The sequence below is a fragment of the Lissotriton vulgaris genome, chromosome 9, assembly GCF_964263255.1.
Source record: "Lissotriton vulgaris chromosome 9, aLisVul1.2, whole genome shotgun sequence".
Classification (NCBI taxonomy): domain Eukaryota; kingdom Metazoa; phylum Chordata; class Amphibia; order Caudata; family Salamandridae; genus Lissotriton; species Lissotriton vulgaris.
In genome coordinates this window covers 1,195,866,774-1,196,010,952 of record NC_141697.1, presented here as the reverse complement: position 1 = coordinate 1,196,010,952, position 144,179 = coordinate 1,195,866,774, and the positions used below count along the sequence as shown (strand labels likewise).

The 144,179-nt window shown below is 45.2% G+C and overlaps 1 protein-coding gene across 1 annotated transcript; it reads left to right on the top strand.

Annotated features, from left to right (window-relative positions):
* The first annotated feature begins 35,263 nt into the window (after positions 1 to 35,263).
* On the top strand, positions 35,264 to 132,187 carry LOC147693027 (thioredoxin reductase 1, cytoplasmic-like). Its single transcript, XM_086939270.1, has 16 exons — positions 35,264 to 35,612; positions 48,982 to 49,042; positions 52,326 to 52,435; positions 71,057 to 71,164; positions 75,202 to 75,274; positions 84,492 to 84,611; positions 85,019 to 85,161; positions 85,919 to 86,034; positions 89,262 to 89,487; positions 89,718 to 89,810; positions 98,811 to 98,887; positions 106,738 to 106,894; positions 109,543 to 109,650; positions 111,757 to 111,852; positions 127,899 to 128,033; positions 130,919 to 132,187. The coding sequence occupies exons 1-16, from the start codon at positions 35,517 to 35,519 to the stop codon at positions 130,985 to 130,987; spliced, it is 1,788 nt and encodes a 595-aa protein (XP_086795396.1). The 5' UTR covers positions 35,264 to 35,516; the 3' UTR covers positions 130,988 to 132,187.
* Positions 132,188 to 144,179: the final 11,992 nt, after the last annotated feature.

Below are 144,179 nucleotides of genomic sequence, written 5' to 3'. Positions count from 1 at the left end.
TGGATGGATTTTTAGCCTCTTTAATTTGTAAGGGGCCAGAAATGGTAGGGGTGATTTGCTTGATACTCGGGCTATTAGTTTTGTTAGAGTTGGCTAAAATAGTAGCTGTGGCTTTCTCTATAATAGACAATCTCAGTTCTATCCTCTCCAATTTGGCCTCTAAGGGGAATACGATCGATTTAAGAAGGGCACCCAAGCTTTCAATAGAAGCCTCGCTACTAGGCGGGGATTGGGATCGGTTTATAGGAGGGGGTACAGCATCGTGTTGCAACTTAGCAGTTTTCGATTTTCTACCGGCTTTCTTGTTATACGACCTTTTGCGTTTAGAAGTGGCCTCTTCCCTAACCCCCTGTGACATTATATTATTAGCAGTATCCTCGAATTCAGAGACAGTGGATGCATTATTTATATCAAGAACTGAGTTAATTTCAGGGAGTATTTCGTTGACCAAAATGCCCAGGTCCACTGAAGCCTGATTATCGGTTTCAGTAAAGGGTACTTGGTTAGCCATAACCGAGGTAGCAATATCAACACTTCTTTTGGGTGTTTTGGCGTTAGCTATAATCCCCAGTGTTTTGAGTCCTCTTAATACCTGTCCAACATGCTCCGTGCTCAATTTGGATCCAAAATGCCTTAGCATTATGCAGGCACTTGAGCTTAGATTTGTCAGGATAAACTTTGACAACTTTCAGTGTGTTTCTGTGGACACTCATTGTTGCCGCTGATGCCTCAATTTTCATTGCAAAAGTGTTCTTCCATGCTACGGTTATGTCACAGTGCATTCACATTGTGGACTGCAGGGCATCTGGAGAGGTAGTCGGTGGGCTGTGAACATCTGGACGGTAGGCAAATTATATATGATCTTTTTGGAGTTTCACCACCCATTTATCGGTAGGCAGGCGGAAATGTTGCGATGACCCCACAACAGTGCTTAATTTGGACCAGTGGTTTCTGTTGCTCGGCACCGACATTTAATTATCAACACCGGCACTAGTTACAGTCCACCACATAGTGGCGCTGTTTGCCTAATTTTGAATTGAGCAGTAATACTTGCCAACCGAGCCATTCTTATAGCTTTGGTTGGCCTGGAATAGTCTGAATTGTCACACTGGAGGGAGTGTGATGGTCAATAGTTGTGTAGCTCACGTCATTGGCAATGCTGGCAAGGGTGCAGCTGCAGTGGCCTTCTGACAAGGGCCCAACTCTTTTTTGTTTACAAATTAAGCACTGCCCCACAAATAATGTGGACAAGGGGTTTGTGATCTGTGATGAGTGGCTATAGAGATATAAACAAAGAGGGTGCAACCCAGCAGAATTGTGAGGGCTTCTCTCTGTGATTGGAAGCAGTGGGGTTTGGTGTTTGAGATGGTCAGACTAGCCAATAGAGCAGTGTTATGGAGCCAGAAGTGCTGGTCTGACAGGTCAGTGTCTTGGCTGGTTTTAGGCATTGAGTGGTGGGACTGTTTTATGTTCTGCTGGGCTGGATTTTACTCTTGATGTCTTTGGTATCATTACAAAAATCGTCTGCAGTAAGCACAAATATGGGACGGGTATGCCCAGAAGTGGGTCCTGTGCTCTCCATGCCACTGGAGTGAAGCAATCCTGGCTGATGAGGGGTGAAACACCGAAACCTGTCCTAGGATGCTTGTTTCCAGTCGAGGGAGGACCTGGCCTGGCAGTTTGGGCTGGATTGTTCCCATTGGGCATAGGGTCAAGACTGATTTGCATATGGCTGGGTCCAAACTGGAATGGGATGGGGAGCAAACAAACGATTGATTTAGTCCCAGATCTCTGTACTTAGGTGAATGTATGACATTGTTCTGCATTCTGCCCATCAATTCTTATTTTTGCAGTAAGCACAAATGTATACAGTGTCGCACACATTGCAAAACATCTATACCATGTGACTTTAGAAGTTAAACACTGCCCCAATGTGTAAATGTGGGCCACATTTTTAGCTCTTTAATTCAGTAAGGGGGGGGGGCAGATTTTGTAAGGCTTGGGGAATAAGCTTGTTTTGGTTCATGGACAATATTTACTTACCGCAGTTCAGCAAGCAAAGTGTGGCTAGACGGTGGTAGGATGTTGATCCATTCAGCACTGCTGGCTGTTGTGATCGCCCTGCGAGAAGACGTAGTAGCTCTTTTCTGCCTGTTCTGATCATCCCGAACCTGCCCAATTCCCTGCTTATAGTCTTTCTCTGCAGGACGGGCGGAAGGTGTGAAGTGAAGAATGTCAAAAAGTATAGCCAAGAGTCCCCTCAAGCCCCAGCCCACGGTATTATCGTCCATATTAAAGGCCGCACTCACCATCAACTGATTGGGGGAAACGCTTGATATTCGGTGTTTAAGTGCAGTCCGATAAATAACCACGTGGTGGCAGCAACGCTTCATCTCCTGACACACCATCTGTATTCGTCTGGCGTTAGCCAACACCTTCAAATGTTACTAGAGATAACCAAGATATGATGTTAGCCTAGAGACCCTTTGGTGTTACTAAAATTATATACATAATATACATTCTTTAAGGGACTTTCAGCCACCTCTCTTCATTCATTGGTCTGTTATTGTGTCATTCACAGCATGCAGCAATGGGTCAACCTACTTAAGCCAATGGCTAACCACTTTGAGTGTCTGCATTTTGCTCTTTCGCAAGGAAGACATCCTCAAACAAGATAGTCCCCTTCAGTTCCAATGTTTTAGTTTTTACTTTATTATTCCTTGAGGGTTGCCTTTGTGTTCAGGGCCTGATGTGATAGCAGGATGCTGTTTACCAGCTCTTCATGTTGTTTGTGAAGTGAGCAGAGGGAACATTCCAGCTGTATCAGTTTCTGCCTCCTGCTTATGCTGTTGTAAAACAGGGATTATTGAGTGGGACTCTCCCAATCATTTCTTGGCCTGATAATATCAGTGGGGATGGCAGTCTTCAACAACAGGGACATTAGGTCATTGTTACAGGAGAATGGGTAAAGGTGGGCTACGAACATATGAACAGGGAGAGTCGAGTCAGAACTGAGCCAAAGGCTGAGCCGGACTCTAAAAGACGGTGCACAAGCTCAGACATGAAAATATTTGGCATGTACATCAAGCAGCAAACATCGTATAAAAATATGATAAAGTCGCTTTCAAAAGCATTTCTTTAGCATACATATGGATGCGTTTCACCCTAGTACCTTAAATTATATCACTTCATTGGGAGGAATTTATTAATAGTGGTGTTTTGAAATATAAAATTAAAAACAACAATGCTACTAGTGAAATCAGAGGCAATTCCGTTGTCTTGTACCCCATATATGTCCCAGATTCTTATTATAGATGGAGCAACATTATAGTCTGCTAAATCAAACACACGCGTTTTTTGTACAGCGCACTTCCTGAACTCAGGCATTTGAAGATATTTTTATTTGTGATAATGAAGTAAAAGGAGGCGCAGTGAAATACAGTATTTGCCTTGATTAGAGATGTGTTTCAGTGAGGAAGCTGGTTTCACATTGTGCAATTCAGCAACTAGATGGGTACCTTTTTTTCTTGAGCGGTTAACATCAGAGGTGACTGCTTTGTCATTAATTCTTGGTGCATGGGAATAGAATTGAAGGGCTCGCAGAAACCACATGAAAGCTCAGCTTGTTGTGGGCTGCATAGTCCAAGAGGACCTGAGAAGAGCCTGGGATGAGCCTGGGATGAGTCTGAGCCGGGCATCTGGCTGGGGATTCAGTTGTTGCCCACGTCTAAGGCTGGGCCTGATATTGCATAGTGACCTACAAAGATATGTATGCACAGACGGCATCGGGGGGCCTAGATTTCATTGAGCCTCCGCCCGCCATTTCCTCCTCATCAGTGTGCTGCCTGCAGGGCTTTGTGAGGGTCGAGTCCTGCCAGGTCTCAGATGCAGCAATAATTAAAACATTTGAAATGGGTTCGTATCAGGCCATAAATTCATGCCCTATACTGAAAAAACAATGCTCAAATTCCCAGCATTGAATGTAGAAAGCCTTGAGGTAATCCACAACAGCGATGTAGTCCCTTTTTAAATTACATTTTACCTTCCTCTTGTATTTCATAAGAGTAGGGTTTTTTCATATGTAGGGTTTCTGAAATTCTCTAAAGAAACATATGATCTTTTATGCAAACTCGTTTGCCTCTAGGCGTCTCTGTGTGTTTCGGTTGTGAGTAAGTGTTCATGTCGTGACACAATGAGCGCTCTATAGATAAGTCTAAGGGAAGTGTGAATTTCTCACATAGCCTGTCAGTGTGCCATAAATGTGTTCAGACTTCTCATGCAATCCTTGGCCTCTCTGCTGAGTGCCCTTAGCGTATGGCAAAGTGTGTGAAGGAGGTATAAAGCAGTCACAATATTGACCTACTACATCAACGAACCCTTATAATGGCATCAAAGAGGCATAACTATGAAAGATAGGGCAGAAGCAAACGATTTGAAGCTGAGCAAGGGACTATTGTACACCCCAGTAGAATGAAAAAATTGCAATGCCCTTCAGCACAAACCTCCACTCACACAATCTTCATATCTTTAAACTTGTGATCCCATTACAATATTATTATCTATTTGTGGGGAAGTGCGGCTCACTGGTTAAAAGCGGCGACCCTGAAGCAGAAGTCGGCCCGGGACCAGGGTTCAATTCCCGACGCGGCAGGGTCTTGGGTCAATGTCCGCGGACTCGATAATTCTTGCCTAGGTGCATACGCTAACCATGGGTCCCACTCTGCAACTCTGGGCAATAGCTTGCTTAATCTCCACAACGGCCCCAGCAGCGCCGGGGATGCCTGGCTTCACCTTGGGGGTGCCCTCTCACAGGGAAAGCCAGGACGGGTTCCCCAGCGGTATACAGCGCCAGGACACCACGTAACGAGGTAACAGTGCGCTTTACAAGTATACATACATACATACAACAAGGAGAAAGAATGAGGAAATCACTGGTTCATTGCTGTGTATCTTGCCACAGTGCAAAAGTGGTTTATGTTTCAAGTAGTTTCAAACTTTCTTTTCCTGGAGTTTTAGTTTGGGGTAAATGGTGTCATTTCACTGCTATGTACTCATTACACACGACTATGTACTTCACAACATTTTCTACTGTTTTTCAGCTTTCACATAGCCTGCTGTCCCAGATATCTCTTTTCTTCCTTACTGGGCCTGGGTGCCTAACTGGACTGCTCACGCTACTCATCTAAGCATGGTCCACTGTTGTTAGATATGAGCTAATGCTAGTAGGCTCTCCTGGACCTCTCTGTTCAGTTGTATGATGGAGCCCAACATGTATTTACGTGCATGCCATTACAATGCAGTCACTAGCCCCACTCCTGCATTACCACGTGTTACTTTACCACACAAATCATTACAATGATTTGCTTTAGGGGGTGCTGGACTTTGGGATAGTAGAAATTACTATTCCAACTCCAGTCCACGCAATTGCAGGGAAGGTGTTGAACTTCAAAATCCAACACCAGTCCAACAACGCACCCCTACAGCAAGTCGTTGTAATGACTTGCAGATAAAAGTAACGTGTGGTAACGTCGCAGTCGGGGTAGTGACTGCGTTGTAAAGGCTGGCCACTGTTGAGACTGCGGGGTAAAGGATGTTTCCCCTCCGTTCAGATTGCTCTGAGAAAGCACTAAACCAGAGGGGACAACATAGTGCAGACAATCCCAAGGTGGCCTTCAAATGGCTAGCCTTAATTTTCCAAATAATGGAAAACACTGACTCTGTCTGTTACCACTTCCAGTGTGGCCAGCCAGCCCTATTCTTTTTAGCTGAGTACACCTTGCTGTTTGTAGGCAAATCTCAGACTCACACCCCGTCAAATTATTGACTAAACTTCGCCCCTGGTTGTAAATTCCCTGTGGAGTGGGCTTTGTTTATCTGCTTGCTGCCATTTCACAGCATACCAGAATGTATCCATTTGAAACTGTTCTTTGTAAAGTTATCCTCCTTTCAGTATGTATGATATACATTTATGAATGCACTCCAACATGTAAGGCTGGTATGTATTTTAATTGGGGACTACAGTTATACAAGTAAACCAATTTAGTCAGTTTTTCCTGCTTGTGTGGCTTTCTTGTTGCTTTCAGTGCTCCTGCATGTTGCTCTAACATAGACATGTAACTGTTATGTTACTAGTTGAAGGTCTTATTTTTTCAAATGCCATCTATCTATCTATCTATCTATCTATCTATCTATCTATCTATCTATCTATCTATCTATCTATCTATCTATCTATCTATCTATCTATCTATCTATCTATCTATCTATCATTGCAAGCCTCTCTACATATCTATTTTTTTCAACCCTGTCTATCTATTAGTAGTAAAGATTTACAAAAACATTACAAAAAAAAGCATTAGCAAAGGTAAGAGGCTGTCCGCTACCGCCAGACTATTTGATTTTTTAGATCTGGTGCTAGCCTACACCTTTTGATTTTACTAACATTTTGTGAATAATATAACTTTCAAACAGACTTCACCCATTAGTTTGTTACTGTTTATTCCATATTTCCCCACCCACAACTGCATGTATCATGGGGCAATGGGACAGGCCCCTTCAGCCACTGGATGACTTCACTGTGAATTATGGCACACTGTCTTTTCACAAGGAGAAGATCCACTCAAAAAGTAGTTTCATTCAGTGTTAGCAAATACTCTGATAATATGTGCACTTTGAGACCAAATTTTGCATTTAGCCAATTGATTTATTTTAGATTGATTAGGGAACAGCAGCTTCCCCAATAATAAGGTTTTGTAAAAACCATGACGATCAAAGCAAGAGTTTAGTTTATTTAATAAATGTTCAATTCATTAAAATTATTACAGTAAAATGCATATATATATATATATACATAAATGCACCCCCCCACCCTCGCAGAGAAAAAAAAGTGTAAAATACTAGCAAGATCCAATAATTAACCGTTTTCCACATTTTTTTAACAATCACGCTTCAGTAATATCATATTTAATCAGACAGTAATAATTGAACCAATCCCAATATTGCACTCATTGTTACCAAAATGTGGGCTTTCAGTAAATATTACACGGAGCCCATTGTTGCACAATGCTTTCTATGGCGCCCTAGGGCACTTTCCATTTCTTGCTCAAACCCATTATCATAATTTCTGTTAAGGTAAAAGCATTTCCTCACAATTTCAATGCCCGAAGGGTGAATCTTCAACCATTATTGCACGAAGCGTTTTTGCCTCACCCTAGGGCACCTAAACTGCCTCAGATGAGCCTTTATGGTGATGTGCATTGCACTTACGGATGCAACAAGGAAACGAATGGGGATGCTAACCTTTTTTAGTATTGGCGTGTTCTCAAATACAGTCAGTTGTGTGTCATGGAAAGGAGCATGTCACATTCTAAAACCAATAAACAATAAAAAATGTGGTATCAGGGCCAATTTGAACAAATTGTCAAATAAGGCCCTTGCTGTAAGCTCCTTCTACAGGTTAGCGAGTATGCTATGATATAAAAAGAAGGGATAGACTGCGGAGTACTGACTTATTTTCTTCCATTTATTGATTTTACTGCATACAGATGCTGGATTAGAATCCTTCCAGCTTGTCGATGACTTTCAATTTTGATGGAGGGAAAGGATAAAGTGCAATGTGATGGCCAGTCAGGGACTAGTATTGATGGAATTTGTGTATTTCCCCCAGTCTTGCCAGGGTGCATGCTTTATTTTCAGAGAAGCACAAATCTAAAGCCTCCCTACAGTTCCTGACTTCCCTTGCCCTGAAGATTTGGAGCAACAGCATAGCCTGCATGAAAATGCCTCTACCTTGTGTGCTCAGGCAGGATTAAAGTCAGAGATTGGTTGAGCGATGAGCATCATGTAGAGGACTTTCCAACGGATGTATGTCATGACAACGCGGGCGTTACCCCGCGCTGCCATTACGACGCATCCATTACGACGCTAGTCGTTACAACGACTTGCGCTGTAGGCGCTGGATTGTGAAATAGTTTAATTTTCTATTCCAACTCCAGCCCACGTAACAGTAGGGAAGGTGTTGGAATAGAAAATAAAACTATTCCTTTACCAGGAGCGTCCTCCAGCGCAAGTCGTTGTAACGACTTGCATTGTGATGGCAGCGTCGTAATGGCAGCGCGGTGTAAAGCCCACGTTGTCATGGTTGTCTCCTCTTTCCAACAGGCCTGGACTGTCTGGGCATGACAGAAGTAAGGTTGTGCTTTCGCTAAAATGTATGATGCATCCAATGGTGATGTGATGGGACTAGCGCAAAGTTTTGCATAAACCTTTTCAGATAAGGTTACTAACATCTACCTGTTCACTGTTTTTTTCCAGGCAGACAAGGAAATGTCAAGAAAGTGCAAACTTTCTGCCTTGATCTTCAGGCTACTGATTGCCCGTCCAAGCCCAATTTGCCAGGGGGAGCCCTCCTCCTCAAAGATGGTCCTCAGGTGGTGTTTGAGTGAATCTTCTGGGACTTGCGGGACCCTGGTGAAAATGTTTATTAAGTCCCCCTGGCATGCCAGGTCTGGACTCCTAAGGCTTAACTCAAGCCTCAGTCTCGTTCTTCAGGGTTTCCACGTGGATAATAACACTGTCTTATATGCCTTAATCTGAGCGACTGTTAAAAGCCTGTCCAAGGCGCCTGGTAAAGCCAGATGGCCATAGTTGAAGGCCGGGATGAATTCTGCTTTCAGGAATGTCAGCATGGGTTCTGCAGTTGAACTTTGTAAGCAATTGCTTAGGTGCTTCAATGTCTGGATGATACAGTTGGACTTCATACTGATTTGTCTTAACCCCTTCCACGCTGATGACGAGCTGGGCTCGTCATGGCGTAGCCTCCTCGCACGCTGAGGACGAGCCCAGCTCGTCACGTAAAGTGCGTTTTTAAAAATCTCAGCGTGCGAGTGGAATTCCGCTAGCGCGCATTGTGGAAAATTAATACGGTTTGGTAAACATTATCTGCGCCATCTTGCCTTTCCCCTCGATGCCACACTTTTTCATGCACACCCGCCATCTTAGGTACCTTGGCCAGAACCACGCTCTGCGCGCCACTGACCCCTAGCACGGCTCTTCTCCCTCACAAGCACATCCCCCGCACGCCGACAGCCCCTGCTCTCACATGCCTTGGGTCATAAACCCCTCTCCCACGCAGCTCTGCCTCGGAACCCCATCCTGTTCCCAGCGCGACACTTCCCTCCGTCCCTTTCATGGTCCCGGATCCCTTGATAACACCCCTCTTTCCTTTGTGCCCGTTTGTCTCACTCGTTCCCAAGCCGCCACCTGACCCTGCGGATACTGTCATTACCCCCTTCCTCCTGTACAGTAGAAAACCCCCTCCCCATCAAAGGATCCTTGAGCTGATCAAAGCCCCCACCCCATGAGATCCGATCAACCTCACACATTCCGTGAATCGGCGGAATGTCCAGCTGCGCGATAATCATTATCTGATGTGACCGGGATGGGGACTTCAACTGTAAATATGTGTGGGAACGGGCCTAAAGCGGGGATTCCGAGGATGTCTTTCCTTACATCAAAGTAATGACAGGGATGTGTTTAACGTAATAAAACAATAAACTCATGTATAAGAGGCCAGGCCTCACAGATGCGGTTAGAGCACCTCGAGACGATACTTGCTGTCTGAACTGATGTGTTCTCCTCCGGAGTGAATAAACCCTTGTTTCCAGTCTTCCAGTCTCCAGCGCCTGCCTCTTCATTGATTAATGTTTTGTGGGTAAAAGAGGCGACACCGCCGGGCAACACTTAAGGATCTTTGTTACTGGTTGCTTTCGACCTTTTTACAATTGGCGTCCCAAACGTGGGGCCCATCAGCGACACGTGGATCCAGTGGGAGAGGTCCTGACGACAGAGTGAACGACTGCAACGATCGGGAGAGCTCATGCCCAATAGACCACCGTCTGGCAGCCGATCATCCGAACTTCACTGGTTCCGAATTGACCTCTCTCGAGTGATCTACCGTCCTGACTGGGAACCCTCAGGAGTGCCGCGGCAATATCAGAGATTGGAGGACGATCGGGCGCTGGACGCGGAAGACGAGAAACAGCCCATGTGGTCCGGGTAAGGTCGTGTAAACACGACGAATTACGAAATAGTTGTTTGATTGATTGGAAAATACTAGTATTACTTTTTTGATTCATTTGGAGATTCGCTGTCTGCAAACGGAGAAACAATAGGCTCTCCCTTTGCATGCAGTGAAGGATAGGTAACGCAGACTTTCGTCCCCATTGTAATCCATCGTGCCTATCTTTCTCCCCCACTGATTGATTGTTTGAAGATTGTTCTCTGGAGATTTCCTTCTCCCCCACTGATTAAATGATTGAACCCGAACTAACGTTCGCGGATTATTTTCTGGAGATTCTCTATCTACAAACAGGAAAGAACAGATTTCCTCTTTGCAGATGGTGAAAGGGTAAGTAACGCAAACCTTTGCGGGCCTACTTATTCTCCCCACTGGCTGATTGACTCATTGATTGATTGATTGATTGTAAGGGTCGCTCCCTGTTTTATTGTCAGAATAGATTTTGCTTTTGAGATATTCACTATTTGCAAACAACGTAGAATAGCAATATTCTGTCTAATCTTTGCAGGTAGTGAAGGATAGGTATCACGGACCTTTTGTCCCCATAGTGATCTGTCATGTCTATCTTCTCCTCACTAACTGGTAGCTGGTTCAACCCGGACCGTTTATTAGAGGTGGACCATCTAGCTCCACTGGAAGGCACCCCTAATAAAGACATGTTCACCAAATATGGATTAGTTACCATAGCCTATAGTAAGCTGTGGCATAAGTACACCAAAGGAAACCAAGAGAAACAGTGGCCACTGATAGGATCCTTCGACCTTGATAAAATAGAGACGTTAGAAATAGCCCTTTGTAACAGTAAGACGACGCCTATTATGCTCGACAGCCTCGGTATGTGGCGCAAAGAAGCAATGCAACGAAAGAAGAGAGACGAAGTCAGAGTAGATAAAGAAACGCGACAGACAAATACCCCCGCATCTGGGAGGCCAAAGGAAGGGATAGCGGCGACGCGGTTCCAAGGAGTAAACACAGGAAGGGAACGGTGTAAAGGGGTATACCGACAGGACAATCCCAAGACACAACGACCCGAAAGTAATCCCCCGACACTACGCATAGGACGAACAGACTTAGGACAAAACCAATGTGCTTTTTGTAAATATTCCGGACACTGGAAAGCCCAATGCCCGACTCTACTGAACACGGGTAAGAGCAGGGGGCCAACAGAAATAACAGGCCGCCCGAAAGGGAAAAGGCGTAAGACAAAGACGAATCACACTGACACGGACAGGCCGGATAGAACCACCCCGTTTGATTACGCCCGATGGCACAGATTCCGCCAGACAGATTTCAGCGACATGTCAGAGTTTTCATAGGACAAACAACGCTAAGACGGGAAACCCAGTCAAGCCCTAGGTTACCCGGTGACGAACCCCGTACTACCGCTACTGTTCACGAACACAAAAGCCACCCTTTCGGATAACGTACAGAAAATAACACACAGAGTAGTTTCGACAGATTAGTACACATTCCATTAATGAACTCAATCTTTGAGCGCAATGGGACTGATTACTCTCTGCTGCCCCCACTCTGTGGACAAAAGCAATTACAGGCTTGCATAGACAACCCCCCCGTTCAGAAAAACTGTTCTTGTGGACACCCCACCCCTTACCCAGGCATAAATACCTACCCCCACTGCAGTAAGGTTCTCGTAGAAAAAAAAAAGATTCAAGGAAATCAAGTCTCTGTCATATAAATTAAAGGATTTAATTTCAGTTAAATAACACCATACTAATAGGAGCAATACAACGCATATTTCCGGAAGTTCCCAAAATGCAACAGGTCGCCGGCCACGCCCATCCGGAAGGTGAAACACTCAGCACGTGTGGGGCGGAGTCCTGCCGGCAACCAGCGATCACAGAGGTCGCCGGTGGGATGTCCAGGAGGCACCATGGGCCCGGCTTGTCGCATCCTCTTCTCCCTGGTGGTCTCGTGGTTAGGATTCGGCTTTCGCCGCCGCGGCCCAGGCCACGAGTGGGGAGGGGGCGGATGCAGATGGCCCCCTCCCTCGTATCTTCTGGTCCGGCCATCACGAATACCTCCGCTGAAATTGGTACAGGGTGGGCTGGGAGAGGGAGGCGGCGCGAACGAGCCCCCCTCGCCTCCCCAGGTGGAGGTTTCCCAGCCCTGGCCCGGCGCAGAAGTCCTCCAGCCGGCCGACAACCCTACTTGTGCAGCACAGAACATACAACGGCTGGCCACCCTATTTGCGCAGCACAGAGCATGGAATGGCCGGCCACCCTATTTGCGCAGCACAAGACATACGATGGCCCTCAAATGTACTGGTGGAGGCACCGCAGCTGCACCCTGGTGCCCCGAGCAGAATGTCCTGCTCCCACGGCACAGTTCCGTCTTCTTTTTTGCCCCAAAAAGTCTATGCAACTAGGACGCTTGCCCACATGGGCACGAGTCCCCACCTCCGACAGCATCTCCTCGACCTTGAAGATTCTACAAGAGTCCCAGGAGCCCTCGGCCCCTACAGGCTTCCGGTGGGGAACGACTGCCTCGATCACTCACTACGTAGCCACAAGATGGTGGTGCTCTCGTGTCGGCGCCAGCTTCAGTCTGAACCATCCTGAAAGACTGTGGGCTAACGAATTCGAGCAAGCTCCGGCTGAACCTCAACGTGACCCGGTAGGGGAAATTTTTGCTTCCCTCCCCCTTTTTGACTGATGGTCCACATTGCCTGCCCCTTCTGTTAGCACAAGTCTTTTTGAACTGCCGCAAGGGACTCTGGTCCAACCGCCGGTTGTTGGAGACATTTTGTTCCTGATGCTGTTTCCGGACTAACCCGGCCTCGCTCAAAATGGCGCCGGTGTCAACAGGAACTCAGAACGCCTCGTGGTGTTTTTCGCTAATAAGACTTGATGTTCTGAGATATGTATATGGTCCTTTGTACACTTGATGAAAAAGAGGGAGGGTCCACTTGACGAACATATGAAAAGATCCCATTAAAATGTTGTTTTCAATGTACGATTTATTGTGATATTATTGTAACTGATACATAACGTCGCTTATGACATACGCCCACAGTATGCATATAGGAAATTTGATTACAACCAGTCTGACTATGCTTCCAGTAATGAAATGAATGCTCCCTGATCCCTCAACTATTGGTAGACGTTTTTAGTTTCCTGCAAATAAGTAATAAAAGCTTTTTAAATGTTTTTAATACTGCAAAATAGCCCCCCCCCCCGCCCCTACTGTACACGCTTCAGCCAAACGCCGTGTCCGGCCGAATACGATTACACTCTCATATATACATGCTGAATAATTGTACAAATAAAGGTTTTTCAAACTATGAACAGGTATCGTATACCTTTGTAAATGTGGGACCAGCGGGAGGATTTTCTGGGCGATCTGTTTTGTTCTCTTTTTAAGGTTACTAGAAAATGGTTGCTTAGCCCCGGACTGGTGATCGAATCTAAAGCACGACACGCTGCCACCAAGTGTACGACTGACTCAGGAACAGACGCATGGGGAAGGACCTCGACTTCTGGGAACGGGTAAAGTAGAACGGTACGAACGATAAAATGTTATGAGGTTGTGACACTCGAAGGTACTAGGGAACAGGGTTGGCCGAAGAGCCGGTATGCCTTAGGACATCACAGCATTGGGAATGATTTAAGGATCCCGATAGCTAGATACATCTACAAGCCAGGTACCTCGCACTAAGCGCCTCTGATCTCTAACAATTCCTTACACACGACCTATAATGCCACACTCGGACCGTCTTCCCCATGATCAACTTATCGCTCGCCATCCTTGCCACACTGCCCGCCCCCGCCCTGGCTTCAGAAACCAAGGCCCCAAGGATTACATCCCGAGGAGATAAGACGAGTATGAGGTAAGTAAAGGACTTTCGTGCCCGTACACTTGATATGAGTGAATGCTGTCCCCATCTCCCTTCCCCTCTTTTCCTCCCCCTACAGGTTACATTGGAATAACGACTGAGGTATGATGAAGGTCCGAAGCCACGTCATGTCTGATACACGAAGCGGACTAATGCAGCAAGATGACACCCAAGGACGCCCACGAACTACCCTTGTAACGAAAGAGCCAATAGTTGTATGAGCTGATAGGGCGCGGTCGCCCCTAACCCGTGTTGCGTGAATGAGCACATGTCACGTATGTCTGAAACCTATGGGAAAATGCTTTCTATGCGATTGAAACATTGACCAAGAGTGCGAGAAGTGCGACACGATGGTGCCTTTTGCTTAATACTTGTCCCTTTGTACCTGACCTAATGCTTGTCTGTCCCAAACTGCATACTTTCTAAAATTCTAACGCAGACCCGTAAATGTCTCATGTTGTGTGATGCGCTGAATAGCCTATCCTAGTACACGACCACTCTCCATGTCTCACGTGTACTGTTTAGCCTATTGTTGCATCTCTCTCTCTCTCTCTCTCTCTCTCTCTCTCTCCCTCTCCTCCACGCTCTCACTCTTCATAACGACTGGCACCTAATTGGCGACCCGCCATCCATGGTGCACCACCCAATTGGCTTCAAATACCGCAAGTATTTGCACAAAATTTGTCTTAATAAAATCACATCGATGCCATGTTACTACCTCTCCTTTCTGCTAAATATTGATAAAGACTAGATTGGCCAGAAGAGAAAGGACAGGTAAGACGACTGAAGTTCCCTAATCTGACCCGTAATCAGGGAACCACATGTCAGTGGCTCTTATGATAAACATGCTTCAGGTAACGCGACCCTCCCCGTCCCGAATTATCTCAATGCCTAAACAGTAAAAGTGATCGAAACCTCCCCATCTTCTCAGAAACCCCCCCCAGTTTTGTATCAGCTGCCCCGAACGAGAGTTTGAAAAATGTGGCTCACCCCAAGGATGAGTTGAATAGATATCGCAAGCCCACCCCCCCCCGTTTTTAATGAAGTAGCTAGGTTGTAAAAGACTATGTAGAAATTAGAATGATGTTTGCAAAGTTAAGATTAGATCGAAATGAAGAAATTGTTGCAGTAAACCCTTGTTTAAATGTTTAGTAGAAAAATAGGATGCATAGACATAATGGGAAATTGTTTAGCCTATGTTCATCCCTCAGACGGATATCTATCCGGCCATGGTAATAGCACGTTGCACTTTTTCGTAAAATTGCAGAGCCCTAAAAGAGCGGTATGGCTTTGCAAGACTCGTACTAGAGAAGTAAGGTCTCAACCAGAGGAACTGATGTGACGGTAATAAACAAATGCAATCCAAAGAAATAGTTACGATGGAAAGTTGTAGGGAATCCAGCAAACCTATCATCACTTATTTATACGTTGGGTGTAAACCCCAATGTAATGGATGTTTTCCCCAGTTGCTTGGAGTTGGGAGAGAAATAGACTTATGTGATTACCTTCCTCTACCAGTTCTCTAAAGACTGTCTTTTCAAAACTCATTTAAGGGTACCCCTGTCGGAGGAGAAAGAGACCGGATGTGGGAGCACGCGGCCTGACTGCAGATCGTGGAACACCAGCGACATTGACCAAGGCGGGACCGCAACAGTAAGGAGTTGCAGGACGAGGCACTGTTTCCAACAAAGTGAAAGGAAAGGGCCGACCTGACGCCCCTGCTCGATGAATAACATGTGCCGAAAGACCCCGCCCTCTGAGCCCGGTCATGGGCCCACCTACCTGAAATTTTCCGTCCCCTTGGTCTGTTCCCGATCTGGCCCCGCTCCATCCCCTCTTCCCCCGACTTACCACAAGGACTACCCACGCACCCCCCCTTCTTCCACCTGAACTCTTTGACAATCGACTCGAAAAAGAGCAACAGCTGCAGTCCGATTGAATAGGGTTTTTTTGTCGCAAACTACAACAAAACTTGGGTGCCCTGTCTAAGGTATCCATGAAAAGAACACTTCGGACACAGGGCGAGAAAAAGGACCTTATCGACCAGAAAAAACGAGGAAACGGTCATGCCCTGCAACGTAGGACCCAGAATAGAGCTGAACGCATAGCTCCACCGCCGGTGCTCAACAGTGCCAACAGAAGACGACAAAGAACACTGAGAACTCACTAATAATGGTCTAGAACAATAAGACACTGGAAAAAACAACACCCCTCCTCTTAGAACAGTGACACCCCTGATTGTCATTTCTATTACGTCTCATTTCTCTCCCAGCCACCATTGTATTGATTATGCTCCAACCAAATATGAAATGAACTTCCATACGTAAATAACATGTCAGCTCATATCCCGAATGACTATAAGCATCTATGAAATGTACTCAATGCTACCACTACCGAATCATTTTTTACCCGATATTGCATTACAATGACTTTCCTGCAACGAGCTTAACGAGGGGCTCGCCTCCTAAGATGAAAGATTTAAAGTGTAACGTTTATGCATAGTTCCTTCGCCTAGGTTCCTACTTCTTTGCTTATGACTGCCACAGTAGACGTGAGTAGGAAATAGGCCAGCAAGATGTCTTGTGAATGTTAAAGGGAGGACTGTGGAAAATTAATACGGTTTAGTAAACATTATCTGCGCCATCTTGCCTTTCCCCTCGATGCCACACTTTTTCATGCACACCCGCCATCTTAGGTACCTTGGCCAGAACCACGCTCTGCGCGCCACTGACCCCTAGCACGGCTCTTCTCCCTCACAAGCACATCCCCCGCACGCCGACAGCCCCTGCTCTCACATGCCTTGGGTCATAAACCCCTCTCCCACGCAGCTCTGCCTCGGAACCCCATCCTGTTCCCAGCGCGACACTTCCCTCCGTCCCTTTCATGGTCCCGGATCCCTTGATAACACCCCTCTTTCCTTTGTGCCCGTTTGTCTCACTCGTTCCCAAGCCGCCACCTGACCCTGCGGATACTGTCATTACCCCCTTCCTCCTGTACAGTAGAAAACCCCCTCCCCATCAAAGGATCCTTGAGCTGATCAAAGCCCCCACCCCATGAGATCCGATCAACCTCACACATTCCGTGAATCGGCGGAATGTCCAGCTGCGCGATAATCATTATCTGATGTGACCGGGATGGGGACTTCAACTGTAAATATGTGTGGGAACGGGCCTAAAGCGGGGATTCCGAGGATGTCTTTCCTTACATCAAAGTAATGACAGGGATGTGTTTAACGTAATAAAACAATAAACTCATGTATAAGAGGCCAGGCCTCACAGATGCGGTTAGAGCACCTCGAGACGATACTTGCTGTCTGAACTGATGTGTTCTCCTCCGGAGTGAATAAACCCTTGTTTCCAGTCTTCCAGTCTCCAGCGCCTGCCTCTTCATTGATTAATGTTTTGTGGGTAAAAGAGGCGACACCGCCGGGCAACACTTAAGGATCTTTGTTACTGGTTGCTTTCGACCTTTTTACAGCATGAGGTTAAGTGAGCGGGTGGTTTGGCCCCATCAGAAAGCCAAACCCCAAGGTAGTTGTAAGCTGGCGCTGTCACTATTGACAGGTCTCCCAGCTGCCACTGAGATAGCTTTTTATGGGGATATTTGATGAACACTATTACCTTGGTTTTGCTCTGATTATCCTGCTAATTGTTCTCCTGATTGTAACGATGGAGTGCATTGAGGACTCTCTATAGGCAAGCTCTGGTATGGTCTATAAGTGCTGTATCATCTGCATATTGCAGGATGGGAGCTCACACCCTGCCTAGCCTGGGAGGGAATATACTTGCGCCTTGCAGGGCTGCCCACAGATCTGCAGTATAGAGGTTAAAGAGGAGGGGGGCCAAGGCTCCCTGTTTAAGCTCGTTGTTTGTGGCAACTCTGGCAGTTACTGTGGTAGGGCTTGTTTTAACCCAAACCCTTGTCCCCTGGTATAATGATGTATTCGCCCTTAACCCGTTGGCTGCTGCCGTCGGCCATTGGCCGACGGCAGCACTACCTCGCTGGTGCTGCAGTCGGCCAATAGCCGACGCGACCGCGCCCGTTTTTTAAAACGGCCGCACTGCCGCAAAAAAGCGGAAGCAGCCAACGGGTTAAGGAGCATGGGCGGAATCCCCCTGCAGACAGTTTATCCCATAATGTGGCATGAATCACCCTATCAAAGGCAGTGCTGTAGTCAATGGAGCAACAAAACAAAGGAGGTTGCTTCCTCCTGATGGCTTCTATAGATAATTAGGCCAGTGCTATGATACTGTCCATAGCTGAGCAGTAAGACCTGAATCCTGACTGAAAAAAAGGATTAATGTTACCATTGCAAATGTCTCCGGCTTCTTCAAGAGAATATGTGCATAAGCCTTAGCTTCAAAATCAAGCAGGGCAGCAAGCCTATTGTTTGCCGGGTTGGAGCGGTCACCATTTGTATGGATGGGAAAGAGTATTGAACCACTCCAAGAACACAGCGCCATTGCAGTACAATAGGCATGATTAAAAAGGGGCATTACAGTTGTCACTCTAAAGTATTGTGCCAATTTAAAAACAGGGGCAGGAATCCCGTCTGGCCCTGGGGCCCCATCATTCCTAATTTTTTTTAATGGTGCTATTACTGCTCCTTCGCTAATTGAAATACCTTGAAGGGTGCAGGTGGCTAGTTCTGAGCAGTGCATTGAAGTGGCTACCACAGCCAATAGATAAGTTGAGTATAGCTGTTTGACATACTGTATCCAGACTTGTTCGGCAACGCCATACTCCTTTGTCATTCCTGGGTTGCCGAGCTGATTTATATGCCTCCACAGATGGGAGTGGCTCTTCTCCTTTAGTAGAGTGAAGACTTTGAGCCACTCCAATTCAATGTGCTCCCTTTTGAACTCCCATACTTTATTTTTGTAGGCTGTCCCAAGAGCGGTGAGAGAATGGCCGTTAGATAATTTTCTGCCTCTTCTCCTAGCATCCAAGGCCCTGTGAAGAGCCCATTTACAGTTGATTAATTCCTTAGGACAGCGGGGGATGTGTGGTGTCATTGCGTAGCTCTTGCTCAGAGGTTTGCATTGGCCATCCCCAAGTTCTTGTTGAAGGTGTGCAACAAGAGCTTCCCAAACTCCTATTACTGAAGTTTGAGTGGATGACTTGAAGCCAGAATTTCTCTTTCCACGCATTGCTCACTTGGATCGAAACGCCGTCGACACCTTAAAATGCCTCATGCATTAACTGTGATGTTACTATTGACTATGTAGAGGCATTCCTTGCGATTTTTTTTACCTAACTGATATTATTTTCCCCAAACAAACCGCGAGCGTTGGCTGAGCCTCGGTTAAATGTTCCCCCATTTGTTTGTTTCTATGTTTCTGTAGTAGGATGCAGGCTTGTGTCCCACTCTCAGTACCTTTGTTTGTACATATCTTAAAGATTTGCTGATAAATTAAATATTGAACCTCTGTCCAGCTGGATAAGTTTAGCCAATACAGCGCAGATTGGGTCTGTATTCATTTGTTAATGCCTATCCCTACCTCTCTAGGGACCATTGAAGTTTAAAATAAGAAAGTGCATGAACATATTTTTAAGGTGACAAAGGGTTGAGAACAGGGTGATCCCATTGAACTCGACAAACTATTTCATGAGGATTCAAACTAGTGACTACATTAATCCCATGAGCCATTGAACACAACTAGCCACTATAATCAATCATTATTTTTAGTGCTTTGTAAACATAATGAGGCATGAAGTGCAGCTAGAAAAACCACACATTATTGTCTTATGCCACCAAATTTCGGATCAAATAGTACCAGTCTCCGGGGCTCCGGATGACTGTTGCACTGATGAAATATTAGGCCCTGGCAGCACCTTGAGCGATCACAGTCAACTGCTAGATTAACAAGTGCATTGACCGATGGGTGACATCGCAGCAGCTTGAAGAAACCAATAAACGTAGGTGGTGTGGAGTACGGGAGAGACCTGACTGCTTAGAATCTCTTACTGTTCCATTGCCCCAAGCTGGGTGCAATACCACAATGATACCATTAGCCCGACTGCCGCTCTGCATTGAATTCCATCTCTGCATGATGTTACAGGGTCATAGCAGGGGCGGCTCCTCTGCTAAGGCGGAGGAGCGTCGCCCCACTGCTCCCAGAGCAGGAGAAAGGAAAAATTAAATGATAACCCCATTGTATCATTTTATTTTTCACTATGGGGCAAGCCTAGGGAGGGACGGGGCTGAGGTCACAAGTTTTGTTTTAACCTTGCGGCAAACCATCTCTTCTGCTTGGAGTTCGAAAGCACAGAAGTTTCTAGCCATGGTTAATATGTTGTCAAGCTTTCTTCGCTTCTGTAATAGTTTAAATCTAAAATCTGCTGACTCACAGCCGGCTATGATTTGAGTCCGTAGTGCTTGTTCACTGTTGTAACTTTCAAACTCACAGTGCCGCACACATTTTTCAGTCCTGCCACAAATGCATCAATCGTTTCTCAATACTTCTGTCCTGCCTAATGAAACAGATACCTTTCAAAATCAAATTACTCTTCGGAACAAAGTAAGCTACCAACTAGAGCCCGTTATGTAAATCATACAGCAAACCACATCAAAGATCAAATAAGTGTATTTCTTTAACAGACAGAAGCTTTGATATTAATAGGGCACATCATAACATAGCACTTAGAAGTACTTGTTAAAAGTGATAGTTTTGTACAACTGGTAAGCTGAACCTGCATATTCAAAAGTGGATTCATGCGCGATAATGAAGAAAAATGTGTTTTGGTGATATAAAATATTTGCCTAAGATCACCAATTTGAGCAGGAAAGCTGTGATTTATCCAGGATTTTTGGTTTCACTCTGTGCAAATCAGCCAGTAAATGGGTATCTGTAAGATACTAGGTTGTTGATTGACTGGGACATAAGCCCTGGTCAAATAGCAACCACAATCCATGTCAGAGTAAGGCACAAGAAAACCCCATATTAACCTGTGCTCACCCCCCTTTGTAACTTGGTACAGAGAAGTCAGGCAATGTGTAAGGTGTTTGTGCAACACTTAAAACAATAAAACAGTGAAAACACACCACAAAAGGAGCCCACATGCCTGTGAAGTGCACAGATGCCCTACCTTCCATGTCATGTCTCCAGACAAACTTCATGGGTATGGAGCCCTTTGTGTGGAGACAGGGCACAGCTTTTTCGGGTGTAAGTAAATCTGAGCCTAGCTCCTCCATCCCACCCTGCCAGTGATGATTCATGCAGTCACACCTAAGCTCCCACTGTGAGTGGCTGTCTGGGAGGAATACACAATGTCCAAGTGCCAACTACTCAAAGTCATGTGACCAGAGACAGGATGCAGGCACCAAATGGCTAAGGCAAACAAAGCCAACAAGTGTCATTTACAGAATGGTAATTTAAAATCCGACTTCACCTTAAATTAGGATTTTAAATTCGGATTCCAGAGACACTAAACTTGAACCAGTCATATCTCCCCATTTGGAAATTGCACTTATAAAATGTAATAAGGAATTCTTAATGTTCACCTAAGGGAGATATAGGCCTTGCAGAAGTGAAAAACGAATTTAAGAGTTTTTCACTATCACCACATATAGAACTTAAAAGTACATGTCCTGCTTTTTAAATACATTACACCCTGCCCTCTGGTCTGTCCAGGGCCTACCCTAGGGGTGATTTATATATATTCAAAAGAAAAGTTTGGGCCTGGCAAAAGGTCGAAATGGCAGGTTAAACTGTACACACAGGCTTTGCAACAGTAGCCTGAGACATGTTTAAAGGGTGACTTAGGTAGGGTGGCACAACCAGTGCTGCAGGTTCACTAGTATAATTTAATTTACAGGCCCTGGGAACATGTAGTGCCACTTTGCTAGGGACTTACAAGTAAACTAAATGTGCCAGTGGGGTATGAGCCAATGTTACCATGTTTTAAGAAGAGAACACAATCACTTTAGCTCTGTATAGCAATGGTAATGCCCAGAGTCCAAAGCCAACAGAAACAAATTCAGCAGAAATAGGAGGAAGACATAACGTTTTGAGATGACCCTGCAGAGCGACATTTTCAACAGTATCTATAGGTCTTTCCTTATGTTAGGGTTTTGTTTTTACCTCTTTCGCATTCTTCTGCTGTTTTTAAAATATAGTGCAAACTCAAACTGAAGGTATTGGAGCGCTTTACACCAGTTACATTACACATGGCCAATGCATTGAGTATAGGCAAGGGGAGATTAAGTGATTTGCCCAGAATCACATGATCTTGAGCCGACTCACACCTAGTTCCCGAGTTCCGTAGTCAGCAGTCTGGCCATAACACCACATACAAGTGAAGGGAGGCTGAAACCACATGAAAGCTCATCTTGTTTTGGGCTCAAGGTACCAACAGGGCTTTGAGTTGAGCCAGAGCCAGGCTTCAGACTCCAGCTTTCAGTGGCTTGCCCACCTCCAGCCCTGTCACGTACCACGCAACAGGGGTTAGACTAGCATCACCACGGTAAAATGTATTAGTCACATATAAAGCTCCTCAAGGATCATGTGGTGCTGTGCTCTATGAAAGCAGCCCATGCGAAGCGCTTGCTGTGCACTGCCGCAGTGCTTATCCTGCCCAGGCAATGTAATAGTTAACATTCTCCTGCTGCAGGCCTGAGGCTCTCGTGTGGTGCCCCAGTAGTCCTAAACTGGAATTGGATACATTAATCTCCGCTTGGGAAATATAAAAACAGAAGCGCCAGTTCCAGCATGACCTACAGAGATCCGGCGTCTTCTGTTGTGTTCCAGGACTCGCTTGCATTGCATAGGATTGTTCCTGCCGAGCAGCGGTGTGCACCAGTGGGATTCTTTTACCTCTTTTCTGCACGTTGCCCAAACAAGAGGTGCTATGTGACTTGAAGAACCCATAAGTGGTGGAAACAGGCCTGGCAGGGTGATGGCAGTGGTCAGACCAGGTAGCGACGGCGGGCCGTAGAATGGTGTTTACTGCAACCGGGGACAACCATGTGATTCAACTTTACTCTCCCAGCCCACTGATTTCACTGGATTGGTGCTTTTAATAAACATCATATTACATCTGGCACATGTGTGTCAGACTGCGCAGGGAGTAATTATTCCAGTCAAGCTGACTTGCACGAATATATGGTCCAGCGCCGTTGGACAGCCAGACATACTGTCCTAAGTGAGGAGGAGAGAACTGTGACTAATCGTCTGCACTATGTGATACTCTTGAAGTGCCTGCTGCTGAAGCCTGTGGCCATGCTGCTCAGCCCGGCCGCATCACAGAGCGTCTAAGGTAATACATGATGTCAGTGATTTTGTTTCTGAGTATATTTCACATTTTCCTTAATCTTGCTTTCCTTAAGATTGTTAGCTAATTCCAGGATGTGCTTCTGTATTTTTTTTCATGTAGTATTTTACACTTGTGTAGCGAGTGCATACTTCATACTATTCACCTCCAGATGTTTATAATGAGCCACAATTTAGAGCTCTAGAGTTGAAAATGAAGGCAGTGAGAGTCCCTTGCAGTGCTTGTCAGTGGGTTAAAAGTGTTCGCAATACATGGCATCCAACAGTGGTGGCTGCTAGGGTCCAGAAATGGTGGTAGTGGGTCGGGGGGAGGGGCTGAAAAGAAAAAAGAGAAGGTCTCTTACCTGTGTACAGGGCTCGACAAATCCGAAAAATGGTACTAGTCCTGCAGGTCTAGTACCATGGAAAATCCCCTCGACCTGACTGCAACCCACTTGACCTCCGTCTCTGAAAACGGAGCAAAAGTGACAAGATAACAAGATTTAAAGGCATCTTTATTGCTCATTCCCTTTAGGAGCAATAAAAGTGCCTTTAAATCATGTTATCTTGTCACTTTTGCTCTGTTTTCAAAGACGGAGGACAAAAGTTAGTTTGACTTCCTACTCGCCAGAAAGGGCGAGTAGGACCTAAAAATAGCTCGTCCTGATCCATTCTCCCTCGCAAATGCGAGCGGGCGAGTGGATTTGTCGAGCCCTGTGTGTACCGCAGCTACCTCTCCTCCGTCCTCTTCTGTTCCTGACTTTCGGCAGCACACAGGCTCCAAGAATCCCCTAAGCCAATCCTGAAGCTGCGGTTATTATTATCAGCATGACTGCAGCATTGTGATTGGTCTGAGTAGTCTGATTTACCACTCAGACAGTGCCTGGGAGCCTAAGACTGTTATCTACCCAGCTGTGCAATACAGCTAGGTGGAGAAATGCTAAGTACGCATGACAGTTTGCCCGTCCTAAGACGACCGGCCAAACCGCCATGCGCACTTATGGTGCCCACCACTCCTCCTCCCTGCTGGGTGCTGCTGTCCATCAGGATAGCACGGCCCTGTCCCTCCCTGGCTCAGTACTCAAAAATCAAATGATAAAAACATTGTTATTATTATTTTATTTTTCCTTTTTGGACTTCTCAGAGAGCAGTGGGCGACGTTCTTCCGTCGTAACCGAGGAGCCGACATTGTCATCCAGTCCTTGGCCTATTTGCAAAGTGAGCAGACACATAAATAGAAGAAGAGGGTGGGACCAGGAGTCAATCTTTAAGCAGGTCCTGCACACGTGGCTTCAAGAAGAATGTATTAAACAAGGGGAGTGCAGTTCCTAAAGGGTTGATGGAAGGGGAAGGGGAAAAGACAAAACTTTTGTCATGTTGTCCTCACACACCCCGAGAGGTGTCATGCTTCATCATTGGGCGTCAGCAGCCCCCTCAGTGGCAAATATCTACATGGCCTCATTTGAAAATTGATGTATCTACAACAAAATTGCCCCTTTTTCTGAGTCTGACGCCCATTGGATCAATACTGCGGACACCAACTTGAAATTCACAGCGCATGTCAGTGTAGATAGGGTGGAATATTTGGATATTATCATTCTAAATGATCATAATCGATTGAGAGTTGACCTGTTTGTAAAACCAACGGCAAGAAACACCCTTTTACACTATAAAAGTTTCCACCCTCGCAACCAAAAGGATAGCATCCCCTTTTCCCAATTTTCACGCGTTAGACGCAATGCTCTACTCTTGCAGATTTCGATAAACAAGCGATTGTGAGGCGATCGAAATTTATGGAAAGAGGATATCCTCACCGATTGAGGAGGGACTCCTTCAAAAGAGCTCGATATTACGATCGTGATTGCCTATTGAAAGTAAAACCAGCCAAAGAGAACAAACAAATAGTTTGTGTCGCTAAACATTCTACAGTTAATGCCAAAATAAAACAGATAATTAATTGAAGTTGGCATATCCTTAACAGCAATTGCTCTAATGACCAAAAACTAGCTAAACCTCTTTTTGCGCATCGCCGCAACAGGAACATCAAAGACTGTATTGTACACTCACGGTTCTGTAATCCGCCCAAACAACAGAGATTTGTTCAGAAATCTATCCTTACGAGTCATCCTATTAAAGGTACAATACCATGCTCTATGTGTAAATATTGAAAGTGTTAAACTGCTCACCAGCAATTATATTGTTGCAATATTTACACATAGAACAAAGTGTTATCCCAGTGCACTCAAGAGTTCAATGATTTATACCATCAAAGAACTACTCAATACTCCTCCTAAGGAGAAAAAAACATGGAAAGGGATGTCCAAATGTTTAAATTGTATCCCCTGCAACAATGTGATGATGGGAAAAACTTTCATGCATCCAACTAAAGGCTTTCCTATAGAATTGCATCACACATGTGACACTGCCAATTGCATATACTTGATCAAATGCCCATGTGACAAAATTTACATTGGGCAAACGGAACGCAAAATCAAAGTCCGCATCACGGAACATAAGAGTAACATTAGACTTGGAAATATGAAATCGTCTTTAGCTAGCCACTGGAAAGAAATGGGCCATCAAATTTCCCAACTTAAATTCATGGTTATCGAGACGATCCCACAACGCCCCGACCTGGATCCAGTCAAACAGAGACTAAGAGCTGAATTTTACTGGTAAAAAAATTGCACTCAAGCCACCCTATTGGTTTGAATGATCGGATTGAACACTCGTGTTTTTTATAACACTGTGATCTTTGACATTGACTTCTGCAATTATTCTGGTCCCCATCATTGTTTTACATATTTGTATATTTTTTGTATGCATTTAGCTCATATAATGTTTATTTAACATTGCATCATTTTTTATGTCACGTTTGTGCATTTTCAGTGCCTCCCGCTTTATTATTACGATTGATAATGTCCATCAAGCACAGTGTTACGCGCCCCGTTGTTTTGAAGCCATCGCACTCAGAACATGTGATTTGGTGCTCGCGCCGTGATTGGTCACGAACGCGATCACATGATATATGTTCCACCAATGATTACTATTGTTGTAACCCTGTGGTTAACCGACAGAACACGCTGAGACGCGAACGCGTCCTGTCATTCGTAGGTTATGATTTTGTGTATAACTCCGTTTTGTAACGGTTGACACGTATAGCGGCATGGTGAACTTTTAATTACAGCGTTCGTGTGGCATCATTCAGATATAGAGAGTGTTGTTTACCTGGTGGCGTTTACATTTCTGACTTAGGTGGCACTTTCATTCTTTTCTATCTTTCCGTTTTAGGAGTTAGATAACCAATTTTTTGCTGCAATATTTTCGTTTCATGTCAATTTTGAGTGATTAATTTGGTCCTGTTTGCTCCCTTTGTACAAACCCCTGACGAAGGGTCATGTTCTTGAAGACCCGAAATGCATTGGGTGTAAAGAAAGATTGAGAAAATGTTTAAGTAAGTATCTACATAAGAATTGAATTATGGCAACAAGGATACTTATACAGTCGAATTGAATTGAACTATCGGAACACATTCATGAAGTGAATAAAACACATGAACTTTTGATAAGAAACTTGTTTTCATCGTTAATTTGGCGCTCAGCCTCGAGGATAGGTGCTCCTACCCTCAACACTTTCATTTTGATCAAAAGGCACGCTTTGTCGACGTGCGACGACTAGAGCGCCACTCTATGAACTTAATTAATTCAGTGGTATAAATCATTGAACTCTTGAGTGCACTGGGATAACACTTTGTTCTATGTGTAAATATTGCAACAATATAATTGCTGGTGAACAGTTTAGCCACAATGGACACACTACCAAGGCTAAAGAATTGTGGAATTGCAAGACTTCTACTGTAGTGTATTTTATCCAATGCCCGTGTTGTCTTGGATAAGTAATCAAACAACACAATTGCCAGTGCTGAGAACCTATACTGTAAGCTACAAATCTGAAAAAATGGTTGTTATGAATGTAACATAAACACCTGCTAAATGAATTGCAACAAATGAATTTTTAATGCTTCTTTTTCAATTCTTCAATTTTTAAACACAAACTTGTTTCATGCATGGATATACAAAAATATTTATATACATATTATATACAAAAAAGTTTACAAAACAAAAACACACTTCGACAATTTGACAATTCAGACACTCTTGGCCGTTCAATCATCCAACACCATTCAGACAAACATACAAACAAATACTGATCTCGGTGTCAATAATACTTCAAATACATGACATGGAAAAAAATCCATCTCGTTATCATCCAATACAAAGTTCTTTTCAGAGTTCAAATCAATTGAGAATAGGAATCTCTTGCTATTCACAAACCAACGTTGTGGTAATAAATGTTTTTAAATGACCCGAGATCGGGTTGGTCGACGCGTTTCAAACCCCGCCAAATGCCGGGGTTCTCCTCAGGACCAATATTGTCACTAAAAAAACAGAAAAACATGACTTTAGGACTCTGATCTGGACTAAGACTCAAATCGACCCTGTCCTACATATTAGCAGCCTCATCCTACCTTGATTCATGGGTCACAGCTCCAATTTCAAAAAGGTTGTATCTCCAATTAAAGCGCGCAAAGGGGCTAAGAAAAGACAAAGCACAAACACACGCTGCATTTAGACACTGCATTCAACAGCTCTGCCACCTGCATCCAACTACATTCTCTGTGGTAAAGCTTACCCGCTGTGGCAATGGTGCCTCAGTCTCTGTTAGTCTCTTGTCCGGCCGACACTGTTGTCGATGGCGGATGTAAACATCGCGACTGAATCTGTTAACACCGCTGCGTGGAAAAAACGAGGCGTTATACAAACTCGTCTTGCGGTGGACCTAAAAATTACTGACTTCCCTATGTAAGCTGCTAGAACCCATGCATACCGTTATCAGCAGTTTAGGTGCTCCTCACGGGAAGGTTCGGTGCTTCTTCCTCAGTCACTCGAACGTAGTGAATGACGCGGAAGTCATTTCCTGGTTAGTTGAAGAGTCCCGTGTGGTAATTCTGGGATATGTAGTTCAGGAAGAATGCCTAAGAGAATTCTTACGTAGTGGTATATGGTGCACGTTTCAAAATGAACAACTTAGTGCGCTGTCAGGATGAAAGTGAGGGGTTGGTAGAAACTTGAGCAAAAGCAAAGGACTCAGTGTTGGGGAAAAGTTGATGAAAGGGGAGCACAAGTCGGACAAAAATTGTCTAACTACTAGGTTTATATATCTCTGAAATCTCGTTCAGTCCCCTTATGGCAGTGTTAAATTTCATGATTAACAGCGCTTCTCATTGACTTAACCTTGAGTCCAAATCCCCTCCACGTGGGTCCTTTTCGATTTTGGAAAGAACTGTCCATTTCAGGTCAGTCTGCTCATGCTTTTTACCCAACCAATGGTTGACTAATGGGGCATTCTTAATGCCTCGCCGGATCCTTGATTTGTGCTGTGTTATTCTATGTCTCACTTCTTGCGTTTTTTTCCCTATGTATAACATAGGGCAAGGGCAGACAATTACGTAGACTACGTTTCGGGTCTTACAATTGGTAAAAGTTTTGTGTTTCCAGTGGATGTTATCAAATGAAAAAACCGAATCTTCCATTGTTTCATCACAACAAGTGCAAGTGCCGCATTTATGATGTCCTGTTGTTGGAGGTAATCCAAAAAGGCTTCTCAATGTCGGAGCTTTTTCAATTGGAAGGGCAGCCCTCACAATGTGATTAGCCACGCTTTTTTCTTTTTTTGTAGGCAAATAGCGATGGAGCTGTGAAATCCTCGTGGAGATCTTTCAGCAGATGCCAGTTAGACGTTATCAGTTTTTTATGTTGGTTTGCTGCTGGGCAAAAGGTGGTAACACATACCAATCTTTTCAAATCTGGTTTGACTTTTTTCTCCAACAATGTCTCGCGTGGTGTCCACCACGCTCTTTTAAGAGAGTTTTTTAGCATTTTTTTGGGTATCCTCTCTGGATAAGGCGATCCTTTAATTGGCCAGCGTGTTCAAAATAATCCTGTTTCCCTGAGCAATTTCTACGAATCCTAAGAAATTGACCGAACAGAGGGTTTTGTCTCAGGCTACATGGGTGGTTACTTGTGTAGTGTAAGGCTTTATTTCTGTCTGTGGTTTTGCGAAATAAGGTGGAACTTAAGCCCCCTTCGTGGGGCTCCACTTTGACATCCAGAAATGTGATGGATTTATTAGATGCTGTGCAGGTGAACTTGATGTCATTAGTCCTTGAGTCAAGCCAACCAACAAATTTGTTGAGCTCCTCGTGTCCTCCCGTCCAGATGAGGAACACATCATCTATATATCGCATATAACTAGATATGCAATCACTGTAGGGATTATTATTATATAGGAATTTTTCTTCAAATAATCCCATAAACATCACTGCCAATTCCGGTGCGAAGGGACATCCCATCGCTACCCCCTTTATTTGGTAAAAAAAACTCAGAGTCGAAAGTAAAGAAGTTTTTTTGTAAAGCAAAAGTGGCCAATCCTAGGATGAAGTCCGTCTGTACTCTCATTGGTCTTTCTCTAGTGTCCAGAAAGACTGTCAGTGTCTCCAGAACCTGTTCTTGCGGGATCTGGGTATAAAGTGAAACAACATCTAGTGTGACTAAAAGTTGTTTATTGCAGTCAAACCGGGTTGTCGCTATTTTTTTAAGGAAGGCCGGGGTGTCTTTAATGCCAAAATAAAACAGATGGCATATCCTAAACAGCAATTGCTCTAATGACCAAAAACTAGCTAAACCTCTTTTTGCGCATCGCCGCAACAGGAACATCAAAGACTGTATTGTACACTCACGGTTCTGTAATCCGCCCAACCAACCGAGATTTGTTCAGAAATCTATCCTTACAAGTCATCCTATTAAAGGTACAATACCATGCTCTATGTGTAAATCTTGCAACAATATAATTGCTGGTGAACAGTTCAGCCACAATGGACACACTACCAAGGCTAAAGAATTGTGGAATTGCAAGACTTCTAATGTAGTGTATTTTATCCAATGCCCTTGTTTGCTTGGATACATAGGGGAAACTTCAAGATCAATCCAAGTTCGTCTAACAGAGCACCGTTCGGCAATTAACACTAAAAAAATGATTGCCCCTATGGTAAAACATTTTGTGGAATACAACCATAGCCCAGAGGAATTTAAATGGAGAATATTGGAAAAAATACACACACCAGATACTAAAGGCGGTCTGCAAATCAGAAAAAAACGTGAAGTTTTATGGATGTTTGTTTTTGATACTTTCAAAAATGGGCTAAATAGCGACATACCTTGGGAGAATGCTATTTTTAACCCATTTAGACTTAGACATGAGGGTCTTTATCGATGGACCAATTAAAATCACAATGGTTTGTCGAAAACCCTCGGAATATAATGATACATTGGAACCTCATAGTCTGTTGTTTATGTCCATCTTTTTAGGTTCCCAAATCGTAATTTGTCCTTTTGAAATAATCTCAAATTAGGGAGAGAAATTTATATTTATAAATTAGCCTTAAACATATACCGTGAGCACAAATAATTAAGATAATCTGCTTTTTGTAATATTATGGATTGCAATCAAAACATTGAGTTCGCGATCCACAGCCCACATTTCCGGGTTCGATATAGCCATTCACATCGTTTTAGAAACAATCGGGTGTATATCTCTTACACAGGTTTTCTTAAATAGCCCGCGCGAGCCGAGTTCTCGTTGGCTTCACAGAATCACTGCAACGAGAAGGTTCGAGTTTATGCTACTCCTGGCCTGCTTCAGTTTATCCAAATAATCGGTAAGCATGCGCAGGCTCCAATAACTAGATGTTTGATTTGCCATAAGCCACAAACGCCCAATATTAATACGCGGTCTATATTATTTTTTCCTAGCGTGAATACGGACCATTAACCTCAAATTCGGAGGAGTGTCCCTGTCACGACATTTTCTGGTAACTTTAAATACAGGTACAGAATAATAAAAGATTAAATACATGCTTGCATTATGAAGAAAAACCTCATAAGCTCTACAAATCTGATATTGTTTATCTCCTTTGTAGCACATCATTTAATCTACTTTTGCGGCCAGGAGGTTTAACACCACAAATTTTAAATTAAGGTAAACTCTCACCGCTATGTATCTTTCTATCTATCTCTTTTAAAGTTTAAATATCGAAGTGATGTATTGGACTCTATTAGACTGTGTCCCTCTAAAACGTATACCCCTTAGATTTATAGAAGTTTTGTTGTTTCATCGCGCCATAATCTACATCGTGAATATAGGCAGCGACTCTTTCACATTATCGGAAGGTAAATATGTAGCCTTAAAGATAAATTGATAAGAATCCATCTTTAACTATTGTATGTTCTATAGAACTGTAGGCACACCTGAACTCTTAAAATAATTAACTGTTCTTAAAAAGTGAATTTGCCTATAAGTCACATGTTTATCAATATTTCTTCTAGGAAAAGTTTGTTGATCATGAGAACTACTAAAGGTAACCAAACATTGTGATTTAGTGCTGATTAATAAAAATTCAAAAAAATGATATGCAAGACGTCTCTACATATTTTAATACTCGCAGAGCATATGTTTGCCGTATACATTTATAATATTTAGGTTTTGTTTTAACATAGTAAACAATGAGCAATACTCGATCGGTCTAAATATGCAACAATTATGACTTCAATTTATAGATTCAACTTTGAAGAAAGTACCCTTCATAGAAAAGACATCCCTTATACGAATTTACATCTTTTTTGAATTTCAACTAATTCGAAATACACCTAGATCATTCGGAATTGTAAGTTCCTTGAAAATTCTTTTTAGGAATTAATTTAACCATGTTGACCCATGTGATATACATCCATAAAGAACAAAACCCAGTATACTTAAAAATGTGTTATCCTCCTTCCTTTAGTTTAACCATCTTTGTCTCAAGGACCACATCTTCAACCTTCATCCTTGATAAACTGCTAGAGCAGTAAGTATATCAGAGAGTGATAAATGTATATTAGTCATCACCATATAGCATTTATCTTTAATGTATAACATAAACCTAAAAAGAAGTTCATCAATAGTAAATATAATAAGTGAGCTTATCAATACCCGTTTCATACTATGTCTGAATTAGTAGGCCCCACCCCACATTAACATATATCAAATATGTTTCGGATAAGAATGAGCAATGAAATAAGGTTTTTTGAGTGTCATGATAATTTGTTTCTGAGAATCATATGCGACATGTTAATTAAGTGACAATGGGAGAGGCCTGTTGTAACATCGTTGATCACAACTAGTGTTTTTTAGGATTCTCTCTAATCTAAGAGGTTGTTTTTAGCTAATAAATTGTCAAAAACATTTGCTTATGTCACTTTTAACATGTTTTTGTTATCAGATAATTCGTGGCTACTCCAGAAGAAGGCGCTGGTCGCCGAAACACGCGTCGAGAAACATTTCATGCCACTTTACCTTCTTTTCTCTTTATAATTTTTTTTATAAAAACAAATTTTTAACTGTATTGTGATATTATGTAATGTTGATTTGACTATTTCTGTATGTGATTAACTACATTTGAGAATCAACTTTTTATTAGCGTTTTTTATCTTTTCATGTTAATAAAACTAAAGTCACTGATTTTATGCCTTATAGTTATGTTCTCTCCTTTGTCACTTTACTCATGAGCATTAAGTACTGAATTGCCTAGGTTGTTACATTTCATGTGTTAAACAAGGGGAGTGCAGTTCCTAAAGGGTTGATGGAAGGGGAAGGGGAAAAGACAAAACTTTTGTCATGTTGCCCTCACACACCCCGAGAGGTGTCATGCTTCATCATTGGGTCTTGCTCCTCGTCGGGCCTGTGCTGCAATGCTCGACGGGCTCACCGTTTCCGGGGCTCTTTGTCGGAGATCTTTTCTTGGAGAAGCCGTTGGGTGCGTGTTTTGTTTTGGGGAAGTGAGTGGTTATGTGCACGTGTGAGGTGATCTAAAATAGGTCAGGGTCAATCCTAATCTCAATAAGTTTAATGGTAAAGGTAGATCCTGCCTAAATAACAACTGGACGCCCTGTGGGAATGTAATGTTCCTAGCAGGCGGTCCCTAAGGTGGGGTCGACATGTTTCGTGCCTGGTATGCACTATATTTCACATAGATCCTGAAGAAGTGCCATGCGATTCCTTTGGAACAACTAGGCACGAAACATGTCGACCCCACCTTAGAGACCGCCTGCTGGGAACATTACATTCCCACAGGGCGTCCAGTTATTTTTATTTAGGCAGAATCTACCTTTACCATTAAATTTATTGAGATTAGGATTGACCCTGGCCTATTTTAGATCACCTCACACGTGCACAGCATTGTTTAATTCAAAGCCTCGCTGTTTCATAATTGAAACATTTTCAATGTTATTATTATTTTTTAAATCATTGTTTTTACTCATTTATTTTAAACTGCTACCAACTATTGACAAAGCCAATAGTCCAGGCTGATTTTAGAGATGTCAGTTGTCAAGTTCAGAAAGGAACCAAAATACTGGTCAGGCGGCACACTATGGAAATCACCGAAATGTAGTTTGTGTGGTTAAGCCATATGCTTAATTACATAGGCCATGCATGCCCCTTTTAGAGACCACTCACTTTTTTCATCCCACTTAAAGCCCTGTTCTCAAGATTTTAGGTGGTGTAGTTGTGCTGTGAGACTAGCGAGCACAGTCATGCATGTCCCTTGACACCACAGGAAGGACAGCAGCATAGATCACTGTAATTGTGGCCCACACACACTTCCATCAATGACAATTATTTTCCTGGCAGCCTTTTCTTTAAGAAGTTTCCATTGGTATTTGATATAGACCCAGCAAAGACCCTCCTCCGGGGCAAGGATAAAGCATTAGCTTGTTCTATAGAGGGCCAGTGTTACATTGGTGCAAGAAGACGATAGAATGTCCTCAAATGTGTGTGGCTTTGAAAGGCTAACCTGGCTGAAGTAAGTTTGCCTGGTGTGACCCCATAAGCAGTCACACCACACTGTCAGATACAGCTCTCCTCCCTCCCCAATCATGGCCAGTGACCTTCTTTCATAGGGGTTTCTCAGTATTTTGAATAACTTTTTAGAAATTCTCATAGCTCAAAAATGAGTCATATCTGATACTCATCTTTTGTAGGGACTCCGTGGCTTTGTTCTACTCACAAGAAAGCGTCAGTCGAAGTGTCACACAATTGGCACTAAATTGTCACTCATAAGTTCACTGAAACCACACAAATGTCACACATAAGCAATTTCAAAACTTGGAAGCTGTGTATTACAAAGCTGATCACTAGATCAAATATGATTGTATTGTGGTAATATGTGAGATTCTGGGGAATAAAATACCTCTGCTTGCTTTATAGCAGTGTAATAGCAATCCACGTATATTATATCCTTAATCACTTTTAACACATGCTTTTCACAATAAATACATCCAACCTCATGTTTTTGCAGTGTTTCATAATAAACTGATCAGGCATATTGCCTACAGTAAAATTGAATTTGAACATTTTAGAGAACTAGGAGCTGAGATAAAGTCTTTTGAAAAAAATTACATAATGAGTGCCTCAGCCTAGCACTCTCCTAAGGCTTGCCCGGTGATGCGGTCGAATGGGAAGCACTCCCAGGCCACGAATCAGCTGACGGTTAGTGACTGAGCAATTTTGATAATTTAGTAGCAGGCACCTGAGATCATCTGCAACAGGGTCTCTAACATCCTGTTTGGTACAGTTGGGTCCCACAGTGCTCTACTATTTCTGGGGCTTTGCAGCAGTTAAGATCTTCGAATTTGTCGTTGCTCATATGGGTGTCTTTTCTTATATTTACATGTTCTCCTCGTTTTCATTACTTGATTTTTGCTTGCGAGAAAGCGTCACCAAAGTCCTTGAATGCCACTCATAATTATAATTAAATTATAAAAATTGCAGACATAAGCAATCTGAAACCTTGGCCGCTTATGCACCTCTACATACCAGTGAGTTGAATGTTCCCCGTCTAGCGCTCTGTTTGTAAATCGACTCGCAGCCCTTGGGAAGTTGGGAGAATTCCTATAAAAAAATAAAAAATAACCGTATTAAACCATCTGTACACTGTAAAGATGATAACAGTTTCTAAAGCGTGAGGAAAGCCGGGCGCAGCACGAGGCGAGCGGGCTGCCGGGCACGGGGCCGGGCCTGGGCGGAGGAGGAGGGCCGCGGCCTGGAGGAGGAGCCGCCGCGCAGGGCGGGAGCGGTGGAAAAGGAAGCGGCCTCCGCAGCGCAGGCTCACTCGGCCTGTTCCTTCAGTCGCCGCGTTCTCCACAGCCGGGTAGAGGCAGAGCCGGTGGTAGCCGTCGCCGCCATGCCGCCCGTGGACCTGAGGAGCCGCGTGCGGGGCATGATCGAGGCCCAGCGGGTCGTGGTGTTCAGCAAGACCAGCTGCCCCTACTGCCACAAGGTGCGCGGGGAACGGGGCGGCAGGGATCCGGGAAAGGGAGGAGGCCACGGGGGGGTGACAGGTGCCGGGGGAGTGAGCGCCTCTCCTCAGCGGAGTCTGAGGTAACTCGGGTCACAGGCCGTTGTAGGGGGCGCCGGACGCGGCATGATCTAACTGCCGGGGTACCGGACGGGGGGGGGGGGGGGCAAGCGGGCAGGGAGGGCCGGGGTGTGCTCCTCAGGCGGAGGGGGGCGGGCGCACACCTCAGACCGGAGGCCTGAGGCGCGGGTCTCCTCGGGCCGTGGGCATGCGGCGCTCCTGCTCGTGACTGAAAGGCTTGTTGGCGGGTGACATTCCTGTCAGAGCTCTGGCCGACTTCCCGCCATTTGCGGCTCCCCCCCCCCCCCCGCCTCTTAATGTGCCCGACTAGTAATTCTGAAATCCTCGCCCGCAGTCACCATGGGGCCCCAGCCGTCCCACTGTGAAGTGCTTGTGTAATCCTCTGCACTTTCCTGCTTCAGCATGCCCTTTCGCAGTTAAGTGTTACTCAATCCTTTCTTCCGTGGCTTGCACCATCCTAGTCGAATGACTCCCTCATCCTTCCAGAGACCACCCTCCCTCTGTTTACCCGACCCACATCTTTCTACCGCATCAGGAGGGCCAGCCCTCCGCTCCTCCACCGTATTTGAATTCCTGCACTACAAGCACGTTTACTTCATCCTCGCCGCCTAAGCAGAATTTATGCGTTGCCCTTCTGCGACATATCTCTTTATGCACCTTGCAAATTTATTTCGTCATCGTAGATGCAGCTACAGTGAAAGCAAATGCACGCAGAACAAACTAGAGTTCTGCCCTAGGACCTCTTAAGTCTGTTATGTAAGTGTTTTTACGCTGCTTCATTATTAATGTGGGCAAGTTTTCAAAGCTCTTAAGTCAGGCGGAACTGCACATTGCAGGAAATGTCAGTATGTTACGTTGGGGAAAGATGCAGACAAATAAAAATAAACACAAGAATTCCAAAACACACTAATTCAGACCAATGGTTTAAAGTAGTAGAGCAACACTTTCTCTCCAACGTGGTTTCTCTAATCCAACAGGGTTCTTTAGAAGGGTCTTGTAACTAGTTATATGTGATCACTACCTGGTGATCTACAGCTCACGGGAGGTGCTCTGCACACATCAGAACTCTGAAAGTGAACATATTTAGCTCTTAAATTCCCACTCCAACATTATGCAGGTATGCTGAAAACCAACATACAGGGTGAGTTTACCTCCAAGATAAGCAGGAGTGCTGGTTGTGATAGATTTGCAAATGATGCAGCTGGTCTTGAAGATGGTGTATGCTGGCAATGTGAACCAAAGCACTTCCATCAGATTGAGGTGATGTGATCATATTTCTTCAGGCCGTGGATAAGATGTGCTGAAGCATGTAGGATGCCCCTACAGGGTGCCAGTGAGGAGTCTGTGAGGCCATGGAGTATGTCACTTCTTAAATACAGATAATAGACTTCAACGGCATGAACATTAGTTCTAAAGTTGCTTTCTGGAGGATACAGTTTGGTATTCTTTAGAAGGGAGAGCTGGTACCATGCTTTCCTTGTGTTTTTTGGTAACCTGTTCCTTGAGTGAGAGGTTGGTTTTCAGAATGAATCAAAGTGATTTGGGAATCAGTGAGTTTGGGTTTGAAGCAATCGCGTGTCTTATCATTCAGACAGGTTTGCACTGTATCTGGACTATTGTTCTAGGCTAATAGCAGGCGTTCTGTCTTGGTTGGGTTGAGCTTCAGTTAGGCACGTCTGGGTGATGTGCAAGCAGCGTTTGACGCATTGGCTCTCCAAAGCAGAGGAGACTTAAGTATAGTTGTTTCATCAGCAGATTGGTTTTAACTGTGAGAAGAGCATCAAGAGGCTTCATGTGGAGGTTCAAGGTGGCAGGAGACAATAAGCAGCTCTGTAGAACTCTACATCTGATCTGATGGGGGTCTATTGGGACCCGGAGCTGCCTTTATGAAGAAACTGGTGTCAGTTGGAGGAGAACCAGTAAAAGACATTGATGATGAATCTCATTTGTGACTCGAGGGAGGGATGCTAGACTGTTGAAGGCAACTTACAGAAAGAGGAGATGGGGGGGATATGGGGGGGGGAGGGGGTCGTCTTCATCTGTGGTCAAAAGTGCATCATTTACAATGTGTAACAGAGCGGTCCATGTGCTGCCGCATGATCTGAAGCCAGACTGACAGTCCATGCCGGAGATTATTAGCGTTGCTGTGATCTTGGAGTTTACCATAGACTGCTTTTTCAGTGATCTTGCTGATGAACGGTAGTAGAGTGATAGGTGTTTAGTTCATGAAGTCATCAGTCTGGTGTAGGGTTCTTAGGAGTGGAACGATCTGGCAATTCTTGAAAGCTTCTGAAAAGATGCCTTGAGGGAGGCATTAACAATGGTAGGTAGAGGTAAGATCAGCCTCAGAGTCTTTCAATGAAAGACAATGGTAAGACAATCTTCCTAGGAAATGGCTTTGAGGTACTAATGTGTCAGCCCGATGTGTGAGAGGTAAGCTTTTTAAGGTTGCCTATCGCTGATCCTACTGGGAGAAGTGAAGGTGATAGATGAGGCAGGCTTGGTATTGTCAATGTGCAGTTGGGTCTTCTGTATTTTTTTTCAATGAAGAAGAGGTTAATGGCATCGGACTTTCTATAGAGTGAGGAATAGGCTAGCCTGGCAGGGGGACTAATGGAGTGGCAAATTGTCTTAAAGCATTTTGTTGCTGGCTTAATTGGTGGTGATGGTCTAGTACTTTGCTTTTGGCTGATATGATGTGCTGCCTGTGAGTTGCTTTGAGGGCCTTCAGTATAACAAAGCCCTCTGGAGTTCTGTTTTTCTTAATACATGCCACTTGTTATGGTCTAGTCTGTATATCCTTCTTCATCCTCTTGCTGAATCTTGTATTCTACACTCACCTATTCACATAGATCTACTGTGTTTATCTGCCCTAAGTTTCAAGGGTCTAGTTGTGCCCCATGTTAGCAGATTCTCTTCCCACCCTGTTTGGATAGTTCATTAGCCCTCTCCTCACTGAGCAAAGCCTGCATACATGTCCTGCACTGCCAACTGTCTGAGTCCATCACATTTCTTCACTTCTCTCAATTTGTTCATGGGTAGGATTTGACAGAGTGCCAAAGCATTTCACAAATGTAGCTACTTGAAAGAACTAGGCGGGCCAAAGAAAGCAAGTTGAAGATTAGGCCTTTGTGGTGGCATTGGGGTTTGAGTCAAGCTTGTGGTGAAGCAAGGTATGTAAAGTGCTATTCCTGGGGCAACATAAGGATCGTTGCCTTTAGGAGCTTGAGTAAAGCTTGGTGGCAATTGGTAGTCTGTAATTATTTGGTCTGAATTTACTAGTGCTTCTACGATTGACTGCTGCTAAGTTAGTGGTGATGACGTGCCCTTGCCAAGACTTGATGATCGTGTTTTGTGGTGAAAAATCAATTGTAGATTAAAGCAAAGCGTAGTTCTTGCTTGGAGTGTAGCAGCAGAAATGGAGTTTAATTTTTGTCTCATTATTAATACATAGTACAAGTGCCCCCGTTTTCATCTAACTTGAGATTAGCTTATGTTTGATTTCAGTTTAGCACTAATCTAATTCTGGAGTTGATGAATGAATAACCAATAATAAGTAACAAACAGTGGTGATACATGTGTAACTCCACTTTGTAGCCTGGTACCTGCTGATTCAGACGTACCACGCTGAATGTGGGGAGTTGATGAACGAATAACCAATAATAAGTAACAAACAGTGGTGATACATGTGTAACTCCACTTTGTAGCCTGGTACCTGCTGATTCAGACGTACCACGCTGAATGTGGGGAGTACTATCTGCGAGGCTGTAAATCATTCAAGAACACCACCTGCACTCTTGCTGTGAAAAGCAAGTTGAACAGAGTTCAATAGTCCACTGCCTTGAACTTGACCTAGGGTCCACAAAGCACCCTCCATCTGCTGCATCGAAGGTATCCATTAAGACTGTCCAGACAGCTTTGTGTTCCACCTGACCTGCAGATACATGTATTTTTCTTTGAGACTTTGAAAGTGCACTATTCTAGGTTTCTTTCGAAGTGAGAGGAATCCGAGGAATAGTGTGGTAGTTACTTGAGTTTGATGTACCGACCTATGGTGTTTTCTGTTAATGAACTGATTGATGACATCCCTTTCTATAGAGGGGAAATATATCTTCCAGAAGGGACTTATTTGCTGATCATTTTTGTTAGGAGTGTCCCTAACAGTTTATCACTGGCTTGGACACAGTAAATCCGAGTTGGCTTCCGTTTCTCTTTGCTAACCTGTGTGTTTAATTTACCCTTTCTCAGTAACCACCACACTCCATAAACTATTGACCGAATATTCTCCTTTAACTTTTGTTCACACACTGAGCAGGTCTATGCATATCCCCTTCGGTGATAAACCGATCTAACGCAAAGTATTTGTTTACACCATCTTTGGTCTGACCACAAACAAGATAAAGGAGCTATCTCTAGTATAATGTAGTGTTTGTTGCAGGGCAGAGTAATTTAATCGGCGAAATGTGCGAAAAATGTGGGCCTGTCTCGCATTTGAATTATGCCAACAAAAATTGTGAAATTCTAGTTTTTCATGTTAAGCCAGATTTCATATTAGTTTCTGATAATTTTTATCCATGGGAGGCTAGTTTGTGCAGAAATGTCTAAAAAAAATTTCTGCTGAACCAGTCTGCTCCAGGTATCTTGCCAGTGTAATGTATTCCCTCACTTAAAAGTCAGGCAAATACTGGCACACCACACTTTACGTTAGAAGTGGAGTTTTGTGTTTTCTTGAAATGTTGTTAAAAGAAATATGCAATAGTTGCTTAAGCCCAGAAAAAATTAAAGGTGAAAACTAGAAGCACCTTTCTGATGCTTCCTATATATCCCAGCACACTCTGTTTCTACTTCTTGTGTGAATTGGTAGAAAAGATTTTTAGTAGCATTCTCTGACTTGAGCTGGTTATCACTTAGCAATGTTGGGCTTTGAATTTTCTGCTGTTGAGTGCGTGCCGTGCCTGCTTACTGCTGAACCCTTAGCAGACTATTTTTATTTATTATATCCATTGGTTTAATTTTTTTATAGTAGAATCGAACATGTTACTGGACGTAGGCTATTACCTATTCACCTCTCATTGAAAAGCTTAGTTTGGGCAACTGTTGCCTAGGTTATTATGAGAGGTTTTTCATTTAGCCGTTGAAGACAAACTGTTATTTGTATGTCTTGCTTGAACTACATTGAAACTAGTGATTGTCTTTTATTGGAAGGTGGCACCAATTGGTTCAAGGCACGTACATTGTGACTCTGTCTGGGGCTCTCATTACGACTGGCCTGGTAATTGGTGTGATATCAGTGACTGGATAAATATGTAAATCTTTAACATAACTATCTACAATTGCTTCACTATTGAATTTTATAAACAAATATTATTTTAAAGTACAACACTTAAGAGCCAGAGTTTATTTAATGTAATGCATCTTTAATCTGCATACACATGCTTCCTTTATGCATCTATATACCTTCCATGTACTTATGGATCTATATATTTATTAATTTTCTTCGAATTCAACATATCCAATGCCCTACCCTATACTTCTCTCAATATATCCTCTACCTCCACTGACTCATCTGAAACCTCTTTCCTAATACTCTTTCCAATGCACTACCCTATTTCTCACCCTATACCTCTATCAGTATATCCTCGACCTTCTCATTCATGACAAACCCCATACCACTACTATGATCCCCAAAATAATAAACTCTTCCCTACTCTACCCTTCCTTGCATCATCTCATACCTCTTTTACTATTCTGATCCCCCAAAAGAAGCCTTTCTTAACCCTTCCCTATGACTCTTCCCCCCCCTCAACATCCCTATTACTTATCCCAAGCCTCCTTACTGCTATGACCTCAAACACTAAAGTCAGAATCCTTCCCTCTTCCATCCCTCCAATATCCTCTTGAATACAAATAACAGACTAACCTGTCCACCTCAAATTAATTTCATATTTCACTATACTAATTCACCACAAATCATTTATGGTTTCCGGAGTAGCATGCTTCTCGCCGAAAAAGCGCTTCAACACCCCATCAGGAGTAGCAAGTGTTATATCAATGCAGCAGTTTTCCCTCTATGCCTCCACTATTCTTCTGAATCCAAATAACTGATTAACATATCCACCACTCAAATTACTTTTATATTTCACTTTACTAATTCACCACTAATCCTTTATAGGTTCCGGAGTAGCGTGCTACTTGCCGAAAAAGCACTTTGATGCCTTGTCGGGGGTAGTAAACACTATATAAGTGAAATTACAATTCAATATTTATTGCACCTCCTCAAGTCTGACTTTTACAATTTATTGGTTCCATTACAAGTTTCTGATGAATAACATGCAGATTTGGGGGCAAACTACTCCAAAATTCTTGTTAGGGTAAATATTAGGCATTTTTACCACAATAAACATCAGCAAGTTATGATGATATGTATCACAAAACTCATTATTGCGATATGTGCGATAACTGCAGTTACTACGCTTCACAATCAACTGGGCTACTCGTAATGAGGCCCAAAGATCACGTTTTTCCGTGTACTAAGCATAAGTGACACGGATCCTATTAAAAACTTTATTTCGGCCACAAAAGCAACCATTAAAGTACAGCAAAAAAAGTACCAAAACATTACATACTTAATTAATGCATCCTAACACAAAAGTAGGTAAGCACACCATGATCATAAAAGTAACAACCACAATAAATAATTGATAAAAAGCCTCATAGGTCGTTCAAAACTGGCAGTACAATTTAAAAATTAACAAGGTACCCTGTGGTCTTCTTGCTTGACCTGGAAATGTCCTTGCATGAAGATTTTGGCTGGTGCCTGTATGCAGACAATTGGGTACCCGAAGCCTTCACACTGCTCTCTGTATTTTTAGAACTGATTGCTAGGCCTTTATATGCTTGTTCTGTTGCCAAGTTTTTGGGTGTTATCTGGCTGATTGCAGGAAGGCCTTTCCTGAAATGACAGTTTGCTTTTTAAACTTGTTTTATGTCTCGTGTACTATATTACAAGGCTAACATGTCTGCGTTTGCCTGATCTTGTAATGTTTTTTATGAACAGTTTAACGTATGTTAATGTCCCTCTTCCACTTTATTTATGTGTTCTGAATTTTAAAGTATTTGCATGTACTTGTATGGCTTTTGGTAGCTGAAGTAATGTGATTTGACTTTGAACAGGGTTAACACCCTATATGAATAACATTCTGGGTTTTTGACAAGCCCACCTGAAGATCTAACCTAGGATAGCCATTCGACGAGATAGCCCTAAGCTGCTTATAATTAAAATATCATCATCATTCTTTTGGCAAAAGAGCAAATGCTAAAACAGAGTGGGCGAGTTAAGCTGTTGTAGATAAGGGCATCGTTACATCTTCTAATTCCACTCCCTTATTCTAGGTATTAAAAGCCTCTTGGTGTAAACATATAAAACTTGGAAAAAATGTACATGGAACTAACGGGGGTGGGGGGGCTTATCACAAAGGCAGATTCACATTTTGCATGGGTCAAATTGACCAACAGGGAAACCCAGATGCCAAATCTAAATCTAGTTAAGGGCTATGTCATCTCCCCCCATGGGAATTCCAAGAAACCCAAACGAAATGTAGACTATGTAATATGGGAGAGGAAAACATCCAACATCTTCTGTGTACTTGCCCCGAACTTCTCCAAGAGAGAAAAACATTGCTTAAGGTTCCACTCAAATCACGCGGCATACGGACATGCAGGCAGGCCGTGATTAAGTGTATGGCCTCAAATGATATTGTTTTAAACGCTTCCTTTGTAAAATTCCTATTGTTAGTTAAAAGGAAACTCGGAGACGTAATCATCGCAAATTCTTAACTGTTTGTAAGGTCACGAAATGACATTTTATGTGATTTTTATCTTGGAATATATGCTTGAATTTTTATTTTTATTTTTTTATTAGTGTAATGTTGTAAGATTTTAACACCTTGGCTGCTAGGCGTTTTTCCCCCCAGTGCTGAAAGCTCCAGATTTTCATAGTTTCATGACGAGCTGAGCTCGTCATCAGCACAGCTCAACTGTGCATCATGACGAGCTGAGCTCGTCATCAGCATCGAAAGGGTTAAATAATCATCACAATAAATTACTTTGTACTTTGAAATCTAGTTAAAAGCACTCTATCCCAGGGACTGTCAACCCAGACGAAGTATGGCTCCAATACTGTGGAGGTTTGGAGCTTCACATAATCCCGGACTGTGATCCTTAGGATTTCGATTTCCTCTCCTTTGCTGTTTGCTCAGAGCTTTAAAAGACTTCTTGACCGAAACTAGGTCAGATTTTGACTTGAAAGAGGGGCTGGAGAAGAGTTCCAGCCTTCACTGATTAGTAAGTTCTGTCTTGATGTATTGTAACTAGGACATTTTCAAGCGTTTTTCATGAGAGGAAATCAATAATAACCTCACTATTGATACCAGCCTACAGATTCCCACATACCTCCACCATAAGGTAGGAGGGGCTAGTTAAATATTGTCCTCCACATACTCAACCCCAAGCTCTTGGAGTACAATGAAAGTTGAACATTCCAGGGGAATTCCCAAGAGACGGTTCTGTTAACTCTGGAGGGAGTTGATATTCAAATAGCCCCATGTGTAAGATTGGGGAGGAATTTACTCGTAAAAACCTCCAACAGGGGTACAACAAATGTTCTTCCGCTGTGGGAGGCTAAGCTGTAGATCTAGCTAGCGCACATGCCAATCCATGACCATCTTTGAGCTTACAGGTTCCGTAGCGTATAACATTTTTATAGGAAAAAAAGGAATAAAGTTGGGGCCAGGACAACCCTGGGGGACACTTTTCCCCAGTTTAAAGTTATTGGTGCTCTCGCCCGAAAGGGCCAAACCATACGGATGTCATAGTGCAAGGCCCACAAAAAATAAACAAGCCCTCCTTACACCCCCAAATCGGGTTTGTCCGCAATTTAGACCATACCACACTTTCAAAGGTACAGGACCGGTCCATGAAGGGCTGGCAGATGGAGCCCTGCTTACCGATTGGTATACTTGCTTATCCGCAAGGGCAAATCCAAGCATTGGTCCACCGTACCCAGTCCCTCCCGAAAACCATACTGCGACTTAAACAGCTTATCTAACTGCCTGATCCTTAACAAAAGGAGCTCCAGCACAACTCTCCCTACATTCTTCACACCGTAATCTAGCAGGGATATTGGCCAATAGCAACGGGGAGATTGAGGGTCCTCTTTTAGTAAAAAAAGAAATGGGAACGATGGTGGCGTTATGCCATGATTCTGGGAATTCTGTTTTGGTAAAGGTGTTTAAAAGCAATTACATAACAGGAGTGCCCATAAGTCTGGTAGGGTTTTGTACGGATCCATGGGGGACCCCATCCAGTTCAGGGGCATTGTTTGAGACACACATTCATGTAAACCGTGGATTACGCAAAGTGATACTGAAACTTTTTTTTACGATGTAGTTCAGATGTCCTCTTACACTAAACTAATTTGTTTCTTTATTAACATGTGTAACAAACACTCACATTAGAGGTTGAGCCCGTGCCACTAGTAGATGCCCTCTCATGACTTCAGAATTTCTTTAGGTTCGTATGGGAGGTTAGTGGAAACAGTTTGCTAATTTGGGTCAATTGAGGGGGCCATTTTGGTTTACCACATCTAATTAGTAAATGCTTTAGTGGGCAGTTGCATTGAATTAAGTGCTAGTTTTTTTTACCACAATTCGAGAGTGGAGAAAGCCACTTCTAAGGGGTGAGGAAATAACTCAACTGTACTTCTGAAGAATACTGCAACTCGCTTCTCCTTGTATGCCCATATAAAGGTGCTCCCCCTTTGGCCTTGTTCCTTCATACAGTATCAAAACTCATTTTTTACTTGAAATGTCCTTATGTGCAGTTGGAGAGGTATTTTATGTATTATACACGTTTGGGTGCTTTTAATTTATAACCTGCAGTGATCTAAAAAACGTATTTCACTGGACCTGTGAAATAGAGACAATATTTAGCAGATCTCTGTGAAATATCGGTTTCATCATCATGAGTCACCAAACCACTGCAGAGTTCTACTGGTGTCCCAGCCAAACGAATTATGTTGGTGGGAGACAATGTAATTCAGAAATGTATTTAAAATATGAAGTAAGAAGTCCAATTCAGTGGCATATTCTGACTTTTTTTTTTATCCATTTGACCTACAAACATTTTCTGTTGACATTGTTGACACATTCATAAATAAAGCGCGAAATGTAACTGAATTGCATAATTCCATTCTCATGTACTATTCGTTGTATAACCAGACCCAATCTAAAAAATCGAATTCCAATTAGTGCCTTTTTACCTGAATCTTGAAGAGCACAGCTTCAACAATAAAAGATAAGGAGCAAGCCTTAACAAGCCCTAGGGTTTCCCAAATGCCCTGTTCGCCTTTTTGCGGGTTGTGTGTTTTAAGGGAGCCTGGCTCTTCTGCCTACATGTTTCCTGGTTGTTTGACACCTGTAGATAGCATGTCATGCTGCACACAACAGGGCATCATCTGGAGCTGGAGGATGCACGTTAAAGACTAGGTAATAAGAAACCTGTGCTGGTTATGGCTTCCTTTGACTGCCTTGTTTAAACTGAGTTTACAAGTCCTAAAAAGACACATCGGCACCGCTGCTGTTGCGCTGCAACAGAGCTCTGAACCGATGCTAAAGAGATAGGAAACCCTCAAACCAAGAACGCATACGAATTCTGATTGTCAAGGGGAAATCGGAAAACCGAGGGGTTTTGCACTGATAGTACTTCCTTTAGAGAAGAGGGCCATGAGTTAAAAGTACAACAGGGTGCCTTTTTTAGAACCAGGGAGAGCTGATATTCTTGTATTAGTCAGTATAAAAAGTTGATCTGCTCTGTCATTCCATGAGTGCATTTTTAACACCCTTTAAATATTGGACTCTGGCTTAGTCACAACTCAGCTGTGCGTCGTAAAATGGTATTTTGCAATAGATAAATACTAGGTACATAAGACTGAAGTAATTTGAGAGCTGTGTGCAACAGCATGACTGTGCATATGCTACAGGATATGCGGGCCACTTGTAGGATTTTGGTGGGTTGGCGATGTTGCTAGTCTTGACATTGGAGTTTAATATGCGCCTGATAAGCAATCAGTGAAGCTGCTCTGATTTTGAATAGTATATTGATTATTTGAGATTAAATACTAAGTTTGTATTTTTATCACTAGAATAAATCTGGGCAAGCTCTCGCAAGAGGATACAAGTTAAAATGTAACAATGATCAAAAGTGGTTTAAAGGCTGGCAATCAGAGAAACCAGTCACGTACACGCTAATTTCATGTATAACACAGTACAGAAAACCTATTTTATTTCTATCCGGGACAAAGCAATTGGTATTACAGGCGTTGGGCACTGTGAGGCACGCAAATAGTGTGCCAAACTTTGTGCATCCAAATATAAGTAGCTGTACCACAGAGCTCGTTGGTGCAAACGCAGCACTTATTCCACTTGATATACATGTCTCGTCCTCCGCTGCGTCACTAAAAACATGGGAGGAACCATTGAATCTGTTTAGGTGGGTGACTTGTAAGTTTGTGTCCATCTTGAAGTAGTGCTCGGCATACCCTGAGACTTTATTGAGGAATGCGAAAAAGAACTGTTTGCCACATTAATCCCTTTTCGGTTGAGGATTAAATGTAGCTGGCGAGTTGAATTTCTCAGTTTCGAGCATGTCCTCCCAAAACTGAATACCTCTTTTTTTATGTCATCTCACGGGCGACACTGATGCGTTTACCCACTTTGATTCTGGCTGAGTGCTGTGTCATGGGTACTGGTCTCCTGGTTGCTTGCTCTGGTTCTCCAGGTCACACTCTGAAGGCCCTACTGCTCGAGTTGCTTCTGGTGTGCTAAACAGTGCTTGATCACACTTCTAGCCTCTTTGGGACCCTTCCAATGAAGTATATTAACCGGCTCTGCTGCTACAACGTGTACTGCCTGTTATGTAAGTGACTGCCTCCTATTCCCATGCTTTTGCATAGCCTTTAGCTCCGCATTAGCGTAAAGGAACGGAAGATTGGGGGAGGGTCGGTAATGGGTCTGTAGTGCTATATATAAAGTGGCACTTTGTGTGCACTAAGATGGAAAGCTCCTGGTATTAGTGTGTGGAAGATGTTTGCCTTTAACCCCCACATACTGGTTTCCACACACTTGTTAGTCTGTCAATGTAGCACTCGTGTTTAATAATCTGTGTGGAGGGGTCTGTAGTAAAGCCTACAAATCTCACTCTCAACTGGCCAGTTTACCCCGCCCCAACCCCCTGTCATTTTCACGTTCCACTTCTTATCCTTTATCTCTCTTCCCTCACCTGGGATTATAATTGTGAGACTCTGCAGCTGCTTACTTCTTCTACTGGGCTACTTTGTTTATGCTGCATCCTTGAGTGAACTTTTTCTTAATTTGAGTTTGTACATGGCTCTCATCTCTTTAACAGAAAATGTGACGTTTCAAAATATTACAGGGGTGACGTTAGAATAATTGATCACCAGCCTCCTGAACTATTTTGGGTACAGTTCCACTTTCCGCAAACATTCTAGGACATTCCGCGCATCCACCAGCAGCCATCTTTGTTTTCTTCTGAAAAACGTCATTAATAATTCTTAGGTTTTTTTTAAAAAAAGGGTTGAAAAGTTAATATACATTACTGTAAAGAGCTTAGCCGGAAGGTGCTGTTCAAGATAAATAAGGAATACTCCTGGATGCGCTTGCACCTAATGCCTGCTGCAAAGCTTTTTGTGTGAGAAATCCTCCCATGCATGCACAGCTATCTTGAAAAAAATTTCCCCATGAATTCCAAGAAATCCACTTGTCTATGGTCATGTTAACACGGTTGGCAATCTTAGCAAGTTTCTAAAAATAAAAAAGTTTTTAGATGTCGTCCTGCTCTCCGTGTCCTTTTTTTTCTTTTTTTTTTTTCTTCCATTAATTATTTTCGTAACACCATTGCAAATGAGAATTGGCAGAACTGGTTACTACAGGAAAGACCGAATGACTTTGTAAGTGCTTGTTGTAATAATTCAAATAGACACACCTGTCTTGGAATAGATGCTGCCCAGTTTTAGAGAAATTCCTTAACCTTGCAAAGCAAAATATTTTTTAGGGATCAAGTGTTGACTTTTAGATTACATTAGTGAGGGCATGACCTTGTTTGGCAAATGTAAAATTGAGGTTTTATTAAACAATGTTGATAATTGTCTAAGATTTCCCACTCATGTATAATGAACCTTTTGTATCTTCCACAGGTTAAGGAGCTCTTTAATTCACTCTGCGTGGAGTATAATGCCTTGGAACTTGATCAGTGCGGTAAGATATTTTAGTGTGAACCATGTGCGCTACTTGCGTTCTGCCTCAGAAGAGATTTATGCCTGTGTGTAATTCTAGGAAATGACTGTTTTTTGGATTGTGGTTCATGGACCTGGTATGGGTAGTAGAGTTTATATGCATACATGGACGTTGTGGTGTGTGACGATGGAACGTTTCATCGTGATAGATGAAAATAACAAAACCCTCAGTGTGGCGAATATTGTGCGCCCCTAACATATTGGTTATCACTACAATACTCAAATCTGAAACTTAGTATTGTATTACTCACCGTACATTTTTTAAATACCATGTGCGTTGATTTAGTGCCGCTTTTTGAAAGTGTTTCTTCCATTGTGAGTATAGCACGCATTTCTGGTTTGTTTATTTTGTTCACCCCTATGCTCTGCTTATGGCTGTCTCTGAGCACTATGTGAAGTAGAGGTCCTAATACAGGGACAATATGTTTCAAAATATTGATTTAAGAGATGGGTGCTTTGTGGAGATTGAGAGGGATCATGGCCAGTACAAGTTAGTAAAATGGCGAGGACTTGACAGTCTGTCAAGCAGCACTAGGTGTTGAATTTTATTACAATCTTTGTACAAATACATTATGGTTACGGGGTAAAAAATGATCGCTTGTATACAGAAAAAATCAAGAAGGACTTTGGCTGTTGGACTTTTGCTATTGTCAAAAAGGGCGAAGAGGTCAAGGCAGGTGGTGTCTTAACCATTCTCAGCTGGGGTTTTGGCAACTTTGAGTGCCAGGCATTTTCCCCCAGTGTTTGCCTGGACCTTTGGAAAACAGCAGAGGGGTGCGTCCAGCGCCATTCGTTACCCATGCCCACTATACACGTGTCTTGAGGACCTGTATAATGCAACAAAAGGGTAGCCATCTGATTAAAAGAAGTAGGTTGTAGTCACTGTATGCTTTTGTGGGAGCGTTTGAGGCATAGAAGTTTCAGGCTATGTCCTGAGGTTTGATGCTCTGTTTATTATTATAAAAAAATTAAAAACCTGTCTGCTTTAGTGGGTTACACCACGGATGGCTAGAATGGAAAGAGATGCTCACCAAATGTTGGAAATTGGCTTGATCTTTATCTCAAAACGTGATGAGAATTGGTGCGCTCTGTAGGGTTGTTGCCATTTTATGTTTGTAGATGCAGAACAAGTTTGTAGCTTCTACTAAGAACAATTAAAATGAATCCTCACGTGTCTTGTACGTGAGCACTTTGAGCTGCAGAAATAGATGAGGCAAGCTGACGTCTGTTGATGGGGATGTAGAAGAACATTGTTTATAAATCCTTCTGTTCCATTTGTCCTGCCCTTGTTCAGGGTGTCTTTGATCCATCTACTTACTGCCTTTTCTCCAAGTGAGCTAAGAGTACTTTAGGGGTGAGTAGGTCATCCGTGAATGAGAGCTCTTGAACATAACTAGGAGAGTTGCAAGGCCTTCTTACTGAGGATTGTTTGTTCAGGCTTGTCATTGTGTACGTTATGACTTCTCTCTCCTGGGATAAGAAAATATACCCTGGTTTGATCTTACCAGCAAATAGGCTTGCAGCAAGCTCAACATCTGGAGCCCTGGAAACCAATATAAGGAGGAGATGCGAGTGAGTTGACTTCGGCAGTCTGAAGATCTGCGCCCATGTATTGTTCAATACTTTAGATGTACTTTTGGAAGTAGTCATTTGGACAGAAGTTCATGTCTGCTTGGATAAGTGTAAGAATGTGTTGCCACGTTTAGACTGTCGCCTGGTGAAGTGGATGTTTGTGGGATGGTATATCGAGTTTAATGTAATTGAAGTGGCCATGTAGTAATGCAACTTTTAGTAGCACATAAGCAAAGAAACTGTGGAAACAGTCTAGTTTCTTTACAGAATGAAGTCACTTAGAAAATTCCTCCACCAGCCTTTTCTTTTGATTAGGATGAAATTGGTATGAAAGTGATTGACAATTTTTATTTTTGTAGTTTCTCCTATTTGTAAGTTATCCTACCTCCACCATCCAATACCAGTCTATTTTTACTGTTCTTTATTTTCCATCATTTTATCTGAATATTTGCCAATTTAAAATTTTCACCTGTTACAAAGTTAGCTGCAGCAGTTGCCTTGTACATGTTTATTTTTCTGATCAGATTGAAAATCTTTGACATACGACGTGCGTGTTGTGTTATTCCTGATGTGAAAAATCCGACCTCAAAGAAAAATGGATATATTTAAAACTTTTTTTCTGTAAACCCATTCGAAAATGTTAAGTCTGGCCATCTGCCAAATACGCTTTGCCGTACAAGACTTTAATTAGGTACCCCTCCTCCATTACGCATTGCTGTCTGAACCTTTGCCCCTTCAGTTCCTTAGAACCTACCGTGTTTTTCTGCCCTTCCTAATTACACGCAGATAAAGATATCTTCCTTCGTTCATGGAATAAGAGCTCCTTTTCTTGTTTTCACGGAAGTGAACTTCGTAAAAGCAAGAATGCTTAGTCATTTTAGATTTGGCCTCATTCCCAGGGTTTTGCTGTGGTTTTGATCAATGTACTTTGTTTTCTGAAAATACACTAGGGCACCCTCCATGGTAGATTTTTATTATTCATGTCGACCAGCAAGCACTGTGTACATGTTGTTTTTGTTTGAATGTTATCAACCCTTGCATACTTCAGAAATTTTACCTGGCCCAGCATTATTTTCAGAGCATGATGGTGTCGTTGTTGACTATTACTTTCTTTCCTCTATAGCTCTTCTTACCGGTCTCTTGTTTAATCTTTATAATAGTTATTACTTGCTGCACGTGAACCTTTTCATGGAATTTGGCCAATGGTGACTATAGTATAGTTCACCCTTTTGCTTGCCTTTTTGTTGTTCTTGTGGGTGCCTTTTATTTTTTAAAGATTTGATCACGGTTTGGTATGCCTAGCAGAAAGGCTGTGGGGTATGTGCGCACCTACTGTTGGAAGAAGTTTTACCGCTGCTTGTACAGCACGTTCTACTGTTTTGTAGGAGTGCGCTATGTTCTAGCCATTTGTGTGTGGTGGTTTTTTTTTTTTTTTTTTTTTTGTGATGTGGAGATGAATCTAGCTTTGTGCATATGATTTATGTCCGTGGTGAAGATGGTCATTGTGTCCGTGGTGAAGAAATAATATTGCTTCTCGATGTTGGTCTGCTTGGAGCGGAGGAGGGATGATGTGCAGTATTGGTAAATTGCGTATCTTCAGCATGTTTTGTTGTATGATACCTTGGTTTTTGATTTTATTGTAGTATAGCTTACAGTATTTCATTTTCTTTCAGAGGATGGAACGACCATTCAGGAAATATTGATGGAAATGACTGGACAAAATACCGTCCCAAACGTGTTTATAAATAAAGAACATGTGGGCGGATGTGATAAAACTTTGCAGGTAATATCTTTTTATCCAATCCTACGGTTGGTGTTCTTATGGGGTGACTTACCCTATTGTTTGTGAATGCATATTCGTAAATGCATCATTTTCTGGTGAGAAAGTTAAGCTTAGAAGAACTCCACAGATGGGCCAAACGCCAATTTATGCTAAAACAGTGTGATACTGATCTATTTTTTTTCAAGGCACCGATATCCTGTTTTTTTTTTTTTTACTCTTCGAGGCAAGGCTCCATGTTGTGCATCTAAACCACAGCTAGCCCTACAGGCCAAGTGAATTTCTATTTGCTATGACTAACCTTATCTGAAAACATTGCGTTTTCAGACATTGAAAAAAGTTTGTGACTGTGTACCAATAAGCAATTCCTACAGTTCTCAGAAGTTTTGAGCAAGGCCGTGGGTGCATAGTGCTAAACAGTACTGCAACTCAAAGCAACCTACACACCGGCATACACTATTTGTTTTTCTTGTGGCTTCTCTGTGGAGTTGCTTGACTGTCTTGCCATAGACCTGGTTATGCCTCCTCTGCCTGTCCTTAAGTCGTCTCAGCGAGAACTGTGATGCACATTTTCAATTCCTCACAACTACAGATCTTCTCTCTCTCTCCAATGAGTCACAAATGAGCCTGTGTGCAGTTGAACATGGGCAGACTATGATTGCATGCAAAGCATGGCTGGGTACTTGGGGACCATGTCTGAGGATTTTATGTTGACGCTTAAGTGCTATCACCCCAGTTCTTCCTTCCGTCAATAAATTGAAAATTATAAAGCGGAACAAGACTCTTAATTATAGATGTCAGATTCTTTCTACTTAAGTGGTTCTTAGACGTTTTACTTCTGTGGAACCCCACTTAATCACTACTAGAACCTGTGGTCCTCAGCTGAATCATTATTAGAATCCAGGGACCCCACCAAAACATTACTGGAAATCTGGAACCCAGGCCTAAGCATTTACGATCATTTGGGGTACAAAACTATAAAAAATACAGAAACAAACATTCATCAAACAAATACACACATTATGGAATATTTTATTGAATTCACAAATATAAAAAAGAATCCACATTTTAATGGGAAAATTGGAGCTTTTGTAAATTCAATTGAGACCACTCATCATCCATGCTATGTCTATTCTAATGCGCTCCCACAAATCAATATGTGGAAACTAGCTTCATTTTAGCCTCCAGTTTTACATTTTGCTTCTTCGTTTACATATACTTTAATAGTCTCTTAATATTTAATTTTCTAAGTAGTCGCAGACCATAAAGTGGTCCCTGGACCAAGGGTTAAAAACTATTCTACTTTATATTGCTGCAAATGTCCTATTCTCTTCTGTAGCTTTGCAACCCAATTCAGTCACTCTCAAAAAATGCCTTCGCAAAGCTAATAGGTTTTGTCTATGCAAGCTCTATTGGCTTTGTCATTTTTTTTTTTAGATATTGCACAGCAGCACAAGTAGCTGTGCAACAACTTAAAGTGAAGGAGAAAAAGTGGCATGATGGCGCGCGGCTAGCGTTGACCACTTCATAGTGCTGATATTTACTGTTACCAGTGACGTCTCAGCAAAAGAATAGGTTTACTGAAGGACTTTAAAAAGCAGTCCTTCAGCAACTGCGAGTCCACTCTTCCTATCGCAGAAAAACTGCAGCTTCCCTCATTCCAAGACACTACTTCTGAGCAGATGACTGATACTTTCAGTGACCATTGTCTCATAACCTCCCCATGCAGGATCACAGGCTGTCTGCAAACACCAGAGACCTTTTCATGAAAATGTCTGACTTCATGGCAGCTGGATCCTGTGATGAGGGAGATGTAACCTACCCAGCTAAACCATGCCGGGTCGCCCTGCTAACATGAACACATGAAAACCAGGCTTGATTCCAGCATGGCCGGCTGAAAGAAAAAAATACTTTTGGGCTCGCACAAAAAAGTCCGTAAAACTGGTAGAAATCATAAAGTATGAATTAGTACGGGTAGCCGTTTCGCCTAGATCATGCACAATAAGCTGTTTTTATAAATCACCGTCGAGGACGAAGGAAAGGGCTCCCTCACAAGTATCACCAGAGTGGTGAGGGTGTGGCACCGGGCCAGAGCTGCTTACTCGAGACCAGGGGATCCCAGTTTGAGTCTCCGCGGCCTAACATCCTGTGATTTCTGGCATATCACTTAATCTCCGGGTGATAAATTGCCCTATATAAATGTGCTGCAGGATGAAAAAGTAGGAGACAAAACTTTATGGGGAAAAAAAATAGTTCCACCAAAGCTGATGTTAACAGTATTTAGGCTACGGGAAACTGATAAGAGAAGCAGACTAGGAACAAGCAGTAAATGTTGGAAAATGTGCTACAGTCAATAAAAAAGGGAGGAAAAGGAAGTGGCGTGCCCAATATCCAATGAAAAGCCAGGAAAGAGAAGAGATGGTCTATAAGGCTATTTTAATTTTTTTTTATTAAAAACAATAGATTTACAAGCGATGTGTAGGCAAAACCTAAAGTATTATAGCATAATACTAGGCCTGGGCGGTAAATTCTGTTCAGCTTGTGGAATTTGGGTAATTTTGCGTTCCGCGGAGAATGCGGAATTGCCAAAAATTCCATAATGCACGGCTTCGTGGAATTTTTTGCTTGTTTGCGCTTTCAAAATGCAAAATGCATGTTCGAGATATTTCTCCCTGAGCACGCAAACAGCGTTCGCGAACAGGAATAAAGCACCGCGAACTTGCGGAGCAAGCAATTCCGTGTGGTCGCTGAACTTTTGCATGCTCGCGGAGATTTTTTACAATTTTGCAGAGCTTTGCGTAGCACGACTACGTAAATTCCACGCACCCCTAATAAATACAGTGCAGTGAAAACAGTGCTATGGGGAAAAACATGCAGTAATAAAGTTCTTGCTTGCGAAGAAAAAAGTGGCTACAGCAACAAAAGCAGTGGATGAAACCCCCAAAAGGAAGAGGTACTTGAACACGCTACAGAGAAAATACAAAGGGAGACCGGAAACCAACAGGAAGTCACACACATTAACCAATGGAAAGCAAAGAAATAAGAGGGACAAGAGAACCACCAAATAATAAGTAATGGGCCCTTTTAAAGGTTTTGTTTAGGCCGATCCTGCAAGAGCATGCACATATCAAACAAGCATTTGCAATGCAATAGGTCTCATTTACTAGAGTTTGAGCTATTGGCATTGTAAATGACTGCCTTTTATTTACTTGTTGTTTTTTTAAAACATAAATAAAATGCATTGTTTACAATGCCAATAGCTTAAACTCTCTTAAATGTGAGACCTTTTGCATTGCAAATGCTTGTTCCTCATATGTCATTGTGGACTGCAGACAAACGGGAGATGAGCACTTTCACCTCTCCCATTGACAACCCACGTATCAGGAATGTGCCAGCAGCTTAGTCTGTGGATAGACGGGCGGGTCCCAGTGCATTAAACCAACCAAGGCACTAGTTTGGTCTGCCCCGCACCCCTTCCGCCACCTGTGAAACCTCCCCACCCTGTCTTCCCCAGAGTTGCCAGCACCCGTGCCCCCTCTCTCGTGTTCTGTTAGCTTGTATAAATCGGAGTGGGGTTAATGAAACTACATTTAAGTTGCAGAAATGTGACCCGTTTCATCCAGGTCCCCTGCTCTGGTGTCCCAAGAGTCTCTCCACGAGGAGAGATTTCACGCCACATTAACCAGTTTCCTCTGCATTTTGCGTCCGCATTTGTGTATGCATGTGCATGCACTTGCGTGTCTGTGCATTTGTGTGTGCATGAGCGTATGTGCGCACACGTCTGTGTAGGTGAGTATGTGCATGCACGTGTGTTCATGCTTGGGTGTATGTGTGTGCACGCCTGTGTGCATTTGTATGTGTGCATGAGTATGTGTGTATTCTGAGCGATGCCGCAAGCTATCTCCTAACCACGCTTCATCCCTTTGTAGGCCGGGCCAAGAATGATCCATCACACAGTTTTATCTGTTGCTCAGTAATGTGTAATCATAAAAAAATCACAAAGGCTACGAACACTTAAATCATTAAAGTACTCTGCTTGAGTTTACAAGGCAATAAAGCACACTCAATATTAAAAATGCGCGTTAGCCCCCAGTTGTAAATGAGACACATTGTAATTGTAGAGGTTCTTCTATCGCGCATGGCTACTCTGGAGCATCCCAGCGCTTGATACTAACCAGAGGAAAATAGATATAAGGTGTCTGAAGTACAGGTCTGACTAATCTAGATCTTAGGGAACAGTACAGTTTTTAGCTTTTTGCGAAATGCGAGCAGGTTAGGCTCTTGGCGGAGTAGTGGAGGGAGAGCATTCCATAGCTTGGCCGCATTTCGCGAAAAGAGGCGGTCCCCAGTTCGGGCCCTGTTGGTCCTGGGAATTATTAAAAGGTTTTGCTGGTTTGAGCGAAGATTCCTGGATGGTTTATATGGCCTGATCATGTCATTTAGAATGGGAGGGCCCATCCCGTTAAGAGTTTTATGGACCAGACAGAGGGTTTTGAAGTGAACCCGCTCCCTTATTGGAAGCCAATGCAAGGTCCTCAAAGAGGGTGCAGCTGATGTGCAGCGGCTGGTACCAGTAAGTAACCTTGCTGCGGAGTTCTGGGCAATCTGGAGTTGTCGAGTAACCGAAGCAGGGGCTCCTAGATAGAGCGCATTTCCATAGTCCAGCCAAGATAGAATAAGGGACTGGACTATGGTTTTCTTGGCTGCTTCGGGTAGCTGGGGAAGGATTTTATGAATTGTCTTCAGCAGGCCAAAGCAGGTGGTCACTGTCTTTCTTGTCCGGATTTTAAAAGAGAACTCCATATCCAGCCAGAAGCCGAGGCTTTTTATCTCGGACTTTGGGGTAGGCCCAAGCCCCATGCAAGAGGGCCACAGTGTGGAATTGTTAAATGTGGCTTTTTTTCCTAGTAACATCAGCTCAGTTTTCCCCGCATGTGTATTGTGTGCGATGCCACGAGCTATCTCCTAACCACCCATCATCCCCTTGTAGACCAGGCCAAGAATGATCCATCACACGCTGTTTTATCTGTTGCTCAGGAATGTGTAATCATAAAAAAATCACAAAGGCTACGAACCCGTAAATCATTAAAGTACTCCGCTTGAGTTTACAAGGGAATAAAGCACACTCGATATTAAAAATATCTTGTTAGCCCCCACTTGTAAATGAGACACCACAAATAGCCATCCGTTTTCCTGCACTGTTGTATCTGCAGTTCTATCAACCTCAGTAATGCAGGTCCCCTGCTCTGGGGTCCCAAGAGTCGCTCCACAAGGAGAGATTTCACGCCACCTAAACAAGTCTCCACTGCAGTCCTAGTCTGCATTTGTGTTTGTGTGCATGCACTTGCGCATGTCTGTGTGCGTCTGTCTGTGTAGGTGTGTGTAGGAGTATGCTTGCGTTCATGCATGGGTGTATGTGTGTGTGTGTGTGTGTGTGTGTGTGTGCGTGTGTGTATATAGTATGCGATGCCGCAAGCTATCTCCTAACCACACTTCATCCCTTTGTAGGCCGGCCAAGAATGATCATCACGCACTGTTTTATCTGTTGCTTAGGACTGTGTAATCACAAAGCTACGAACCCTTAAATCATTAAAAGGTACTCCGCTTGAGTTTACAAGGCAATAAAGCACACCATATTAACACCTTCCATGCTCATGACAAGCTCAGCTCGTCATGCAGTACACTGCTTGTGTGCTCATGACGAGCTGATGAACAATGGGATTCAAGGGAGTCCAGCATCCGGGATGAATTGCCTTAGCATTGAAGGTGCTAAAAATGCTCGTGTTAGCCCCCAGTTGTAAATGAGACACCACAAATAGCCATCCGTTTTCTTGCACTGTTGTATCTGGAGTTCTAACAACCTCCGTAATGTAAGCATGCACAAACCTTACCCAATCACAAAGAAGTGCCTCGTAAAGTATGTGAAGTGCTGTGCTTATAACCCGTGCAGATGCAGAGTAACCTATTGCGATACAGATCTGTCGGTAATAAGACGAAGTGACGTCTGTCGACCGCTACATCGCTCATAGTAACTCCCGAGGGGGGGGCAGGTGGAGAGAAGAGCTCTCGTGTTACATAGCTCTGGAACTTTCTCTGCCGACCAGGGCTGCCCCTCAGTATACAAAACTTAACTAAAAACAGGCAGCTGGGCTTTCTCTGCTACAAAATAAAAACATGTTGAGTCCTGTGTCCATTTCGAAACTTTCACTCGGAGCGACTCTGTGCTTTCGCCTTTTATTACGTAATTGTAGTTTCCAATTGCAAATGCAGAGAGCTGCATGTACCATAATACGAAGCAGCACATGCTAAGAAAACCAGCAGCAGTGAAATGTAAAAAAAAAAAACGCCTGCGAGTGGTGCGCTCGCCACTGCGAGGCATATGTTTTCAATTATCGAGCCTGTGTCTGGGCACGATAATTGAAAACATATGGGCTTTGGTGCGCGAAATAGACACCAATAGGCTGTGGGCGGAGCAATGTGCCCTCCTTTGGCCTATTGCGTGCTCTGTTAACAAAATACACACTCCAAGCCCAATCACAGAAGAGAAGACAAACACACGCACAAGCGTGTGAGATTCCAGGTTCCATTTCCGAACCCTGGACAAAAGGACTCTCGCGTGTCCGAGCACTGCTACGCAGTGAAACGCATGTCGCAAGATCTAAAAATGAGCTATGAACCCACCCATAGCGTACCATTTGTTGATATCATTGTCCCTCTTCTTTGCTGCCTTCTAATTGGGCAGCGCTTGCTTTGTGTCCCTTTCTTTCCGTGATGTATGAGCCAAGTATAGATGTGTGAGACAGTCTCCTTTTTTATTTATATAATTTTTTTTTTGCTATGTTTACTTATCTGCGGTTGTGTTTTTAACCCCTTCGATGCTGATGACGAGCTCAGCTCGTCATCAGCCACGGGTGACGTGTGCGGATGACGAGCTGAGCTCGTCATGTATCGCGGTAAATCGAAAACAGACGCACAGCGCAAAAATCACCGCAGCAGCGATGCGGTTAAGCCTTTTACATACCCATATTTTGGTGTTATCACGGGTTAATCTGTAGTCACTGCTGTATAGTTTTTTGCTCACTTTACTGTTTGAACATTATTTTATTTATAATTAAATACACATTCCTTTTTTACCCAATATCTCCTTGCTTTTCTTCATGGCACTTTTGGAATCGGGCTTTTCCCGATTTTCAAATTAGTCCTGTTCATTTTAGTGTTTTTTTTTTTTCAGCAGAGCTCTTTTTGTGTCATCAGTCCCCACCACTAGCTCAACCATTAGGTTATCAATTTCCGCTCTATTATCCTGTTTAAGGCATCCTTGACCAATTCAGATGCAGCTTCCCTGACTCTCAGCTCTTTACACTACTTATTCTTCACCTCTGTTGCTTCCTCTCCCGGACCTCCCTCATTGGAGCTTTAAAAGAAATTAAATCAAAGAAGCAGATTCCTTCTAGTTGCTCTGAATGGCTGCCATGGTTATTGCAAGCTGATGAGACCACTTATGTTCAGGACTGCTTACGGACTTGCACTGCACAACTTGACAAAAGCTGTTCAGTCTGTGCACCATTCCTTGCGTTTGTGTTTCTTGCCACATACATTCTCAACATTCCTACAGTACTGTTCTCTGCTAAAGAACAGCTTGGATTCGGTAAAGGTGGTTGTGGTAGGGTGACCAATTGGCATTGGTGCAAATTCAGGACGGTGAGTGTAAAAATTCAGGACAAAGGGTCAAAATTCAGGACACAAATTCAGGACAGGAGGTCAAAATTCAGGACAAAACTTCAGGACAATAGGTACGTTTTACAGACACATCAGAGGTCGCGCAATAGTATATAAGTAAGCCCAGCCATTTCCAAACATATTCAACCATTTGCAAACCTATCCATCATGTATCCTTCCGTCTATCATTTCACTCATCTATCCCTTCATCCATCCCCTCATCCATCCTTTCACTCATCCTCCATTATCCATCCACCCTTTCACCCTATCCATCTGTACACTTATCCATCCACTCTTCATCCCATCCATCCATTCACTCATCCATTCAGCCATTTACCCTTTCACCAATCCAGCCATCCTTTCACTTACTAATCCTTCCACCCATCCACTTTTAGTCATCCATCCATCCTCCCTTTCTCTCTCCATCGACCCTTTCACTTAGCCTTCCTTCCTTCCATCCATCCATCCATCCACCCACCCATCCATCCATCTACTCATCCACTCATGAATCCATCCATTGCCCCTATCACTCATCCATCTATCATTTCACTCCTTCACACATCTATTCATCCTTTTGTCCATCTACCCTCCCTTTCACTCACTCATCCATCCTTACACCCACCCTTTCACTCATATCTCCATTCATTCACCCTTGCACTTATCAATCCATCAATCCATCCATCATTTCACTCATCCACCTACCCCCCATCATCCACCCACCCACCATCCACCCACCCACTGATCCATCCTTTCACCCACCCACCATCCAATCCACTGATCCATCCTTTCACCCACCATCCACCCACCCATCCATCCATCCTTTCACCCACCCACTCATCATCCATCCATCCATCCATCCATCCTTTCACCCACCCACTTACCCATCCATCCACCCTTTCACCCACTCTGCATCCATCCCCTCATCATCCATCCATCCTTTTCCCCTCATCATCCATCCATCCTTTTCCCTCATCATCCATCCATCCTTTTCCCTCATCATCCATCCATCCTTTTCCCTCATCATCCATCCACCCTTTTCCCTCCTCATCCATCCATCCTTTTCCCTCATCATCCATCCATCCTTCCCCTCATCATCCATCCATCCTTTTCCCTCATCATCCCTCCATCCATCCATCTGTCCTTTTCCCTCATCATCCACCCATCCTTTTCCCTCATCATCCACCCATCCTTTTCCCTCATCATCCATCCATCCTTCCCCTCATCATCCATCCATCCTTCCCCTCATCATCCATCCTTCCCCTCATCCTCCATCCATCCTTTCACCCCCTCATCATCCATCCATTCCCTCATCATCCATCCATCCATCCTTTCACCCACCCCATCATCCATCCACCCTTCCCCTCATTATCCATCCTTTCACCCACCCCCTCATCATCCATCCATCCATCCTTCCCCTCATCATCCATCCATCCATCCCCTCATCATCCATCCATCCTTCCCCTAATCATCCATCCTTCCCCTAATCATCCATCCTTTCCGTCATCCATCCATCCTTTCCGTCATCCATCCATCCTTTCCGTCATCCATCCATCCTTTCCGTCATCCATCCATCCTTTCCGTCATCCATCCATCCTTCCCCTCATCCATCCTTCCTTTCATCCATCCTTCCCCTCACCCATCCATCCATTTATCCTGCCCCTCATCCATCCATCCGTCACCTCCATCCATCCTTCTCCTCATCCATCATTCTTCCCCTCACCCATCCATCCCATCATCCTGCCCCTCATCCATCCATCCCATCATCCTGCCCCTCATCCATCCATCATCCTTCCCCTCCATCCATCATCCTTCCCCTCCATCCATCATCCTTCCCCTCCATCCATCATCCTTCCCCTCCATCCATCATCCTTCCCCTCCATCCATCATCCTTCCCCTCGTCCATCTTTCCCCTCATCAATCACCCAGCTACCCTTCCACCCATACATCCAGCTATTTACATTTTATCTCCATCCTTCCCCTCACTCATCAATCCATCTATCCTCTCTCATTATCCATTTATTCAATCTTTCATTCATCCATTCACCCTTTCACAAATTCATCCAGCCATTCACACATCCCTTCACTTACTTACTCGCCCACCTTTCCATATTAATTTTGAGCTGAGCCCTTTAGAGAAGAGGCCCTTCAAGAACTTCACCCTCGCTGCAGGGGCCGTTCCAGGACTGGGACAGAAGCCACCCAGGGCGGAGACAGGATCCACCACAGGGGGGCACAAGAGCCATCCCAGGCGGGGAGGGGGACAGGAGCCACCACAGGGGGGGACAAGAGCCATCACAGGCGGGGGTGGACTGGAGCCATCACTGGGGGGGGGGGGGTGGACTGGAGCCACCACATGGGGGGGGACAGGAGCAGGAGTCATCACAGGAGAGGGAACATGATCTACCAGGGTGGGCACAGGGGTGGGCATGCAGTATTCTAGTATCATCGTGGGCTTCTCGCCCCCTCCTGCACAAGACAACGAGAAGACAGGCTCTCTGTCCAAAATGCCACCCCCCACTGTGATATATGGTACTTACAGGAAATACTCTAAGAGAACTGATTGTCCTCCATACTTTGTTAATCCGTGTGGGTGCGATTGTGCCATTTCTTTATTTTCTTACATTATAGACTGCATGTTTGAAGAACCGAGGTTTGCTTACAAATTAGTGACAGTAATTAAGCTCGGTGAAGAGAAGCAGGTGCTGCCTCGGTGTAATCAGGGGTGTAATCTGGCCGAGTCTCGGATGTTTGGGGCCCTGGGTAGAAATGGAATGTGTGAGCCCCCCTCTAAATAGCAGATACAAGACGCATTCAGGGCTGTTTGCATGTGAATGGATGCCCCTGCTCCTGAACCTGCAGCCCCACCCTCTGTCACCTTCGAGCACCTCTTAACAGCTAATCCAGGGCTGGAGGTGTGAGGGTTGCCATCCCGCTGTGCCTCTACAGTGCTGCTGGGGGTCTGAGCTTTCATACAGCATCGGAGTCAAGAAGGGAGGTGGGGGCAAGCTGTGCCCGGTTAAAATTACGGACAAATGGCGTCCGTTAAAGAATCCTTCACGGACAACGGACAGACAGCCAAAATTACGGACTGTCCGTGAAATTTACGGACGGTTGGTCACCCTAGGTTGTGGTCAAATGGTATGTTGGACCGAGTGGACAATTTCTGTTTTCCACAGAATGTGGACTGGATACTAACCATCCTAACACTAGCTTAGGTCCGTAAAGGATAATGGGGAAGATCATTTTCTCTCCTCTACTGCCCTGTTATACCTGTAGCTCAAAATGATATAGATGAAAGTGGAGGAAAGATGGGGAAAAACAACTTGTATGTGAAGATACTCTTAGATGGGGCAACATGGTTTTGAACTTTGACGAGTTTCTCAAACGAAAATGTTCTCTAAGGGCAACAGAACATCTAGTTAATTTATTTATCTTTTGTGCAGTTACTTTTTTATGCAGTCATTGTTTGCTTGGTCATGCTTACTGCAGAAAAAGAAAACCAATCACTTACCTAGTGGTATTGTGTATGCAGAAGCGATTTGCTTAATGGCTTTTCTCCGTTTACTTATGCTATCCCTTGGTATGTGCAGGCGAATGTCTTACTCCACACAGTTCTTATCTTGAATAGAAAGTTAGAGGTTAGAGGTGTTGCCTTGGTAAGACTGAGCAATCGTAATTTCCCCTCTGCCGACCTGCTGTGAGCTTCTCTGCGAGTTGCAGAAATTCTGCCTCCTTTCTAGGTCTTGCCCAAGAAAATGCATGCTTGGATGCTTGTGAGACGCTTTGGTACCAATCTGTGGGCTTAGAGCCTGCTCATTTCTTACCTTTTTGTTGCCCTCGTCACACATTTGCTTGCTTCTCATTTGTCAGCTTGTGTGTCTGTTACTACATTTTGTTTGTCCCTCTCCTGGAATATGATCCTAGTACTTGTGCCCTTCCATCGCTCGTGTTTTGGCTGCTCCATTTTTTTTCCTTGTTTTTGTTGAACTTATAAAATGCATGTGTTTGTAGGCTCTCTCTCAAGTGCTGCTTTGCGTTTAAGCGCTGTACATATTGTATCTGGTTTTAAGTAGTCTCTCTGGTTTTAAGTTGTCTCCCTCCTGTACTTCTCTCCACTCAATGTTTGTCTGCCCTCCTCCACCCTCATTTCTGTTGTCTGTGTTGGCTTGCTCCCATTGTCCTGTCCCCCTGATTATCGTGGAGAAGTGTGGCTCAATGATTAGAGCTGCAGACCCTGATGCAGAGGTCTAGCCCGGGACCAGGGTTCAATTCCCCGCCTCGGCGCGTCTTGGGCTCAAAATTCCACGGACCTGATAATTCTTGCCTCCGTGCCTATTCCAATCATGGAGTCCCACTCTGCAACTCTGGGCAATAGCTTGCTTAATCTCCACAACGGCCCCCACAACGCTAAGGATGCCTGGCCTCCACCTTGAGGGTGCCCAGGAGTGGACGCCTCACAGGGAAAGCCAGGATGGGTTCCACGCGGTATTCGTACAAGCGCCTTGAGAACCTTGCGGGTCAGTAGTGCGCTATACAAGTATCAATTTACATTTACAATTTTCAATTTACATCCCTCCCATTGTGTTTGCCTCTCCACTCCCATTTTTTCTTGTTTCTCTATCCCATTGGCATGGTCTTCCCCCAAGTTTGTGTTAATAAGCTTGCTTTCCCCTACCTGCCCTGTTTTCTTCCTGATCCATGCCTGTCACACGCCCGCTTTAAAAATAAAGTCTGATCTGGCCAGCGCTTGCCTCTTTATTATATAGAAAAGTCAGACCTGTTTTGCCAAAGCTTGTATTTTAAGTGCCAGTGACTTGACTGACTTCTTGTAAGGGTGCATATATTCTTGTAGGAGTCACTCTCGCGAGAGTAAGCAGCTCCAGGAGAGGAGCGTCCTCCTCTTCGCCCGCCCCTACCCCAGCTTAGCTCCAATCGGAGCGGCTGGTTTGGGTGAGGCGGGCAAATGGAGCCGGAAAGGCTAATAGCCCAAAATACCACCAAATACTACTGAAGGGCTACACGAGCTACTCCCGGGGTCTCCGCGAGCTACCGGTAGCTCGCGATCGACCGGTTGGAGACCCTGGGCCTACAACGTGCGAATCACCCCTCCTCCCCCTGCCGTGTAGGCTGGTTCCCAGTAAACGCACTGTCTGTAGTTGGTCTTCATAGCGTAGTTTTTATTAATTTAAGATACCGCCACTTTATTTGTTGACTCGCTGCCTGTCAACACTGGACCAACTTTATGATTTATTGCACACCAAACACACGCATAGTAAAACAGAAGGCTTATACATTTTTAGCCATGGGTTGCATATTTGTATTTACATTCCTGGATCTCCAGAGGCACCTTGTCGCCAGTTGTGCTAGCAGGCCACAACCAAGATACTCTGCTCTCTTCTGTGCTGACCGCCAACCAGCCACCAGAGCAGCAGGTAGATTCACTAACTACTTATAGCAAGTGCCAGCTTCTCCGGTAGGGCCTGAGAGTCCAGGGCCACCAGCAGGTCAGCCCCCTCTCCCGCCAGCCCGTAGCCCCCTATTGACTGCACGCCCTGTTCTGGGACCAAGCAGCCGCTGCCAAATGGAGTCCCTGCCATTTCTCTTGCCCAGGACCCCGCCTAACCAAAACACTATTCTTAGGGATGGATGGGTGGGTGGGTGGTAACTTTGCAACGCTCCGATCTGGTTCACCCGAGGCGTGAGGACGAAAGAGGGCTTCCCCTTCCTGTCCTTGGATTTTAAATCCCCTGGCAGTTTGGGGTCTCCTGCACCCCCTAGGTGATGCACTTCCGGGAATCCCTGTGACGCCCCCTTCTGGGTTGCTTTGACCCAGAAGAGACCCTGAGCTGGTTCCTACCCGAGATGCCACTAAAGGCACCATGCCCCCTAGGTGGGGTGGTGTCAGTCAGTTCCATAAGTGAGTCACTTCTCTGTTAAGAAGGTGTTTTCAGTACACTGCCTGCATGTCGCCCATTGTGTGCCAGTCGATTGGCGTCTTTTGGTCTGATTTGATTGTTGTTTTTTTTTATTTTTTGTTTGTTTTTGGCTCTTTATTTAGTAGCTTTCTATTAAACACTCTTTATCCCAAGTGAACACATGTACTGGTTTTGGACATAAATAAAAAGTTCCAACTAGGTTAAAAGATTGAAGCTTTCTAACGTGACAACCTAGCAATGGCATATTTTGGTAGAAATTTCTCCTCCTGACTTTAATCAGCCCTGTGATTAACAGACGTGTTGCTTTTGCCTAGCACAATCTCTTTTATTGACCTTTAAAACCTCATAAGCTTAGTGGGCCCTGCCACATTCAAACCTGCGACCTGTTGCTCTTGCTCGTATTTCTGCAGTAAGTGCCGAACCCCCGCGAGCTCCGATCTTTCCTTTTTGTTTCATAACATAAGATCTCATGATGCTTATGTAACCAAGCAATAAAATAAGCATTCAGTTTCATTCTCCTGCTTGCTTTAGGCAGAAGGATTTAACTTTATAGCTATTGATAGAATAACCAGTTGTGCTTTTCTTCCCTGCCCCGCGGATTCATACTTGTCCTTACCTGTAATCTTCATTTTACAGGTCCACTCTATCAGCAAACATCTGCTGGGGACACTGGATAATTATGGGTTATTGTGTAGTTTTGGACAGTTGTTATCCTGGTGCACTCTAAGTTAATGAAATGTTTTGAGCAAATTAAGTTTGAGATTCTCAGTTAGCGCAACTTATGACACAAGGCGTCCTTCCCTTGCCTTAAAATAACTGGATATGTAGTGTGGAAGGGAAACTCCCTCCTACTAAAAATGGATGAAACTTACCTACTCTGCACCATTGATGTCACCGCCCTCTATACCTCTATCCCCCACAACGAGGGTATAGATGCATTAGAATGGAGTCTCATAAACAGTGACCTTCAAGAAGAACAGAAACTGCTAATCATACAACTTATGCAATTCGCACTGTTTTGCAGCTATTTTGAATGGGATGGCAAATTTTATAACCAAAGTAGCGGCACATCCATGGGTTTTGGGGGGGGCGCCCTCATACGCAAATATCTTTATGAACAAATTTGAAACCGATCACATCTTAAAAAATCTATTATGGACAGACCATTTGATTATGTACAAAAGGTACATTGATGATCTATTTATAATATGGAAAGGAGCAAGAGAAGACCTGGAAAACAACATCATTGCACTTAATGCATGTAACGAAAGGATAAAATTTACCCACACCATAGATGAACAATGCATACCATTTCTTGATGTGAAAGTGACAATTGCTAACAATATCATCAACACCAGTGCACATATCAAAAAAACAGATAAAAATTCTTCATTACTTTTTCAAAGTTTTCATCCGATGTCGTTGAAAAAACATTTACCTACTTCGCAATTCATAAGAATGAAAAGAATTACTTCCAACGAAGAAGAGTTGTCTAAAGTGTTACAAGAACAAGTAATGAAGTACCAAACAAGAGGATATCCCAATGATGTACTGCAAACATCATTAAGTAAAGTGGCAAATCAAACCCGAACCAGCATGTTAAAAGAAACCACTAAAATTCAAGAAGCAAAAACTGTATGTGTATTGAAATTCTCTATAGATGCAACTAAAATTAAAAAAAATTGTAAATAAACATTGGAGACTCATTCAACAAGAGCCTGATTTAAAAGACCTGTACAATGAAAAAATAACTTGCGTTCCAGAGGTTGAAAAACATAAAGGAAATGTTGAATACGCCTAAGAAACCCACTATGACCTTCCGAGGAATGCAAAAATGTCAAAACTGTACCCATTGCGGAAATGTGATTATGGGAAATCAATTTACCCACCCGACCAAAGGTCATCAAATTGAATTGAAACACAACAGCACATGCGATACTATGAACTGCGTGTATGCCATCAAATGCCCGTGTGGCAAAACTTATGTAGGTCAGACTGAAAGAAAAGTTAAAACACGCATAACTGAACATAAGAGTAACATCAGACTTATGAACTCCAAGTCTACCATAGCATGCCACTGGCTTGAAGCCCGACATCAAATTTCACAGTTAAGATATACGGTCTTGGAGAGAATATTCCCACGCAGCGACCTGGATCCTTCTAAGCAAAGACTTAGATGTGAATATCACTGGATTAAAAAACTGAATTCGGCCCACCCCATCGGGCTTAATGACAGAATAGAATATTCATGTTTTTTTATAACTGTAGCAACTATAGGCTTGGACTATATCCGTGATCCTTGAAGTGTTCCTTGAAATGTCGATCCAGTTAATTTCATGTTTTTCTTGTTTACTTCATTATTTTTCTTCACTTATTTACATTTCCACATTAAAATACGATGTTGATATTCACACTTAATGTCTTTACTAAGTATATATCAGGTTTTTAAACGTATCTCCTACTGACAGCGGTTAGTGCGTTTTTCACTTCCGTGAAGCTATCATGGACCTAGTCACATGATCAGAGTAATACACTGCCGTGATTGGAAGGCTTTCCGATCACGTGAGCAGAACTTTACTCAATAGTCTGCCCTTAACTTTTGGCGCGTAATATCGAACGCCAGGACGCCAATACTTTCAGTGCTAAAGACCGGACGGTCAAATGTAAGTAGAATTGAAACGCGAATTTATTTATAGAGATAAAAGATCCCGCATTTAGATTATACTGGTGTACTTAATGAAGTGGTGATATAAAGTTTTGGATATATGCGGACTAGTTGGTTACTAAGGAAGTGATATTGTATGGTATTTACATACTTGAACTGATGATATACAGACTGATTCCACGCTGGTGTGATATAATTTAGATACCTTTGTGTTTAGTGTTGATACTACAGTATTGATTTTGATGTACATTGGACAGTGAATTAATTGGTCCTGTTTCCTTTCTATCCATAGTCCCCTGATGAAGGGTCTGATTCGTAGGACCCGAAATGCATTGGGCACGAAAGATGTATTGATTATGAGCAAATGTACCTGCAAGCAATTGTGAAATAAAACAATAATCAGACGGAGTATCAGTATGGATTATTGATTGGTTATATATGGATGAACTTACGCATGAAATTTCTAAAAATGTGGAGAAGGAACCCATGAGTTTCATTGCAACACAGCGCACTTATCTGTAGGAGGGAGTTTCCCTTCCACACTACATATCCAGTTATTGTGTAGTTTTCCCATTAAATCTCCTGGTAATTTCCACAAAGATAGTGAAGCAGAATAGAAAATGTCTACTAATCCGATTACTGCTGTGCGGCATGTCTAGGCCAATAAGTCCCAGAGGATAGATGGGTCTATTGATTTTGCCAATGCTTTTTCTAAAATGTTGTATAACTTAGCATGTGCATGTTGACCTGACATGTGGATATCTTGGCACTTAATCTGTTTTTTGGATGAAATGACCCTGCCAGTGGATGCCTTAGCCCACTGAACCATTGTCCCCGGAGTATTGCTACATGAAGGCAGCCATAATGTAATACCATAAGAGGTAACTGGCCATCAAAGCCACTTCTTCCTTACTCTATTTACTATTTAGGTTTTTGATTTATTTTGAAACGGGGACTTCATATTCTTTGAACGTCGACTACTTCACATTTCTGAAGTGGCACAGGCCCCGATAAAAACACCCTCTGGGAATGTCCCATACAGTACTGCACAAACTAAATTCTAGTCCAGCTTCTACAGTGGTGCGACATCCTTTTTCCATGCACAAACCTGCCACTGTTATCATGTGCATGATCAGAGTCTTCCTCTGCACTGCAAAGTGCAGCTGGAATTAATATTTCGGCCATCAATTTTTTTATTTTTAAACGTTATGGAGAGTGGGCTAACTTAAAAGTTACTATAACACTGTGCATATACCCATAAGTATGTAGGGAAAGAACGTCTCCAGATCTGCATAACCACAGAGAATCTAAGAACAGAAGATTCCCATTTTCCAGAGCTTTCACTCTTGTTAAATTCCGCACTAGTCTCGCCCTCTCCCCGCTGCATGCTATACTCCCTTTTCGTGCGGCTTTGTTGCTAATAAATGTTTAGCCTGTACCCTTCCTGTGCATTGTCAATTATGAAGACCTTGAAGACAGTTGACCCTCGGGTAACTGTAGCACTCTGCCTACCCCATTCATCAGAGGGTGCATTTAACAGCAGTTTTTCTGCCTGCTTCATGCACCTGTTTGTCCAACTTAATTGTTTAATTTTTCTTGTCTCAGAAAAGGATAGTGTTTCAGGGAAGTTTTCACATTGATTGCAGACTAATTGGATTACTTGGTCAAAATCCTCTTTATCTGTCTCTGGCTCTCTCATAGGCTTAATATCACTAGAACTGAAGATGTGCGATCATCCATTTTATTTTTTTTTAGCATTTTTTTAGGTGCTGCAAAAACTGACCCCATGACACCAATCCCCTCAAATATCTGCAGTAATTTGCAATCCAGTTCAGTTTCTTTATTCTTTCTTTCAGTTCCAAATTAAACAAACCTTTCCAATGGAGATAACTTAAGTAGGGTCTTGTTCCAAATGATTCAGAGTCCACTTCAAGTAAAAGTTGCTTGGCTGCTCCTCCTGAAACTCCATGCCTTTATTTCGACTGATCTTTATCAAGTAAGGGAATTATTATTGCAGAATGCAGCCACGCTCCTGCCGCCATATCAGTTTTGTATACTACATGTCTGTCTGGTCTCTAGTACAATTCAAGAAGTGAAGAGATGTTTGCCTCAATCCTTCTTTGTGATATGCTAAGAAAATAAAACTTCTGCCGCTGCTTGTTTTCACGAGTGAAACAGGTTTTGATAATCTGCAGTTGAAAAATGTTAAGCTCTTAAATCGGTGTTCTGACATTTATTATGCTCAACTTTCAGTGTTGAGCACAACTCTCTTAAAATCGACAGTTTTTTTTTCTTTTCTTCTAGGCTCATCGAAATGGTTCCTTACAAAAACTCTTGAATGAAGGCAAGGAGGTGTATGATTATGACCTGATTGTCATTGGTGGTGGTTCTGGAGGGCTTGCGTGTTCCAAGGTATGAAGAAGACTCGTGGTCCGTTAATGGCTTTGTTTTTCTACATAATATTGTAGGGGTTTCATTTTAACTGATCCAACCAAATGTTTTTTAGTGTTCGAAATTAGTAGCATCCTGTTGGCTGAAAGACTAACATTCAGGTTGTTGTGGAAAAAGTGCTGCTTAAACCTTCAATATTATGAACATTTTGTGAGGAGTCAAATTCCAAAACTTGTATTAGCACATTTAAGTCTTTGATGAATCAATAATCAATCAATCAATCAATGACATTTATAGAGCGCGCTACATACCCGTAGGGTCTCAAGGTGCTGGGGGGGGGGGGGGGGGGGGGGGGTGCCGCTACTGCTCGAACAGCCAGGTCTTCAGCTTCTTCCTGAAGGAGAGGTGGTCTTGGGTCAGGCGCAGGTCGGGAGGGAGGGAGTTCCAGGTCTTGGCGGCCAGGTAGGAGAAGGACCTTCCTCCTGTAGTTGCTCTTCGGATGCGGGGGACGTCGGCGAAGGCGTGGTTGGCTGATCGGAGGTGGCGTTTGGGAGCGTAGAAGTTGACTCGGCTGTTGAGGTAGCTCGGGCCTTGGTCGTGTAGGGCTTTGTGTGCGTGGGTGAGGAGGCGGAAGGTGATTCTTTTGTTGACGGGGAGCCAGTGAAGGTCTCTCAGATGTCCGGAGATGTGGCTGGTTCGTGGGATGTCGAGGATGAGTCTGGCTGAGGCGTTCTGGATCCGCTGGAGTCTCTTCTGGAGCTTGGCGGTGGTACCGGCGTAGAGGGCGTTGCCGTAGTCCAGTCGGCTGGTGACGAGGGCCTGGGTGACGGTCTTCCTGGTCTCGGTGGGGATCCACCAGAAGATCTTCCGTAGCATGCGAAGGATGTTGAAGCATGCCGATGAGACGTTGTTGACTTGCCTGGTCATGGAGAGGGAGGAGTCCAGGATGAAGCCCAGGTTGCGCGCATGGTCAGTCGGTTTGGGTGCGGTGCCCAGGGCGGGCGGCCACCAGGAGTCGTCCCAGGCGGAGGGTGAGGAGCCCAGGATGAGGACCTCCGTCTTGTCCGAGTTCAGTTTCAGGCGGCTGGTCGTCATCCACTCGGCTACCTCTTTCATCCCTTCGTGTAGGTTGGCTCTGGCGGCGGCGGGGTCGTTGGTCAGGGAGAGGATCAGCTGGGTGTCGTCGGCGTAGGAGATTATGTTGAGGTTGTGCTGGCGTGCGATGGCCGCGAGGGGGCTCATGTAGACGTTGAAGAGGGTGGGGCTCAGAGAGGATCCTTGAGGGACGCCGCAGATGACTTTGGTGGCCTCTGACTTGTACGGTGATAGACGGACTCTCTGTGTTCTTCCGTCGAGGAAGGAGATGATCCATTCCAGCGCCTTGTCCTGGATTCCGACGTTGCTGAGGCGCTGTACTAGGGTGCGGTGGCAGACAGTGTCGAATGCCGCGGAGAGTTCTAGGAGGATGAGGGCCGCTGTTTCTCCGTTGTCCATCAGGGCTCGGATGTCATCGGTGGCGGCGATGAGGGCGGTCTCGGTGCTGTGATTGGCTCGGAAGCCGGACTGTGAGGGGTCGAGGGATCCATTCGTCTCGAGGAAGGCGGCCATCTGCTTGTTGACGGTCTTCTCGATGACTTTGGCTGGAAACGGGAGGAGCGAGATGGGGCGGTAGTTCTTGAGTTCGGTGGGGTCCGCTGTGGGTTTCTTGAGAAGAGCGCTGAGTTCGGCGTGCTTCCAGCTCTCAGGGAAGGTGGCGGTGTCGAAGGATGTGTTGATGATGTCTCGCAGGTGGGGTGCGATGACAGTGTCAGCCTTGTTGAAGATGTGGTGAGGGCAGGGGTCAGTCGGTGATCCGGAGTGGATGGAGTTCATCGTGCGGATGGTGTCTTCGGTGCTGATCGGGGTCCAGGCGTGGAGGGTGGTGGTGGGGGGTGGTTGTTCGGTCTTGGTGTTCGTTGGTTGGTTGTTGAAGCTGTTGTGTATGTCCGCGATCTTGTTGTGGAAGTATGAAGCGAGGGAGTTGCAGAGGTCTTGCGATGGGGTGATGTCGTTGTTTCCTGCGCTGGGGTTGGATAGCTTTCACGATGTTGAAGAGTTCTTTGCAGTTGTGTGCGTTGTTGTCCAGCCGGTCCTTGAAAGCAGTTTTCTTGGCGGCGCGGATCAGCTGGTGGTGCTTCCGGGTGGCCAGCTTGAAGGTGGTCCTGTTGTCTGGTGTGGGTTCCCTTCTCCAGACTTTCTCGAGGGCTCGGCAGTTCTTCTTGGAGCTCTTGAGTTCTTCGGTGAACCACGGGGCTTTCTTGCTGCCGGATCTGCTGGGCGGGGTTCTCAGCGGGGCGAGTTCGTCCGCGCAGTTGATCCACTTCGTGAGGTTGTCGGCGGCCTGGCTGGGGTTCGCTGAGTTGGCGGGAGGGTGCTGGCTCAGGGAAGCGGCGAGCTGGTCTGCTGTGATCTTGTTCCAGCTTCTGCGGGCGGCCTGATGCTGGTGGTGGTGGGCCGTCGTTCTCTTGAAGGTGAAGTGGACGCAGCTGTGGTCCGTCCATTGAAGCTCTGTGGCGTGGCTGAAGTCGATGTCTGTGCTGGAGGAGAAGACTGCGTCGAGTGTGTGTCCGGCGAGGTGGGTGGGGGTGGACACCAGCTGCTTGAGTCCAAGATTGGCGAGGTTGTCGAGCAGGGTGCTGGTGTTGCGGTCGTTGTTGTTCTCCAGGTGGAAGTTGAGGTCCCCCAGGAGGATGTAGTCAGCGGAGGGGAGGGCATGCGGGCTGACTAAGTCGGCGATGTCCTCGCTGAATTGGGTGCGCGGTCCCGGAGGTCGGTAGATCAGGGTGCCTCTGAGGGTGGTGTTCGGGTCGGTGTGAATCTGGAAATGCAGGTGTTCGGCACTGGTCAGGGTGTTGTCGGTGCTGGTCGTGAGACGGATGGTGTTCCTGTGGATGATGGCGATGCCTCCTCCCATCTGGTTGGCGTTGCGGTCCCTCCGGACGATCTTGTAGCCCTCTGGGATAGCGATGGCGATGTCGGGAGCTGAAGAGGCGTTCATCCAGGTCTCTGTGAGGAAGGCAACGTCCGGGGCAGTGGTGTCTAGGAGGTTCCAGAGTTCGATGGCGTGTCTGTGGACGGAGCGGGTGTTGAGCAGGATGCACTTGAGGTGGGTGCTGCTGGTGTTCGACTTGGCGGGTGCTGGTGCGAGGCAGGTCCGGATGCAGGAGAACTTGCAGGCGTGGCAGCTGAAGGGTCCGTGGGTGCGTCGTGGTGTGGCTTGGTGGCACTCTGGGCGTCGGCCGGTGTTGAGTGCGCTGAGGGTGGCGGCTGAGTACGTCCTGCGGGTTGGTCGGGGTCTTCGGGGTCCAGGGGTTCTGGCACTGGGCGCGGTCCAGGCGCGGACGGGCGTAGACGGGCTTACCTTTGGCGCGCCTTCGGCGCACAATCGGCGCGCCCGCTGCGCGTGACCGCTGCGCGTTCGCACGGTCGCCATTTAAGGCCAAGTGCGCGGGGCAGCTGGGAGGCGGCACTAGATGACTCCTACTTGCTGTAGAAAATCTGTTTGAATGGAACAAGCCTAAAAAATACCCTGGTTTTGATTCCAAAATTTTGCATCAGTGAATTAATTTATAGATTCAACATTCTTGTCTTGCACTTTGATAGTCCAGTCTTATCTACAAAATGGAAATAGACTTAAAACTGCTGTCTTGCAATTTTTTCTTGAAGGTGTTAGTTTATTAGAGAAAACAATCGTACTATAATTAGGAGGGAGCAAACCCACGTCTTGTCAAAAAAGAAAGCAGATGTTAAATATGCTCCCACGCCCCATGAGAGTGATTTCAAATTTCTGGTGCAAACTTAAAAGTATATGTGCAAAAAGCAAACTTAACATATTTCTCTCACTGAAGGGGTGTGAAATTTGGTTTGATATTGCAATGTTTTAAAGTTCTTATGGGAAGCTGAACTATTTTGATTAAGGGCCTGAAACCCCCTTCACTGAGTGTTTTCAAAACGTTGCAATAAACCTACAGTACGCACCAGTAAAGTTAATGTGGTGATACGTGTGTTTTATTTTACAGGAGGCTGCTGCGTTGGGTAAGAAGGTCTTGGTGCTAGATTTTGTTGTCCCAACACCTCAAGGTGTTTCATGGGGTAAGCATTTTATCTCTCCCTTTTAGTCTCTTAATATACTGAATAAGGGTGCTTTTATTTACGATTTGATTACAAATAATTGGTTATGAATTTTAGGTTTGTTAACTTAACTGGTATATAGTACTCAACATGAAATGAATGTCCATGCAGAATATAGCAATCCAATCTGAAAGTGATTTTGTTCAGTTTTAACGAGCGCTCCTACTGGTTTATTTTTATTTTTTATTTTTTTTTTAAATCAGATTACTGGAACACTGTTTCTGTCCACAAATTGAGGGACATCAGTGAGTAAATTAATGAGACGAAAGCTAACGAAAAATATCCCCCCCCCCCCCCCCCCAAACAAGCATTTGAAATTCAATAGGTCTTGTGTTTGTGAAAGTTAAAGCTATTGGCATTTTAAATAATAATGTTTTTTACTTATGTTTGTTTGCAGTAGAATGATTATTTAGAAAACGAGTTTGGACTATTGGTGTTGTAAATGTTTTTACTTGTGTTATGGGGCGGATGTATGTGGTGTGCAGTGGAATTATGTAGAGTGGGATTGAGTGTTCTGGAGAGGAATTGTGGTATGGTTTGTGTGGTGGAGTTTAATTCGATTCCATGCTGTTGATTTTTATGGTGTGATGTGGAATTATGTGGTACCTAATTGTGGTTTGTATTATGTGGTTTCTTGAATTATGTGGTGTGGAATTGAAACGTGTTGGGTTGATTTGTCTGAGTGAAATTATGCTGGTTGGTATTATGTGGAGTGTTTATTTGCATGGTTGCTATGTTGTATAGATTGGATTTATGCGGTATGTATTTATGAGGTAGTAGTTAGAGTATTATGTAGTGTAATTATGCTAGGTGGTTTGGAATATTGTGCGTGACTCCGAATGAGTCTAAAATGTGACTGGTAGCTTGGAATCTGTATACTTAGCCAGTGTTAAGTATAGGGTCTGACTGTCAGCTGGTGTCCATGATGGAGGATCCATAAAGTATTAATGAGGGAAGCTCACTAGATAGCTTATGGACATGTATGTAAAAAGTGCATTGTTATGGCTGTATCATTGACATCACCATCTAGGAACGGAATATGTGCAGTAACAATTCAAGTTCATATAGCTTGCACTGATGTTGGTGCAACCTGAAATCAATATTTGCGACCCCGGTAAAGGGGAAAAGGCTACATTTGCACCAACAAAACAATTAAAAAAATGACATTTTGCGCCGGTAAATCTAGTTGTCAAAGCAAAAATAGCAACTGTACTGGTGCACTGTATTCTGGAAATGTAAGCGGCCTATGTAATGCAGCTCCTGGAGATGACAGCAACTTTCAGCTAATATTATTTTAAACACTAGGCAACCAGTTTGTGTGAAACCCCTTTTTTACATAAGAAAAGCTCATATGAGAACTGCTTAATGGCATCCGGCGCAGCATTGAAAATGCACTTTAGTCGGGATATTTGACAACCTGGACATACAGAAGGTATAGAAGAGAGTGCAAACAGATTCAATTCCTCCCCTTCAGCTAATGTGAGCTTTTAAGGAACAGAGGTGGTGTTTAGGTTGGATGGGTTGGTGGAATGATGGATGTTTGCATGAATGGATGGATACCTGTATGAGCACATGGATGAATGTTCGAATGATTAGGCCAATAAACTGATAATGGTTGATGCTTGAGTAGGATGGTCACATATGTTTGGTATGGAAATAAAGATAAATACATAGGCAATATATTGATTAAAAGAAATGTTAGGGCTCAAAATGTTACATGGAATTCGTCCAGTTCTACCAAACTTCCCCAAAAAGTACTAACTGCAAAATTATCCATGTGAGAAGTTAAATTTGATTTGAAACTGTATTGCTTTTTGTAAACCCACAGAGACCGTTATAAGAACAAGGTAATGTTATAATTTTTTTGTTCTTTGTGCATAGAGAGATTAAGTGATTTGCCCATAATTACAGTATAATTAGCCGATGCCAAGACTGGAACCTGGTTTCCCAGTTCAGAGTCGGCAGCTCTGGTTATTGCGTCACATCCTTCCCGCACGTCCCGTCCCCCCCCCCCCCCCCCAAACGAGAAAACACTTCAACTCACCACAGGAAAAAAATGCGTTTTCAGTATTATGCACAGATCTCATTTCATATTGTTAACATGCAGGCTGGACACTTATACACAGGCTGCCGTTTCCCCCTTTCTACAGATCGAGCTTTTTAATGTTACTGGCAGGGGACAATGCAGAAACTTCATGTGATGGCTAAGTGAATACACATCTCTATGTTGTGGCAGTGTGAGTACACACTCGACATATTGTCACATTATCACACGCTGCGTGTACTGTTCAAGGAGACTGCTTCAATTACACTTGCAGTCTGAGAGCGATGTGGGCATCACGTACGTTACAGGTGCACATACAGTCCGAGAAACTACCACCCTTTGGATTGTTTAGGCCTAGTTCATGACTGGATGTGGATGGTCTGGTTTGGTTTAGTAGGAAACCTTTATTGAGGAATGACTGTTCCTTGGCATTGTAGTAATTGCATCTGGTTAGGACGTGTAGTCTAAATATTAAAACGAACATTGCTCCTTAGCACACGTCTTCAACTGAAGTTATCACACTTGGTTCCATAATGGACTTGTTTGAGCTGGAGTACCATTACTAAAGATACATATTTGTTGAACATTCTACCACTTGGTCTTAAGTGTGCTGTAGACTATGTCCTAAATGCTTTTTTTTTTTTTTTGTTTCAATGTTGGCGTGGCTTGTGATGCAAGCAAGCTTTTTGTTTGTTTTCTACAATGTTCGAGGCATGTAGGCTGCTGAATTCATATCTGTGCATAGATCGCCGCCTAGTGTTGGGTCCGGATGATTGCACATTGTTGTCCTGGAAGAGTCTTCGAAGTATCACGAGATAGGTGGCTCCTCCCCTGGACTACAGTGCGCATGGGCATAGACTCCATCCCCAGATTGTTTTTTTCCGCCATTGGGTTGGGATGCATATTTGTTAACTCAAGTTCAGAATTGATGATAAACGTTCTTTTTGGCCAAAAGGCCTTCAGTATATCATCGGTATTGTCTTGCGATTGGTGCCCAGTTCTGTTCCTGCTCAGTTCCCGAGCCGGACATCCAGAGGAGCTGCGTGGCTTTTCGGCACTGAAGGCCCAGTCGACGCCAAAGGCCTTTTCAAGGAACCATCATGGAACGGAGCCCGTTCAAGAGGTGTCCCGTGTGCGACTCTAAATATCCTCACATCAACGTCCACCCGGTGTTCAACAAGTGCCTGTTGCCGGATCACGATGAAGCCAGCTGTATGGCTTGTTCTCGTTTCCGCTCCAAGAAGACTATTCGACTTCGACGCGCTGCGCGCAAGGAGGCGCAGCAGACGGCACCTGACCCGGTGAACATTTTCGATGCCAAGGAGGATGAGGGAGTCTAGCAGGAAGTTCGGGAGAACCTGTCTGATCCCGCATCGGAGATCGACTCCAGCTACGACGCGGATATTGAAATGGTCGATAATGAAGACTCCGTCTACGAGGTAGAGACTACGATGGAGCCTTTGGGGCCGTGGAAGATGGCTCGAGCGAAGAGCTGGGCCCAACCGTTGGTACGGGGGCCGAAACGCTTGATAAGGCTCAGGTCGAGGGATCGCCACATGACCTTACCCAAGATCTTACACTGGGTTCTACAGCCTCGCCTCAAGGCCCGGCTTCGGACACTTCTAAGGAGCCATGGGTTGACCGATCGAAACCAAAAGCATCGATGTCTACGCAACCGAAAGCACTGGAGGCGAAATCGAAACCGAAAGTGCGTATTGCTTTGGTCGGCTCTAAGTCCTCTGAACTATCAGCACCGGTGAAGCATAAAGGTGTTATCGACCTGGTGAGGTCACTAAAGGGTGTCGAGCCGAAGGCTGGGACACCGAAAAAACTGGTCACGGTCGTCGAGCCGAAATCGGCGCCGAAGGCCGTTGACACAGACAAAGGACTCGGAGCTCAGAAGGTTCTCTTACCTACCCGTTAAGCAGACAAGGCTAAGAGCGGTACGAACCTAGAGTCCACGCCTGGCGGTGGCTCGAAGGAAACAGTCGAGTCCACGCAGCCGTCGGCCTCCTTCTCTAAGCAGGTGTCGGAATCGCTGAAACTAATTAAGCAGAAGGCTTCTACTGTCGGACCGAAGGATACTCCACAAACTAAGCCTGCCAGTAAACCTCCCAAATCGTCGGCGGCCATCCAGTTCACGCTGCTGCCGAAAGTGGTACTTTAGGCCTTTGCCCGTAAGACGGCCGTCGAAGCATCCAAGAAGGTGTCCACGGGGCCGAAGTCAACAACTGCGGTAGTGGTCACGAAGCATCGACAACCTCCGCTTGTAGAGCAGTTGGAACAATTTATCAACGCCGACACGGGTAGACTTTCTTTCAATTTACTAACGAAAGATCGCCCCGGAACAGCCTATGGAGTCATACAAAATTCCATTGAAAGAACGATTCGACTACATAACCCATTCTTGTCGAACCTGTATCACCAAATGGCCAAGACACTACTCCAATCTCGCCAATTTACTCGGATGTGGAGACAGGCGAAGGTGACAATGAGTACAATTATCCTATAGACACTGATCCTGAAGATCACAATGAACCCTGGGCAGACGCTGCTGACCCAGGAGATCCACACACTGCCCCGGGCAGTCATGTGTATGCTGTAAAAACCTCGCCTACTGAAGCCTCAGCGGCATTTAATGCACTTATTGAAAGGGCAGCCAAAAAATCATGATGTCTAGCTCCATGCTGACCCTATTGAAGTGGATTTTTTGTTTGACACCTTTTCCACCTCAGAGAGAACTGTCAAGACTCTGCCAATGCTAAAGGGTGTCCTAAAACATGCTGGAGACATTTTTAAAGAGCCCACGAGGGCCAGGGTGATAAACCCCAGAATTGAGAAAGTACAAACCGGCGCCTGGGGACCCTACCTACATCAAGGGACAGTTGCCGTTGGACTCTCTGGTTGTTACCAATGCCCGGAAGAGGGCAAACTCGCAAACAACGGGTGATGCTCCTCCCCCTGACAAAGAATCTAAAGTGCTAGAAGCATCAGAGAAAAGGGTGGCAGCTCAAGCGGCCAATATCTGGCGCATTTCTAACACTCAGGCACTCTTAGCCAGATATGACAGGGCCCATTGCGATCCACTTGAGACCCTGTACAACACTTGCCAGATGAATATAAGGAGGCAGCAGAGATGCTCCTACAGGAAGGAAAGCTTATTTCAAATGCTTCTATCAAGTGTGCACTGGACGCAGCAGACGCCGCGGCCCGTGCCATTAACACAAGTGTGATGTTACGGCGACATGCCTGGCTGAGAATCTCGGTTTCAAGCCAGAGATAGACCACCATACTAAATCAGCCTGTAAACCCTGATCACTTATTTGGACCAGAGGTGGACACCACCTTGGAAAAGATCAAAAAGGACACAGACTGCAAAGTCTATGGGGGCTCTTCGGTCGCAGCAGTTCAGAGGTGGTTATTTTCGTCGCTCAAACAATAGAGGAGTTTCCAGAGGCCAGCTGTCCCAGCAAACACAGTACAATAAAGGTGGCGCGCAAACCACCTACACCAAACAAGGTAGAGGTGGCTATCGTGGAAACGGTGCCAAGGGCAGAGGTCGTGGAAACAACAGCTCCCGATCCTCCGCCACTAACAAACAGTGACGCCTTGTCACTGCCCCCCGACCATACAACACCGGTCGGGGGGAGACTACAACAGTTCCTGCCGGTCTGGAAATCCATCACCACAGACAGGTGGGTCAGGAAGCTTATCCAGTACGGTTATTGTCTTGAGTTAACATCCACTCCACCCAACATACCCCCAAGACCCCGTCCTATGTCCACAGAGCATTTGCACTTATTGCAGCAGGAGGTACTCGTCATACTGCAAAAAGGAGCAATCTAGCTCGTGCCTGTGGAAGAAAGAGGTACAGGAGTGTACTCGCTGTACTTCTTGATCCCAAAAAAGGACGGGTCCCTCAAACCCATACTGGACCTCAGACCCCTAAACCAGTACATTCAGAACACTTTCACATGCTAACATTGCAGCAGGTTCTACCGTTGCTCAGTCAGGGAGATTTCCTCGCAACATTAGATCTGAAAGATGCATATTTTCATATTCCGCTACACCCGTCTCATAGAAAATACCTCCGGTTCACCATTCAGAATCAGCATTTCCAATTCAAGGTCCTCCCTTTCGGAGTGACGACGGCACCCAGGGTGTTTACAAAGTGCCTGGCGACAGTTGCTGCACACCTACGGAGACAGAACGTTCACGTCTACCCTTATCTGGACGACTGGCTTATCCAAGCAAAGTCGGCCGAGCAGTGTGCCGCCCACATGTCTTACACCATTCACCTTCTTCACGATCTCGGATTCTCACTGAATTATCCAAAGTCCCACCTTCAGCCCACCCACGTACGGCAGTATCTGGGCGCGACAATAGATACTCTGGCAGCCAAAGCACAGCCAAATTCAGTGAGTATCAACAGCATTCAATTGCTGATACAAAAATTCAGACCGGAACACTCGCTTCCGGCACAAGTGTTCATGCAGTTGATAGGCATGATGGCCTTCTGCATCTTCATAGTCCGCACGCAAGACTACACATGCGTCCGCTTCAGGAGTGCTTAGCAAGTCAGTGGAATCAGGCTCACGGACAGTTGAAAGACCTAGTGTTGGTGACTGGTCGTGAGTACAGCTCTCTACATTGGTGGAATCCACAAAACCTTTGCAGGGGCCGACCGTTCCAGGAGCCTGTGCCACAGATCATTCTGACAACTGACTCATCTCTCTAGGGATGGGGAGCTCATGTACTCCACTACACAGTGCAGGGACTATGGACAACGCAGCAAAAGAAGATGCACATCAACCTTCTAGAACTGATGGCTATCTTCATGGCGATGAAAGCATTCAAAGTACATCTGTGCAACAAGGTCGTGTTCCGGACGGACAACATAACGGCCATGTACTACATTCAGAAGCAGGAAGGTACACACTCTCCACAGTTGTCTCATCTGGCTCAGAGCATGTGGAAGTGGGCCATTCAGAGAAACTTCTTCCTCATGGCGGAACACCTCCCGGGCAAGGACAATCAGATGGCGGACTTGCTCAGCAGGTACAGCCACCAAATGCATGAGTGGGAGATACATCCATCAGTACTCCACCCGTACTTCCAGCAGTGGGGTCATCCAGAGATGGACCTGTTCGCCACAAAGGAAAACGCCAAAGCTTTGCCGCCAGGTTTCCACACCCACAGTCGCAGGGCAATGCGATATGGATGAACTGGTCAGGCAGATTTGCGTACGCTTTTTCCCCAGCACCTCTAATACCGCTGGTGGCACGCAAGCTGAAGCAACACTCGATGACACTCATCCTGGTTGCTCCGACGTGGGCACGCCAACCATGGTACACTACGTTTCTAGAACTATCCGTGGTACCGCATCAAAGGCTGCACCTCACACCCTGGCTTTTGACGCAGAGCCATGGCGACATTCAGCATCCAGATCCGCAACAGCTCAACTTGGCGATCTGGCTCCTGAGGTCTTAGAATTTGGCTACCTCAACTTGCCTCCCGACTGTATGGATATCATAAAGGAGGCAAGAAGGCCCACCACCAGAGCATGCTTTGCGGCAAAATGGAAGCGGTTTGTCATTTATTGTGCAGACCACAATATCAACCCGCTAGACGCATCTACTCACAACATCATTTGTGATCTGTTACATCTATACAAATGCAATCTGGCCTATGCTTCCATTCGTATACATTTGTCCGCAATAGCAGCTTATCTACAAAACGGGCAGCATCTCTCACTCCTCAGAGTGCCTGCCATTAAAGCCTTTCTGGAAAGACTCAAACGATTCATTCCTCCCCGGACCCCACCAGCTCCTGAATGGAACCTAAATGTGGTCCTCACCAGACTGATGGGGCCACCTTTTGAGCCTCTACACTCATGCGAGATTCAGTTCTTGACGTGGAAAGTGGCTTTCCTGATAGCGATCACGTTAGTGAACTCCAGGCACTAACTATCCAAGAGCCATTCATACAAATTCACTTTAACAGGGTGGTGCTTCGCACTAACCCGAAGTTTTTTTCCTAAAGTGGTTTCACAGTTCCATATCAATCAGACTATAGAACTGCCTGTGTTCTTCCAAAATCCTGAGTCAGTGGCGGAGAGAATGCTCCACACACTAAACGTCAAGAGCTTTAATGTACTACATAGATGGGACCAAGGATTAGCGGAAAACAAAACAACTATTTGTTGCCTTTTCGCCACAACACAAAGGCAACCCCATTTCAAAAGCAGGTATAGCCAGGTGGATCGTTAAGTGCATTCAAATTTGCTATCAAAAAGCCAAGCGCACTTTAACGGTTCCCCCACGGGCCCACTCCACGCGAAAGTTGGGGGCCTCCAAGGCTTTCCTTGGAAATATTCCTTTAGAAGACATATGTAGAGCAGCCACTTGGTCTACCACACACACATTTACTAAACACTACTGTGTAGATGTGCACTCCAAACAGAAGGCAGCTGTAGGGCAGGCTGTTCTAAAAACACTTTTTCAAACTGCTGCAGCTGGCACAGGCAGCCGCCGCTAATGGAGGGACTGCTATGTATTCTGTGCACAGATATGAATTCAGCAACCCACATGCCTCGAACCGAATATGCTACTTACCAGTATGCATCTGTTCTTGGCATGTAGGGCTGCTGACATTCATATCGCCCGCTCTCCTCCCCGGTGCCTGTAGCGGCTGCAGCACTCAGAATTACTCTTAGCATGGTCATCACATACTGTACTACACTCCATCTCTGCCACAATGGCGAAAAACAATCTGAGGATGGAGAGGATACCCATGCGCACTGTAGTCCAGGGGAAGAGCCACCTATCTTGTGATACTTCGACTCTTCCAGGACAACAATGTGCAATCATCCGGACCCAACACTAGGCGGCTATCTATGCACATATATGAATGTCAGCAGCCCTACATGCCAAGAACAGATGCATACTGGTAAGTAGCATATTCGGTTTGTGCTGTCATGACTCTCAAACCACCCCTAAGTTGATCCCTCATTTTTTTTTTATACAGTATCCACAATGTTTCATCTGTTCGTTTTTCTTTTGCCGTTTGAGTTTTACTTTATTCAGTGTGCCCAAAGGACACAAAATAAATGAATATTCATTTCCTCTTTCCAAGGTCTCGGAGGTACCTGTGTGAATGTAGGTTGTATTCCTAAGAAGTTAATGCACCAAGCAGCACTACTGGGGCAAGCGTTGCGAGACTCCAGGAAGTTTGGATGGGAATATGACGAACAGGGTAACTCATTTGGTTTCATTTTAATATTTGACCATAGTATATAATGTGAAGTAGCTATAGAGCAGGTTGTTTTTGTTTCGAAGACTACCCCCGAAAGCCATTTTGGTCTGTAGCAGTGCACTGGAAGAAACTGTGTGGCAAAAACATGGCCATTGAAGCTTTCTTCTGTATATGGAAACTGTTTATGCTGGAAAGTTTTTAATGGCATTTTATGTTTATTCATCCAACAAACCAACTGCTCCTGTTTGTTAAATATTTAAGCAGTGCCACAAAGTATAGTCATAACTTGTCTGATTACCCCCACATTCTGTGCCTTAAAACTAGGCAAAACCGTTCCTTCATGTACTTTTGTCCTCCGTATTTAACAAGTGCCTAGTTATTTTTCTCATCAAATACTTCTATTTTAGTTAAACACAATTGGCAAACCATGACCGAAGAAATTCAGAACTACATCGGATCCCTTAATTGGGGATACAGGGTGTCTCTGCGTGACAAGAAGGTGACTTATGAAAACGCCTATGCAGAGTTTGTAGAACCACACAAGATCAGGGTATGTAAAACATTAATGATGCTGCTAACTTAATGGTTCAGACTAATATTCTTGTATTGTATGGTTGGTTTTATCAAAATGTAGAATGGCAAAATTACTTTTAAAAAAACATACCTTTTGTAGTTTAGAGAAGTCCTTTGCAGAAGAAAGTGTAACTGTGTAAATCATGACAGTGATTTGAGGGCAGTAAGAAGCAAGCAATTACTGTCGCTAGACACGGTTGGATTTCTTTATAACCACTGGCCTTTTCTCCTTTGGAGGTAATTATTTTAATTTGATCTGTGTTTTTTGGGTTTTTTGTTGATGCATTGTAATCGTCAAACTGTTCTATTTTCGAAATTGTTTAAACATAGCTTTAAATCTACATAATCAAAAACCTAAATTCTTTTAGTTCTTCTACTGCCCCAGATATTACACACTTTAAATAATACATTCTGTGCTCCTAAGCCAGAGTGTGAAAGTCCTTATGTTCAATAATTTAATGCATGCGTTGGTTGCACTGAAATCTACATTGTAGTGTTGTTCTAATGATGGATTTTTAACACTTATGAAGTCCGAGCCGAAAACTACACTGACTACAAACCCTTTTAAGGATGTAGATTAAAATCTGCCATTAAATTCAGACCTGAAGGCAATTGTTTGACTAAAAGGTTTTCTTCGTGAAAAGAAAAAGATGTGCATAATCGGAAGTGTTGAAAGGCAATATCTCCTTATATATTGAAGAGGTCTTGTAAAACCTCCATTTTCTGTATTTCAGGCGACCGGCAGGAACAAAAAGGAAAAATTCTTCACTGCTGATAAATTTGTGGTAGCAACAGGGGAGAGACCACGATATTTGGGCATCCCTGGAGACAAGGAATATTGTATCACAAGGTAAGAACACTTCTACAGGGGGAACCTAAATAATAATAATTAGCACTTATATAGCGCAACTAACACCCTAAGGGTACCCTGGCTCTGTGATACGAATGTCTAGCTAAGTGTGGATACTGGTGGAATGAGCCTTGCCAGAAAGAAGATTAACAAGATGTCAGATAGCATACTCTAGATAAAGCCATGTTTTTATTATTTTTCTAAACTGCAGGAGGTCCTCTATTTGTCTGATATCAGGTGGAAGTTTGTTCTAGAGGTGTGAGGCTGGCGTACTAAAAGCCCTGCCTTCCGATTTTAATTTTCCTGACTCTGAGCACCTTCACCAGAGTGGCCGAAGAGGAGTGAAGCGTTCGGGGTGGGACGTACCATGTAAACTTCTCCTGCAGAGATTTGGGTCCATAGCCGTGCAAGGTTTTGAACACAATACACAGTGCCTTAAATTGTATCCTCTGCGAGATTGGCAGCCAGTGCAACTCTGAGAGTGCCTGGGAGGCGGAAGAGCGGCATGATCTCTGTAATGCCAGCTTGGCTGCCATATCCCGTATTCTCTGTAGTCTCTCGATCAGATACTTTGGTGATTCCAGTAGCAGAGCGTTACAGTAGTTCAATCTACTGAAGATAGTGCTTCGGACTATCCGTGTTCTAGCCTGTTTAGAGAACATCTTGAAGATTTTCCAAAATGCTCTAATCAAAGTAAAGCAGCTGCCAACTCTTTTGTTAACATGTGCTTTAGAGACTGTCACAGAATCGTAATCTTTACAATTTTATCCATTTCTATTCTATTGGAGTGCTTTGGTAATAGAAAGGTGCTTTGTGTCACAGTTGGTGGTAAGAAGTGCAATGCATCTGTATGGAAGCAGTGGCAAATGTGCAAAGCACACCCCAATAGGAAACACTGTCTGAACAGTTTTACACCAATTGTCCCTTATGTAGGGCATCTTTGTATACCAGCCATTGCCTCTTAGTTAACATTCTCAAATTTGACAGATCTGAAAAACAGGTTAGTGTTAAATTCCTTACCTTGGAATATCTCCAGACGTCAGACTGGATCCGGAAAGATTTGCATAGCAGTTCCCTTGCGCGCCGGTATGCGTCTGCGTCTCCGCATGTGTCGTTAGGGCAGGATGGCGTCGCCGTAGTACGCCGCCCTCGCGCTCTGACGTCCGTTCTTCTTTTATCCGCGCCAGCAAGCGCAGATCCGGAAAATGCAGAACTCCTTAGTCAATTTATGACTAACTTTTTCGATCTTTTTGATCCTGTTTCGAGTCTTAAGACTATCTGTGCCGGTAGGGATGCTCTGGTTCATGCCCTGTGCCGATTTCAACCAACTGATGTCAGTTACCTACCCCCATCGGCGGTGCCTGTAGTGCTGCCCCCTCAACACCACCCGACGCGGCTGGGGGTTCGGCGTGACACCACCGCCAGCTCCATACCGGCGGTCCCTGGGCTGAACGCGACGCCGGAGATCGATGCCTTCCTCATGGCCATGAGTCGCACTCTCCTCCGTCTGGTCCCGCTGTGGTGCCCTCTGGCCCCAAGGCCCCGACAGAGCCCAAGCGGGCAGGGTGCTTCGGCACCTTCAACTACTTCAGTCCCGACACCGCAGGGCCCAACTGGATCTGGGTCGCTGCTGGTCGACATCACGACGCCGACCCCCAAGGTGTCGCCCCCGACTCCGTCCCCGGACGACATCCCTGGTCCCTCCCTCGGTCCGGATCCGGCATTGGACCGGCGTCGCTCGACGCCATATTCGTCACCGAGAGAAGAGCAATTCTTCTATGATCCGGCCCCATCCTTTGAACCTGACTATCAGGAGATGGGAGGCGAGGGGGATTGGGAGGGGTCTGAGGACCCTCTGGCACGGGAGTGCCAGTCATATCAGGACTAGGCAGTGGATCTAGGGGAGGCCAGTGGTTTGGACACTTCACCCGACACTGGCTTTGTCTCCTCCTACCGTGGCAACGGAGGAGGGGGCCGCGTACAGCGTGGTGATGACGATGGCGGCCGTGGCCTTGGCTCTTGAACTCCCCGTCGCGGCCGTGAGGACTAACCTCCTCACGGAGGTCCTTAAACTCCAGGCAAGCTCTTGGGAGCATGTACTGCCATTTAATGAGGCCCTTACTGACGTTCTGTTGGGCACTTGCCCACTCACTGCTATCTCTATCATCCACTGAACCCGTCGCACCCCAACTCAAACCCCATACAACCTCTTGTACTCCCACTTACAGACCCATACCAAGACTCACATACCCACTTCCTCCTCCAAGGCGCTCGCACACCGAGCCACCCACTCACCCGTACAACCATTCACACATACAGCCACTCTGACCCACTTATTTACCTACAGTCACTCCCACTCACCCATATATCCATACAAGCTCTCACATTGGCTGACTCACCCATACAGCCATTCACACAGACCCTTATTCTCCAATACAGCCAATCTCACACCAACTCACTTAACCAAACACTCACCCATACAGTCACTGCACACCCGTTTATTCACCAATACAACCACTGACTAACCTACTCACTGATACGTACACTCACAGCATCTCACTCACCCGCACAGCAACTCACACACCCTTATACACCCATATAGCCACTTAAACACCCATACACAGAAGGATACAGTCACACAGCAACTCTCATAATGTTAATAGTATTGCTTCAGGTGCACCTAGTATACTCATTTTAATTTTTGTAGTAGGTTACTATAAATGTTTAGCACCCAGAAACTCTTAAACACCTAATCCCTTGATGTCATCAGTGATGTCAATGACCATGGCATGAGTTATGTAATATGTGACGTTATAAGTAGTGCATTGCAGGGGCGTTACTTAAAATTAGCTTCTCTAACTATAACTGCTGAATTTCATTGGGTTTGTACAAGTAAAATCTTAGCCTATAACGTCCCTGTAACTTTTTTTCTTTTCTTTCCCCCAGTGAAAGTGTGTGTGTACATATATAATATGTATCTAGTGGTGTTGGAATGGGTTCCAAGGAGATCAGTAAGGAGGTGTGGTGGGTAGTTATCAACCTGCGTGTTTTCACCATATATAAATGAGAATTTCTATAACTCTCATTGAATTTGATATAAATGTGGAATTTCACTTATGTTAAGAAAAATAAACTTAGTAGAATTTTTTTTTTTTCCTCGTAGGAATGTAAAGTGAAATATTATATAAGCCATCTTTCTATATTTTCTTCTTCTTATCCTTTTGCAGTGATGACCTGTTCTCTCTTCCTTACTGTCCTGGCAAGACACTTGTTGTGGGTGCTTCTTACGTAGCTTTGGAGTGTGCAGGCTTTCTTGCTGGAATTGGTGTAGACGTAACAGTCATGGTGCGCTCCATCCTTCTGCGTGGCTTTGACCAAGAAATGGCAGAACGAGCAGGTTCCTACATGGAAAAGCATGGTGTGAAATTCATTCGGAAATTTGTTCCAACTGCGGTAAGAATTTATTTCTGAGACGTAGTTATGAAGAGGTGTAGGTGCAGATGAAATGCGTTCAAGAATTTCACAACCTGAGTTTTGCTAAGCAAAGCAGTTGTTTCAACTGGCATAGAGCCATTTTGTTATGCAATATGCAATTAAAAGTACAGTAGCAGATCAAAGTGCACAAAACCGTGCATGTAAGTATGCTTGTTTTGAATGACCCCTCTGATAACTTCTTTATACAGATTGAACGGTTGGAAGAAGGCGCACCAGGGAAAATCAAAGTCGTGGCAAAGTCCACAGAGGGCCCAGATGAAATTGAAGGAGAATATAACACTGTAAGTTAAGTAATGTTGTGTTTAGTAATCAAACAAATGTAGATGAATCTTGGTATAGTGTGTTCACTGTTCATGAACTTGCATGATTTGGTGGTAGCATTCTTGGCCACCATTAGTTTTAGCAGGGACTCCCTCATTAGACACGAGGGATTTCTTTTTTATGGGAGTTTGTAAGGAGAGGTCTGTGGCATTTGGGAGGAGAGTTGGCCAGCACCTCGGGGAACCTCAAAATTCATACATTTGACAACTGGAGACCTAGACTCCTTAGTGGTGTCTCATCAATTACCTACAAATGTAGAAGTTTTGCTAGAAAACAGCAATTTTTTTCATTTTGTGGTGCTGGAACTCTAGAATTTCAGAAAAACTAAAGGTCCTACATTGTAATGTTCCTACATGTTTCCTGATAAAAACGATACCCCACGTGTGCATAGGTCAAACATTGTGACCCTATTAAAACCTCATTAACAAAGTATCATATTTAACCTGTTCGTGTCCTGTACCAGAGGCCCTTCTAAACCTGAGGTACTGTGTTTATATGTAGAAGTGTGGAAACACTGGGTGGTGTAAGTTTCAGAACTTTCTCCCTCAGAAACATGAATACATTCTGGTTTTACCCATTGACCTCTGCAAGGCATTTTGAAAAATAAGTGGTGGTATCAGTAAACTTCACACCAGTCCGAACTCTTTTGTGTCTAGTGTTCAGAAATATGAGGTTGATTGGTTTGCTTGGATATGTTTGGTTTCCAGCAAGGAGCAGGATGTGTTTCTGGGCTCCTTGCTGGAGTGCTGAGCTGTTCTCACGTGAGCGCAGAGATTAATGTGGTTTAGATTTTTTTCAAAGGTTAATCAAAAACAGTTTTCAGGCTCTTCGTTGGGACTCAGTTGTGTGTGTGTGTCTGCGCCACACCGAGGGTCTAGATGCTGTATGAATCCCATCAGCATTTGGCTCATTGGGTGCAGAGCTGTGTCCCTGTGCCATGTAAATACAAATAAAGAGAAAAAACTTTCCCTTTGGCCAAACAGCCCACTTTCCAGAAGTCTTGGTGCAGGGCAGAAAACAAGCTCTTATTTTCTCCTCATTAACAGTTCATATGATGTAGAAAAGCTTAGTTGGACCATAGCCTGGTATCCAATGGTGGTACTTCATGGAATTTGGCAGGAGGGGCTGGCTGCAGGTGGGCCGTCGGCATCTTTATTACGGTTGCTCCATTCAAGAATGTGGGGGACCATGTACAATGATTGAGGAGATCTGAAACAATAGCTCATCAATGGTCATTTACTTTTTTTCCCCCCTTCATGATTAGCCAAGAAAGGTAGTGTGAAAAAAGTACGTTCATTTGTGACCTGCCTGTGAAAGATATTGCAGCTGGACATGTCACCCCGTGGTATCTTGGTTGTCAAAGTCAGCCAGTAGCCAACCAACATAAGTCTGCTGTCCACTAATTCAGTTCAATAAGCAAACCAATTGCTTTAGAAAAAATAAATTAGAAAAACAAAGTGCATGTGGGCATGTGATTGGGATTCTTAATGTAGTTCTATTGCATTACTGGGATGTTGGGGTAGCTTACTTCCTTAATGAGTGTCCGATTTCTCTTCTGTCTATCTGTCCTAATAGAGGCTTATTTTATAAAGGTGAAAATTGACCTGCAGCTTCATCCGGTTAATGTTTTATTTATAAGCTGTTCTGAAAGGAGAGGCATTTTAGGTGTGCCTAATTATTTCAAGTAATAGATTCTGAGATGGTGGCCATGCCTGCATACATTGAGGGTCGAATACTGATGAAGTTCCATAGTTATGTCCTTCCTCCATCTCATTTTCAGTCATTCTTATCAGTGTTTTGAAGCATCCCTGGTGTGGGAATCGGTACTATTCGTCTAGCAGTGCATTCTTTGTTTGTATCCTCGACAGCACAGTGCCTTCAAGCTAGAAGCATCTCTGCCATTCTGTAATTGGGTAAAGAAAGAGTAACATTGATAGAGAGGTGCGGCTGTTATTATAGAATGGAAAACACTTTAAGTAGCACTGCCGACTCTCCAGCGGAACTCTTAGAATTGCTAGGGGGATATCCATATTGGATATTCTTGCTTATTATTGGGAATCACACCAGATACCCATCAATGACTGGCTGTTTGCGCCACAGGATCACCCAACCTACATGCTCTAAAGGGCCCAGATGCACTTCCTTCGCTGTGTGTGTGTTTGTGTGTGGTATGTATGTATACTTTAGACTCGCTGTCCTTTTCCTAGTCTTTTTTAGAGTTGTAAAAAGTTTTAGGTTGTTTGCCACAGTCACAACTTACAGCCTTATTTGGAGTTTGGTGGATGTCTGATGTACTAAGAGTAAGTTGCTATCGGTGGCATTCTAAATACAGCAGATGGGACATATACTACTTTTTGGTGGCTGTCCAACTGTCAGCCTCCCAAGTAATTCCCTTAATCTCCTTTTGAGCGTGTTATGGAATAACTCGCCTGTGTTGCTATATGGGAGAATACATTCTTCCAGACATGTTGAGATGCAGTAGCTACTGAAAGTTGAGCTGAGCTCATGTGGCATGTCCACTTTGTGCAAACCTGAAAAAAAATAACCTGACCATGTGGCCAACGTTTTCAGTGTTCTTTGATTCGCAAGTCTTTGGCCCAGAGGGGAGGCCAGTATGGCCGGGATGCCTGTCACCCCCTCCCAACACAATCCCCAAGGATGGGAAGACGGACACAGTTCTTGAACTTTTGGAAGGCGGGAGGGAGTTACCCTCCCGGCCGTATTTATTAAAATATGAAACAAAATTAAAACATTAAAATAACAGTTTCATATCATGTACAATTTTTCATTTATGACATTACGATGCACACACGCTTATTGGCTAACCTTAACAAAACTCTAATACAAAGGTTCTCCTAGCCGAGTCTAGACATCCTGCAAATGCATACTTTCTAAATAAAAATTGTACATCCTAACATTACGGGCCAACGGCAAGGTCGTAACCGGTGTCAGATCCCTACTACCAGAACTCCCCCCTCACGTGTGAGGGGCGGGCGCACAGAGGACTGTACCTCTGTGCCAACTTCCAATTTCCCTTGTCTTAGCGGGGGCCCCTTATTTAACTCGACGCCATCTTAGTGGTCGTCCGAGGACTCGTGTGAGGTGTCTAGAAGGTAGCGTAGACCCCCCTCCCACCCCACACTGCTTACCACATCCGCCGTCGCGGATGTCCTGGCCCCGGGAAATTCGTAGGAGGGGCACGTAGCCGCCTACTCCCCTGGGAGGGGCCTATGACCGCCTTCCCTTAAGGCGACCCCATACTTGGTGGGTGCCGCCTCCCCGTGTGAGGGGCCAATGGCCGCCTCCCCCCGGGTGCTCCCATCCGTAATGGGTGGCACCCCCCCTCTAGGGATCTTGAAATTACTGCTCACCGATCATGACCTTACTGCCACAGGCCGGATAGTTGACCGGCTATCCGGACCCCCCACAAACTCCTACTAAAGGTCATGGTTTTACAAACCCCTTAACCATGCTATGAAGTCTCCTATGAGTAAGACATTCCCCTCCCGGGACAAATGGACCCCATCTTCGAGATACATGTGGTCCCCCCGAATACATCCATGTGGAATACAATGCAACTTTCCTGAGCGAAACAACCTACTAAGTTTGTTATTGACTTTCTTTACTGAATGATTCAAAGCTGTCACAGAGAGGGCCCCCCGCCACACCTTCCTGGGAATCATGTGTGACCATGCTATCGTGCACCCTGGAACCCTTCTCGCCAACCAGCTAACAGTGGATAGAATTCGCTCGAGCAGTACTCGACTACCAATTGTCACCAAATCATTGCCTCCCAGGTGTACTATGAGTACAGACGGCGGTGACCTTGTCCGCCGTAACAGTCCCTCAATAAAACATTGAAATTGGTCAATACAGAGCCCGCCCCTTCCGTGGAAGGTCACCCTGCACCCGTATTCCCCAGCCACGTGAATCATGTCACCTGCTTTGAATACGTCCCCGGCACGCCTCACGTATGAGTGGCCAACGACCCACACCACTCTTCCCTCAGCCGGTGATCTTTGACCGCTGGTCCCCAGGTGTCGGGTCAACTGCACAGTCCGCCCCGCATAGCATACTCGCGAAACTGTAAACCAAACAGAAAACAAGAAGCGTGAGTGCATGACATTGGCTTCACAACAAGTGCAACCGCACATAACTTTTTATAACAGTTCGAGGACCAACGTCCCAATTGTTTCTCCTTTTCAACACTCAGACCCCTGGCTGTAGCCTCTGTAGCAGCCCCTATCCGTAAGGAATGGGTCCCAAAATCGCTCGGGTCCAAGCCCGCTGCCGCGATTGCCATTGTTAGCACCCGCTGAAACTGCAACCTAGTCAGTGGGGTGGCGTCGGTGTGTCTCAGCAAGCTTCCCCCCCATGATACCGCCCTTTGCGCTAAATATTCCTCAACACATTTCACTGGGCACATGGGGGACCCTCGCATGCGCTGGAAAACAACACTGTCCCCGATAGCTCCCTGATCGGTTTTGGACCTGGCTATTGTGACTACCATTGAATCACCCTTGATGAGAATGTGTTCTCGACACAGACCTCCCCCCGTATCCTGCTTATTCTTTGCCACCAGCTCGCTCACCCGCATAGCCCCATGGAATGCTAATGCGAAAGCGGCCCGGAACAGCACTGCCTCTGACTGGGATGAACATGCCGCAGGGAGTACGGACATCAACAGGGACAACCTTTCGAGCCCAAACGGGTGCCTCTCGTCCACTCTATGACCCTCAAGGCGTTGCCACCCTCGCAGTGCCTTCTTCACCAGAAAGGACGATGTGGGGTCCTTGATGCCATGCGCCTGCGCCATGAATGCAATGGCAGCCCGGTGCCTATTTGCCGTTGCCGCTGATCGGCCTGCCTTGTGGAGTGACACTAGAAACTTCAGGACATACTCCTCCTGCCCCCAATGCTCCCCTCTTGCTGGACCCAAAAATGCCCAATAGGAACGAAACGCTCCTTCGTATGCCTTCCTTGTCCTGGGGGGCTAGACTTGCTCCCACGAGGTCCTGTAATCCGGGGCACCGAGTAACCAGAGAGCTTCGGGGAATGGTGCCGCCACCAAGTCCGCGGAAGGTAGATAACCCCTGAAGGCCTGCATGTGGGAACGAGAGAGTGCATCAGCCGCCTGGTTCAGTACACCCGGCACGTGTCTTGCCCTAAACTGAACGTTCAGTCTCATACACAGTAGTACAATTTCCTTCAGTAATCTCAATATCCACTTGCAGCGTGCTGCCTGATTATTTATACATTCGACCACGGTCATGTTGTCGGACCAAAACACCACTGTGCGATCACGAAACCCATCTGGCCATGTCTTCAGGGCCACAAAAATGGGGAACAGCTCAAGAAACCCAATGTTACCTGTGAGCCCACTGGTGTGCCACCATGTCGGCCAGGTTTGTGCCGACCATCGATTACCGAAGATGGCGCCGAATCCCACATTCCCCGCCGAGTCGGTCCACAAACCCAGCTCCTCCGAGGAAGCTGCTGGCTTGCTCCACACAATTCGACCGTTAAAGTCCGCCAGAAATGCCAACCATATGCGCATATCCTGGCGAACCTCTGCAGACAGTCTTGTGCGGTGGTGCCCCTCCTTGAGACCGACCATGGCTTGTGCAATAGAGCGGGAAAAGGGGCGAGCCATTGGTATCACTCTAAGGGCAAAGTTAAGCTGCCCCACAGTTTGCTGTAACTGATGGAGAGTTACTTTCTCTTTGCTAATGCACAGTTCTAGAGGCCCTGAACTTCACCACTTTTTCCTAGGGCAAACGGAAGCATCCCTTCACAGAATCGAGCTCAATTCCAAGAAACTCTAGTGAAGTCGATGTCCCCACCGTCTTCCCTGGTGCCAATGGCACACCAAACTGCTTCATGAGAGTACAAAATTCCCGTAAAGCCTTTGCACATTCAGTGTCACCGGCTGGCCCCAAGAACAAAAAATCATCTAGGTAGTGCATAACCTGGGCATAGCCCGTGGCCCTGGTGAATGCCCATTGCAAAAAACAACTGAATTTCTCAAAATAAGCACAAGAGATGGAGCAACCCATTGGCATACATCTATCCATGTAATAGCGTCCCTGAAAAACAAAAGCTAACAGACGCTGATCCTGTGGGTGTACCGGGAGCACCCGGAACGCTGACTCAATATCCGATTTAGCCATCAGCGCTCCGGGCCCCAGGCGATTCAACATGGCGACGGCCTCATCGAATGATGCGTACCGCACCAAACAGATTCCTGGATCGATTGCATCGTTTACCGAAAGACCCCTAGGAGCCGACAAGTTATGAATTAACCTAAACTCACCTGGGTCCTTCTTGGGGACTACACCCAGTGGTGAACAAACGAAATTATTGACTGGCGGGTGCCTATATGGGCCAGCAACCCGGCCACGGGCAACTTCTTTTGCAATCTTACACTCCACCACCGCCGTATGCTGCTGAACCGACAGTTGGTTTTTACACCGTGATTCCCCCCGAAAATCCCCCGCCGGGATGTGGAAACCATACGAGAAGCCGTCTCGCAACACCCCAGCGGAGACATGATCAGGGTATTCATTCAGCCAGGGGATCATTGCCATGATGTCTACGGGGGTAGGTAGCGGTGCCCCTTGGTCGACATTAGACCTGTTTGGCCCCTCCTCTACCCCCTGTATCACCGTTCTTGGCTCTGCACGAACTCTCCGGGTGTGAAGAGTATCCGCACCCCGCACACTCATGCCTGAACTTACATGTCCCTTGTGGCCTCGTGCACTTGCCTCTGTTAAAGTTCCAACAGACCCCTTTTTTACCCCCGTTCCCACCACTTCTTGGTTGGTGGTCACTAGTGGCGCCCGCTCGAAAGGCCGCCGCCGAATAATGGCGGGAGGGCTCCGACCCATTCCCGCCGAGCGAAGACGACTTCGTCGTGCCTGGCAGGAGCTGCTTCTGCCAAGAGATGGAGTCGAAACAATCCCACGTCAGAGATGAGTCGTGCTCCTTGGCCTTACGAAACTTACTATCATAACCCAACCATTGATTGCCTTCATATGTTTCATAGAAATCCATTATACGTGTCTGGTAGCAAGCCAATTCGGTCAACACCTCGGGCTTACGTTCCCCCATGATCGCAGTGAACATTGCAAATGCCTTGGCCCAATTAGAGATCGTCTCATCCACCCTGAATCCCGCCATTTTTGCACGCCATACGCTCGGGTGCAACAAATCCTTCTGACTTTTAACATGCTCCACCTCGTGGTGGTCAGTCAAGAGAGAAAACATATTCACATATTTATCAGCCCAAATCAATTCTTTCGTGGCCAGCGGGATATGTTGGACCACCCTTTCCCTTCTTGAGGGTAACGCTCCCTCCCTTGCCATTGGCAATGGCTGCTTACCCGAATCGGTAGCTGGTCCTGCTGTTCCAACGCCAGGCGCCGGTCGTTCAGAGGGAACCTGAGGGGAAACAAGAGGGAGATTCGCCTTCGCAGCATCTCTCGATTGCCGCAACTGCTTCATTAGTAACCTGGCCTCTTTGGCCGTGTCTCCTGGTGTCGTAGTACCCTCAGTACCTTTGCCGAGCCATGCGGCCAACTGGGCGGCCAACTCCAGAGGCATATCCTCCTTGTTAGTGGGCGAAACCGGAATCGGTTGGCCTGCGTCCGGGATCGGAACCGGGGCCTCCACTGGACTAACCGGGCTTGCCGGGGGTGACTCGGAAACTGGGGCCTCCCCCCCCTGCTGCCCTATTCCTGGCCCTTTTACCTCTCCCAGCGGGGACTACTCCCGGCAATGCTGGCCCGATTACTTTCTTCGGTCTGCCCGTATTGTTCATCGCCGCCATCTGCTTTTTCATGCTCGCCATATCCTTCATTAGCATGCGAAGCATCTGCTCAGTCCCTGCCTTCTTTCCGACCTTCTTGCCAGGCATCGTTATCGGCTATTCGATCGTTGATGCTCACGAGGTCCTGGATCCGAGGGTACGGAGTTGCTGAAAGAGAAACACAACAATTACAAGTTCTCAAAAATGGCTCCTTGTTCCGTCGAGGGCTCACGTGCAACGAGGGGTGCAGCTTCCAAGCACAGGAACAAGAGGATGCTTCTTTGGCTTGTTGCTCCTTTTATTCTTCTTCGGGAGGGCGTGCACCCTCCTCCGGTCTGCCTACAGGGCGTGGCCAACGGTGTAGGTGTCTAGGACAACCCCTCTTGGGCGGGAAAAAGGCGCGCCCCGGCTACGCCGCTTCGGGCATACCAGCCGAGACACGCCTCCCGCCCAAAATGGTTTCCCGGGGGGATCCGGGCCCCCTACCATACGTTCGGGGGGACAGAGTGGTCGCCCCTTTCCATTTGTTTGCACGCTTCCTTGTTTTCACCACTCTGGCTCTGGTTGACTTTTCAATCCATTTTCATGAGAAAGTACTTGCGCTGAACTTGTTTAATTTCCAAAATCAACCCTTGCCTTTTTAATCATAATTTCTGAATTTTTGAAAGTCTTTGTGGGAGGGAATAAAAAAAAAAGCCTTCATTGTATGTAACCTCGGGTAACTAACATTTATGGTTTCAGAATATCAAACTGTGACCCTTCATACATCTGTTTTAAATATACCATTAACCCGTAGCCACAAGACTTGTTACCTTCGTGACTTGCATGAAAATCCATTTTATAACCTGAGGTTTGTGAATATCCCAGACTCCCCCCACCCCCCCTACACACACACACTATCTGCGCAAACATCTTTTTCTTGTATGTCTAAAGCCCATAAGAATCAAACTTTGTCGATGTAGGAAGCACATGCATATAATTTTGTGGTGCCAGATTGATAATTTGAAATAAAACTTAGTGTGAACATTCCAGTCCATCTGTACCAAATTAAAAGGGGCTTGAGCTTAAACAGGCCTCTAAATAAACTTTCCCCAAGTTAAAAACGGTTTTTATTTGTGTGAGTGTAATATGTAGATTCTTTTTTATTAATTAGGTTTTAATAGCTGTTGGTCGTGATGCCTGCACTAGGAACATTGGCCTGGACAAGATTGGTGTTGAAATCAATGAGAAGTAAGTTTGTTTTTCCATCCTTAACATTACTGAGTACATTTTCCTTGTTAGGGTATTAATGTGTTAGTAATTAGTTTTCTAAAAAACTAACTGCACAATCATATTAACCAACTTTGAAATATATCTTATGTAAAATATTGAAGCAATGGGTGACTTTAAATGTGTAAAATGTAAGCTATGGGGAAGTAGACCACAGTTTCCCTAAGCCTTTACTTGTCTTGTCCCGCCCAACGACAGACCACTGTTACTCCTGAAAGTATACTGATTTCTGTGATAAATCCTTGTGCTCGATTGATAGCTTGGCATATGCTGAAAGGCTTTCCCAAAAGAGGCGCCGGTTACATATACAACAAACTAAAAGCAGTTATTTTAAATTTCAAAAGTATGTTGAACAATGAAAATCTTGCTGAGTAGAAGCCACAAAAATGAAGACAATCAGAAATAGAGTTCACATGTTACAGAAAAATACTAACGTTTCATTAAAATCTGTAGTAGCAATCAAACGGGCATTGGTAGGCTGTGACTTGCACATCCTTCGTGACTGCCTCGCAATGGATTGTGACAAATGCTTCATTCAGGGGGTCTCTTATTTTTTTTTTTTCCACCATTAGAATTACAAACTTTTCTGGTTATTCAGAGCAGCAAGGCTGAAAGCTGTAGCCGATGACTTCATCGCCCTGTCGTTTGCAGACAGCGAGTTTTCCTTTGAAGTGGCCACTTCTAAATTTTCACTTATATATTGTGAGGAAATCTGATCTCAGGGAATACTCCTATTTAAAGTGTATAGATGTGTTTTGATCTATTAAAATCGTTGCTTGCATCACACTTCTGAATTAGTTGTGCTTAATTTTTGCATTCCTGGCTGCTGTAGGAGTTCTTCATTTACAGGTATTTACACTTTCTTGTAAGATACTAAAAATGACTTCCTACAGCCTTTCCTTTCACACAATGTACCACTCTGTACCCCTGTAAGGTTGCAGAGAATGAAAAGTGAAGTGAACTGTGACAGTGAGAGGAGTTTGTAAAGACCAATTACCTTGTTAGAAAATAAACCTCCAATTTGTCTGTAGACCTAGTCTGACTATTTACCTCTGTCTTTGAAGCGCAGAATTTAAAGACCCCTCTATTAATTGCTTGGACTTTCATGACTCACCAAAAATCGTCTCGCAAACCACAGTTTAGGAAACCCTGCTCTAAGCAAGAAAACCACTAAGCTGATGAAGGTTGTGATGTTTTGCTGAGCTTTGGGTCCCCAATGGTTAAAAACAAAATAAAGGCACGATTTAGATGACCTACAGAGTCAGTTAGTTGTTCTAACGGCACTGGCTCGTCCATTAAGCAAATTGTATGGTTGGGAGTGTTCAGTTAACCATAGTACAGCCACATCACTTACCAGACCACCAGTACTTGAAGTTAATATCTTACAGCTGTGAGTAAATTGGTTAAAACTGGAGTTGTTCAGAAGTCACTTCATAGAACAGACATTGCATTACCCAAAGCTTCCTATTACAAGTATTAGTGCCTTCTTTTAAACATCACCTGTGGAATTATTGGCAGTAGAGGACTTAAAGATCATATTGGTTTGCCATGGCCAAGACTGATGTAACATACCTCCTGTTGCTCTGTAGTCTGCCTGATTTCGGACTTCTCGTTTAAGGATTGACTGAGGATGAGCGTCCAATAAGATCCTAACCAGAATCATTCTGCCTACTACCAGCATTGCACTTTAAGCTCCCAAAATGTTGTGGACCCTGGTTCGCACTCTAGTTGTGAAATATATATATATATATATATATATATATATATATATATATATATATATATATATATATATATATATATATATACTCGTTTGTTAGCCATCCACTCTCCTCACTGACGAGAGCACCAACATTCTACTTTCAGCTTCGCTTGGGGAATACCAACTAGGGCCAAAGGGAAAGGGGTGGACGGAAGATACCACTTCTATAACTCAGTTACAACAAATCTTCCTTCCATAAGGGTGACAATGAAACCCCCAACCCCAGGTTCATGGGAATACGGATTTTGTAAAAGGGACCTTGGAAAGGGTAGGGGTATCAAAACTCCACCATTGACCATTTTCAAGTTGGACCACATTTTTTAACACTTTGACAATTTTGCAAGGTGAATAGTATTTACTTTGGGTGGCCCCCCTTTTATTGCTCTTCCTGGCTTGTACCATGTCACCTACCTCCCACTTGCCACACTTCACCCTGTGTTTTTTGTCATACCACTGCTTGTAGTTGTCTTGGTGTTGCTTGGTCTTTTCTCATACTTCCTCCCAATCCACTTCTCTAGCCTCGCCCCCACTTAACCAACTGGGATTAAATTTTGTGCATGGTTCTCTACCACGCAATGCCACAAAAGGAGAAATTCCTGAGACCTAATTAGGTGAGGTGTGGTATGCCCACACATTTCTTCAGTGAAGCTCCTATGTCATGTCCATTGGTGGCTGCTAACTGGATATTTTCCTTGATGATCCTGTTAGCGCGCTCCACTAAGCCATTTGCCTTCGGGCAATACAAGGCTGTGGTTTCATGCTTTATGTTCATTTTCCTGAGGAAGTTTCACATTTCTTCTGAGGTGAACTGTACACAGTTGTCGGTCACCAGGGTCGCAGGTATACCCTCTTCACAAAACACATCATCCAAGAACTCCATCACCAGTTTGGTGACACTGTGAACGAACTTATACTTGATCCAATGTGTAGTGTAGTCGATCAGGACTATCATGAAACTCTTCCTTTCTCCTAAATCCTGCATTGGTCCAATGATGTCCATGGCCAACTTGCTCCATGGTTTAGTTGGCACATTTAAAGGTGCTTTTTGCACTGCCTTGGATTTGTCGCTCCTGGCGCACGCCCCACATTCCTTTTCGAGTTGTTCAGCCATAGCATCCATCCTGGTGAACCAGAAAATAGTCCTTAACCTGGCTTTGGTAGTGCTACGCCCCAGATGGCCTTCATGTGCCAAGTCAATGACCTTCATCCTGAGGTCCTTGGGTAGTACCACCCTGTTGCGATATTCTTCCTCCAATGACACTTCATTCCTGACTTCCCAGTAATCCCCAATGCTGGCTTCAAGTTCACTCTTCTTATTCGGCCATCCTTTTTCCATGTAGTCTCTTAGGGTAATTAGCTCCTTGTCTTTCTCCATATTCTCCTCCCATTCCTTCTCCGTGATCGCAGGTATCTCCATTAATATGGGACTGTCAAGAGCTTCTTCTGTAGTCTCCACTCCTGGCAATGGTGACCTCAAAAGGAAATCCGCAATTTTGTTTTCCTTGCCCGGAACATATTCTACTTTGAAGTTGTAATGTTCCAGTCCCAGAATCCACCTGCTGATACGAGGAGTGCAATTTTCTAGACCCTTCACTGAAAATACGAAGGTGAGGGGTTTATGATCCGTTCGGATGGGCCAAAGAGTGAGGTTTCTTAAACATTTTGTTCTTCTATTTCTAAAGTAGAAGTTGTGTTTTGTATAGAAATGCAATCTGGTATTTTACTTTATTTATGATATATATCATACATTTATAGATTACCAGAATAACCATATCCGTGCAGGTCTTTGTGGAAAGACGCCCTCTATTATTTAGGGTATGTAAGAAATTAAAAATGTGGCTTGCCTTCCTCTTGACATTTGCGTGTAAGTAGCCTTTTCCTTTTGGCTCTCCCATTGGGTCTTTGATTTTGCTGATAAGGGGTGCAAAATGTCTTAACCTGCCAAGTTAGTAATAGCTTTTGCTGTGTTTGAATTTCTTCTTACTTTAAAATAGACTGTTAGTCTTATTTCTCTGAAAAGAAGTAGTCTAATAATGGGTTTTTTTCATGAAAAAAGATGGTTGCCACTAACTAGAGGCCAGGTGAATGTGTCAAAGTTACTTCCTATATATAATATATCATAAGATCTTATTATATTTAATGTGGTATTTCATTCAAGCATTTGCAGCTATATCGATACAGCTGCAGAAGAGTTGGGTTGGATGCAATTCTCTATGACCAATAAAAATGGAAATTTACCGGTTTGTTGCCCAGAAATAACTTTCGGTTCTAAATGCCAAAAGGCTAAAGCATTCGCAGAAGTAACAGTGCTAGCGTGGCAATTGTTTTTATCAACAATTATCCATAAATTTGGTTTGAATAGCATCATCCCGTCAAAAGTAAATGAATACATTTGATTCATGTTATTCAAAGGAAATGTGCTGTGCAGCATAGCTGCAAGGAACATGTTTTTTTTATAAATAACATTGTGCTTTAACGTTAAAGTGGGGAAAGGTTTTCTTTCTCCCTGCCCTTAAAATAAATGAGCACACATTTTGATTTTTATGAAATACCAAGTGACCAGTAATTGCAACCTCGGACTTATTCTATAGAGCACGTCTTAGGCCTGCTTTGAAGCAGTTTAGTAGAAGTAGGATGTTTGAAGAAAAACACCCTGTTGCTCAGAATGCTTAGAAACCTGGCTCACGGATCTAGCTTTGCTTTAAGTACCTAAAGCGTGGAATAACAAACGTGTTGCTCCAAATCTGTGTTCTACAAAAACAGAGCAGAAGGAATAGCCATGTTTTGTGTCTTTTAACCCGTGGATTCTATTATGCTGTAATAAGTTATTACAATTGAGCGGCTAGGTCATTTCTTACTATAGACAAGTGCCGTCACAAGTGGTATGTAACAAGGAAATTCGAGACCGACGTTTATACAAGGATAGCCGACTCCCTTGCATAATAGGTATTATCGAATACAGTAATATGATGAATAGAATTGGCATTGGGTATAGTATAGACTATAGATACAATTGTGGCTTTTTTGAATTTTCTAAAATAATACTGGAAAGGGCAAACTTGTGAAGTGACTAAGCATGCCGCCGTCATTCTCTCGTTGTGTATGGTTAAGAGCCTCTGAGAGGAAGTTTCTACCAGACTAATTGTGCTTGTAAATTGAATCAGATTCTTTTATCTTAGTGATTCAGCAGTTTTCCTAATGTGCATTGAATGACTCGGCAGGTGTTGCAATGAGATTAATAGACCTACACAGAGCACTTTTTCCTAAGGAATGCATCTGTTGGTGCTAAATCTTTTAATAACTCTTGAAGAGTACAAATTGAATTGAAGGATACTTTAGAAGATCTGTTATTGCCCAGATGTTCAGCATAAAGTTGGCTAGTTACTGTTAATTATTGATAATCATTCGGAGTCTTAGTGCACGCTTCCTAAATTGCAGGGCCTTGTTCACATGGAAGGCCATTTTCAAGTTGTATTGTACAACACACATTTTGTACATTTTCTTTTTGTATTTAGGTTCCATAAAATCATTTTGTGAACACTATGATTTCCGTTTTTAGTCAGCTTATTTCTGCTCGATTCACTGCCTGAAGTGTGTGTTATCTGTAATGGAACGTGTGGCATTACTAACTGCCCACAAAAAAATGCTGAGTTCCTCATGGCTGGCCACTGCCTAAGTTGACATGTTTTGTCGTTAACATGGCTCTTACTCAGTTAATTGTGGATAGATCAAACCTACATTCTGCTATGTTATTTAGGTCTGGTGAGGCATACAGTGACTCCCAGACCAGTTTTAGATGGAAAACATGAGATTAAATTTGATTTATTTGTATAGCGCAACGCATACCCTAAGGAGTCTTTGCGCTGCCTGTAAAGTGAAAAGAACTAGCAGATGAGAAAGCTACAAGGCGAGGGTGAACAGCCAGATTTTTTGTGACTTTCTAAAAACCAGATAGTTGGATATATTCCTTAGATGATCAGGAATTCTATTCCAGAGGAGAGTGGTAGCATATGAAAGCTTTTACCTTCCCGGGAGGCTTTGGAGATGAAAGGAGCAGACACTTTTCTTTAGCTGAGGCTGATCTCGGAGATCTGTTTAGGGTGAACCACAAGATTTTGTTTTCTGAGAGTGACTGGGCCATTGTGGTAAAGTGATTTCTGCACTATACAGAGCGCCTTAAAGGCAACTCATTTTTTAAATTTTTTTATAAATAGGTAGCCATTGTAGATCTTGCCTTGGAAAGGGGTCCAAATTTTCTTTTTCAGAACCCGGCCTGCTGCTTATTGCAATCACTGGAATCTACCCAAAACACTATTTTACAGTATTACAGGAGTCTAACTTTGAATGCACCAGGGAGGTAACCACTGTCTTCTATAGGTCAAATGGGAACATTTTCTTTAAAACTTTTAAAGAATGGAGACCTGAGGAGGTCAAGAGATTGGCTTGATCCCTAAAAGACAGATTGGAATCAAAGTACTCCAAGATTTCATGTTTTGACCACAGGGATTAGAAGCGGGCCAAGGACCTGTGGCCACTAGGAGTTATTCCAAAAGGAGGTATCAACTGAAAAGGAGAACCTGTCTTTTCAGAATTCAATTTCATACTATGGGAGCTCCTCCAGTTAAAAATTGCACTTGTGAAGTTATTAAAACAAGACACCGCCTCATCAATATAATTTTTAAGGGAGCAATAATTTGAGTGTCGTCGGCTTAAGACACTGTCGAAAAATTGAATGACCTAATGAGACTCATATAGGGAGCCACATGAATATTAAATGAAGTAGAGCTTGAAGACGAGCCTTGTGGAACACCGCAAGACAGCAAGAAGTGCTTGGAACTGAAGTCTCCAAAGTTAACTTATCGCTCCCTATCGTCCAGGAAGAAGCAAAGTAAATGGAGGGCCGAGGTTTGAACGCCCATCTCCTTATATCGCTGTTTCATAATCTCATGACTTATCGTGTAACAGGCGGGTGATGGGTCCACATGGAACACCACAACCTTGTCCTCTTATCAAGGATTTCCTGAACTTCTTCAGATACTGTGACAGTGCAGATCTGGTAGCGTGGGCTCTCCTAAAGCCCAACTGGGAGTCATCAAGAGTGCCATTTAGAGCCAAAAAAAAGTAGTAGGAGTGGTGTGAAGATGTCTTTCTAGAACTTAAGCTAGGAATGGAAGTCTAGCTATCTGGCGGTAATCCTTTTCTTCTGCTGGATCCAAAGTGTTTTTTCAAAAGTAGAAGAATGGAAGCCTTTTTTCATTCAGTGGGATAACAAATCCGTGGTCAAACCAGATATAAACCCCATAATTTAATTGTTGATTAGATCTTCATGCTAGAATTATCCCCAGAAGTTCCCCTAGAATTCCGGGTCCAATAGCTCCTATCCAAGAGCTGATTTGTCTCCAGGAGCTGTGCTGTAGGCGTTCCGGACTAAATGTACATTCTCACTCCCCGGCTGATCTAGCTGTACAAAGGAATGATTTGCCATCCCTCTTCAGAAGCTAAAAAGTTAGACGATCTGTTTAATGCTGTGGCTACAAATTTTAGCATAGTGCTTAGAAATAGTGTTAGGAACAGTCCTCACTTTAATGTTACTGTTCATTTTTTATGCACTAGACTAAGGATTTTAATCAATGTCCCCGTTTCTTAGTGCGGTCTTTGTGTGTTCACAAAAAAAAGCTTTGTCTGAATTGCCACTGAAACTTGACAGGACTCATTGTACTATGAAAACCCTTCAGACACAAGATTGCTGAGTGTCTGTCAGGACTGTGGTCCAACTGGTTTTTCTAATTGTGTTGATGCATTGCAATAAGTCCTTGTGTAGAGAACTAATGATTCGAGTTCTGGCAGCAGCCTTTACCACAGTTTTATTTACAAATGAATGTTTGATTGCATTTGGTCAATATTTGGTGGTCCTACCAATGCCAAGGTTCGGGTTGCATGTTGGCTGGTGAGATTAAGGTGAAGGCATTCTCAATAGGCGTAGAGGAGCGATTCTGTTACACCATGTACCACCATTCTTATCTTTTAATACTCTAATTTTTATTTCTAGGAATGGTAAAGTCCCTGTTAATGATGAAGAGCAAACAAACGTGCCCTATGTGTATGCTATCGGAGATATTTTGGATGGGAAGCTAGAGCTCACGCCTGTTGCTATTCAGGCAGGAAGACTGCTGGCACGAAGGCTGTTTGGTGGCGCCACTACAAAGGTAAAACTCACATCGCTTTATTCTTCAATTTGAAATTCTTTTTAAAAGGTTTAGAACTGTGAAAAACGTTGGGCTGGTGTGAAGGATAGTCTAAAAGAGAAGAAAGTGAACGGTCACTTTAAGGTACCTTGGCTGAACATCTGCTTCAAAATGCAGTGCAGTGATAGTTAAAGAGTAGTTATTTTGTCATAGGATCCATGCCACTGCTCTCTACTCTTGATTTCTTTTGCTTGATTTCCTCGATCAGACAGATTTCCTCCGCAGGATACCTGCCTTCTTGTTTAGTACCCATGTTGTGCAAAGAATGTCTGAAAGACCTTTGTGTTCGGTGTCTCCCTTCAGCCATTTTGTGGATCTGTTTTTTTTTAAATAACAATAATAAAGGATCCTCGACGACTGAGGAATCTGTCTTGTAAAAATATATGGATCCAGTAGTCTTTTAATTCTTGTTTGGCATAGTGGACACACTGGCTGCAGCACCTCTTCTTGCTTTTGGCACAGTTTCCAACACTGACCTTGCTTCATTAAAGGATACAACTCTAGAATAACTTGCACTGTGTATTTAAAACGTTGCAAAAAAGGCACACTCTTGCAAACGGTGCACCAACGAAAAATATTACCCCTGTGCTAAGTCACCACAGATCAACAACTCCTTCACAGAATCTTCACCCCGGAATGCACCATACCCCTTGTGGCATAGTCCCCGCTCGAGATACGTTGAACAGAGAGATCAGGTTAAATATCTCATTTTCTAGTTGTCTTTAGATCTAACAGCTTTGGACTCCTTTTGAAGCCTGTTTTGGGCGCTGGGTCTGTCTGTGCTGCTAGTGAACTCAAATTAGAGGTGTTCAACCATTTGATGTGGAAAATATGTCGGTGGAAAAGATCTGGTACACGAAAGGTGCAGGCACTTATTACTATGTAGCATAAGTGATCCCAAATGGAAGCATTTCAACCCATACTAGACCTGAAGAGAGCAAATAAATGAATCAAAAAGGGACACCTTCAGGATGCGGGTGCTTGAACGAATCTACCCTCAGTTATAATGGGAGTATTTGATATGTGCACCCAGCTGACTGAGTTCCAGTCAGGATATTCTCCCAGGTTTGTGGACAACTTGAGGGATTGCTCACAATGTGAGGGTCAAGATAAAAGTGTGGAGTGTCTTCGCACCATTTGCAAGTAATGATCCATGGGTGTAAAAGTCTGCCCTAGAGGGTTGAGGTCAGGCTGTTCTATACACTTGAAATGTCTTCAGCTTTAAGCAGTTCCTCACCCAACTGTTGAATAGATATCCTCTCCTACTCTTTGCTTCATGTATACTTATTGTCCCAAATGCAAGACCCCTTGATTGAGTGCCTAGAAGAAAAGTGGGGGTAGCTACACAGGAGTTTGAGGACAGGTTGACTTTATTTCATGGTGACCCAGTCACTATGTTTAAGGGAAATTGAATAGCAGAACAGTTCAGTGAAGTGGAGAAGCGTGGCTCAATGGTTAGAGCGGCAGACCCTGATGCAGAGGTCTGGCCCGGGACCAGGGTTCAATTCCCGCCTCGGTGGCTTTTGGACTCAATCTCCCCGGACCCGATAATTCTCGCCTTGGTGCCTAGTCTAATCATGGGTCCCACTCTGTGCAATAGTTTGCTTAATCTCCATAACGGCCCCAGCAGCGCTTGGATGCCTGGCTTCACCTTGGGGGTGCCCAGGAGTGGACATCTCACAGGGAAGCCAGGAAGGGTTCCACAGAGGTATGAATACAGCGCTACGAGACCTCTGGGTAGAAGGCGCTATATAAATACAAGCCCATTTACATTTACAAGGTCTACTTCAGCTATGAAATTTACTTGGGATATCTGATCATGCAGGGGAAGTAGTTTGAGCAGAAATGTTTCCTATGATAAATATTAATGGGGGACCCTGTACATAGGTAGGAATAATCTAGGTTCATGAATTTAAACAAAGGTAGCCCTCCGTGATCTAAAGTAATTTTTGTACTTTTGCCAATTCTGGTGCACCAAAGTTTGTTAGAACTCCATAATCTGATTGCCTTGACTCCTCATGGTAACAAGTGACATTTAGTTTGCTGGAAAACCTAAGGTCCCAAGTCTGTCTGCTGTGAAAAACCTTGATCCTTTGCATGCTCCAAAACTAAGCCACTCCCTTTGAACTCCTAGTACTGATTAAATCCGAATGTTTTTTTCTGTTATGTTGTAGCTCAATGGCCCTGTAGCTTTTCATCTTTTCCTGCTGGTTATTCCTTTACAGCAGGCTCAGCATGTGGCATACATTGGGTGCATTTTGTTCTAAAGAGATGATTTTTTTTGTTTATATAAATTAAGCAAGCTGGGTTGTTAATCTGGTCAATCAGACCTTTTCATTGAGATCTGCTTCTATCCTACTTGTGCTCTCCAATTTTCTGTTATTTAAACTCTGTAAGCATTCCTGAATTTTCTTTGCGCGTCTGAGTTTTACAGACATGGTGTCATACCGGTATGCCTGGCTAAGAAAACATCTTGAGCACAGTAGTAGCAATTGCATGGCATATTGTACTTTAAGTCCAATGTAATAATATGGTGTAACCTGAATCTTTTTTTAGCACATATTTATTTTCATACCAAGACTAAAACAATTTTTTTTCCCCAATTTCAGTGCGACTATATCAATGTTCCGACTACTGTTTTTACTCCAATGGAATATGGTTGTTGTGGATATTCAGAGGAGCGAGCCAATGAGCAGTTTGGAGAGGAGAATTTGGAGGTGAAAATCCTATTTGTAAATAATCTAAAGAACTTTGATAGCAATCAAGAAAATATTTTTTATTCTGGTTCCCTAAAATATCTGTGCTCTTCAAACTTGTCGTTGTCCAGGAATTTAGCTCTGATCTCCCTACCCGCAATAACCACTAACCTTTTTCTTTTTGTTGTGCGCACAAGTGCATCATTCATTAGTGAATTTACAAATATTTGTGTAAACTTGTCATGCTCTGTGGATTACTCTGTAGGTCCTACTCGCCTGTGTTTTATGGTTTATTTTATTTTTGCTTCTCTCCCAATGTTCACTGTCCTAGTCTCATTAACAGTACTTTTTATAACGCTTTCTTTGTTGGTGTGTCATCAGTGGATCATATACATAAGTAGGAGTCATCTTAGATTCTGTAAGCAAGGTTCTAAGGATAGAATTTGGTTCCTTCCCCGCTGAAAGATTTTGCTGGTCTCCTTCACTCATCCCTAATGGTAGTCTGTCTGGGGATTGAAGAATGAAGATCCTTTATTAAAAAGAGCAATCTCTGATAAATATTTTTCTCTGCAAGTGATCCTCCCAACTGCTATGTTTCGTTGGCACTGGAACCCCCATTTCCTGTTGACACCTTTTGTTTGTTCCTTTTTATTCATATACAGTCTCCTATTCTTGGAAGAGGCAGGCTTTCTACATATTCGATCCAAGCTTAAGTAGGGATTTCCCCCCTGTAACTTGCATTTGGTTTACCAGCAGTTTGTTTTAAAGACCTCATCCAGGTATACTCTGGAATCCATCAACACTAAAAACCACCTTAATTTTATAGCAAGTAAGGTTTCACTACTGAATGAGACCTACACTCTGCCACAAGACGGAAGGTGTCTTGGCGAGTAAGAAATTCGGGCAATTTTAGTCGGTAGCACATATCCATATGGGATGTCTTTTCCCATGTTTCAAGGCCCTCAACTGCTGGTTCAAGAGAAGTTTTCTGCTGGACAACACTTGTGTATCTTAAGAGCGCAGGACTTGGTTGTAAGACATGTAGTCCTTTATTACCAGATGACCAGCTAACACTGGATTTAGTAAGGAAGGTACTCGTGCTGAGGAACCTCAACATTTGATTCATGCATTCTTTAGACTGCAACAGCAAAATAGTCAATGGAGGTAGAATAGGCCTTCGACAAAATCCCTGAAGCCTAATGTGGAGTTTGTTTACCCTCAGTTTTTTTATACCAGTTTGGTGATGGTGTTTTTGGCACGAATGCACCTGCACAGTTCTTCCCAAAAAGCACTATGCTACTTATGCCACATTGGCACCGGAGATGTTGGCGTGCCCTTCAACACAGCAGATTGCCAATATCGGTCCTTCTTACACCCAGCTTGTTCAGTTGCCATCCATTATAGACTGTATGCGTTTACAGCTTTGTACCACATAAATCGATTAATCCCTAATTTCAATTGGGTTAGCCCACTCTCCCCTCCTCTTATACCATTAACAAACTAACTCCGCCTTAGTGTGCATGCACAGCATATGAAATCTTTTAGTATAAGCGCGCTTTATAAAAGGAAATTGAATGATTCATCTATTGAAGATGTAGATTTTGACAACTTCTGTACAAACTGGTTGTTTGACGCTTGCTATAGAATGTTGTCTTATACTTCCAGTAGAAGTAGAATTCTATTCCCAATCAGTAGGGAAGGAGGTTGTCTGAAGAATAAAACCTAAAAATCACCCTGGTTAAGTTTCCAGTACTTTTGGCTCTCTTCTGACCTTCATGACGTCATCCAGTTGACACCTAAATTTGTGCAGAAACTACATTGTCTTTGCTGTACGATGAGTGGGGCGTGGGGGGGGGTTGATTGCTGTGCAAGGCATCCACATGACTCCCTACACCTTCAATTATCCAGGGAATGTATTATTTTTCTGAGCTGGTTCTATTTTTGGGCAGAGTCTTCTAATTGTTCTGGATCACTATCAAGGTGTATTTTTTGTTTTCACTTTAGAACACTAGATTGATGCGACAGGCGGATGCTGAAAATGGAACATCTCCTTGTACCTCCAAACATGGTGCACTGCCTGGAGTTGGGAGATATTTAATTTTACCACTTTTTTAATTTATTTTTTAGGTATACCACACATTGTTCTGGCCTCTGGAATGGACAGTGCCTGGGAGAGACAACAACACATGCTATGCAAAGATAATCTGTGACAAGAGAGATGACGTAAGTTTCTTAATTGAGAAGCAATTACTTTAACTCCCATTCAATTATTCTTCTCTGGCAGGGGACTGGAGTATAGGATGGTGTACCTGTGTACATGGTGAAAGTGAACACCACATATTATGTGGAACAGAGTTGAAATAGGAGGAATATGGCTTACTCTTGAGCAAGGGTAGAATGTCTGTAATCTTGGTATGTTAAAAGTACTAGTAGGAGCATGGGGACTGAGCACTGCAAGCAGACATTTCTCTGTCTAGAGGTACTTTTGGTCCTTCTGAAACTTTAGGGCAGACTTGGATGAGGAGTCCCATTTTACTTCAGAAGAAAGGCGTGAGGCAGGAAAAATCTTAAGGAAACCTTGCCTGATGGGCACCCTGAATGTAAAGGCAAAATTGGAGACCATGGATAAATCTTAGTCTCCCTGCTTGGGTGAGCTTACTGATACTAGTCTGGTTTAAAGGCTTTTACAGATGAAGCAGTTGGGTTTCAGGTAAGTAACATGGTAATATTGTCTGTGGCCAGTGCCTAGGTGGACGACCAGATAGAGTGCAACCTTCAATGATTTGAGTGAGTTGCCGTTAACACCATCTCAATCAAACATTTGTGAAGCGTGTTAATTGCCCGTGACGGACCATGCACAGAACCTAGGCGTCATCCTGGACTCCTCTCTCTTGATGAACAGACAAGTCAACGCCGTTTCATCATCTTGCTTCAACATTCTTTGCATGCTCAAAAAACATTTCGCTGGATCCCCACCGAAACCAGAAAAACGGTCACCCACGCACTGGTCACGAGTCGCCTAGACTACGGGAACACCCTGTACGCCGGCACCACCGCAAAACTTCAGAAAAAACTCCAACGCATCCAGAACGCATCAGCCAGACTCACACTAGACATCCCGCGTAACGACCACATATCTGGTCACCTGAAAGACCTCCACTGGCTCCCCGTCAATAAGAGGATAACATTCCGCTTCCTAACCCACGCACACAAAGCACTTTACGAACTTGGACCCGAATGCCTCAACACTCGACTTTCCTTCTACACCCCCCCCCCCCCGCCAGCTACGCTCCTCCAACCAAGCCCTTGCCACTGTACCTTCTCCTACCTGGCAGCTAAAACCTGGAACTCACTTCCCACTCACCTTCGCCTCACTCAGAACCATCTAGCATTCAGAAAGCAACTGAAGACCTGGATATTCGACAAGTAATTCCCCACCCCATCAAGCGCCTTGAGACCCTCTGGGTATGTAGTGCGCTATATAAATTATTTGACTTGACTTGACTCATGGTGCTGGAGGAGGAAGAGGGGGAGCAGCTACTGATCAAGACCTGGCTGTATGAGGAGTCTCCTGAAGGTCAGCAGGCCCTGGGTCTGTTGTAGGTGGATGGGGTTCATGTCTTGGCAGCGAGGTCGGAGAAGGATCTGCCGCCGGTTGTTGTACGGTGGAACGGTGGCCAGGGCGAGGTCTGCGCTTGTTGAGGTATGCTGGTCCTACATTGTGGAGTGCTTTGTGAGCGTGTGTGAGGAACTTTAAGGTGATCCTTTTGTTGACGGGAAGCCAGTGCAGGTTCTTCAGGTGGGCGGTGATGTGGCTGTGGCGGGGGCTGTAAAGGATGAGGCGTGCTGAGGTGTTTTGTATGCGTTTGAGTCTCTTCTGGAGTTTGGCTGTGGTTCCCACGTGGAGGGCATTGCCGTAGTCCAGCCTGTTGGTGACTGGGGAACCAACGTCTTGTACTATCCATCTATGCTGGATGGTACAAGACGTTGACAATAGAGTAGGATGTTATAGTATCTGAAAGACACGTTAGTGATAGATTCCTTACCTTAGAATATCCCCAAGCGTCAGACTGGATCCGGAAACTTTTGCGTAGCAGTACCCTTGCGCGTCGGTAGGCGTCTTCTGCGGCTCCGCGTCCGTCGTGGGTGCCGTGATGTCGTCGGATTACTTAGACGCCGCCTCCGCGTGCTGATGTCAGTTCGTCTTTTTTCCGCGCCAGCAGCGCAGATCCGGAAAAAGTGGTACCTTAGTCACTTTTTGACTACCTCTTTTTTGATCTTTTGATCATCCTTTTTCGAGTCTTCGACTCCGATCGGTGCCGATAGGGATGCCTGGTTTCAAACCCTGTGAAGATTGCGATCGACTGTCTGGTCACGCGGCTCCGTCAGGCTTCATACCCTCCGGTCCCTGGGCCTAACGCGATGCCGGGGGAGATCGAGCGGTTCCTCATGGCCATGAGGTCCCTCTCTCCCCCGACTGGTTCCGCGGCGCCTTCCTAGCGGGTCGGGGGCTTCTGCCCCGACTTAGTCGGGGGGGCTTCGGCCCCAACGCCGCCGGCGCCTTCGGGCCCCACTGGATCTGGTTCCGGGTCGTCGTCACCGGTGGATTTAACGACCTCCCCGGCGCCGACCCCCACAGGTGTCACCTCTGGCGCCGTCCTAGACACCTCCCTCAACCCGGTTCTGGCGCCGCCCGGCACAGATTCAGACGCCGTTTGGTGAACTCACTTTCCATGAACCGGCCCCATCCTTTGCTGACCCCGAGTACCAGGTAATGGGTGATAAAGAGGATTGGGAGGGGGTCTGAGGACCCTCTGACACATGAGTGCCAGTCTTATCAGGACTGGGCAGGTGAACTTGGGGAAGCCAGTAGTTTAGACACTTCGCCTGACACTGGCTTTGTCTCCCCTCCTAGCGTGGCTACGGAGGAGGGGGCAACCTATAGTGTGGTGTTGATGAGGGCAGCCAAGGCCTTGGGCCTTGAGCTCCCCGTCGCGGCCGTGAGGACTAACCTCCTCACCGAGGTCCTTAAGCCGCAGTCATGCTCAGCCGAGCCTCTGCTGCCGTTTAATGAGGCCTTAACTGACGTTCTTTTGGTCACTTGGTCCAAGCCCGCTACGGGTTTGCCCGTAGATAGGAACGTGGCCAGACGCCACCGCCCGGCACCGGGTGACCCATGTTTCCTGTCCACCCACCCCACCCCTGAGAGCCTGGTCATCCAGGCCTCCAATTCCCAAACCGCATTCCCGTCTGCTCCGCCGGACAGGGAATCCCAGAGGTATGGCAAGATCTTCTCATCCCTTAGTCTGGGACTGCGGTCTTCCAACACCGCATGCCTCTTGGGCCGCTACACCTACTCTCTGTGGGATATGGCTGCGTGTCCGTTGGAGGTGCGTGCAAAACTCGGCCAAGCCCTTATGGAAGGTCGGGATGCAGCCAGATATTCTATCCGGTGTGGACTGGATACCACTGACTCACTGGGAAGAGCGATGGCAACGACGGTGGCGGTCAGACGCCACGCCTGGTTGAGGTCAGCCAACTTCTCGGCCGATGTCCAGAACACACTTATGGACATGCCGTTCGATGGCCGTCGCCTCTTTGGCGACAAGGCAGATTATGCGCTTGAGCGTTTTAAGGACTCCAGGGCTACGGCAAAGTCCTTGGGCCCTCTGCCCCACGCCAGCAATCGGCTGCCTTTCACTCCTTTCGTAGCCACGGAAGGGGTGCACGCACACGTGCTGCCAGCCACGCTCCGCAGGGTAATACCCAACGCGGTGGCGGCGGTCGGGGACAACGGCGAGGTCAGTCCACACCATCCCCCGCAGCATCAGCCTCAAAACCCTCCTAGTCCGTGCTTTCAGGCCCATGTGACGCCAGTGGGTGGCAGAGTTCGCCATCACCACTCCAACTGGCGCACTGTCACGTCGGACAGGTGGGTGTTGCAGATCGTCTGAAGGGGCTACTCCCTCCCCTTCGAGGAGACTCCTCCAGCCATGCTACCGCAGAACCACCGTGTATCGGTGGATCATTTGCGACTTCTGCCGGAGGAAGTTACGGCCCTCTTGGCCAAGGGGGCCATCAAGCTCGTTCCTTGGCCAGAAGTAGGGTGTGGTTGCTACTCCCACTACTTTCTGGTACCCAAGAAGGGCGAAGGGGGCCTACGCCCTATCTTGGACCTAAGGAACGTCAAAGGCTTCCTCCGGAAGGAGTAGTTCAAAATGCTGACACTGGCTCAGGTCCTCGCTGCTCTGGACCCAGGTGACTCGATGGTAGCGTTGGACTTGCAGGACGCTTATTTCCACATCCCCGTCCTGCCGGCCCACCGGCGCTACCTATGGTTCGGGGTTGGCCGAGAGCACTTTCAGTTCACCGTGCTCCCCTTCGGCCTTACCAGTGCCCCACGGGTGTTCACAAAGGTGATGGCGGTGGTCGCAGCTCATCTGTGCAGGTTAGGGGCTTCAGTCTTCCCCTACCTCGACTGGTTGTTGAAGGCGGGCTCGCCCCAGACAGTCGTCTGCCACCTCCAGACGACGGCAGACCTCCTGCACCAGCTGGGGTTCTCAAACAATGTGCCGAAGTCACACCTGTGCCCCTCTCAGAAGCTCCTCTTCATCGGAGCGGTTCAAGACTCGGCGCAGTTTCGGGTTTATCCGCCTGAACAGCGGGTCCGGGATATTCAGGCTCTGATTCCCAGCTTTCAGCCGTTATCCCGGATCTCGGTCAGGTTGACGCTGCTGCTTCTGGGGCTGATGGCCTCCTGCATCTTACTGGTGCATCACGCCAGGTGGCGGATGCGGGCTCTGCAGTGGGACCTGAAGTTTCAGTGGGCCCAGCATCGGGGCAACCTATCCGACCACGTCCTGATCTAGGAGGGCACTGCGAGACAGCTGCAGTGGTGGCTCACAGACCGCGATTGGGTCTGCGGCAGATTCCTCTCCCTTCCCCAACCGGAGCACGTAGTTGTGACGGACGCGTCCCTCCAGGGCTGGGGAGGCCACATGGGAGAGGCAGAGATCAGAGGCCTCTGGTCTCCGGCGGAGTCCCGGCTCCATATCAACCTTTTGGAGCTGCGGGCGATTCGTCTAGCACTGAAGGCTTTCCTCCCCTCTGTCCGAGGGAGTGTAGTGCAGGTGTTCACGGATAACACCACCGCCATGTGGTACTGCAACAAACAGGGCAGGGTGGGGTCGTGGACCCTCTGCCAGGAGGCTCTGCGCCTCTGGCAATGGCTGGAACATCAGGGCGTGACCCTGATGGTTCAACACCTGGCAGGTTCTCTGAACGCCAGGGCGGACGAACTCAGCTGCCGGTGCATGATGGATCCCTAATGGCGTCTGAACTCAGACGTGGCGCAAGGTCTCTTTCTGCAGTGGGGAGAGCCTTGGTTAGATCTATTCGCCACCGAAGAGAACGCGCAATGTCATCAGTTCTGCGCGTTGGAATTTCCAAGGCGGCACTCGCTCAGACGCTTTTCTTAGCGAGTGGAGTTGTGGTCTGTTGTACGCCTCTCCGCCTATAACACTTCTGCCCAGAGTGCTGAGAAGATCAAGTGCGACTGGGCCCAAGTCATCCTTGTGGCTCTGGACTGGGCACGAAGGTACTGGTATCCAGAGCTACTCAGTATGTCAGTCGATCCCCCGGTTTGTCTGCCTCTTCAGGAGGACCTTCTGTCGCAGCAGCCGGGGACGGTCCTCCACCCGAACCTGTTCAGTCTCCACCTCCATGCTTGGAGATTAAGCGGCGACAGTTGAGGCCATTTGACTTGCCTCCTGAAGTCTGTAACATCATTCTGGCAGCCAGGCGTCCCTCCACAAAGTCTGTATACGCCTGCAGGTGGAACAGATTTGTGGCATGGTGCACAGCAAAGGCTGTGGATCCTCTCTGCCCCACTTTCTGAGGTTCTTCTCTTCCTCCTTTCTCTTGCCCTGCAGGGCTCTGCTCTGGGCACTATCAAGGGCTATCTTTCTGCCCTTTCAGCCTTCTTAAGGCTGCCTGATCAACCATCTTTGTTCAAGTCCCCTATTGTAAATTGATTCCTGAAGGGCATCACACACTTTTACACCTGTTCAGTTTGTGATGCCTCAGTGGGACTTGAACCTTGTACTTATGTGCGCTCCCTTTGAGCCACTTCACAACTGTCCTCTCCGCCTTTCTTACCCTGAAGACTGCTTTCCTGGTTGCCAGCACCTCTGCCAGGAGAGTGAGTGAGCTCCAGGCCCTTTCTTGTACTCCTTCTTTCCTTTCTGTCCATCCGGACATGGTTGTGTTGCATACTAAGCCATCTTTCCTGCCCAAGGTTGTCACAGCCTTCCACATCGGGCAGTCCATCACTTTGCCAACCTTCCTTCACCGCACCCCTCTAAAGAGGAAGAGCGGCTCCACCGTCTGGACCCAAAACGTGCGCTCTCATTCTACTTGGATCGCACACGCCAGTTCCGGGTGGATGACCAACTCCTTGTTGGCTACGTGGGCGCTAAGAAGGGGAAGGCGGTACATAAGGACCATCTCCTGATGGATCATCTTGTGTATCCAGGCATGCTACTCCTTGGCTAGAAAGGAGCCCCCTGTTGGGTTGCGGGCTCACTCCACCCGAGCCACAGCGACAACTGCCCTGGGCCGGTGAGTGCCCTTGCAGGACATTTGCCAGGCAGCTACGTGGGCCTCGCTGCACACGTTTGCAAGACACTATTGCCTGGACAGTCCAGTCCGGAGGGATGGCTTCGTTGGCAGTTCCGTCCTCCAGGACTTTCTGGTGTGATTATTGATTCGCAGGCCCACCACCGGGGTTGGTATTGCTGGGGTATCTATTCTAAGGTAAGGAATCTATCACTAACGTGTCTCTTTCAGATGCACGAGTTACTGCTTGTGTAACGATATATCTGTAAGAGACATTAGTGATAGATTCCTTACCAACCCACCCATCCTCCTCGTTCTGCGAACCAATATCTAGGGTTACGGTCATCCCCTTTCAGGGCCCTAGTTTCAATGGCACCAGTTTTGGTTTTTAACATGGCTCAGCGCTTCTGGTGCGGAAAAGCTGTGTCTAAGAACTGACGTCAGCTCGCGGAGGCGGCGTCTAAGTACTCCGACATCATCACGGCACCCACGACGCCAACGACTGACGCGGAGCCGCAGACGACTCCTACCGACGCGCAAGGGTACTGCTACGCAAAAGTTTCTGGATCCAGTCTGACGCCTGGGGATATTCTAAGGTAAGGAATCTATCACTAACTAATGTCTCTTACAGATATATTGTTACACAAGTAGTAACTTGTGCTTTAAGAATAACAACTCTCAACAAGTAACTTATTAAATAAAATTATTTAGATTGAGTTCTAAAGGTGGGGGCAATTATTGGTTTGAGGCATGTGGGCTGCTGCTGAATGCATATCTGTGCATAGATCGCTGCCTAGTGTTGGGTCCGGATGATTGCACATTGTTGTCCTGGAAGAGTCTTCGAAGTATCACGAGATGGGTGGCTCCTCCCCTGGACTACAGTGCGCATGGGCATCCTCTCCATCCTGTTTTTTCCGCCATTGGGTTCGGATGTAGATTTGTTAACTCAAGTTCGGAATCGATAGAAAACTTTCTATTTGGCCAAAAGGCATCAAGCTATAGTCGGTATTGTCTTGCGATCGGTGCCGAGTACCCGTTCCAGCTAGATTCTCGAGCCGGACGTAAAGAAAAAGCTGTGTGGCTATTCAGCTCCAAAGGCCAGAGGCCTTATCGACTATCAATAATGGAACGGAGCCCATTCAAGAGATGTCCCGTTTGCAACTCAGTGTATCCCCACATCGACGTCCACCCGGTTTGCAACAAGTGCCTGTGTCCGGATCACGATGAAGCCAGCTGTATGGCTTGTTCTCGGTTCCGGTCCAAGAAAACACTTCGCCTTCGACGTGCAGAAGGAAGCTCAGCAGACAGCGCCTGACCCGGTGAACATCTTCGATGCTGAAGAAGGTGAGGGGGTCGAAGGAAGTTCGAGAGAACCAGTCGGATCCTGCGTCAGAGATTGACTCCAGTTACGACGCAGAAGATGAGGAAATGGTCGATAATGACTAAGTCGTCGACTAGGTAGGAAGACTATGATGAGGCCTTTGTGGCCGTAGAAGATTGCTCAAGCGAGGAGCTAGGCCCACCCGCTGGTATGGGGGCCAAAACTGAAACACTCTAAGGCTCAGGTCGAGGGATCGCCACGAGGCCTTATCCAAGATCAGACGCATAGTTCTACAGCCTCGCTTCAAGGCCCCGCTACAGACGCTTCTAAAGAGACATCAGTTGATCGATCGAAACCAAAAACAACGGTGACCACAAAACCGAAAGCACCGGAAACGAAATCTAAACCAAAAGTACAAGTTACTTTAATCTGATCGAAGGCTCCTGAACCATCGGCTCCGACGAAACAGAAGGGTGCTATTGACCCAGAGAGGTCGCTAAAGGGTGTGGAGTCGAAATCCGGGGCACCGTAGAAAAAGGTCAAGGACATCGACCCAAAGAAGTCGGCGCCGAGGACCGTAGACACCACCAAAGGACTCTAAACGCAGAACGTTACCGATCCTAAGCGTTGACTCGACAAAGCGAGCAAGGACCCGGAGCACAAAACAGTGGCTCTAACGATCCTATCAAGTCGACACAACCATCCGTCTCCTTTTCAAAACAAGTGTCGGACTAGCTGCAGCGCATTAAAGAAAAGGCTATAACTGTCGGACCGAAGGCCGCTCCACCCCCAAAGACAGTCAGTAAGACTCCGAAGGCGTCGGCACCGATAAGTTTATACAGCCGCTGCCAGTGACACCGAAGGCGTTTGCCCAGCACACGGGCATGGAAACGGCCAAGAAGGTGTCCATGGGGCCGTAGCCTACAACTACTGAAGAGGCCACAAAGCATCGACTGCCTCTGCAGGAAGACGAGCCGAAGCAATTCATCGACGCTGACACGGGTAGACTTTCCATCCACAAGCGGAAGATCGTCCCAGAACAGCCTATGGAGTCATATAAAATTCCATTAAAGAGAAAAAGGGATTTTGCAACATCACCTTCTTTTTGAACCTCTACACCACTATGGACAAGAGCCTGCTCCTACTTCACCCACACATTCATATGTGGATGCAGGGGATGCTGACAATGAGGTATACAATTATCCTGTCGACACTGATCCAGAAGAACCATGGAAAGACGCTGTTGACCCAAGTGAGCCACAGAATGCCCCCGACAGCAATCTCTATGCTGTCAAGACCTCACCTACAGAAGACACAGCTGCGTTCAACGCACTTATTGAGAGGGCAGCAAAAAAATCACAATGTCCAACTCCATGCTGACCCTATTGAAGAGGATTTTTTATTTGACACCTTCTCAACCTCAGAACTGTCAAAACTCTTACCATGCTAAAAGGTGTCTTGAAGCACGCTGGAGACATCTTTAAGGAGACTACAATGGCAAGAGTGGTAAACCCCAGGATTGAAAAGAAATACAAACCAGCACCTGTTGACCCTACGTATATCAAGGGACAGTTGCCATTGGACTCGCTAGTTGTTCCAAATGCTCGTAAAAGAGCGAACTCTCAAACTACGGGTGATGCTCCTCCCCCTGACAAGGGATATAAGGTGCTAGAAGCCTCAGGGAAAAGGGTGGCAGCTCAAGCGGCCAATATCTGGCGAATCTCCAACACACAGGCACTCTTAGCCAGATACGACAGGGCTCGTTATGATACACTTGAAACCCTGTTACAACACTTGCCAGATGAGTATAAGGAAGCAGCAGAGATGCTTATACAAGAAGGGAAACTTATTTCCAACGAGTCTATTAAATGTGCGCTAGACGCAGCTGACACTGCAGCCAGGGCTATTAATACAAGCTTTGTTACGTAGACACGCCTGGCTGAGCATCTCTGGCTTCAAGCCAGAGATACAAACCACCATACTCCATCAGCCAGTTAACCCTGATTATTTTGGCCCAGAAGTGGACACCACCTAGGAAAAAAATAAAAAGGACACAGACTGCAAAGTCTATGGGGGCTCTGCAGTCCCAGCAGTTATGGGGTGGTTCTTTTCTTCGCTCCAAGAATAGAGGAGCTTCCAGAAGCCAGGTGACCCAGCAGACACAATATAGTAAAGGAGGCACACAGACCACCTACATCAAGAACAATAGGGGTGGCTATCGTGGAAACAGCACCAAGGGCAGGGGTCGTGGCGACAACAACTCCCGATCCTCCGCCACCAACAAACAGTGACGTCTTGTCACTGCCCCGACCATATAACACCGGTCGGGGGGAGACTACAACCGTTCCTGCCAGTCTGGAAAACCATCACAACAGACAGGTGGGTGAGGCAGCTTATCCAGTACGGTTATTGTCTGGAGTTAACATCCACTCCACCCAAGACACTGTCCTATGTCCGCAGAGCATATAGTTATTACAGCAAGAGGTAGTCGGCATGCTGCAAAAAAGGAGCCATAGAGCTCGTGCCTGTGGAACAAAGGTGTACTCTCTGTACTTCTTGATCCCAAAAAAGGACGGGTCCCTCAAGCCCATACTGGACCTCGGGTCCCTAAACCAGTACACTCTATCGGAACATTTTCACATGCTCACGTTACAGCAGGTTCTACCGTTACTCAGTCCGGGAGATTTCCTCTCAACACTAGATCTAAAGGATGCATATTTCCGTATACCGGTACACCCGTCACACAGAAAATATCTCAGATTTACCATTCAGAATCAGCATTATCATTTAAAGGTCCTCCCTTTCGGAGTAACAGCACCCAGGGTGTTTACCAAGTGCTTAGCGACAGTGGCGGCACTCCTGCGGAGACAGAATATCCATGTCTACCCTTATCTGGACGACTGGCTGTTCAAGCAAAGTTGGCCCAGCAATATGCCACACACATGTCCCACACCATTCACCTACTTCACAGCCTGGGATTTTCACAGAATTATCCAAACTCCCACCTTCAGCCCGCCCACGTATGGCAGTACTTGGGCACGACAATAGACACTCTGGCAGCCAAAGCACAGCCAAATTCAGTGAGGATCAACAGCATTCAATTGCTAATACAAAAATTCAGACCACAACACTCGCTTCCAGCACAAGTGTTCATGCAGTTGATAGGCATGATGGCCCCCTGCATCTTCATAGTCCCGCACGCGAGACTACACATGCGCCCGCTTCAGGAGTGCTTAGCACGTCAGTGGAATCAGGCACACGGACAATTGAAAGACCTAGTGTTGGTGACCGGTCGCGCATACAGCTCTCTGCATTGGTGGAACCCACAAAACCTTTGCTAAGGCAGACCGTTCCAGGAGCCTGTACCACAGATAATACTGACAACGGACGCATCTCTCCAGGGATGGGGAGCTCATGTACTCCACTACACAGTGCAGGGACTCTGGACAATACAGCAGAGAAAGATGCACATCATCCTTCTGGAACTGATGGCAATCTTCATGGCATTGAAAGCATTCAAAGTACATTTGTGCAACAAAGTAGTGTTGTGACGGACAACATGACTGCCATGTACTACATACAGAAGCAAGGAGATACCCACTCTCCACAGTTCTCATCTGGCTCAGAGCATGTGGAAGTGGGCCATTCAGAGAAACATCTTCCTCATGGCAGAACACCTCCCAGGCAAGGACAATCAGATGGCGGACCTGCTCAGCAGGCACAGCCACCAAATGCACGAGTGGGAGATACATCCATCAGTACTCCACCCGTACTTCCAGCAGTGGGGTCATCCAGAGATACCTATTCGCCTCAAAGGAAAACGCAAAATGCCAAAGCTTTGCCACCAGGTTCCCACACCCACAGTCTCCAGGAAATGCGATCTGGATGAACTGGTCAGGCATATTTGCGTACGCTTTTCCACCAGCACCGCTAATACCGCTAGTGGCAAGCAAACTGAGGCAACACTCGATGACTCTCATCCTGGTTGCTCCAACGTGGGCACGCCAACCATGGTACACCACGTTTCTAGAACACTCCGTGGTACCCCATCAGAGACTGCGCCTCACACCCAGACTCTTGACGCAGAACCATGGCGACATTCAACATCCAGATCCGCAACAGCTCAACCTGGCGATCTGGCTCCTGAGGTCCTAGAATTTGGCTACCTCAACCTGCCTCCCGACTTTATGGATATCATAAAGGAGGCAAGAAGGCCCACAACTAGAGCATGCTATGCGGCCAAATGGAAGCGATTTGTCATTGTGCCAACAATGACATTAATCCGCTAGATGAATCTACTCAAAACATAATCCGTTATCTATTACATCTATACAAATGCAATCTGGCCTACGCTTCCATACGTATACATTTATCCGCAATAGCAGCTTATCTCCAAAACAGACGGCATCTCTCACTTTTCAGAGTACCTGCCATCAAAGCTTTTCTGGAAGGACTCAAACGAGTTATTCCTCCCAGACACCCACCAGCACCTGCATGGAACCTAAATGTGGTCCTTACCAGACTGATGGGTTCACCTTTTGAGCCTCTCCACTCATGCGAGATACAATTCTTAACGTGGAAGGTGGCTTTTCTAATAGCAATTACATCGCTACGAAGAGTTAGTGAACTTCAAGCACTAACTATCCAAGAGCCATTCGTACAGATTCACTCCAACAGGGTGGTACTACGCACTAACCCGAAGTTTCTGCCTAAGGTGGTTTCACGGTTCCATATAAATCAAACTATAGAACTGCCAGTGTTCTTCCAGAATCCAGATTCAGTGGCAGAAAGAATGCTCCACACACTAGATGTCAAAAGAGCTCTCATGTACTACATTTATAGGACAAAAGTTTTCAGGAAGACAAAACTACTGTTTGTTGCCTTCTCACCACAACACAAAGGCAACCCCATTTCGAAAGCAGGTATAGCCAGATGGATCGTTAAGTGCATACCAATTTGCTATCAAAAGGCTAAGCGCACATTAACGATTCCCCTAAGAGCCCACTCAACACAAGTTTGGGGCATCCATGGCTTTCCTGGGAAACATTCCCTTAGAGGAAATCTGTAGAGCAGCCACATGATCTACCATACACACATTTACCAAACACTACTGCGTAGATGTGCACTCCAAACAGCAGGCAGCTGTAGGACAGGCTGTTCTAAAAACACTTTTTCAGACTGCTGCAGCTGGCACAGGCAGCCGCCGCGAATGGAGGGACTGCTATGTATTCTATGCACAGATATGAATTCAGCAGCCTACATGCCTCAAACCGAATATGCTACATATCAGTATGCATCTGTTCTTGGCATGTAGGGCTGCTGACATTCATATCGCCCGCCCTCCTCCCCGGCGCCTGTAGCGGCTGCAGCACTCAGAATTACTCTTAGCATGGTCATCACATACTGTACTACACTCCATCTCTGCCACAATGGCGAAAAACAATCTGAGGATGGAGAAGATACCCATGCGCACTGTAGTCCAGGGGAGGAGCCACCGATCTTGTGATACTTAGACTCTTCCAGGACCACAATGTGCAATCATCCGGACCCAACACTAGGCGGCGATCTATGCACAGATATGAATTTCAGCAGCCCTAAATGCCAAGAACAGATGCATACTGGTAAGTAGCATATTCGTTTTGAAGACTAGAACCCTCACTCACCCAAAGGTGACATGCTTAATCATTGGGTTCCCTCTTACACACTGCACCTGCAAGGTGCACAGTGTGGGCTACATCTCTCCCGTGGGAGAGGAGCGAGAGGTGTTTTAATCATCCACTGGTGGTCAGAGTGAGGGACAGAGTGCGAAAAAAACTATTAACAAGGGAATTAAAACTCATGTGAGAACAAAACTTTAATCTGTGTCTTCACTGGATGGACATAAAAAACAGTGTGTGAATAGGGGTATGGATATTTCCCTATTATTGGGTCAACCTGTTTCTGCCTTATTGACCACAAAGTTTTGTGGCATTCTTCAGGACCATAACCAGTCACTGCTGCTATTAGTGCAAATTAAAGAATGTAAAAATTACCATGTTTTGATGGATGAAAATTACCAACAGCTGCAGTCTGGTCTGTGTCCAACACTAGACACCTCGTCTGCCTCCGCCTTCACACAGTTCTTTACACCGGAGTCCCAGGAATTGACTTAACCAGAGTCCTCCTCTGTAAGTGTAACTGCCAAAGGGAACCAACGTCTTGTACTATCCATTTATGCTGGATGGTACAAGAAATTGACAATGGAGTAGGATGTTATAGTTAATTGCAGTGAATTTAGTTGATGCCAGGTGGAGTGCATCTTCCTGTTGACAGTTTTGAAATGCAGGTTTCTAGACTGACAACGAAAGGATTCTTCTAGTGTGAGTGAAGACCCAGAGCCACATATGTTACTATGGGATAGTCCTAATTGAATTTGGGCTCACTGGGTTGTACCGTACAGAACAGAACTAGGTGTAAGGCAAACATCCATGAATCCTTGAAGGTGAGCCATGATCTTGCATGGTAAACACCAGGAGGTCCTAGGAGCAGATTAGACCTCTGCATATTGTTGGATTGTTGTCGGCCGTGACTGACAATGTTTCCATATATAAGCTGAAGAGGATATCTTAACCCTGTAATGAGACTGACTGTGTAGCATGACGGGATCTGGATCACATTTGGTCGACTTTACAGCAACCAGAAAGGTTCACTGATCCCTTTGTCCATGTCAAAATAACTGATTTAGAGGGGCGGGAAGCAGGATCTTGACAGCCTTAAAAAGCTGTAGTCCAAGGCTAGTACACAAGTGCGAGGCGAGATTCCAGGTTAAAAGCTCATGGGTTTATCCAAAAACATGATTGTTACAGAAAGCAAAAAGTAATTGGGGGATTAGCAGAATCAAAATATATTTCTACAAGAGGACTAACCTAAAGTCTGCATCTGAAGAAAACCCAAGAAAAGACTATTTACAAATCAGTAAACAGACTGGTAGAGCTTTTTATACTTGTTTGGAGAGCAGACTAAAATTATAAATCAAGTAACAGACTTTCTATGGCTTTCTAATTGAACAGACTGTTAGTCCAAGTAGAAATCATATCAAATAGGCAAACCTAGTCAACTTCAGTAGAAAAGCAAAGAGTCTCTCTCCAAAGAAATAAGACATTTGACTGGCACATCTCTAAAAACACAGCTTTTTAATGTTTGAGGGTGCAGAAGCCACACACATTACATCGTATGATATGGCATAATAGGGTTGGACTAGCAATGTTGCAAACACTATATATGTGTATGTGTTACATGCTAGTGCATTTCTTTAGTTCGGTTATTCACGACTAATAAAAGAAATACAATTGACATTTTAAGTAACAGCAGGACAATGGTTTGTTCAGCTAATTAGTGACCTACACAGGGCCTCGGTAGGTTACTTTGGAAAGCTACTAAATAAAAAACCATCCTGAGCATTGCTTCTTCGAACACAAATATTACATTTTATGTTTGGAAAAGACACCACAGTTAAGATTTCATTTTTATAGATTTTTCCAGAAGAAGAAAAAAAGCAAAAACACAGGCAGTGAAAGGCTTACAAAAAATGAATGTGCACTTTTATTATGCAAATATAAATAGCTGTCAATGCAAGCTGACTGCAGCCTGGTACTGAATTATAAAAACTCGCCTACAGCAATGTTGGAAAGGGAGGTTAGTAGGTTAGTAGTAGGTTGTTGGGCAAGCAGAGCTCAATTAGTTTGACTTCAAATTAACTTTGATTTGCAATTGAAGTTACTACCTTTCCCAAGATTTTCTTAAGGACAAGCAAACCGGCAGGGGACCGTAATAAGTTTGTCTGGGCCCTGACTAGGTTTGTTTTTCATGCCGAGCTAGATGTGCCTGGGTTATAAATGGTGTTTAGAAGAGAAGGTGAAGTTTGAATGAAGTTAGTCAAAGGAATGGGCTATGAATGTGAAGACTGGGTTGGAAAGGTAATGTATGGTAAAAGGATTAGATGATACCCAAAAGCGACTGTAAGGACGTGGATTGCTTTACAAAATCCCAAGTAAATCAGTAGGCCATCACACTGGTTATCTTGGAGGTTGGACATCTGAGTTATTACTCTGTTGCTCAATTTGAGTTTAAGATGCATGTTCGTGTTCCTATTAGGACTATATATATATAGTCCTAATAGGGTATTTATTGCTTCTCTGCTTCATATTTAGCATATTTGTAGACTTATCTCATTGATGGATGATGTCATGACTTAGTTGTCCTTGTTAAGAACTTTTGTATTCAATGCAAGTAGCACTACTTTATAACATCATATGCTCCTTGTGGATATTAACTACAAAGTTAACTTTTATAGGATCGTGTCGTAGGATTTCATGTTTTGGGACCAAATGCTGGTGAAGTTACGCAAGGTTTTGGTGTGGCAATGAAATGCGGGCTTACTAAGAAGTTGCTTGACGAGACCATTGGTATTCATCCTACGAATGCAGAGGTACGTGATTTTGTTTTTAAACGGCACAGGATGAAACTTTATTTTAGGTTTTCCTACAAAGGGAGAATGGATTCAAAACATTTAAGGTTACAAGTAGGGAATTTGAAGAATCGTTAATTTTTAGGTCGAGCTTACTAGGCAGGGGTAGAGCCTTCAGGTGCAGACAGCCCATACATTTGTTTGCTTTGTCACTCATTTGATTTCTTCTTACTCCATGACTTTCCTTGTCTTAGCTTGTTCATATTGTGCTTCTTTCACCTGCCACAACCCTTCTTTACCATCTCTCTAATCTACTGTCCTTCTATTCCTCAACTATAGGGGATTTTATAAAGTTTTCTCTTTTGCTTTCCATCAGAGTGCATGTGTGTTCCACCTATTTCCCTTTTGTGCTGATCTTCGCTCCCCATGTCTGTGTTGCTATCTTGTTAGTGTGCTTCCCCATAACCCCCGCATTCCCTACTTGTGTACCTCCTCCTTCTCCCCCCTGTGTTTTTCTCCCTTGTGCTTCAATCCCCACCCTCTGTATTGCTTTCTTTATTGTGCTTCCTTCCCACTCGCGCCCACCCACCTTTAGTTTTATTTAATTCCTCCTGAAAGCCCCCCCAACATTTTTTTTTCTTTTTGGATAGCTTGCCAGCTGCTATTTACTGCCAGACCCCTCCGCAGTGCATTAAGCTTTTTTTTCTTTTTGCAAATCCATGTAGTGTGCCTTCATGGATCTGTAAATGAAGAAAATGGTGTCTGTCGGTGTCATGACACTGGTGTACCCTTGCGCGGTGACATTTATTCATTTATCCCCCCCCTCACGATGCTGCACAGTATCAACCAAACTCCTTTTGCTTGTTCCCAATGCTGTGCAGTATCAACTAAAAGCATTTACAAAGGGTATAGGTAAACTAGGTGAGAATGCTTGGCTTTGCCTCTTTGTTCTGTATGCTAGCATGTGGTCAGAAGTGTATTAGGATCAATAAGAATTTTTATTATGCTTCATTCACCAAATACTCGGCTAGTGGGTTAAAAAATTATGTAAACTGTAGAGCAGATTGGAACGTTCACCATCCTATTTCTATAGGGGTTGTAACCTTCTTCATACAACGCATTAAATTAATTTGCAACTATTGTGAAATGCAGAATTTAATTTTTCAAATTAATTATGCATGTAATACAGGGGAGCTTACAGTCCTTGTATTAAAGCAAGTCTACAGTTTCTGGTTTACAGTTGAGTTGTGAAGTCTCTTATCACCTGTAATAAAGAAATAATGTAGCTGCTGAACAGTAATAACGCATTACATAATATGATGCCTCCTAAATAGCCAACAACTAAAGTTGTTGGCTAAGCTAGCTACTGCAAGATTGGTATCTTTTTGAATCAATACTTTAGTTCTGGATCCAGCCTATAAAACGTTGCTTCCATTTCCAACTTGCTCATTGTACCTATAACCAGGATGCAAACTCTATCTGGCGGGTATGACTAACTGTGCCTCCACCTGGCAATGAAAAATAATCTGAATAGTGTGGGCAGCTACTCAATATTACTCTCCCATTCTTGGCTTGTGGACACTCTTGGTACCTAGTGGTAGGATCGGAAACTGCTTCTGACTAAATGTAGAGTTGTTTGGTTGACCCACATACGCCTGTGGGTCCTTCATGGCATCCACATTCTCTGCACACCCTAAGTAGTTCCTTTTGGTGCTGTAGGTGTGAGGTATCTGCTTCTCTTGTGCTCAACCTCATGGTAAAAGGGGGAAATTTCTTTACTATCGCAATATGTGCAGGTCTTCCCACAAGAAACGATGTAAGTAATCTGAAGCTAGTGCCTACAGTGCCTGATGTTGGCTAGTCCCAGGCTGCAGGAATGTTACTACATATAAGTAACTTCCCACCCAAAGGACTCTACTGACTTGCTCCCACACAGAATGGACAATCGAGATCAAAATAGCGTGGCACTTCTATTCCAAAATTGCGTGTTACCTTGCCATGGAGCAACAAGAAAGCGCATCAGAGAATGCTTTGAATCTTAAGATGAAGTTTGACTGTTGTAGGAGCTCGATATTTTGCTAATGTTAAACTTACCTAGCTAGAACAGTCTTTGCTCCTTTCTTGGTCTGAACCAAACAATTATGGGACTTCAGTGCACTTTCCTTACAGTAGTTTCCCAGTACCTGCTGCTTTAGTAACATTTTAATCCACCATTTTTGCTTCAGTAGAATGTGATATTTTTTTTCCAGTTTCATCCCTGAAAAAATTAGTATTCTTTCTTGGTATCCTTAAAGGCATTTATGCATTGTCGCACATAATACCAGCTTTGTTACAGACTAAGGTGGACAGGCAAGTTCAGGCTGTTCAAAGCCTGTAGTTTTGAAATCTCATTTCTCTGATCATTTCCCTTTTACATTTTCAGAGCTTGGTACACCAGTTTAAACATGCACACATTTAGTTGTCTTGCCAAAAACATTTCCTGCCCCATTAGAGGCTCAGAGCACTATCTGCAAATACAAAACAAAGCAATGCTAGAGTGATAAAAGTACTCTTTTCCGTAACAGTTAACTAGATGGTATCTGCTTGATTTTCACATATTGCCCTCCCTTCCTCCTATTGAGGCGCCATACCGGTTTGTCATGCTCAAAAAAAAAAATGGCAAAGCTTGGTGGCTCTTAATACACTTTAGGGTTGTAGCCTTTGGGTACCTACTTAACAATATTACGTTTGTGTAGTCCTGAGAACCTTTGCGGCATTGAGTGACGTCTTAGCCATATTATTACATAAAGTCCATACCGAAGTACTGTTCTAGATGTTTTTAAGATTTGTGCCTAAATGTAAGATCCTGCTTTTTATGTCCTAAATCTAGTATGAATGAAATTTTAACAAATGTGTTTTCTTTGCAGGTCTTCACCACCATGGAAGTGACCAAAAACTCGGGAGCAGACATCTCCCAGAAAGGCTGCTGAGGTTAAGCCCTGCTGTTAAGTATGTTTCCAGCCCGTGAATCTTTATCTTTCTGGATGGTTTACAAATTATCTTAATATACTCAGGTTAAAACTAGACACCTCCTGATCAGCGAGGTGTTGAAAGTGCAAGATTGTTTGAAACTATTCATGCAAGATAAAATTATGCGGCAAGGGAACGTTATAACAGCAGGGTAACCTGGAATGTTTTGTCTTGACATGCATGGTGGTGCATTAAAGTGCGTTTTTGAAGTCTTAGCTTGGAGCCTCTTGAGGTGGGCTTTGACGGATGACTACCTAGCAGGATCAAGGAATATCCTCTTTTCTGACTGAGCTTCTGCAAAAGAAACTTCATAAACTTGTGCAGTTTAATCCTATCGCTGGCGTTTGCCAGATATGTGCAGTGTAGCATAATGCTGCGCAGGAAAACCTCATTTCACGTGTCCAAACAGGTTGTCTCTGCCTTCACATAGCAACATTCTCCGGACTGCTTTGTGCAGGCATTTTAAAATGTTTGCCGCTGTTCCTATCCTTATTGCAAGGGCCAGTGCTTATGTAATCAAATAGTACATAATACAAAATCTGTACATATTAACTATACTTTTTCTTTAGGATACCTGAACCTAATCGTATTTTCAAAAGCAGATTGCCTTTTAAGCTGCACCTTACTCAGAGAACACTATGCTGCAATTTCAAGAGAATGTGCCCTTGAGTTACTTGTCAGTGTATTCTTAAACTGTACAGCCGTCCCCTGTTTATGCATACTGTAACAGTGGCTTCTCTGTTTAAGGGTTCCTTAAGTAAAATGTATATTAGTAATCATTAAAGGGGTGTTTCCGTAAAGGAAAAAATACCCCTCCCACAGTTTCTGGACACTTTTTTTTCATTGAAGTTTCACTTCATCTGTTCTTAGAATGTGTATAGAGCTCTACACCCCAAAGTAAGCGAATGAAAGAAGCTGTCGGCATTCTTATTCAAAATACTTATCATGTGTCTATGTAAATGATATATTCAATTTCATGTTACTAAGGTCCATAAACCAAGAATGTTTTATCTACTGAATAATGGCCCCGGATTTGTTTGTCCAATGCCATGTTTCGGAGGATTGTATATGAATGCACTGTATCACATGCCGACTTAAAACATTTGTAACTATTTATCTGCAGTTTACCTCTTTTGGAGTTTAAATAAAAGACCATGGTTGAAGGATGTCTGGTTTTAAGTGATTGTGTAATGCGTCTGACGTGTAATGTCTGTTGTTGATGATCAATGGCCCATACAAGGTGTTAAGTATGACTGAGTAACTTAAAAAACGATTAACATGTTAGGGCTAAAAAAAGTTAACCTGTATTGAGTCTTTAATACATTGGTATACTATTTAGGGAGAGCACAAACTATATGGAGTCGTGGTTACTGAAATAGTTTGATATATAATGCATTCTACATTAGTATTGACTGCTTGCAGTTGATGTAACATTTTTTAGTATTAGTATTTTGTATCTAAAAGAGACACGTTCGTGATAGATTACTTACCTTAGAATATCCCCAGGCGTTAGACCGGATCCGGAAACGTTTGCGTAGCAATACCCCTGCTCGTCGGTAGGCATCGTCCGCGGCTCTGCATTCGGCGTCATTGGCGCCGGAATGATGTCGCCGGAGTACTTGGACGCCGCCCTTGTGCGCTGACGTCAGTTCTCCTTTTTTCCGCACCAGCTGGCGCAGATCCGGAGAAGCTCTACCCCTTAGTCACTTTTTGACTAAACTTTTTTTTTTAATCTGTTTTTTCGCGAGTCGTTTGACTGCTACGGTGCCGGTAGGGATGCCCGGGTTCAAACCCTGCTCCAAGTGCAGCAGACTAATGTCTGTTACCGACCCCCATCGCCGGTGCCTTCAGTGTCGAGCGGTCCTGCAAGCGGCTTTAGCTCCGGCAGTCTGCCCGTGCCGTTAAAGGTCCCGGTCGAACAGGAGGTCGAGGGACCGGTCGCGGGATCGGAGCCCTCGTAGTTCCGAGAGTCAGCATCGGTCTTCGGGATCCAGGTCCTCGGGTAAGAGGCATGAGAGGTCAGAAAGGCGTCATCGTTCTTCCGACCCACCTGGACGCTCGTGCTATGTGGCCGTGGTTTCGGGTGACACCACCCCCACGGCTCCGACTGAGTCTCGGGCGTCGCAACCTGCCCCACACCTTCCGGTTCCTGGGCACGATGCGACGCCAGAGGAGATCGAATGGTACCTCATGGCCATGAGGTGTCTCCCTCCTCTGCCGGGCTCCATGGCGCCTTTGGGCCCACAAGTCCTGGCTGGGGGGCATAGCGGGTCGGGTGCTTCAGCCTTGGCGCCACCGGCGACTTTGGTCCCGGCGCCGTAGGCCCCCACTGGATCCGGATCTGGGTTGTCGCCGGTCTACCTCACCGACGCCAGCCCCAAGGGTGTCACCCCTGCCTACGGGCAACGCAGTCCCCGATACTGCCCTCTATTCGGTTGCGGCACCGCTCTCTACGTCGTATGGAGACTTCTACTTCCACGAACCGGCCCCATCCTTTGAGGCTGAATTTCAGGTGATGGGTGAGGACTGTGGACCCGCTGGCACAGGAGTGCCAGTCTCTCAGTGGACTGGACATTTCACCAGACACTGCTTTTGTCTCCCCTCCAACTGTGGCTACGGAGGAGGGGGCTGTCTACAATGTAGTGTTGATGCGGGCGGCCAAGGCATTGGGCCTAGAGCTCCCCGTCGTGGCCGTGAGGACTAACCACCTCACTGAGGTCCTTAAACCGCAGGCAAGCACGGCTGAGCCTCTGCTGCCATGTAATGAGGCCTTGTGTGACGTTCTTTTGGGCACTTGGTCCAAGCCCGCTACAGGTTAGCCTGTAGATAGGAACGTGGCCAGATGCTACCGCCCGGCTCCGGGCGACCCTTGCTTGTCTCCTCACCCCCGAGAGCCTGGTTATCCAGGCCTCTACTTCCCAGACCACATTCCCAACGGCTCCGGACGATCAGGATTCCAAGAGGTATGAGCAATTCGGTAAGGTGTTCTCGTCCCTGAGTTTGGGACTGCGGTTAGTCAATACCGCATGCCTCTTGGGCGCTACACCAACACTCAGGGACACGGTCGCGGACGTGCTGCCACAATGTCTGGAGGAGGCTCGGACTAAACTCGCCTAAGCCCTTGCGGAGGGTCGAGATGCGGCACGCTATTCCATCCGGTGTGGGCTGGATCCCACGGACTCACTAGGCAGAGCGATGGCAACGACGGTGGCGGTTCGACGCCACGCCTGGTTGAGGACCGCCAACTTTTCGGCTGATGTCCAGGCCACCCTTCTGGACATGCCGTTTTTGATGGCCGTTGCCTCTGGCAACAAGGCAGACCATGCGCTTGAGCGTTTTAAGGACTCCAGGGCTACTGCCAAGATCTTGGGCCTCTCTGCCCCACGCCAGCAAACTGGTGCCTTTCGTGGCCAAGGAAGGGGTGCTCCCACACGTGCTGCCAGCCACGCACCGCAGACTAATACACAGCGCAGTGGCAGCCGTGGAAACCGCCGTGTCGGCGGTCGGGAACAACGGCTAGGCCAGTCCACACCTTCCCCTGTCCACACCTTCCCCTGCGGCATCCGCCTCAAAACCCTCCTAGTCCGTGCTTTCAGGCCCATGTGACGCCAGTGGGGGTCAGGGTTCGCCATCACCACTTCCACTGGCGCACTGTCACGTCGGAGATGTGGGTGCTGCAAATCGTCCGAAGGGGCTACTCCCTCCCCTTCGGGGCAACCCCCTCCAGCCATGCCACTGCAATACCTCCGCATGTCGGGGGATCACTTGCAACTACTGCAAGAGGAAGTTACGCCCTCTTGGCCAAGGGGGCCATTGAGTGTGTTCCTGGGCCGGAAGTAGGGTGTGGTTGTTACTCCCACTACTTTCTGGTGCCCAAGACGGGCAAAGGGGACCTGCGCCCTATCTTGGACCTACGGAACGTCAACTGCTTCCTCCGGAAGGAGAAGTTCAAAATGCTGACATTGGTTCAGGTCTAAGCTGCCCTGGACCCAGGAGACTGGATCGTAGTGTTGGACTTGCAGGACGCTTATTTCCACATCTGTCCTGCCGGCGCTACCTGAGGTTCACTGTAGGCCACGAGCACTTTCAGTTTACCATGCTCCCCTTCGGCCTTACCAGCGCCCCACGGGTGTTCACAAAAGGGATGGCGGTGGTCGCAGCTCATCTGCAAAGGTTAGGGGTTTCAGTCTTCCCCTACCTAGATGACTGGTTGTTGAAGGCGGGCTCGCCCCAGACAGTCGTCGGCCACCTCCAGACAACGGCGGACCTCCTGCACCAGCTGGGGTTTTCCATCAACGTGCGGAAGTCACACCAGTGCCCCTCAGAAGCTCCTTCATCGGAGCGGTCCTCGACTCGGCGCAGTTTCAGGTTTATCCTCCCGAACAGCGGGTCCGTGATATTCAGGCTCTGATTCCAATCTTTCAGCCTTTATCCCGGGTCTCGGTTAGGTTGACGCTGCGGCTTCTGGGGCTGATGGCCTCCTGCATCATTCTGGTGCGTCACGCCAGGTGGCGGATGCAGGCTCTGCAGTGGGACCTGAAGTTTCAGTTGGACCAGCATCAGGGCAACCTGTCGGACCATGTCATGATCTCGGAGGGCACTGGGAGACAGCTGCAGTGGTGGCTCACGGACTGCGATTGGGTCAGCGGCAGATCCCTCTCCCTTCCTCAACCAGAGCACGTAGTTGTGACGGACGTGTCCCTCCAGGGCTGGGAAGGCCACATGAAAGAGGTGGAGATCAGAGGCCTCTGGTCTCTGGCGGAGTCCCGGCACCATATCACCCTTCTGGAGCTGCGGGCGATCTGACTTGCACTGAAGGCATTCCTCCCCTCTGTCCAGGGGAGTGTAGTGCAGGTGTTCACGGACAACACCACCGCCATGTGGTACTGCAACAAACAGGACGGTGTGGGGTCATGGACCCTCTGCCAGGAGGCTCTGCGCCTCTGGCAGTGGCTGGAATGTCCGGGCGTGACCCTGGTGGTTCAACACCTGGCAGGTTCTCTGAACGCCAGGGCGGACGAGCTCAGCTGAAGGTGCATGATGGATCATGAATGGCGTCTGAACTCTGACGTGGCACAAGGCCTCTTTATGCAGTGCGGAGAGCCTTAGTTGGATCTATTCACCACCCAAGAGATCGCGCAATGTCGTCCGTTCTGCACGTTGGATTTTCCAAGGTGGCACTCGCTCGGGACGCTTTTCGTCGCGAGTGGAGTTGCTGTCTGTTGTGCGCCTTTCCGCCTCTACCACTTCTGCCCAGAGTGCTGAAGAAAATCAAGCGCGACCGGGCCCAAGTCATCCTTGTGGCTCCGGACTGGGTGCGAAGGTACTGGTATCCCGAGCTATTCAGTATGTCGTCGATAACCTGATTTTGTCTGCCTCTTCAGGAGGACCTTCTGTCGCAGCAGCAGGGGACTGTCCTCCACCCGAACCTGTCCAGTCTCCACCTCCATGCTTGGAGATTGAGGGGGGACAGTTGAGGCCATTTGACTTGCCTCCTGAAGTCTGTACTGTGATTCTGGCAGCCAGGCGTCCCTCCACAAAGTTGGTATACGCCTGCAGGTGGGACAGATTTGTGGCATGGTGCACAGCAAAGGCTGTGGATCCTCTCTGCACCCCTTTCTGAGGTTCTCCTCTTCCTCCTTTCTCTTGCCCAGCAGGGCTCTGCTCTGGGCACTATCAAGGGCTACCTTTCTGCCCTTTCCGCCTTCTTAAGGCTACCTGATCAGCCTTCTTTGTTCAAGTCCCCGATTGTTCACAGATTCTTGAATGGCATCACTCATGTTCCCTTCTGTTCCTTTCGTGATGCCTCAGTGGGACTTGAACCTGGTTCTAACTTACCTGATGTGCGCTCACTTTGAGCCGCTTCATAACTGTCCTCTCCGTCTTCTTGCGCTCAAGACTGCTTTCCTGGTTGCCATCACATCTGCCAGGAGAGTGAGTGAGCTTCAGGCTCTTTCCTCTAATCCTCCTTTCCTTTCTGTCCATCCGGACAAGGTTGTGTTGCGGACAAAACCCTCTTTCCTGACCAAGGTAGTCACAGCCTTCCACATCGGGCAGTCCACCACCTTGCCCACCTTCTTTCCGCATCCCTTGAAAGGGGAAGAGAGGCTCCACCGTCTGGACCCAAAACCTGCGCTCTCGTTATCTGGATCGCACACGCTAGTTCCGGGTGGATGACCAACTTTGTTGGTTACGTGGGCGCAAAGAAAGAAAAGACGGGCGTTGCACAAGCGGACCATCTCTCGGTGGATCGTGTTGTGCATTCAGGCGTGTTACTCTTTGGCTAAAAAAAACCTCCTGTTGGGCTGAGGGCCCACTCCACTCGGGCCACGGCGAATACCACTGCCCTGGGCCGGTGAGTTCCCTTGCAGGACATTTGTCAGGCAGCTACGTGGGCCTCGCTGCACACGTTCGCAAGACGCTACTGCCTGGACAGCCAAGTCCGGAGGGACGGCTTCTTTGGGCGTTCCGTCCTCCAGGACTTTCTGGTGTGATTATTGGTTCGCAGACCCACCACCGGGGTTGGTATTGCTGGGGTATCTATTCTTAGGTAAGGAATCTATCCTTAACGTGTCTCTTTCAGATGCACAAGTTACTACTTGTGTAACGATATATCTGTAAGAGACATTAGTTAGTGATAGATTCCTTACCGACCCACGCATCCTCCCCGTTCTGCAAACTGATATCTAGGGTTAAGGTCATCCCCTTTCAGGGCCCTAGTTTCATGGCACCAGTGTTGGTTCTATCATGGCTCTGCGTATCTGGCGCGGAAAAGCTGTGTATAAGAACTGACGTCAGCGCGCGAGGGCTGCGTCTAAGTACTCCGGCTGCGTCTAAGTACTCCGGCTGCGTCTAAGTACTCCGGCTGCGTCTAAGTACTCCGGCTGCGTCTAAGTACTCCGGCACTAATGACGGACGCGGAGCCACGGACGACGCCTACCGACGCGCAGGGGTATTGCTACGCAAAAGTTTCCAGATCCAGTCTGACGCCTGGAGATATTCTAAGGTAAGGAATCTATCACTAACTAATCCCTTACAGATCTATCGTAGTAACTTGTGCGATTTGCAAATAACACTAAAAATAGCAAACGGACCCTACTAAGTACAGATGGTTTTAGCCGGGCATGCGCATTAGACCAACAATTCTGCAAGCCCTTTAGGTCTGGAGAGCAGTAGCCTAGTTTAGTGCCCATGGACAGTGAAACCTTCCCTTCAGACCTTGTTTATCCTGTGGGGCCAGTTTCAAGGGTCACAAAAGGAGTACCTGTGCTTTTGAAAAGAATAGCCATTTCAGGCCACTGAAGGAAAATTTCCTAGTACATGGAAGAGCGCGTATGCTGTCTGCGCCGTGCATTTGGGCACGTCGAGGGGAACACTAATTTCAGAATAAATGAGATGTTTATTAGCATAAGGACCTCCCAAGGCATCACTAAGCATGCACTAGAAAGAGGGTCATTGCTGACCTCAAAAAAGGACAGATGGACTAGTTGGTAATTCCAGGCCCAGACCTTCTAGAATAAAGAAAAGTAGCCTTGCTGGGGCGGGGCATAATGACATGTCATGGAGTAGCCACAAAATGAGAATTTAGTAGAGTACAACAACCTCTGTATTGGTTCTTACCCACATACTGGCTAGCTGGCACGCTGCGTCGAGCAACGGATTCTAGTTCTTACCCACATAACAGCCAGATAGCACGCTGCATCAAGCGCAGGATTCTAGTTCTCATGTTTTAGGCCACACTACTTGAAAAGGGAGTACAAATAAACTTTGTCCACACCACTTTTACACACCACTTCTGAAATCTCCATCATCGGACACAGACACGGGGGTAGCTTTGCCTTAAAGTCTTCTCGTTTATTGTAAAATGTGTTCGCTCTGACGCGTTTTGGCACACCTGCCTTGTTCACAAAGGCAGTCGCTTTAGACCTAATGTATTTTAAAACTGATTACTGCGATCACATGATCCAGTTTACTACGGACATGGGAAACAGTCTTTAGCTTTTACATGGGAAGAATCGCGTTTCTTGAAACATCATTTACCTTCATGTGTATTTAAAAGATACTTCTGGCTCAATTAACTCGTTGCTGACTGTGAAATAACAATATAAAAACCTCTAATACCATGGAACCCTCTATGATTTTTACAATATCAATTTATCTTTGCATTTTAAAACGCACGCAGTCAGATAAAAACCCTTGCAATCTATGGTATCGTCCCTAGAGTTGTCTCATAGGGAATGCATACTATTTGGGGTCCTCATAATGAATGTTTGTTTAAAATTGCTCATTTCAACTTTGTCAATATAAGAACACTTAAATAATTTTCTTGAAAGATAAATACACAAATGAGATAAAACAATGAATCTCGATATCCCATTGAAAACCTAGATATAGAGAGATATAGATGCACACAATTCTCATCGGCTTGACACTTTACCAGGGCCCATGAGAGGTTGAGTGTTGTGCTGGACGAGCCCACTGGCAAATATATGAAGGAAAAATCCAACACAAGGAAGGAAAACACGCATTCAACCTCAGACTCTTGTTGCTGCAAACATTTACTTCCGAACATGACTTGTTTCGGCTACAGCCTTGGCCTTGATCACATGTACGTAGCTGCCAAATCACAGTGCTTAAATTCAAAATGAGAAACTTACTAATCGTGAAGATACAATCGATAAGTGGTCCTTGCTTTTACATATTATATAAATGTAGATATTGAAAGTGTGTTTTTGATGTACCAAAAACAAGCAAATAGATAATTTTGTGAAATTTTATGTGGTGTTACAAAAAGTATCAGAATAACTGTTCGTTGCACACAAACTGTGGTTAGCGGTATAGTGCTGGAACAATACATGGTTGATATACTGCTTGTGAAAAATAATACCAAAAAAATATATGTATACATGCAGTTTAGCCTAGTATACATTAACATGCAGAGTAATCAAAATAATCGTATATCTCTGATTTGTCAGCCGGACCACATATAACTTCAAAATTGATGCATGTAGGGTAATGTAGTCTCAAACATTTCTCGCGAGAATAGCGTACAATGCTCATTGTCACCAGATCAGTGCCCCAAATGTATAGATTAAGTTTCAGATGTATATCATAAATTGCGTCAATATAAAACACAGGTACAGCATATCAGTACATCGAAAGGCACACCTTTCCAAGATTGTAGATCGAACGTAGACAAAGTGAATTATAAAGTGAAAATACTGGCAATCTTGTAGAGTGAGTTTCGAGTGACAATGTAAAATATATACATACATGAGTAAACCCTAGCGGGCATGGGGCAAGATTTGCTATTGGTAATTGGCTCAAAATGAATAGACCACTGGTAATTAAATTGCAATAGATCCGAATATTCCAACTAATGTCTAGGTAATCCTTATTAGGCAAAGCCAATAAAAGGAAAATGCTAATTCAGTGAATACCAGGTAACAGGAAAAAAGTGTAGAGCAGGGAAACCACAAATCACCATCTAATTTTAACATATCGTGTCTGAAATGTCCAAGTGCACCATGCAGATAGTTGAAGAAAAGGTTAGGGGTCTCATGCTCCAAAATAAAGTTGCTGTATCCTGGAGTACCCCTTCCTTTCAGCACAGGCGGAACCCGCTTTAATTAATGCCCTGCCCATGGGCAACGTTAACTCGCCGCATCCTTCGTTCAGCAAGGACCAACAGGCAATGAGAGTCCAGGTATTGCGTTAATTAGTTTAATCCTTTCCCCCACACAAGCTTTATCCCTCCCCTTTCTCATGATCTCAAAAAAGGTTTAAACGTGTGTAGGTAGTTAGGTGAGTTTTTTTTCTTCACACATCCATGCAAACCGCAATTCAATTCAGGAAGCCATGACTGGCTTTAAATATATTTCAAATAAACAAAAAGAGAGGCCAAATCAGTCTCAGAATTGCTACTAAGTTGGAGCGAGATAGATGAGGATCACACACTCACTTTGGGTGAATAGGAAGGCCCTCACACACCGACCTAGTCAGTGTCCTGCTTCATCATTGGGCCCCACCAAAGAGGCCGAGTGCCTCTTTGGTGTGCTGCAACGCCAGAAAGACTGCGGAGCTGGTTGACTGACTGATTTATTGTATTTCTCTGAATTATACCATTCCTAAACCTTGGCAATTAAATTCAGACACATAATACCTGTTATACGTGTCTTAGGGATCACCTATTAAATTTTTTTTTCCTGATACCCTTTTAGACACTTTTTAATTTCACTTACCCTCACAACACGCCCCTCTTCACACAACCAGCTCCGCAGTCTTTCTGGCGTCTCAGCACACCAAAGAGGCACTCTGCCTCTTTGGTGGGGCCCAATGATGAAGCATGACACTGACTAGGTCGGTGTGTGAGGGCCTTCCTATTCACCCAAAGTGAGTGTGTGATCCTTATCTATCTCGCTCCAACTTAGTAGCAATTCTGAGACTGATTTGGCCTCTCTCTTTTTGTTTATTTGCATTCAACCGGGGACTGAGAGCCTCCTTAACTCTCCCTACCTCTCCCATTGTTTTGTTTTTAAATATATTTCGACATAATACGGAGTCATCAACCCACATACTCTGTATGGTGCCGTTATGGTGAGATTCACAGTCATAATGTAAAAGCTGTCCTCTTTGTTTATGAAATTCAAGATTAATTTTGCACTCATTAAGCACTTTTTGCACTTATCTCTGACCGCGTCTTTACAGTACGATCCCACTTAAACAAACATGGATAATGTATCTACTGTATTCGTAGTTTACTATGTGACAGGATTGTCAAATTCAATTACGATCTTGAGTTCGCATAACACAGCATGATGTATTTTACAGCTATTGTGTTCCCTTGAGGTACACTATTACTTGACCTCAATATTATGTTATAGAGACTGCACCCTTGTGCATAAACCATATATAATCTGCTGAGGCTGTACACCGAATGAACTGTAAAGTACTTATCGTTTAAGTTTTTTACTCATTCATTGTACTGTTGTTCACGTGGTCACTCGATTTCCGTTGCACTGCCACTTAAAGCACTGAGACAATGCCTTTCCATGTTGAGTGAACAAGGCTCGCGAGAGCTGAAACACGTATTGACATCAGGAACATAAAATAATTTCAGCACAAAATTGGGTCGGTCTGCCATTCTTCACGCCGGAGATTTGGATTCATGTCGGAACTACGTTATATATCCATACTAATATATAATAGAGAGCGAGCCCAAACCTTTGAGGCGGATAATCTCAGGAACCACAGCACCAATCCCAACACCCAATACAGCGTTGGAAAGGGCAGTTGCAGCAGAAGGACATAGGCTATGCAGACACCCATATATTCATTTAAAAGGTAAAAGAACTGTGCCAGCAAAGTTGTACCGTGTGGGTATGTCTGCGTTGTGCTGTGGGCGTGTGGTACGTTTCGCCCTTCATGCCATGTCTCATATCGTGTGCTAATCCCACCCTGCTCCCTTTAAATACCCCTGCACCCCATAATCATAACCCGCCCTTACTCCTTAAAATACCCCAACACCCTTAAACCCTAACCCATTTTACCCCTATAAATATACCCTGTACCCCAAAACTCAAACCTATCCCTAAACCCTAAAAATATCCCTGTACCCCGAAACCCAAACCTAGCCCTGAACCCTATAACTACACCTGTACCTCAAAACTCAAACCTACCCCATAACCCTAAAAATACCCCTGTACCCCAAAACCCAAACCTACCCCTGAACCCTAAAAATACCCCTGTACCCCCAAACCTAGCCCTGAACCCTAAAATAACCTTGTACCCCAAACCCTAACCTAGCCCTGAACCCTTAATATACCCCTGTATCCCAAAACCCAAACCTACCCCTGAACCCTAAAAATATCCCTGTACCCCAAAACCTAGCCCCTGGAGTCCTTAATATACCCCTGTACCCCAAAACCCAAACCTACCCCTGAACCCTAAAAATACCCCTATACCCCCAACCTAGCCCTGCTCCCTTTAAATATCCCTGCACCCCATAATCCTAACCCGCCCTTACTCCTTAAAATACCCCAACACCCTTAAACCCTAACCCATATTACCCCTATAAATATACCCTGTACCCCAAAACTCAAACCTATCCCTAAACCCTAAAAATATCCCTGTACCCCGAAACCCAAACCTAGCCCTGAACCCTATAACTACACCTGTACCTCAAAACTCAAACCTACCCCTGAACCCTAAAAATACCCCTGTACCCCAAAACCCTAACCTAGCCCTGAACCCTTAATATACCCCTGTATCCCAAAACCCAAACCTACCCCTGAACCCTAAAATACCCCTGAACCCTAAAACCCAAACCTAGCCCTGAACCCTAAAATAACCCTGTACCCCAAAACCCTAACCTAGCCCTGAACCCTTAATATACCCCTGTATCCCAAAACCCAAACCTACCCCTGAACCCAAAAATACCCCTGTACCCCAAAACCCAAACCTAGCCCTGAACCCTAAAAATACCCCTGTACCCCAAAACCCAAACCTACCCCTGAACCCTAAAAATACCCCTGTACCCCAAAACCCAAACCTACCCCTGAACCCTAAAAATACCCCTGTACCCCAAAACCCTAACCTAGCCCTGAACCCTTAATATACCCCTGTATCCCAAAACCTGAACCCTAAAATACCCCTGTACCCCAAAACCCAAACCTACCCCTGAACCCTAAAAATACCCCTATACCCCCAACCTAGCCCTGAACCCTAAAAATACCCCTGTACCCCAAAACCCATACCTATCCCTAAACCCACCCCTGTACCCCATAACCCAAAACTATATCTGAACCCTTAAAATACCCAAACACCCCAAAACATATACCTCAGTACCCCAAAACATATACCCATACTTACCTTATCTAAACATTTTTTAAAAAAACCTGCTTTTACCATTCATCCATTTACAATGAATTTCGTTGTAAATGTATGCGTGGTAAAAGCATATAAAATGTAATGCCATGCGTTGTAATGTCATGAGTGATGTCACTGACCATGTCATGAGCGATGTAATATGTGACGTCATCAGCAGTGCATTGCAGGCGCGCAAGTTATAGTGAGTCCAACTAACTATAACGTGGGAATTTCAATGGTTTTGTCAGTAAAATTTCCAGCTAACTATAACTGGTGTCAAACCTATGGTTT